This window comes from Aphelocoma coerulescens (assembly GCF_041296385.1).
Source record: "Aphelocoma coerulescens isolate FSJ_1873_10779 chromosome Z unlocalized genomic scaffold, UR_Acoe_1.0 ChrZ, whole genome shotgun sequence".
Taxonomy (NCBI): domain Eukaryota; kingdom Metazoa; phylum Chordata; class Aves; order Passeriformes; family Corvidae; genus Aphelocoma; species Aphelocoma coerulescens.
Window position 1 is genome coordinate 66,194,756 of NW_027184085.1, and position 144,179 is coordinate 66,338,934.

The following is a 144,179-nucleotide window of genomic DNA, read 5'->3' on the forward strand; positions in this document are numbered from 1 at the left end:
GCTGCTGTGGGTGGTGATGGTGGTGGCTCTGAGAGGACAGTGAGGCTGTGGGAGCTGAGAGGAAGGAGTGAAACTGAGGGGTCTGGGGGAGCTGAGGGTGATGACAGGGTCTGAGGGAACAGAGAAATGGCATGGACTGAGAGGGCTGGTGGGGCTCAGGGCACTGGAGGACTCTGAGGGGGATGGCAGCATTTGAGGGCCTAATGGGATTGGAGGGTCTGAAGGGACTGGAGGTGTGCTGAGACCTTGGTGAAGCTCAGGGCATGGTGGAGGTCACTCAGTATTTCCTTTGCTTCCTAAATCTCTGTCTGCTCTGTTTCCAGAAGGGCTGCTCTGCACAGGAGGAAGTGACTGAGGGGAATCATGGGGAAATGTGCTGGCTGGGTTCCATCCATATCTTGTTTTCTCCATATCTGTATTCCATTATGTTTTTGTCTATATATAAATAGCTATTTTTCTATATGTCAAGAATTATATTTCAAATTATGTACTGTTATTTATTTATGCTATTTAGTTATAGGTGATTACAGATGATAGACAGAGATTTAGATAGGTACTTTGCATATTTATGTATAGGTTCACTGTGTATATTATTATACTTATACAAATGTTAATATATTATATATCATTGATTGTTATGATTATATATGTATGAAGTTCTATGTAAAGCTGTGTAGAGTTGTGCAGTTTAGTTACTGCTCTGTGGATATTTAGATAGTTCAATTGATGTTTGTCTCTTTATATACATACATATATAGGCACTACTTTGTAACCTGCAATACGTTTGATTGTGTGAATTAAAAGTGATATTTGTATCTTTACATATGGTCAGTACAGTTGTACCAATCTGTAGAAAGCTTTTAAATGAAATTGGTAATTGTATATAAGCAGTGCAGTTGCAACATCTCTAATAAATTTCTTTAAAACTGAAGTTGGCTTTGGTGCACTTCTGGATGCACCACTGTAGTAATGTACAACCAATGAAATTTTTAAACTGAAAGGAACATTCAATTGTGATATTTGAAGCAATTAGCAGATGTCCACCTTAGGATCCAGGAGGATTTTGGCAATGGGTGATGATAGGAGCTGGGGGAAAATAGGCAGGCATGCCCCATAGATCCCCCAGTTCCATAAAGGGGGGGTAAGAAACCATAGGGTTTGGATAGGCAGTGGGGCCACACATTCAGGGATAACTCACTGCAAGGGCCTGCTAAGGAAAGTTACAATTCCAAGTGTAACTTTGGGAAATGGAAAGAAACCCCCAATCCAAGAGGACATCTTATTTCTTTCAAGACACTGCTACTTTCCCACACAACAAGCAAATGAACATAAATCAACCCCACATACAGTGTAGCAACACTTCAGGCATATATATTTACATCTGTTATTACTTTGGAATCCAAGAGATCCGTTGTACAGTCTACAATGTATTTGTATATTTGTGTACTCTCTGAGAAATTAATTTCAAAATACAGCCCTTAGCACTTTCCAGACAGTTTCAGACATGTAAGGTAGAGATTTGCCTCAGCTTCTAAAACCCCTCATAAGCTATCAATCCTCCTACTCCTACCGAATTTTTACTGCATTAGCTGGGTGTTCGAATTCTATAAAAATCTTCAGTAATATTCGAGCTGATGAGAAAAGCTTCTTCTTATAGGTAAAAGCACTGAGTTTTAGTCCTGATTTATATAAACCAGCATGATATAGGATGATATAATCTGGTTCCATAAATCAGTGGCTATGCTTGTAGAATGAATTAGTACTCAGCATTAGTTAAGGGAACTTAATTACATATATCACACTATCAGTTGTCTTGTTTTCTTTGTACTTTTTGCTCCAGTAAAAAAAGTCCATAGCAGTATGACAATACTAGATCCTAAGAGAAAGGAAATATGCCATATGGCCTCTAGTGAAGTATCTTCTTAGGCAAGCTATTTATAGAGCTAAGTAGCAAAAATAGCATCACAATTAAGACTGTAGAACTCTGTGTACTACGTAGTTCAGCATGAGAAGATTCTGCCTCTGCTCAGATCTGGCCAGAGTTCAGCCAGAACCCAAACAAAGCCTGTGTGCAGGGATGTTGCTGTGGCATGTATCTTGTGAGGATAAATCCCTTTCAGACAGAAGATGGACAGTAAGTCAGCCGTGCCATGCACTAATACAGCTACTTGGCTTGTGGAACACAGGGAGAACAGACAGGGTGAGGCTCTATGAGCCTACAAAAGAAGCATGTAAATGTACCCTTGCTGCAACAACATCCAAAGTCAAAGACAGCTTCAAGGAATGCAAGTTAGAATATTATTATTATTATTATTATTATTATTATTGTTGTTGTTGTTGTTGTTGTTGTTGTTGTTGTTATTATATTATTCTAGAGCAATATGAATCTAAAAGGAGGTTGGTGTTGTCTATTAGTAGAGGTGAACAGCAGAAATATTTCTCAAAGAGCACTGAAGAAAAAGGAAACCATAGGTGACAGTTCTCAGACCCCAGCTAAATTAATGAATATTACATGACCTACAGTAAAAGCCAAAGGTCTTCTTTCTAGGTTGTGGCAATTTACATTCATTTTAATGGCTACTGAAGCTCAGATTTTTGCTTGGGTTTGGGGGTTTTGTTTGGTTGGTGGGGTTTTTTCAGACATGGTTGATAAAATGAAGAGTTTCTTTCTTGGATTTTTATTTTCCAGAAACTTTCTAATAAAGAGGAATCCAAGGAAATCAGTTTGTCTATTTTGTATGTGTGCTTTTCTTATTTGTGTACAGTATTTTGTATATTAGCCATGCTCTTCCTGAAGAACCGTATCACAGAATCACCAAGGCTGGTACCTTGTGAATCGCCCCAAACCGGGCCAAGAGACACTTCAGAGAGAGTCAGAGAAGTGGTCATTTGCTTTATTCAGCATGCTGGGTGTGTGGGGAATCCCTCCTCCTAACACGCATGCACAGCACTCCATACAGCACAGTAGATGGGTAAAATTCATGAATATTTATCACATTCCTTTGGGATAGGAGTGGTTGTACAAATTACTTACCGGAAGTCATTAATATCGTTAGTGTACATGCCACGCAGGCGCTGTGTACCCTGGTGGTCGCACTGAGGAAGGCTCCTCTTCTTCCTCGGGGGGGGTCTTTCTGATGAAGATCAGTAGTCTTCGTCAACAATGCACTTTTCACCTTTCTTTCTGGAGCATGAGCAGTCCTTCGTTGGCTGATTCAGCAGTTTCTGTGCTGATTTCAAACAGGTTCTGATCCTCTTGTGAGGATAAATCCCTTTCAGACAGAAGATGGACAGTAAGTCAGCCGTGCCATGCACTAATACAGCTACTTGGCTTGTGGAACACAGGGAGAACAGACAGGGTGAGGCTCTATGAGCCTACAAAAGAAGCATGTACATGTACCCTTGCTGCAACTGTGTTTGTCTTATCTTGACAAGGCTAAGGCGCATCCTGTTTCTTAGGCTTGTGATTAACATTTGCTGACTCTTAACAGTTAATTTGTGCTTACATGAGCTAACTACTGATCAGCCCCTCTCACTTCGTGCAACTTAAGGCCATTTCCAGATGTCCTTTCATTTGAGACATGGCAGGATACCAACCCCCACCTGGCTACAACCTCCTCTCTGGGAGTGCTAAAGAGCAGGAAAGTCCCTGCTGATTCTCCTTTTCCCCAGGCTGAACACCCGCAGCTCCCTCAGCTTCTTCTCATAGGACTTGTGCTTCAGACACTTCCCCAGGGTCCATTTCTCTCCTCTGGACTCCCTCCAGCACCTCAATATCTTTCTGAACGTGAGGAGCCCAAAACTGAACAAAGGATTTGAAGTGTGACCTCACCAGTCCTGAGTACAGGGGGACTGTCACTGCCCTGGTCCTGCTGGACACACTATTGCTGACCCACGCCAGGATGCCATTGGCTTTCTTGGCTTCCTGGGTCCAAGGTGGTTCATGTTCAGCTCTGCCAGCCAGAACCCCAGGCCCTTTCCCCCCAGCAGCCTTCCAGCCACTGCCCCAGCCTGTAGCACTGCAGGGGTTGTTGTAACCCAAGGGCAGGACCCAGCACCCGGCCCTGCTGAACCTCAACCAACTGGCCTCAGTCAGTCTAATCTTAGCAGTATGAAATATGTTTGCTAGAAAGGAGAAATAGATTAAAAAATCAAACAGCCTAAAAGTAATACTTTACTTACAGCTGAGATGTGCTGTAAGTTACTTCTGTTAGCTTCTTAGTGACAGATTCAAAGGGAAGTTTATCTTTGGATGCTCAAAAAAATATCCTGACATGATGGAACTGATCTTCTCTTGCAGATTCTTTTCCTAATCTCCTCCCGGCGATGTCCCCTGCTCCGTCCCGGTGTTTTGCCACCCACCCTGTCCCTGCGCTGCCACCTGCTGTCACACTGGTGCCCCCTGCTATGTCCCACCGGTGTCCCCTGCCCTGTTCCCGACAGTGCACCGGTGTTGCCATCTGCCCTATGCCGGCGGTGCACTGTCTGCCCCGGAGGTCTTTCCGTCCCATCCCGGAGGTGTCCCTGCCCTATCCTGGCAGTGCGCCCTTTCTTGTCCCAGTAGTGTTCCTGACCTATCCCGGCGGGGCCCCCTCTCCTCTCTCGGCAGTGTTCCCTTCCCCAGCGGTGTTCCCCACCCTGTCCCGGGGTGTTTCATTTCCTATACCGGTGATGTTCCGTGCCCTATCGCGGCTGTTTCTCCTCCCCCTCCCCCTCCCCCTCCCCCTCCCCCTCCCCCTCCCTCTTCTCCAGCGCTGTTCCCGTCCCTCTCCTGGCGCTGGTCCCTGCCCTGTCCTGGCTGTATTTCCTGCCCTATCGCGACTGTGCTCCCTTCCCTGTCCCGGCCCAGTTCCTTGCCCTGTTCCGACGCGGCCTCTGGCAGCCTCCCGCGGACCCTCCCGCCGCAGGGGCGCGGCTTGCTGGGCGGGTGCACTCGGCCGTTTGTGACACAGAGCCCGCGGCGGGGCCGGCGGCTGACGGGTCGTTGCCGCCAGGGGGCGTCGGGCGTCGGCCGTGAGGGGCAGCTCGAGCAGCCAATAGAAGGCAGCGCAGCTGAGCGGGAGGGGCGGGGCGGGCGCCGCCACCGCCCCCACCCCCCCATCGAGGGTCTGTCCTTTTGTGCGCGTCGTATCACTTTCCGTGGTCGTCGCTGCGGCCACGCCGTTGGAGCAGAAGGAGGTGCGGGAACCACCGAGGAGCAGGAAGAGGAAGAGGAGGAGGAGGGGGAAGCAGCCTGGAGAACGTCGCCCGCCCGCGCCGCCGCCGCCTCATGCCGCGGCGCCGTCCTGCCGCCGGCCCGGGGACCTGCATGGCCGGGCATGGGGAGCGCTGCGCCCTCCCGCGGCGCCAGGGCTGAGCCGCCGCTCGCCGCCCTCCGGCTGCTGCTCTCCGCGCTGGGACTGCTGCTGCTGGGCGCAGGTACCGGGGAGCGGGACTGGGAGGGATGGGAGCGCAGCCGTGTGCCCGCAGACGCGAGGAGCTGTCGAGTCCTTTTTCTTCAGGTAGAGCCTTTCATGAGGAGGGATTCGCGAGCTGGGCCCGTGTAGTCTAGAGAGGAGAAGGCTGAGAGGGGATCTCGTTAATGCATATAAATATCTCCATCCGAGAGGATGGTGGATGATGCCAGACTCTTTCAGTGGTGCCCAGCGACAGGAGGAGGAACAATGGGTATAAACTAAAACACAAAAAGTTTCACCTTGAGGAAGAACTTCTTTGCATTAAGGGTGGCAGAGCACTGGAACAGGCTGCCAGGGAGGTCATGGAGTCTCCCTCGCTGGAGACATTCAAACCCCACCTGGACACGTTCCTGTGTCGCTTGTTCTAGGTGACCCTGCCTTGGCAGCAGGGGGATTGGACTGGATGATCCCCCGAGGTCCCTTCCAGCCCTAAAAATTCTGAGATTCTGTGATTTATTCGGCTGTTTGATAACTTGACAGACTTGTTCGTCTAGCCTGATTTATTTGTGATTAAAATAATATTACGAATATAACTGAAGGGAAATAAAAGTTTTGATGCTTTGAAAGTCTGCCTCTAAACCCAGCATTCCCTCTGTCATTTTGCTTGGCACGGGTCTTTTTTGCGTATTTGAAAATACAGAAGTTGATTGTTGTTAGGGTTTTTTTTCTGTATTTTTCAGAGGTATATATCTCTTGCACAAGGAAATTTTCAGCTTACTTACACAAGTCATGTTCATGCTTAGCTGTAGGTGGAGAGTTCCTCATTCTGCTTTGTGTTGTCTTGGGATTTTGACAGGAGATTTGTGTTAGCTATGCATCATTGGCAAAACATATTGCCCTTATAAATTCATGGTACAGATGTTCAGAGTAAGTCATGTGAGTACTGACTCAGGAAGGTCAGCTAAGGGGCAGGCAAAGAAATTGCTGATATCCTCTCATCACTGGGTGCATTGCAGAAAACAACTATTTAAAAATGAAAGATGTTGTTATTCAGCCTATTTTCTACTTCTCACAGCTCAAAAGTTTCTCATAGATATATTATGTTTTCCTTTTTTTTTTTTTTTTTTTACTCTTCCATTTTATCTTTGTAGGCATTTTTGTGGTGTTCAAATCCCATTTGATGACAGTGAGAAATGACAGATAAATGTCCCCACAGATGAATTTTAGTACATAGTTTTGCAGGCTTGGACAGCTGTTGAATGAAGTTGTGCACACATTCTTCATGAAGGTCCAGTTTCTCTTTGGATGGCAGGGATTGCAGTCTTCTAGATGAGGGTCCTCCTCACTTCAGCCTGGGTGAAAAGTGTGGCTCTGTTTCCCTTAGCGTGTCTACAATCTTGTTCATTTAATTTCTCGTCCTGGTAAGTTCTTGGGTAAAAATTACCTTCAGAACGCCGTTGTTAACTGCCATGAGAATCTGGAAGGATTTCGGGTCATAATTGTGAGACTGTGGAGGAAACAACTGTAAAACTCCCGTTTGCTTGTGAGGATGTTAACTGTGGTTTTTTATGGAAATCAGGTCATCAGATAAACTAACTGGTTTGTTGGTGTAAACTGAACTGTGTAGCAGTTGTATACATCTGATAAGTACTTGAGGCTTTTGTGGGGAGAGGGTTTCTCTTCCCCTTGTGTTATTACTGAATTATGCTCTGAGAGGTACAGCTACTGCAATGTACCTTAGCTGAAAACTTGTGCTTCAGACAACGAGAACAAAAAAAAGCTGGGTATTTTCACACATTAGTCCCAAAAAAATTGAGTAGTGAAGCTTTAGCTATGGCAGTGCCAGGGAAATTAAGCAATCTGCTTGTTTGCTTCCTACCATCCTCCCCCCGCCCTCATTTCTGGAAGAGAACCTGATTTTTGCTTTAGTCAGTCTTATTTTTGTCTAAACATTTTTAGACATTTAGATATGTCCAAACATCTAAACAACTTTACTTTGTTGCCTTTACCCCTTCTTCTGAGGGGCAGAATTCTATATAAAAATGCAGTAACTTGTGTAAAGCACTGAAAGACTAAATGGAGACTTCCTTGCTGACTAAGTGATTAATTTATACACAGAATTGCATCATCACCTTGGTATCTGGAAAGAAATCTTTAGCTTATACTTGACAGGATCTAGTGCTCTTAATTTTCATCTAGACAATATGAGGTAATGGATTAGGACATCATCAGTCCTCTCAGCCTCTGAGATATTCTCCATTGCTACCTTTCTATCTTGCAACCTCGTCTTTCTAAAATGCAATGCTTCCCTAGTGCATGAGCACTGTGGTACTCGTGGGAGTGGAAAGGGGTATTGCCACTTAAGAGCTTTGCTTTGTCTTTCTGTTGTCTGTTTTGTGCTTAGGTGACTGTCAGCTGCACACATCTTGTGGAATCCAGAAGTGCACCACTGATTTTGTATCCTTCACTTCACATCTGAATGCGGCTCTTGAGGACTTTGATTTGGAGTTCTGCAAGGCCCTGCGGGCATACTCTGTGTGTACCTATCGCAATTCCAAAGTATGCCGTGGAAACCTAGTCTACCATTCTGCAGTGCTTGGGATCGGTGACCTAATGACCCAGAGAAACTGTACCAAAGATGGACCCACATCTTCCACCAACCCTGAAATGACCTATGATCCTTGCAATTACAGTGGCCACACAGGAGTGAGAGAACATCAGGGAGGAGAGAAGATTCCTCCTCCTACTTACCTGTTTTGTGGCTTGTTTGGGGATCCTCATCTGAGGACTTTTAAGGATCACTTCCAGACATGCAAAGCAGAAGGTTCTTGGCCCCTTATAGACAATAACTACTTATCAGTGCAAGTGACCAATGTGCCTGTGGTCCCAGGATCTAGTGCTACTGCTACGAATAAGGTACAGATTTTTTTTTGTGCACTGTGCATGCATGGAGAAGTAGAAGGCCAAGACAGTTAAGTAAGTCATTTAGCCCTTAACAGGTAAAGAAGTGTAGCAGCTTGAGAATCTTCTATGCAATACTATAAAAAAGCAGAACACTTAGTATCTTCTTTTCTGAGCACCAAACAAAACGGGTTTTTTCTTCCCTTTGCTCCTGCTTGTGACAAGAAAACCCGTGTGTGTCATCACACAAGCCTGTATGGATACTGACGTAATACTTTTAAACAGTTATTAGATTATTGTACATCTGTGACTGTCTCTGCCCTAAGAATTCAAAAAATCGTAGAATGCTTTGGGTTGGAAGGGAACTTAAAGAAGGAAAGAGCATATGTCTGCTTTTCATTAATTTTCTAAATTGCATAGCTACAACAGTAGAAAACAAATAATACTGGGAGTGGCTGGCACAAAAAACTAGTTAGCAAAACACTGATGTTTCAGAGCAGAAACAAGAGGGGGAACTGCAAAGAATTGAGAGGAGGTAGCAAGCTATATGGTTGTGAGAAGGACTTAGTACCTTGGCTTTACTAAACAAGCAGTGGCCTTAAAATTGTGCCAAGAATGTTAAACTCTTGTTGAAACAGGCAGGACTTAAGATTGCACTCCTCTCAGGTACTTGAGGTGTCTAGAGTAGGAATACATCCGCTAGTATTTGATAACTGATGCCATTTCTTTAACTTAAGAAAAGTCCTTGGCTCTTTCTGCTGAATGCAGGTAGCGTGTCCATCAATTACTTAAGCATGCATTTGAAGCTGATGTTGTCACGTACCTCTTTTGCAGTGAAAGGGCTTTTTTAAAAATTGTGGTAGTGTAGCTCTTGTATTGTCAAGCTAGGTCAGGCTATATGTACACAGCTTCAAGACATCTACTCCGAAGAATTTTCACTGAGTTTGTTAAGCCTGGAAGTAGGGTTTTTTAATCACTGGAGTCAGAAGCAGGAGTTGTCTTTCACAGTAGGGTAGAGCCTACGCATCTTCTGTGGAGTTGGTTGTGCAGTAGTATTAATATGGGAAAATCGGTTTTACTATTAAATTTGTGCTGGATTCTGAAGTATTTACTAGTGGCAATGCTTGTATGAGTGAACAGAAGTTGGACTGAAACTCAGAATTACATTTTCTTAACTTGTGTCTGTTTCAAAAACAGTCTTCATTATGAATGAGTTCTGAAGGTGTATAAAGTAAGGGAATGAGGCTAACATGGGTAAGCTTTGCAAAACAGACTTAATGTCCCCTGCAATCTGCTCCAGTGGCTTTACCTAAAGACTCCTAATAAGTGGAAGAAAAACCTGGATTTTGTAATCTGCAGTAAGCTTTTATCCTCAGTTTTGCTAAACTCTTGCAGAATTTTCTTTATTTCTTGTTTCCGATAGCAGTAGAGGAAAAAGTTGAGACTCTTGTGTGCAAATTGTGTGGATGGCTAGGGTGTGATAGTAGTAGATAGGTGATCTTAACTTTAGCCACATTTTGAAAATGATTGACTGTGGTAGCACGTTATGCTGGTATATGTCTTTGAAGAGATAACAAAGAGAACACCAAGAGTAAATGTGTGTACATACTGAGGGAAAGTATTTTTAAAAAGGTTTTAAAAGGTGTGCCTTGTGTCTTTATTTATTCTCAATAGGGATTTTTTTTGTGTTTTTCTTGACTTGGGTAAAATGGTTTTTTTCCTCTTTCGTAGTAGTCTCTGTCATTGCCCAAGTACAGCCAAGTGTGCAGAAGCAATTAAATAAAACAAGATCTGTGGTTTGCTATACTAGAAATGTCTCTAATGCTGATATAGCTTACATGTTGTACAGTCCTTGAATTTTTTCTTTTTTTTGGCAGATAACAGAACTTAGCATACCTGTTGTAGACAATGAAGGTTGTTTGAATATAGAAGTGACTTAGAAAATAAGTTTTAATATCTCTAATGCATTCTCTTGACTCTGTTATTTCTAGTACGAGCAGGCTACTATAAATGAAATAGAAAAGGCTTTTCTGCTAACTTCATTCCTGTAACATTTTCCTCTGCAAGTATTGCATTTTGACTGTGATTGACTATCTGCTGCTGAGTGTACTTAACTGATTTTGGCCACAGGGTAGCTTAAAGGACTTCTAAAGAGCTACACTTCCATGACATTTATCTACATAGTGTAATCCCTAGCTGAGAGCATGCCAAAAGGTCTTCTACCTTCTTCATAAGTAAAGTTTTCAGACTGGTAATTTTTGTTAGTCTGGCTGTTTTTTCATTGTATGTATTTGAAATAGATGTTTAGCAGGAAATAAAAACAAAGATATATGCTGAACTTACATTGCACAAAAGCCAAAGCAAATACTAACCTAATTAGTACACTCCAAAGCAGGCCTAATGAAAGGAAGGACAGTAAGAGTAGAAGATTTAGTTTTTCCTGAATGCATTTTTTTAGGGGAAGTGGTTTAAGAAGTCATAGAAACAGAATGCTTAATCTTCACCCCATTGTCCTTTTGAAAGGTACAAACCATCACCTGCCCTTGTAGGGAGTTTGTACTTTTGACTTTGGTCTTAGCTTTCTGGTGTACCAGTCTTTGAGGCAGTTGGTAATGAAGGCAACATTATGTGTGAAGTTTTCTTCTCTCTCCAAAACCTAAGAGACTATGGAACCCCCAGCAGTCTGAGGACTATCCAGAAAGTTCATACAGGACAAGAGAATGCCAGGATGACACTTAAGTAAGAATGTGAGGAATAAAACCATGTTGTTCTCCCCTGCCCCTCACTGTGCACTGGCATGAAAGTATAAAAAGCAGGAAAACTTTTCCTTGAATCCCTTAATTGGAAGAGCACATCTTGTGAGAGTTGTGTGCTTACAAAAATGCTCTTGACAGTTTGTAGGTGTTTTGCGTATTTGTGTTAGCCATAGTAACATCTGTTTTTCACCATGGACAAAAGCTGTGTTCTGTGGTCTAGCTGAAACTAGAAACTCCAGGTTTTTTGAGCTTGCCTGATGTGCTTATGCCTCTTGGCCTAGGATCCTAGGGCCTTTCAGATGGAGAAGGAGGATCATCACCAAGTAACTGGGAAACTGAGTTTAAGCTCTTCTTTCTTTTTCTTTCTGACAGACTTCTTGTATGGGTTTTGACTAGGTCACTGGCATTATTTATGTTTGATTTCTCCAGCTCTAGATAAGAGCTTCCCTGTCTTGGAAGTGGTTTTGCAATTCCCTGAGAATAAATGTCTACATTTATGTCTACAGGGAGCATGTAGGAAGGGTATTGTAGAGTGCATTAAATAGAAGGTTGTGGTTTTTGAAATTTTATTTATTGTGGGCTTTATTTGGAGGGGTACAAAGTCTTTATTGCCTTTTGCTGTTGTGACAGGATATTGCAATAGAGCAATTGTCCCTGAGTAGCAAATGAGGCAGAGATGCTTGGGCTTGCCAATGGAAAGCTTTCCTTCTTGTTTGGAGGTATCTTCTTGTTTGCATTAATTGGAAATGGAGGTTTTCCTGTCCAGATGTTTTGTAATAGATAGCTTGAGGCTGAGAGAGGGAATTTAAGGACACAGAGAAGGAAAAAAACTACAGAGCTTTTTACTGTAGTAATTTATTGGGTATAAACCTTGGAACCTGGGAATTGGTGCTGTGAGCAGGGTAAGGGAATTTTGGGGATAAATGTTCTTTTTCCCAAAGTCGAAACATTTTAAATATCTCTTTTATAGCATGGTTTCAATTTTTCAGGAAATCATTGCAAAGTAAGCACAGTGTAGTAGAAAAACAGCTGAAAGGTAACTGGAAGATAAATGTTCTAAACGTTTTAAGAAGTAGAAGGATCATGTACCTGGTCACATGTCATTATTCTTTTCATCTTTATGGACATTTGGCTAAGGCAGAGATGAATTTGTCTTATTTTGCAGAAGTAGCTTATACTACAGTTTTTTTGGAGGTTATAATACAATCATTTAGGTTGGAAAAGACCTTTAAGATCCAATCCAGTTGCAAACTGTCAATTCCACCACTAAACATGGTCTGTAAGTGCCATGTCTACATTTAAACATTTTTGGGCATGATGAGTCAAGAGGCTGGGAAGCTTGCTCCAGTGCTTGGCAGCTCTTTCAGTGAAGAAATTTTCTCTAATATCCAATCTAAAGCTCCACAGCACAGCTTAAGGCCATTTCCTCTCATCCTGTCACTTGCAACTTGAGAGGATAAACTGACTCTCACCTGGCTACGACCTCCTCTCAGAGAGTTGTAGAGAGCATTGAGATCTCCCTTAAGCTTCCTTTTCTCCAAGCTGAACGCCCCCAGCTCCCTCAGCCTCTCTTCATGCGGCATGTACTTCAGACCCTTCCAAACTCTATTTCCCTCCTCTGGACTCGCTCCAGCACCTCAATGTCATTCTGGTTGTGAGAAGCCCAAAACTGAACACAGGATTTGAGGTGTGACCTCGGCAGTGCTGAGTACAGGGTACAGCCGCTGCCCTGGTCCAGCTGGCTAGACTTTGTCTGACACAAGCCAGGATGTCCTTGGTCTTCATGGCCCCCTAGACCCACAATGGCTCATGTTCAGCCACTGTTAGCCAGCATCCCTAGGTCCTTTTCCACTGAGCACTTTTTCACTCACTCCTCCCTAAGCTCACCAGTGTTACAATAATGATTGAAGTTCATGATGTTAGAGGTCTTTTTCTACCCAAACAATTCAAGGATTCTATGAAATGCATCGTAAAATAACAACATATAATGATACCTTCATCATTTTAATTGTATTGTGGCACTAGGGAGGACAAGTACAAGACCTCAAGAGTTGAAAGTGTTGTTTTTAAGGTACACAAGCCAGGCACCTGTATTATGTATAATGTATTCTACAAATACATTAAAGTCTTCCAGAAACTGCAGTTTTACTGCTCAGTAACACCGTCTTTGAAAGGTTTTGCTTGTACAGTGGAATTTAAGAAAGCTTTGTGATCAGTGTACTCATCAGTACTGGCATCAGTAGGAGTGGGAGGATGAAGCCCAAAATGAAATTGTATGTGTGCAAATTGTATGTGTGGGGTTTGTTTTAGTTTAGTAATCTTACTATAGCTGATGTTCGTTTATTGTATCCTCAGATAAGCCTCTGGAAACCTTTATTTTCATCTTTCAGGGTGCCTCACTGCAGAAGAGCTCTGTATATTCCCAAAGAACAAGGCTGATACATCAATAGTTTCAAAAATCTTTCTTCATATGAAGATTTTGGCATTTGGATTTTTCTATCTAAGTTTAGAAAGGGCAGCTAATCTCTAGTCTGTAAATAGTACTGCATGAGCAGCTTTGTGAAGGTGTTCTTGGGACCCAGACAGAGTATGAAAAGTACTGTGGGTACATAGACATGTATAACATGTATAACATGTATAACATTCTAAGTTTGTTAGAAATAACCATTTTCACTTTTTAATGGTCCCTGTTACCTTGAGAATTTCAAGAGAGAACGCTCTGCAATGAAATTTTGCTTCATCTCCTTTGCAACAGGTTCTGGAGTATCTGTCAGTACCAGGGCATGATACTGAGATAGGAGTGTGTGATAAGGCAAAGCCCATCCAGCACTCTGGTTTTACTGATTTGGCCTATGGATTAGATGGATGTCACATGACAGACAACAGAATATTTGAAACCAGTGCCTTGAGCTGCAAGGTTTAAATACATGTGTGTCCTTTGAAAATCTTACTGGTCTCTGTTGATTCTCTTTTGGAGTGTCCTTGCAATGTTCATGGAGGACTTTATTCATCTAATAGTCCTTCAGCTCTCATTCAGCATCCGGTGTTATTGCTAATCTTTAATTAGGGTGAAGGCTTCTTGTTCTTTCTCTGTGTTCTGAAATTGTGTGCGTTTCATTCTTGGAAACGAGGGAGCTCTGGAGAGAGTAGTTGGGTAGCTGCTTCCTGATAGATTTTGGCAGGTGCCTTGCATAAATGTTTTAGCAAGCAGCCAGTTAGTTCAGTGTCTCATTAAAACAATGAACACTTTTTGACTCCAGGCTTGTTCAAGTGCTAAGGAGACTTAGAGCTTTACTTCTGGAGATGTGCAGAACAATGCAAATGTGGTCAAGGAAATAGCAATGCTTCTTTGAGCAGGCTGAGATAGAAGTCTGTTTCATCCAAACTGTGTCACGCGAAATAAAAGGCCTTTTACTGCATTATGGCCTGGATTATATGCAGAAATACTAATCACTTGAAAGACCTCAAGTTTCTCTCCTGTAGTTGCTGAGCTTACTTTACTAAGCACAAAGCTGTGAGGTGCTCTTTACAGCAACAGGGGCACTTGTGCATTTTCTGGATTTTGGGCATAAGCATTCCAGCTCAGCTGTTGTTCACAGACATCAGTTTACCAAATTATTTGAGTACAGATGGTGTCAAGCTATATAGCTGATACATCTCAGGCTGTATAACTGATTAATGCAAGGAAAAACGATTGGAAAAATCCAGTCCTCACTAGTGAGAACATAGGAAGTCAAAATAGTAAGTATTGTCTGTGTTGTGAGACAAACACTGACAAAGCATCAACCACCTGAGATAAACCAAATACTGAAAGTAAATCTAATATTGTTTAGGGTATGTCTGCATACTCCAAAGAAGAAATTGTTGCAGGGGGAGGAGACAGGTGAAAGACTTGTGTCTTATACAAGTGGTATAGAGAGGTGAGGCTAGTGAGGGCAGAGGTTTTGTTCAAATTGTTTGTAATTGACGCTTGATTTAACCTCTAGCTCTTACTTTAAAACAGAGGGGCAGAAATAAAAGTTGTTGTGCAGAAGTGTGGTGGTTAACTGAAACTAAAATGTGAGGTTGCTGTGGAACAGATTTTGAGTTTAACATTAGTTTAAAAATTCCTTTTGATGTGTTTTGGAGTAATCTGAGTCTCTTAGCAGACTGCTTAAATCATAGACTGTAACAAATATTATATAATCTGTCAATGATGAAAATAATTACTAAAATACCTATTCTTGGTGCAAAATGTCTTTTGACCTTTTCAAGAAGTCCTTCCCCTCTAGAACTCTAAAGGAAGTAGCATATCTGTTTGAATATTTAGATGTGAATTCTCATTATATTTTTTGTTTTGGGAAAAGTTGCTTGACACTCCAACCTTGGTTTGCCATATAACCTAGTCATTACCTTCAAGTAAGACTGGACAACCTGCTGCTTCTTTTGTTGTGACATACTCTAACAAGTAGAAAGGTTTAAAAGGCTAATTCTAATCTTAAAAAAAAAAAAAATTAATTGCTTTATGATAATGATTTTGGTATTGGAAGTTACTCACTCTCCAAAGGCATGTCTTTGAGTATCTTTCAGTCTTGCTTTGTTTCTCTGTGGACACCTTTTCTAGCAACAGTGGACTCGAAATGTCAAATCTCCCAGTTCCTAGGACTAATGTATTGGGGAGCCCTAAGTCATTATTTGACTAGTTGTTCTTCCTGGTCCTGATTATACCTTTCTCTGATTTTGCATGGTCTCATTCTGGTTTTGCCGTAGTGGCCAGCACTGTGGGAATTACTGGGTCCTTGTGCTTCTCTGTCATTGCCAGATGCATTCCAAAGTGTTAAGAAACTGTCAGGCAGGAGGTAATTGTGATGCCTAATTAAATATAAAGTGTTTTCTTTTCCTGACCTTAAGGCTGTTGCCACATGGTAATAGTCTTGCTTCCAGGCCAACATAAGAACAAATTTAACATATGCCATCTAGTAAAATACTGCTTTAAGCATGTTTACAGGCTGTTTTCCTTAGGCATGAGTTGTGGACAGCTGTCAAGTTTTAAGGTAGTGGGCAGTTCCAGATATATTCAGTTACAAATTGGAAAAGGGGTTGACATGATGATTTTTTTCTGCTAGCTTTGCTTTTTTTTTCCCCCTCCCCCACAGATAACTATTATCTTCAAATCATACCAAGACTGTACAGATCAGAAAGTATATCAAGCAGTGACTGATGACTTGCCTGCAGCTTTTGTTGATGGTACAACAAGTGGAGGAGATGGGAACACCAGGAGCTTGCACATCGTGGAGAAAGTCAGTGGCAAATACATCGAGATGCATGCTAGGTACATCGGGACCACAGTGTATATCCGCCAGCTTGGGCAGTACCTGACCCTGGCCATTCGCATGCCCCAGGAGTTGGTCATGGCCTACGAGGAGAGCCAGGATCTGCAGCTGTGCGTGAATGGCTGCCCTTCCAGTGAACGTATTGATCAGAGTGGCAACTTGCCATTGCCTGTGGTGGGAAAGCTGCTTCCTTGGGGTGCTGCAGCTCATCCCCAATCAGGGTACACCCTGGAAACAGCTACCACCAAATGCCATGAGAAGATGCTTGTGAAGGATATCTATTTTCACTCGTGTGTATTTGATCTACTCACCACTGGCGATGCCAACTTCACAGCTGCTGCTCACAGTGCCTTGCAGGATGTGGAGGCACTGCACCCCAGCAAGGAGCATTGGCGTATCTTTCCCAGGAGTGGAGGTGGTAGTGTGGGCAGGGATAGCAAATTCTTTGTCAGTCTTGGACTTCTGTGCTTGATCCTTGTTGCGTATTTGTGTGGAGATTGAGAGTCTGGTTCCTGACATATTTGTAGGATTTTTTTTTGGACTGTAACAAAATTTTGAAATGTATATTGTCATAATATATTGAGTAAAGATGAATATATATGTATATACCATGTATATGAAGGGATGTTTTGTCTTGGGGCATCCACCAGATTGGATGTTAACTGTTTTCATGTATGTTTGATTCAGTATTCTATGTATCTATTTGTTTTACAGTTGTTCAAATGTTTTATAATGTCCCTGTGTTGGGACCCAATAGAAAGCACTTTATTTTTTACATAATAAATATTTAAGTGTGTATCTGAGTAACTAGGTATTACACATGAAATACTCAATGCTCTTTCTAAGTACTACTTGGTTTAACACAAGTTTTTTTAACTAAATTAACTTGAGGGTTTTTCCAAGAGAGCTTTAGTTAATGTCAAAAATGGGTATTTTGAAGCTAGTGAATGGTCTCTGGAGAGAGCAAAGAGAGCTTAAACTTAGAGGGATTTTTTTTTTCCTCCACAGGCCCTCCAATTGTCTGTGTTATAGAAGGCTACAGATTTTTTCATGCTTGGAAACCCCACAATGTAGTCAGTCTTTGCAAAATGTTTTAGACATGTATACCAGTAAGTATATGTGTGTATGTAAAAGAGTGGCTGTGCAGTGTGTAAATATTTAAAATAACTATAATAGAAGAATTGTTGCCCCCCATGCTGAGGAACGTCAGTAAGGTGGTGTAAGTGACCCCTGGTGGGGTACACAGAAATTGGGGATGCAGACCACGTACTGGGCAGGTAATCTATAAATAAAGTCTCAGTTTGTCCCCCAGCCAAATAGGATGGATAGGATATTGGATAGGAATGTGCTGAATACAATTGTTATACTTCTTGCAGATGCTTGTTTCCCTCTGCTAAATAAGATTCGTAAATTTATGACCAGCAGCTGCAAACCAGGCCAGTTTATTGAAAAGACAGTGTGGAGGAAGCTAAGATCAGGAACCATTACCTCAGGATCAAATTGTACAGTTCCTTTGTAGTGTTGCGGAGATACTTACAAGAACACAGTGATCTGTGTTACTGCTGCATCCCTCCTGAGAGGCATTGTAAAAATCCTCTTTTCAAGTTACTGGAGAACTCTCAGACCAGAAGAACCCTGGAACAGAAAATTATTTTCTGTAAAACTGAAGAAGAGATGGTGAAATTATACAGAAGAGTCCATAAGATTACAGAACTTAGTGTAACAAGGTGATTTGCTAAGTATACATGGAGTATTTCAGCTGCAAGGCTAATCACACAGTGTGAAGGTAAATTGAAAGTGCCAAAACTTAAAAGAAGTTATGTCAGATACATACCAAGAAATACAGACCTAATAAACCTAATCACAACTCTGAATGTTGCTTTGCTAAGCTTGTATTACAGCTAGAAGTTGAGGTGTGTGAGAAATAATCTTATCCGGTAGATATATTGTGAAAAAAGTCATGGAAATTGCTGTAGAAGGCAAAAGGAGCTTTAAATCTGTATATGTTTACTGTACACAGGAGGCAGCTGTCATACCTGTTGGAGCTTACTCTCAGGGGTGTCGGTCTAACACCACAAGCTCTGCAGAAGGCTATGTAATGTGATCATCGGTATTTTAATGCAACAACCAGTCAGCCATTACTGATGCTGTCTGTTGTTGGCTTTGGCTTAGGCTAGCCTTGGATATTAGTGGCTTACTCAAAAGGGTTTTTGCTCTATCTTCTAGAGCATTCCTAACCATATGCCAACAGAGCTTCTAACAACAGATGATGATAGTTCTCTGCAGTTGTGGAGTCTGACAACTTCGTTAGTAAGCATGTTGCAGGACTGACAGAGACTGTATGTCTAATCCCTTATTTTGTGTGTACAGAAGGCTCCTAAACAAGGGTATTACAAAAAGAAATAGTAGGCTCAATTGCCTGTCAAACCAAAGATTCTTCTTTTCCTCCTGAAAAACCTGTCTGGAAGAAAAATCTGCATAGAACATCTGTTAAGTGAACACAGCCTGAGAGAACAACCTTTTGTTCTTATGGTCAAGTTACAGACCTTCAGTACTGCATTTCCTTTCAGACTGCTGCTGTACTGCCAGAAAATCGATCACCAGTTATTTACATTCTCTTACTTTAGCATTATGGCTACCATGCATTTGTTTGATGAGTTTTGAGGCTGTGCAAGTGGTTGTTTACTTATATACCCTCCAAAGTGAAGCAAGCAATGTTGCAAGCTATGTACTGCCTAATGACAGTTTCATTAGTGGACATGTTTTGAAAAAAAGCCCAGGAGTCTCATGGCTTTCTTCTCTTCTGAGAAGAGACACACAGCAGTTTAAAATCTTGCATTCATTTTTTTCATGTAAGTGCAGCTGTGGTGTTTTACACTGAAGTTTTCATTCTTTGGTTATTTAATGCCCATCTATGTCTTGACTGATACAAATTCTTTCCTGTCTTTCCCTGTTCCAGCTATTGAAGACTGCTATCTATGCAATGTCCAAACAGGACTAGTCATGATTCCTTTTTTTTAGCAAGTATTCTGTGTTTTTTACAAGATAAGCATTCTCTGTATTGTGCTGCTACTTCTCTTCAACTGTATTCAAAACAAACAAGGATTGTGGGGATCAGTGTTGTCTGTTAGATTTTATCATTCTCATTAATTACCTTGTTATGGAGAGCAGCATAGCCACAGATCAATTACAAGTATGCAGCTAAATTTACAATGCTGATGTAAAACAATTGCATTTGATCTGATTCAGAATTCTTTGTTTGTAAACTAAACTTTGTTGACATTAAAAGCTGCTGTTAGTAAATTAACTGTGAACAGTAAGATTGATTACAGTCTGTGCAGGGGTATGTATCAGGACTCATTAACTGGATATTAAAAAGTGTGTCATATGGGGAGTGCCAGTAACTTATTTATAGGAATTATTTTACACTAGTTTTAAACCTTAATTTCCACTTCCATCTACACTGTAGCAATGGAAGAGTACTCCTTTTTGTGCACAAAATATGTACGTGTCATTGATTCTAGCATGTGCTGAGGGCTGGATGTACAAAAGTTTTGTATGTCTAGTTTGTGTGTGAAGTATCTAAATCTGAAACTGAGACACACAGTAAAGCCTTTTCAGCTTGAACCCATGTTTCTCTAGGATCTCTACTCTCTTCTTAGTCCAGTAAGCCCCCTTAAAGAATCTGTATTTTACCGCTGAGCAGAGAAAACTAAAGCAGTTTTGAGGGTTGTACCTGCACCGCAGCCAGATTCACATGTTGGTCATCTGCCTGGTTTACTTGCAAGACTTTTTGGGCAAGTACTTGGCTTGCTCACTCTTGTTTGGCAGGTGATGGTGGAGTTGTTTAAAGTGTGGTGGTGGTGAGCATTCTGCTGGAGTTTGGGAGACGCAAGTTGAAATTCCTCTTCTGCCTTGGTCTTTCACATCTTGTGACAGTAACACTTGGGAGCTATTATTAAATAAACACCATTTTGTGGTGTTACAGGGGGATAGCTTTATCCAGACTTAGGTCCAGAGGTCTTAGGTGCCTCAAAAGAGACTGGAGGCTTGAGAGTCTTCAATGCTTGAGAGGTATTTCACCTAAATTCGGCAAACTAAACATGTAAGCTGCCTCTGTAGTCAGTGGGGAGAGTGGCAACATTGTGGATTGGATTGACTTATCTTCTGGAAATGCTTATTGCTATTGTCCCGGAGAGGAGGAAACAGCTATTTTAAATAGCTGAAGTCAGGTGAAACTAGTCCGGCCCTGATGGGTACATTTTAAATTCCAGCCTTGGTTCATACCCAGGGACAACCTATGTTCACTAGAGATGAGTCACTTGATCCAGCACTTCCTCCACAGTTCCTTGTCTCCCAGACCCGACTGATGGAGACACCTTGGCCGGGGAAAGTTTCATGCCAAACCTAGGCCTTGCCTGTAGTCTGAAACCTTCAATGTTTGATTCTCTTGAAAGTAGAGCTGGAGAAGGCAACAAGGCCACCCCATACTTGCTGTACTGGCCCCTTCACTCCTCCCAAAGCAGCTCTGTGTAGGTCATGGGAAGGGCAGAAAAATTAAGAAGCTGAAGTCAGAGGATAAAGAGGAAAGAGACCAAGTGGGTAAGGTCTTAGTGGTAATGCTTCTAATATTAATTTTAGTCTTTAAATCCCAGAGTGTTTACATTTTCCAGTGAATGATACAAAGTATATAACAAGTGTGCAGAAGAACAAGGGCTGCATTTTCTAATTGGAGTCATTTCTCTTTTAGGCTCTTCTTGGATGTATCCTTTGCTGCCATTACCATGCAAGTGTTTTACAGAAAGCAAAACAGTTTCAACAGCTGAGGTTGGCAAAACCCTTAAATACCCTGCAACCATATTATTAATGTATTTGACTAGAAAGTAAGAGACAGGTGTTTGAATCCTCACTCCAAACAGTGTGAAGGAGATGTGTAAACAATAGTTTTCTTGCTTACTTGGGTGACTGTAGTAGTTATCCTACTGGGTTTACCATTTTTATCTGGCAGGGATAAAAGTGCAGGTTGCTATCCTTCCTCAGGAAAAATGCTCAGCTTTTTCATACCAGTCGGCTTGGAAGTATATGAGACCTGCCTTCAAAGAATGTATTAGGATTGAAACCAATCCCACTTTCTATATGTGGGGTATGTTAGAGGAATAACTTTCTGTAACCCTGTCTGTAGAGATATCTCAGTAGTGGCAAACCCTTGTGGGTAGGTCAAGTTAAAAAGTCATGTACACCACTGTCTGTGTTACCATCTCTAATCCCTTATTTCTGACCTTTGTAGTGCCAGTGGTTTGGCATGACCTGCCTTCATCTAGTTCTTGCTCCTTCAGGTGCTGCCACTCCCTAGCTTGCTTAAAACACCATGAACTAATTCTTTGTGAAATAAGTAAGCTGATACTCAGCCATGAGAGAACTGTTACCCGAACAGGCTATTTGGGAAAAAAATTTTACAATACTTCGGCAATTATAAATCCCGTAGAAAGGCCCTAATCAATAAATTGTGCCTTGCACAGTAGTGTTTGGGATTCTTTGGAATGCCACCATTTCAGAAGGATTTTTTTTTTTTTTAGTGTGCATGCAGAAAAGTCAAAGTCTCACCTTCTTGCAAATGAGATGAACTTTATGTGTGTTAAAGAAATCAATAAATAGTCCTATTGGGAAAGGACAAACAGATATTCCTCTATAATAAGAATAATTGGTGAAAAGTAATTTCAGATGTGCCTGTGTCTATGACAGTCACAATCTTCTGCTCTTTGTCTGCAACTAGTCAAGGCTCCTCAGCCAAAAAATACCAAGTCCTACAGAGATGACCCTCTGTGTTTGAGTCCTTGAAAGCTTTCCACAAGCAGACCTGCCTGTTCAGTAACAGAAGTGCTAAGAGTTTTTTCTCTCAGCAGACCATCAGCTAACTCTTTTAAGACAATGGATTGCTTTTTGACTTTTCTCTGGATACACTGTTTTGTATTGTTATACTCTGTTCGTAAAATATGATAATCCTGATGTTGCTGTTTCAGGGATAGAAAGAGAAGACCCTTAAAAGTGGAAACACTTTCTACTTCAGGGTTTAGACTCACAAAAATCCACATTTCACTATTATTAAGACAAAGCTAAATAGAGCTTTTTTTCAAAAATGTGTTAGGATTTTGCTCCTACACTGTCTGATGGGTGCAAAGTGTGTAGGGAAATGTCTAGTTCTGCACATTTGAGAGGATTTTCTACACTAGCTCGAACAGAGCAAACAGCTGTCAGCAGCTGGAGTGCATTACATGATCTTCTGAGTATTTCTTCCCATTTAGTTCTACCAGGAAGGATCCATTTCATCCGGTCAGGGATGTGAACCAAAAGCAAGGTAAGAGGGAGGATGAAATAAGGAGGTTCACTTCAAAAGTTAAAATCTTACCAGCTCATTTAATATTAAGGAAAGGTCAGTTGTCTGGTAATTATAACACGAATCTTTAAAATCAATATTCTATGTAATACCTCCGTGGATAAAAAATAACAACCAGAACCCTGCAATCTAAAAGCAGTTCATTTGTAAGTGAATGAGTTAGTCTAATGACAAGAAGTAAAAACCCTCCAGGTTTCAGCTTTGCTCAGAGGATATTTTTACTGGCTAGTTAAAGTGTCAGTAGTTAAATGGCAATATATTGACCTCTGGTGGAGGCCTTAAACTAAGGGCTGCTAACTACAGAGAAATTGTGGACAATAGGGTTATCTTGGTAGTAATTAATGAATCTTCCCCATGTAACAATTTAAGCAGGTTCTTTTACCACTACTTTCCCCTCACTGGGGTTCTTTATTACATATGTATATGGTTCACTATGTACATAGAGAGTCTCCTTGATTTTTAGTTTCCGGATATAATTTTCTTATGTGCCAAAGTATTTGGTGGTTTAGCGACTAAGAAGAATTTCTTCATCTTGCCTTTTCACCTCTGTTGCTTATGCGTAGAGTCAGCATTCAGTCTATCCCACTCCTAAAGGGGGAATACAATTCTTCCATTCTTAATTTATTTCCCCCTTACACGTAACTTTGAATATAGGGATTATTGTGTATCACCTTTGGCTGAAGCACTGCATCCTTGAATCTCAGACAAGCTCTTTCCCCTGCATATGACTTCCAAAGCTTTGTTTCAAACTCATAGCACTCACCATTAGCTGCATTTTTATACAAAGGGACAAAGCAATGCTCATAACTTCCTTACACTAATTTTCTTGTGCTACCAAGGGGCAGCCGATTTGAAGTTACTATTTCATCTGTAGATACCCACCAGTGCCTTCCCACTCTGCCACCCACAAATGTAATTTTAGCAAGCAAATAAGCCTCCTACAAGAAAAATTTCACATGTCATTCTGAAGTTAATGGAGCCTTGTGTTCTCATTTTCCTTCTCATATTGATTTTCTACCTAGAGAGAAAAAATCCACAACATAATCTACACGTGGATAAACCCATTTCTGGGATTATGTCAAGAATAGCCTTGCAAAAGACTGTTATCCCTGCAAATGAGCAAACTCCAGCTTTTGCAGATGAGCTTTGATTTTGACTATCCACACATCCTGGGACCTGATGAGTTGCATCTCAAGGTCCTCATCCTTTGTATTTGAAAAGTCAGGGCAATCAAATGAAGTCTGTAGTGACTACATGCTCCATGCATGTAGAGAGGTACCCAGTTATGATGATCTTGTGTAAAAGTGTGAGAACTTTCACCATAGTACACAGAGTCCTCTTTGCACATCCTTCTTTGTGTGGGCTGGGCCCCCTTCTGCCCTGTTTTGCTGGCAGGGGGTTTCTCCTGTCCACGTTAGCCTGAGCCTTTTGCTTGTCAGTCCAGGTCACAACTTCCCCTCTTGATGCTTGTGAGAAATACTCTCTTGCTGATAAATGTAGGATATGCCCAGCCACTGCCCTGGAGGGACGTCTGCTGAGATAAGGATATCGCTCAATCTCCCAGCAGAACTCCCCTGGAAAGGCAAGCCACTTTCAGTTACTGCGAGAAGAAGACAAACCCAGAATCCTCTGGGAGACCCTGTGCAGATCCTTTGTAGCCCATTGGCCTTTACCCTCTGACACCCACCCCCTGTATCCCTGTAAGAGCTAGCCCCCTGCCCCTGAGAGGGCAGAAGGATGCTCGTCCCTGGCTCCCCTTTGCCAAACTAATAAAGCTACATCGTGCGGAACAGCTATACGGGCCTCTTGTCTCTCTCCCTGGTCTGGCCTCGAGGCTGCCCTGCAGAGCTAAACTGAAATCATGAGCTAACAATCACTAAAGAGCTGACAGCTTCTGCATGGGCCCTCCTAGCTAGCAGCTGAGGGAAGACACCAGGCTTCGGGAAGATGATCTCTTTTGGGACCATCTCTCCAGACCAGTCACAGCTTCCTCTGTCAGAGCTACTACTGACCCTCACCAGCTGTCATAGATGAAGTTGAAAGAGGACAAAGTCATCAAAGCAACACTTATTTATTGATATAAACAAGTCACCTGAGTCAGATGCATCTCACTGAGGAGGCACCTCTCTCTAAAATGCACAAACTTTTATACCCTTCCTCAACTGGTGGGGTCCCTGTCCCTTTTTCCTGTTGGCTGGGTACTTAAGAGCTCACATTCTTTCTGACTGCCTACAGTGCTCAAACCGACATCCCCCCTTCCCCTCCCTTTTCTATCCTACTAAGTAACAAGCATTGATTAACTCCCCTTTTCCTTCCCACCCCCCAAGCAGCCTAGCCTCGTGCTAGCTACATCTTTGCCTATATGACATAAGTGTGAGAGATGAGGTGATATTTTGCTGAAGCCAAAGGGTTATTCAGTTAAAGAACGAAAGTTGTCAGTTCTGTTATAACCGACCCACATGTGAAATGAATATGAGTTATTAAAATTTATTGAGAATGCAAAAAATATTTGCAAAGCAAAAAGGGACGGCGCTGGGAGCTTAGCTGGTTGCCAGAGGCTCACTCACGAAAATGGCAGGTTGGCCTTTTATACCCTTGTGTCTGATGCATAGTAATCCCTGGTTTTACATAGCCATGCCCCCTTGCCAATCTTCTGAGAGCCCACACTTTGCTGGTTCTGAGGCGATCGGGGTTTTCATGGTCCGGGATCTCATTGCTTTTATGGTGCTGCTCCTGAAGTCTGGCTGGCAACAGCTCGCTCCCCACAGAACTGGCACTGTCACACAAAACTCACCCAACCCCTATGAAACCAAACTTGTACAATCAAAGCCACCCCAACAACATTAAACCTTTGACATATGTCTTATACCCTTGATATTTCCACTGGATAAGATCATAATACCCAACATTATAATCCCTAATATAACTTATAATATAATTCATAATTAATTCAACATGTGGCAAAAGCCAGCCTTCAAAAATCATTCATAACAGTTCTATGTGGAGGTGTTTGTGGTTTGGATTTGTTCTGGTTGGTTTGCTGGGTGTTGCTGTGAGCTGGGAGAGGGGCAGGGTTGAAGACCTGATTAAAAAAGGAAGTAGGATGAGAGGGGAGGGGACAGAAAAGTAGGTGGTCAGTAGAGAATGTAAATTCCCAAGTACCCAGCCAATGGGGAAGGGGACAGGGACTGCCCTGGCTGGGAAAGGGTATACAATGTAGCTATTTTGTTGGAGGGTGTGTTTGTTCAGGTCTGGGGAGGAACAGGCACCTGTCTCACCTGAATCGTTACTAATAAACAGTATAGTTTTCTTTTTCTTTGATGACTTTTTCCCCATTTAATTGTATGTAAAAGTTAGTTCATTTCTAATATGGGAAAGTTCATTTCTAATTTGGGAACTTGTCCAGGATACCTGACCTCTGATCCTGTGAGGTAGGACAATGAGAGCATGGGAAGGCATTCCCTGCAGTTTCAGCAGCCCTGTCATGCCCCGTGAGGGCTGCAGGTGAGACCCGGACAGGGGACTCTTGAAACAAAAGAGGGGAGAAGAAAGGTAGAGAGAGAGAGAAAAGGCAGAGAAAGAGCAGAGTTCATGCACGTCAGCCGGTAACACCTGTGCACAGGACCCAGGTAAGAAATTGGCTGTTGTGAGAAATGAGTCTCACAAAATAAGATTTTCATGAAAATTTTTATTCCAGAAACAACCTCCCCAATTAATGATAGGAGACCACGATGGCAATTTGCCTTACACAGAACAAAGGGAACGACACTGGGTGCTTGACCTGGGACAGGCGTAGTAAGAGGCACACCCAGGATTGAGTGATGATACATTTTATACCCCTAAACCCAACCCGGTACATCCCCTGTCCCCGCCCCCAAAGAGACTGGAGTAATTGTCTGAGTGGTAAGGCCTCTTGATTGGTCAGTTGTTGGCTCATTGGTATTCAAGGTCTTCTTATTGGCTTGTGAGGTATCCAATGGAGTTCCTTGGTACCTCCCCTTCTGTTAGTCAGGTCGACACCCACTCCCCTTTCCTGGAGCAAGATTACGTCAGGAGTTGTCTAGGGGGTTCTACACTCTCCCCATTACATATTTTTTACAGTTTAGGCAGTAATTCCTAACCGTGAATAGGTAGACTAAATTAGTATCATCACCTTCAACCAACCAATTAACAACCATTAAACTAATCAACAACCTTCAACTAATTAACAACTGGTTCAACTCGAATGAGAAAGCCAATCTTCTAGATCTCGTTTGTAACAGCTGTCAAGTATTACCAGGGCGGCTGGAAGAAGCAGGACTGAGTGAGTGTGCTTGAGATGCAGAATTGCCTGCAAAGCGAGTGTGGAGTCCTTCTAACTGTGGTTCCATTATCCCACAAGGGGTGCATCCAGTGAAGGGATGAAGCGAATGGTTTTGAGAGAAAGGAGTCCTTCAGGGGAGTACTAGGAAATAGGCAACATCTGCAGCAGGAAGGTCAAGAGGAGTGGAGAGGGACATAAGGGCTCCACTCTGAGCATACCTCCTAACAGTACCTTAGGGAGGATGCTCAGGGATGGGGGACAAGAGGAGCTGTCTTGTACCCAGGGGAAGGATCAGGGAAAAATGATCCAGTATTGTATGTTTGGATGACAAAGGAACCTATTGGGCCAGACCTATTGCACTGGCTGCAATGTGGGTTGTTGGACAAATGGGTATGTTAGGCATTAAATTTTTATGTAAACATGAAAGAACCTCAGAAGAGAGAGGAGAGGGATTATGCTGCTTGCTGGAGACTTATGGGTCCATATTTGTGACCAAGAACTTAAGGGAGCTTAAAGAGGAGAGAAAGAGGGAAAATGGGACCCCTTAGACCACCTACCCTTTCCCTGTGTGCCCGATAGGGCACCGAATAGTCTAAATTTAGAGAAGAAGTAGCAGAGCAGCAAAGTGACGATAATGGCAGGGCTGGTCCCCATAAAATGGCGGGCCCATGTAGTGGGGCTGGTTTTACTGAAACGATAAAATCCCAAAATAGAACAGACCAGCTGTCACAGAGAACAAGGACTACAGAGCTAGGACAATTAAAGAGAGATGTTCAAAATTTCCCCTTCTCCCTTTCAAGAACCACCTCAGATGCTAACACAAATATGTCCATGTTTCCCCTGGGACAGGTACCTATGCATGGAGCTCAAGGAGGGGTAGGGTTTGTTAACATAGCTCTAAACAGTATTGAAGTAAGAGAATTTAAAAGGGAAATGAGTACTATATTAGAGGATGCCTTGGGGCTAGCAGAACAACTGGATCAATTCTTAGGCCCAAATATTTACACCTGGGAGGAAATGCAATCTATTTTAGAAACCTTATTTGCCCTGGAAGAAAGACAAATGATAAGAATTGCAGAAATAAGAATATGAGAGGGAGAAAATCCACCCAATGTTCAAGGAGGAATACCTGGTGAACAGAAATTCCCCCTGGTAAGACCTGATTGGGATCAGAATACAATCAAGGGAAGGAATAATATGCCTGATTATAGAAGATTGGTGATAAGGGAAATTAAGGAGGCAGCACCAAAAGGACAGAATTTTGAAAAGGCATTTGAAAATAAACAGCAACTAGAGGAGCCACTCACTGCCTGGTTACAAAGGCTCAGAAAGAATATGCAGCAGTATTCCAGAATAGATCTTGAAAGTGCTGCATGCCAAGAACTATTACAAGTAAGTTTTGCTACCAGAGCATGGCTAGACATAAAACAGAAATTGGATCATTTTCTTTTTCTTCGACAACTTTGTCCCCATTTAGTTGTATGTAAAAGTTAGTTCATTTCTAACATAATGGCTGAAACAATGGCTGAAGCAAAACATTATTGTATCTCTCACATGGTAGATCATCATCTCTCCCCCTGCTGTTTCTAGTTCAAAGCTCTTCTCACCAGCTTGCCCAGGCTTGGTAGACATGAGAAACTGTTTTGTCATACTCAGTCATGTCAGACCAACTACCCATCCTTGATCTTCAGAATGGCCCTGGGGTCATAAAAGCCAAAGCTCTAATTGAGACCAGGTGCAACCGTGGTTGTTGACCTGTATGATCTGTCCACTCCTCCTCAACCTCCTCCTTTCACTGGCGAGTGGCACCACTGCACCCTGGTGCCCCTGGTCCTCAATTCCAGACCAACACACTAATTTTTGCTCTGCTCCAGTTCTCCCCTGGTGTAGGGAAGGAGTAAAAAATAAGGAATGTTTCTACATTGCTTCTTAGAAGATTAAGGTTTGAAAGTTGAAGTGTTGAACTGCCTCTAACAAAAACTTTAGAAACTGCTTTATTTTAGAAAATGAGGGCACCCTGTATCAAGTCATTAAAAGAGCTTGTTGATACATCAGCAGAGCAAGTAATAAACTTTGAAACATTAGACGAACTTCTCATGGATACCAACGAATCAGCCCACTTCAAGGGAGCAAATAAAGTCGTGATGGATGCGGCCAGCCTGCCCCCATGTCTAAAAACTCGACAAAGTGCTGAAGTCTTTGCTGTCTTTTCTGTCCTTCACTGTCCTGGCTGCTTCTACAAAGCTGTTCGTGACCCACAACCCTGTTGGTCTGGCTGCCTGGCTCTGCTCCCTTGCTGGATTGCTGGCCAGCTCTCAGAAGGACTTCACCAGGGGAAGACCCATTGCGCCCAATAGAGATCTTCCCCATGCACTCTATAAGCCAGTGCTGCAGCCCTGGTAACCCCTTTCCTGTGGCTGTCATAATTATTCTTGGAAATTTCCTATTTTTCTCTTTCCTTTCTCTCCTTCTTCCTTCATGAAAAAATCAGTGAGTTATTGCTTTGGATCCCAACATCTAACCTCGTTTGTGTTTTAATCTCACATTCAGGTATGTCTAGAACCTAATTCCTTTCCTCAGTTGTGGATCAAAGCAAAACTCGCCTCTCCTCACCTTAAGGGTTGGAACATCTGGCCATATGGCTGGTACTTGAATTGGCCAAGAACTAGAGAAGCCTTGTCAGCCTCCCCACAGAACCCCTCTGAAGAAGCACATCTCCTTTATCCTGACCCAGGCCAGGTAGGGTAGCAGGAGGGGACCTGTGCCCCTCCACAGGGAGTTCCACTGTCATTTACCACCTCTCCCACCTACTCTTGGAGGGACTCAAGGGCTGCCAGATGGGGGGATGTCCCAGTCCCTCATCTGTTATTGGGGCGCTGAATCTTTTGTAGGTACAGATCTGTACGTGGGGCAGAACACCCTCCAGTCTTTGCTGCCTTCTTTTCCCACACCTCTCTGCATGCACGGACTTTGCCTGTGTCCTCAAGTGCAGCAGTGGTTCAGGCTGCCACGAGCTGACGCATCCTTGTTGCTGTCAGGAGAAATGATTAGACAAGGTCAGGCGCATGACTCACAAGACCACTCTGGAATGTAATTAATTGCTGGAAATACTCTCCTTTGCTCTTTGTCTGCTTTGCCCTTGCTCATGTCCCCTAAGAGTTTGGCATTTCTATCACGGTATTGTCCAAACACTTTCTTTTATCTACCAGCTGCAACTTCAGTTCCAAAGGTCCTTTCTTAGATTGTGCTTTGTTCTTCTGTTCTTGTCCCTTTCTGATGCTGTAAACTTTACCTGAAATATTAATTTCAATCAATAAAGTACATCAGAAATAGCCATGAATACCCTTATATTTGTGCTGTAGTCAGATACAGACTCCCTGAATTGCCTACTCTATGCCCCCTCTAATATGCACCCCTTTTTTTTTCTTTTATAACAAAACACTATTCATAATTCTATTATGTCTTTGTTCTTTTTCTCTAAGTTCAGGAATTTAACAGCCTTGGCTAAGCAACAGTCCACGTTGATTAGTAACATTTTCTAGAACTCTCTCTTCTGTTACTTCCTTATCTGTAAGTTCCTGGCCCTATCTACAAGCAGATTCACATGGTCTGTTTGTAAAGACACATTCATCTTATTCCTTTCAATCCCTCCTCTTTTTTATTTTCTCAATAATTTTCTTCACAAAGCTTAATTATCACTGATATAATAATTTCTTCCTGGGTCTTCTTTTTCTGTCCTTCTTTAGCCATTTCTGTAGGGTCTGTAGGCATAGCTACCACCTGCATCCCCTTGATCACATGTTGAATGAGCTGCACTAAGCAAGGGATCATGCATGGTAAAAAGATTAGCGTTGCTGTAGCACATAAGAGGACAAATAGCATTTGTTTAACCCATAGTTCACCAGCTAACCACAAAAACATATACCATTCCCATCCTTTCCATGTTTGGGCTGGTACATGAGAATTTTATTACTTCCTTTGCTATCTGTTTACCACTTTTCTGTGGTCATCTATTTGCAAACAGCAGTTTGAGTCATTTATCTTTCCACAAGCTCCCCCTTCTTCTGCTAATAGGTAATCTAACACCATCTGATGTTGATACATCACATTCCTCATCTGAGTGGATTGGTCAGCAAGAAGGTCAAGAGCTGTAGCTGTCTGGTTGGTTATTATTTCAAAGACAGCTTGTAACCTAATTATCTAATTGAAATTCTAAATGGGTTCTCTGATGCCTGATACTAACTCATTAGGATTCCAAGTGGCTGGTCCATACTGTTGTATGATTCGTTCTGGTGGCCATTCATCTTTTCCCTGCCTTTGGGCACTCCCTCCAGCCAGGGATTGACTGCTTTTCTCTAATTAAATCATCATATGGTTTGATTCCTAGCAGATTTCCTGGAGCTTGTGGTAGCAGAAAAAGAACAATATCCCTGACCAGTTTGGAGGTAACTTGGGATAAGCATGTTGGCCAAAAATCCAGTTATGTCCTTTCAAGGCCCACATTCCGTTAAAAAGGGGTCTTCCAACCTTTTGTCATCTATTGGTGGGTCAAAATACAGCTTGTTTCCTGGGCCTAATGGTCCTCCAACAACAGCTGCCCCACCATAAGTCACAATATTTGAATATCCTAGCTCGTAAACAGGCTTTCCATTTACAGTTACATCCCCAAGCTGTTTGGTTAGATTTGGATCAGAGCTCACTAAAAAGGGTTTGAGTGCTGTTCTGATGTTGCTACTTCCACTAATAATCACGGACAACATGTGTTTTACCTATAGAATTGTCTCCGAGGCAGCTTAAATATAGGTGGTCAGAAAACCTGTCCCTCCCCACTGCTTTACAGCCTTCAAAATCCCTGGGATCACTTTGCCCAGCTACCATTAGTGAGCTTAATATGCATTTGATTCCATCTGCCTCAGTATTTGGAACAATCATAAAGGAGGGCAATTGGGGGTCCAGAAGTCATCCCAAAGATATCCATTTATCCCAAAGATAAAATCCGTTCATCTTACAATGAATTCACTTAATTAAAAGGAGGAAAGCTGCACTGTCAAAGGTAACAGATCAGATGGAAGCTGTATTTTAAAAACTTGTCCAGAACATGCTGGAAGGTGATCTGTTGTGGTAGCTCACCTCTCTTCGCTCACTAGCAGAGGCATTTGAAAGAAAGAATACAGTTTGAAAACACCCAACTAGAGAGTGCTGTGCTTTGTGTGCTTTTTCTTTTTCATTAAAGCTCATGGGATATCTCCTTCCTGTGCATGTTTCCCTCCAGCATTATGGGTAATGAGTAACTCCAACCTAACTCTTCCTACTTGGAATTTGACATGACTTATTGAACCCTTAGAATCTTGGGAAGTAATTCTCCAGCCCTGTTTACTTTCTTGACAAGAACGAGACTGAGTTAGACCTTACTCTTCCAGATTTTATAACTTTGATAAGAGTTCCATGAGGTGGAATTGCAATTTTGTATTCTAGATGTTTCAAAACTGACCTCCTGCTTACTGTTTTCTGGATAGAGAATTCACCTGCAAATTTCATTACAGGAAGAATATAATCAACCCTCCCAAGCAAAATTTAGTTAAACTAGAAAGCTGTCTCTCGTATTAGCAACTTCTTTGCAAGCAGTACCAAAAAGAGATGGAATAGTTAGTTCCAGACAAAAGGACTAAAGGGCATTTCAGGCTGTGGACCTGTAACAGCTTTATTATGCATACTTGGTGCCATGGTAGTTTTACGTGTTGCTCAGTCATCAACTACATTTCACAGTTCCTAGACTGGAAAAGAATGATAATCTAATGTGCTTACAAAAATCAGAGCTTTGAAGTTCTCTGTGTGCTCCTCAGTGATTGAAAGGAATGTCGAAGTGTCATTTGGTCTATACACTGCAGGGAACCACTTATCAATGCTAGAATTAGGGAAAATCAAATCCATTAGCTAATTTTAAGTGATGAGTGAGATTACTTTCCAAATGCTTCAGTTACTTCAGCAAATACTAACTCTATTGCAAATAAAATGCAGTGGAGGTCTAAGAGTACTGCAGTAATAAAAGCTCTCTGATTCTTTCTCTCATGTGATCAGTGTCACATGATTTTCTGCCATGATTTCTGGATGTTTATTTTCAGAGAAGACGGACTTGCCTGATGAAAAACCTGTGTCAAATAAATAATATGCAATGTCCAAGTGTGTTCTTCAGGCTTCAGCCTTAGTGCATGAACTCAATATAGATCTAAAGTTTATATGTCAAAACGTCTCAAAAGTCTTGCAGCAGCGATTTTCAAAGTATTCAAGAAACACTGAGGGTGAAGTTGTGGGGTGGGAATCTGGGCTGTGAAAACAAGTACACTCACTACCAGGCTGGGTTTGGACACTTCAGGTTTGAATAGCAGGCATCAGAGGGACTTGCAACACCCTGGGGCACTATTTCCTTCACAGTCACCTATCTGGTATCCAAGAAATACACACTCACCTGACTCTCTCACAGGCACCCTACACATAGCTGAGACTGTTAGCCTTCCAGCAATGCCCTTCTTTTTGTTAGTGCAAACATGGGATCAACCTGCAAATTAACAATCATCATTCAATTTCATTATTCATTCCAAAGCAATTTTTCACTTGTTAAAAGCTTTGAAAATACAAAAAATAAAATAATTACCAATAAATTGGTAGGACTATGGACTTGGAAAATGCATGCTAGAAATACTGGTTTTGTGTTGGCCATATCCAAATACACCATGAGAGTTTAAGGATGGGTGGACCAAAAGGTACTTGCTGTTATTCTGGTGTTCTTGACTTATATCTTAAGATAAGTAATTGAAATACAGAGAAAAATAAAAAGCTTAAGAAACAATTAATTCCATGAACCTCCTGTTCATTCTGATCCTATCAGCATCCCACACAACTAATATTCCTTAGCTACTCCTTCCAGACTGTTTCACTAATAAATCTTCAGCATAAAATTTTAAGAACAAAACTCAAATTTCAGGTGCAGTTACACTAGTTTGTTGGAAGAATGAAGACATAAAGTGACAATACAACATATCTGTCCCAACATAGTTCAATAAAACAAACCTTGTTTGGTGCAATAGGCTAACTCATGCTAGGTATTACTGATGGTGAGGTAATTTCCTACCAAAAAGAGCTATTGTCAATGAACACAACACTAAGCCTAACATTAGAGATGGAATCAGCTCCTTAAAACTGCTTTGCTACCAGAGTGCTGCCCTGGGATTTTATACAGTATGTGGAGCCCTGCAACTACACAGTTAGGGCTGTGAAACTGACAAGATACGTTTGTGGATGACCAACTATCACACAGGGACAAAACAAGCCAATCAAGCTTCAAAAAGGCCTCAAAAGTATTCATCCTAGGGAGTCCGTGTCTCAAAGGGAGGTCAGGGCACACTCCTTTCAAAGGAGTGTCATGGTACCACTGCAGGAACTGCCATCCTTCAGTGCTTGGTGCCTGAGTCTTTTTCAAGTCCTGTTGATTGGTCCTGTGGTGACAGGCTCAGAAACCAGCAGCTGTCTGAATGCTGCTCAGTCACCACATCTGCATGGAGGATCAAAATGGGGGAAAACAGAGCAACTGTGAGCAGGTAAATGATGATCACATCATCACCCCTGACAGCTAATGGCAACCAGAATATGCATTTCTCTGTCCATAAAACTTTTAGAGCAGTAATACGGTTCTTAATCTGCTTTTTCATGCTTAAGAGTCTACTCCTTTTGGGTATTACTGGGAATGGTAGACTAGAAATACAAAACAGGATTAAAATGGAAGTCTTAGACTTCCATGCATGGTAGGTGGAATGCCTAAACCTTTATCAATAGCCATATGAGGACTTCTCTTGCAGTCCTCAGGATTCTTACCTCCCAAAACCTTTGACAGACAGGCAACATTAGTATCTGATGGACGCTTCAGGACTGGACACACTCCTTGGAGACCTTTCATTACAAATGAGCAAAGGAAGGATCAAATCTACATGAAGACTGATTGATAAATGGCTCATTTGCAGAGGATATGGGATTGAAAAGTAAGATACACCATAACAGGCCTCACCAGATATGAAGGTAATTTCCATCATCAAACTTCAAATACTTACAATGTAATGGAAACCAGAGGGGAAAAAATTAAACTATTGCAAATGTGATTTGTGTATCTCTAAATATGACCGAGTAAAAGTTACAGTTACAAAGCAGAAGTAGACTAATTCCCAGAGATCCACATCATCAAAGCCACCATTTCAGAGACCTGAGGTACCTCCGGTGAAAATGTACAGACCAACCATATCACGTGAAGCCACTGTGTTGTATCACAGCCACACTGATGGCAAACCAGGCTCTGTGGGAATGCCCTGTCTATGCTCTAGGATGCATCTGTGTGCTTGCCAACCAGGAATAATTGTGTCCATGGCTGGAGATGCTCCCGACTTCTACATTTTCACCCTTGGAAGTGGAAGGTGCATGGTACACATGCACAACCTTATCAGACTCTGCTGCCTGAACACTGTTCAACAATCAAGCTTGAAAGCAGAACCAATCAAACCCCTCAGATCCTGTCAAGATAAAAAGTTAAGAAACGAAACATTAACTAACCAAGTCCCAGACTACACTAAATGAGCTTAATGCTTAATGTGCAGCAACTGTGCCTATAGCAAGATCTTTAATGTGACAGATCGTGCTTCTATGGTAATGCTTTCATATAAACCTGCTTAATTGGAAAAAATACTCAGCATTTCAAGAGCAGAGAAAAACTGGAGTAGTAGAGAGAGCTCCTGCCACACGATGCCAGGCTAGGTAACTTCTCTAGTTATCACCAGGATTAAAATTGAGTACTTTTAATGTCTTCATGGGTAAACCTGGGGAGAAGTAACACTGTATAGACAAACACAGCAGAAAACTACAAGACCCACATGTCCTTTTAGTTTAAATTTAATTTGTTAGATAGAAGTTATCTATGTACAATCAGTGTGCATTGTAACAATTCTGTCAATAAATTCATCATTCAAATCTTCTAAAATATTAACTACCTGCATAGCACATTTGACATTATTGCCCATGTTGGAGAGGGAACATATGAATTTACAATTAATTTTGATTGATTTTGATACTGAAGTGTTCAGGTATTTGACACTCCTCCTTTAAAACCAATGCACCTGAAAAGCTTTCCAGAGCACAGTTTAGCTGGATATTTCTTAAGATTTCATTACAAACAATCACAACACTGACAGTTTAATAGGGAAAAAAGATCCAAACCAAAAAAACCCCCCAAAAAAACCAAAACCCACAAACCAAAACATGTATCTAAAGTATCCAAAAAAGGGAGCACTAAATGGAATAAAATGTTCCCTTTCCCCATTTTTACATTCTGAGCAGTGACTCCATCAAAATCTTTTATTGAAACATATAAGTAGACTGACTTTGTTTCACAATTGTGACAAGAAGGCCTGAGTTGGTGGGGAAAGGAACAGTCAAAAAAAGCCTGAGGGGGAAAAAGCTCATTTAATAAATTTACAACAATTTACAGCCATTTGTTTGTGTTTCGCTTTTTTTTTATTATTTGTTTTGTAAAAATGTGTTGTAACTGATCACAAACAGGAGAAATCCTGGCTATTTTACAGTTATAGGTACAGAATTTAAATATTCAAGCTTGTGATGGAAAGCGGCAAGGTGGTCGCAGTGTACAATGTAAACAAGTAGCTTTGGAAAGTGAACAAAGTCCTTGAGAGTTCTTTACTAAGAAAAAAAAATATTCTCCCCATTCCCTCCTGAAATATGAGCACAGGTCAGTGTTTAAAAGTTCGTTTACAAACATAACTTAAAACATTATCAGCCTCAAACCACTTTGACATGAAGTGTTCTGTAGTAAGATCCAGTCTGAAATGGGCAGTGTTGAGGTCCCTGTAAAAGTAAACATCTTCCATCTCTTAAAAAAAAGTGCCACAGCATTTGCAGCACAGTGCAGCATAAACTTTAAATACAAAAATATTTTTCTTCTGTTGGGATAATAGACCTTGCATCCTGGAAAGAAGTAACAATACTGCTACTGATAGAATATCCCGTCTGTATCTTTCAAGTCATGTAAGGCAATTACTGTGTTAATTTACTGTATATGGCTAAAAGAAGGTCCAGAAAATGTCAGTCTTTGTTATGTTTTCCGGCTACTCCATGTATGCTCAGGTGTACTTTTGTGATCTGATGAATGTTCAAATGGAGATCTGTGACCTAGGGGAGATCTTGAACCGTAAGGAGACCTCTGATCCAATGGTGACCTTGGGCCACTACCTGAAGCTCTGTGGTCCATTTGCCAGTCTGAATGATACCTATAATCTCTGGGAGATTTATGATGGCTGTATTCAGAAGAGGGACGGTGATCTGCATGTATCCTGTGGTCTGAATGGGAACGGTGATCCGAATGAACCCGGCTGTCTTTTAAACTCCCTTCCAGGCTTGACCTGTGGTCTCTGCTCCTGTACTCGTCAAACTTCCTATGTTTACTATCACTGTAGTATCTAAAAAATAAGAAATTATTTGTAATAGAGTTACTGGTAACATATCAAGAGCCACAATTACGTAAAATTGACAGAACTGCATTAGAGAAAGATCATTGTTGCAATTTTATGTTACTCAGAAAAGATGGTTTGGTGCTTCCTACAAGCATAGTTACAAAACACAAAGAGAATTCTGACCAGATTTCAGTATTACTCAACAAACTCACCTGCTGTCTTGTTTGTAGTGATCCCAGTCTCTGTGATCTTTTCCATTGCTGAAGGCCGAATAGGGCCTTTTCCGGGAGTCACTTTTCTTGTAAGCATCTCCCTGATGCCTGTCTTTATGATGATCGTGGAATTGTGACAGATATCTATCAGAGGAGTAGCTGTCCCTGCTACTGTCATCATGGTTTGTATTCTCCTTCAGTCTTTCCACATCTGTTTAGTAAAGCAGAGGTTAAAAGGAAGTATCATAACATCTTTACTTCACCTAATTCAAACAGCACTTCTACCTGTTAGCTGTATGAAAAGGACATAATTTAAAAAACAAGATCTAAATAGCTGAAAATCAAATGCACTAATGCCAGTGAACAGAAGAAAACTTCAGAATTAAGAGGGAACCAAGCTAAGATGTAGATGTGTAGGACTTGGAAACAGAACTTCTCAGCCCCTCCGTTCAGTCTACGAAGCTAAGTGTCCAAACAAGCAGTGAGTAGAAGTGCCTTCAGTAGAGCAATTTTAGATAGAATTGCAGCAACTTCCTCTCTAAGAAAGGATGCTCTTAGCATGAGTAACGGTTTTAAAGGTGCACCTTGTTAGCAAAAGAATTTCAGTAGTATTCCTAAAACACGTGAGTCTTGATTTTAAATCCATGACAATATACTTGAGGAGTTCAGTAACAAAAGATTTTAAAAAGTACTACATACAAGAAGGCAGGTGTGGGAACATATGGGGGAAAAAAAAAAATCAGTGTTATTGTCAACAATAAAAAACAGCCCCTGTAACTAATGACAGACTGTGACTGACTAATAAACTTACACTACAGTGATACCACAACAGCTACAGTCACAGAACTTCCAAGAAATTTACAGGTTTTGACCTCTTGCCCTCCCGAAAATTTAACACAAAAAATGTTTCTTTATTATTTTAAAGGACACTCAAATAACCTGGTAGTACCAGCTTCACTCTGCTGGATTTCACCAGCAAATCAGTGAAGCTTTTTGAAGTAGGCTATCTCTATGGTACTTAGCAGTGTGGAAAACAGACCCAGGAGACGTGTGAAATGAAATAAACATGAATACTTAAAAGTATTTAACACAAGAATATATTTAAAAGTTTCTTACCTGGATTTCTAATTACATGTGTATTCACATTGCTGCTAACATTCTGATCGTTGTGTTGCTAAAAAAGACAAGTACATTGGTAAATGTACTTATTGGTAAATCCCAGAGGTCATCTGAATACATTGAAATATACCCTAACAAAAGAGACTACTATACTGCAAACACAAAGACTACTTGAAGTGTATTTCCGTATTCTTTATAATCCTCTGTATCTAATAAACATTATAATAATTAAAAAATGTATCTGTGTCTTTTGAAAGGGTCTGAAAATATTACCTGAGACTCTTGACGTTTTTTGATTGCATGTTTATACAGTTTGTGCAGCTTTCTCGCATCAAATTCTGTAAACTTAGAGACAAAAATCCACAAATTTCTGAGGAAGAAGAAAAGAGAAGTTATAATTATTTAAATTTCTCCCTGTAGTACATAGCAGAACATGGATTTAACTGAAATTATCTGAATGCTACTTCAGTAATCCTGAAATGCTATATAATCTACACAGTATTGCCTAATTGCACAACAAATGTTATGTAGTTGTAAATAAAACATTTGAAAGATTGATTCCTTTAACAATTTTTCACTTTTTAATATTTATCGTAAGTACTTCAGTGTGAAGTGCATGGACAGTAGTACTGATAAGAATTCTGTCAATTTTTGGTGAAATGCTCATTAAAAACATAGCTATCAGTTTATACATGTCTTCTAAAAGTTTGTTTGAATTTTGAGTATTTACCAGTCTATAAATAAAAAATTTAAGTAAGTAAAGGAGTAAAAATTCTTTCAAATTTGAAATCTCTTACAGCATAAGACATTTGGCGAACAAATCTTATTAAATGAAACCATCAGCATAGGAAATTTTCCACAGAATTTGAAAGTCTGGTCAAGGCTTTTGAAACCAAGTAAGAATGTGAGAGAGGATGAAAGTCGTACAGTAATAAATCTGTGCCTAATCTGTACTTGAAGGAACCAAAGAAGAACAAATCAAGTCTTTTGCTGTCAAGATGCCAAAATTCTGAAGAAAACTTTTCCTTCCATGATCACAGGTAAAGTTTTTTTTAAGAGATATGGATTTTTTTTAGTGAAATTTGCAGGTGGAATGCTTAGAAGAGTCTACAGAATAACAGCGTTCAAAAATACTCAGAGTGAGGCACTTCAGGAAGCAACAGTATGCTCATTATTTAAACATGATAATTTAAACATGATAATTTCTGTCTAGAAGTTTTCATAAGTAGGCAACCAGTCAATGGTGTGTCTAATGAGACCATTCTAACTTTATATAAACTACACTACTTCTTATCAAATACAGCTGAAATACGTATTTTATCTACACATAATATCATACCATTATTATGAATAACAGCTCTACTACAAGTTTCCACCTAAAATAATATAAAATTTACCAAAATGTAAGACATGGATTTTGTTTTTGTATCTCAGATCACCTTACTAATTTCAAGTAAAAGAAGTAAAATCAGCAGAAGCATTTTACACTAACAGAAGTCTTCAGGAAAATGCAACACTTAAGACTTCGATATATATAATCATAGGATGTATCTTCCAGCATAAAAACATTAAGTGAACATTCCAACAAAAGGGAGACAAATTGCATTAAGAACTTATCAATGAAATACAAGACCAGTATTTTTTTTCTTAGTTCTTTTTATATTGTCACCTGATACAGATGCAAACTCTTCCCTCACTTTTGAATTGCGTTAGAGTATGTTATGATAAATAATTATCAAGTCGTAGTTAACACGTAATAGTTAATTCAATTTTAGAGTACATTTAAAATAAAAAAGAATTCTACAACTTGGAATCGTACATTCAACACATTTTTAGAACTGCGTATTTTCAGCAGGAATTATTAAAAAACCAAAATGACCTGAAGTTGAGAAAACCAGATCTTTAAAGGTAAGAATGGTTTTGACTAAACAGAGTGGCAGTGACAAGTCCCCAGCGTTTGCTGTCAGCGTTAAGCAGAGAGATGTCTCTACCCTCTGGACAAAATACAGGGCTCTGCATCAATGCTTAAAGTCAGTCCATTACAGGTCAGAACAATATATAATCACCTTTTAATAGACTTCTATTTAAAACAGCAGAAAGATACAAGAGCAAACAATAAACAGGAGACTAAAACCTATTCTTCTCAATGGAACCAATTGTAGATTTCCCTTTTCCAAGTAAAACCCAAGAAAATAACTTACTTTCTCCACTGTTTAATTTGTTCAGGATTTGTATACTCCTTTAGACATTCAGTAATATGATCCCCAATTTTGATAAGACACTGTCTAGTATGTTCCAGCTGCTCTCTTTCAGAAAGGCCCTTCTCTGGTCGATCCAGCTGTTTCAATGCTGCCTTGACAGGTCTCATTCTTTCTTTGCACTGTGAAATAGAAAAAAATGAATGTATCAATTCAAAACAAAATAATTTATTCTAAAGCATGACCCACCTTTTACTGTGATATATACCCACAGGTGAAGACAATATTGTTAGAAATCAAATGAAACACAAGACTTCGTCACAGGTCTTAAAAATGTTTTACACGTTTCCTTTGGAAGATTATCAATCCAATTGGAAATTCACTTCTCTATGAAAGCATTAGATTCTATAAAATACACATATCAAGGTGTAGCAGCACAGAAGATACAGGTGCTAATGTGTATATCTCAAACACCAGCAGCTGGATGGCTGTGAGGCTATCTTATTTTCTGTTCAAAACCCACTGGTGTCAGCTTATATGGCAGGTCAGGGACTAACATACTGATTTTCTTTCCAGGTGTGTAATTTACTAATAAAACTTTGTAAGCTTTTGCAGACCCTCTCACTTTTATTGTTCCTTTCCATCACAAACATCCAAGAATCTTGGGTAATCCTTTCCCCTTAAGGGTGGGACTCCAGACTAGGATTCAAGAAAGCACTAATTTAATATATAGGATTTCTGAGGAAAAGGATTTACTGCAACTGTATTTTAGTATTAAAACTTTGAGCACAATCACGTAGGACAAGTCTTACCCATTTTAGCACCTACAAAGCTATACAAACTCAATGTCAAAATTAAATATGAGAGTGTTCAGGACATTTCAAACAAATACTTTCTGCAACCATTACACTTGGCATTCAACAAAGGATCAAAATTGCTTCTCTGAGCATGTTTTAAACCTCACTCCTATGCAGATACTAGCAGAAGTCATGCTACCTAGAATAAAGCTAGCTTGGGTATAGCACCATAAAGGTTGGAAACCACCTCCGAGATCATTAAACCCAACCTTTCACTGAACACCACCATCCCCATTAAACTGTATCACCAAGTCCCACATCCAGTTGTTCCTTTGAACACTTCCATACATAGTGACTCCACTACCTCCCTGGGCAGGCTGTTCACTGCTTAACCACTCTTTCATTGAAGGAATCGTTTCTTACATCCAACATAAACCTCCCCTGGCACAACTTGGGGCTATATCTCCTTGTCCTGTCACTGGTTCCCTGGGAAAAGACCTGACCCCCACCTGGCTACAACCTTCTTTCAGGAAGCTGTAGAGAGTGATAAAGTCTCCCCTGATCCTCCTTTTCTCCAGGCTCAACAACCCCAGCTCCCTCAGCCACTCCTCTTAAGACTTGTGCTCCAGACCCTTCCCCAGCTCCGTTCCCTTCTCTGGACTTGCTCCAGGAGCAAAATGTCCTTTTTCAACTGAGGGGCCCAGAACTGAACACAGCACTCCAGATATGGCCACAGAGAATGTCTAGAACAGCCACAGATAAAGGTTGTGCATTCTTGAATTTTCCCACTTTGAATCCAATGTTTTAATGATAAATCCAGATAAACCCAGTGGGGATGGCTTAAACTGCAGACACTTGCTTGGTAATACCATTGAACTCCAATGGCATGGTAAACATGACATGCATAGCCTCCTTGTCACCAAGAGCACAATCAGTTAAGCCTAAACAACATTTCCATTTGAAAGTGTAACTAAATATGTTTAATTAGACTGCACCTGACCATGGCATAATGATAAACAACAGTCACCTCCTTCCCCCATTCTTCCCCTCTATACAGTACCAAACCTAGAAAAACCAAACAAATACCTGGAATGGAATGAAACAGAGTATCACCATTACCAGCTAAGCATCTAGGGACAACTCAGAAAAACTGGGGAAGCTGTTCCACTGCCATCTCATTCCACTAAGTACTTAAGCATCTGGTTTACATTTTGCACTAGCCACAGATTAAAGTAGCTTTTAGATTAAAGCTTTAATCTAAAGCTTTAGATTAAAGACAGCTTATAGAGTGCAATTCTTAAATATAGAAGTGATCAGAAAAATATAACTGTACATGGAAATCAAGTGATTTTCTGTCATCAGCCACACAGACATATCCACCTGAATCCCTCAAGGCCCATGCTGAAAATCACATGTGATTTACTTGGACTGTTTAGAATAAACTCAGGGACCAGTAACTGCCATACTCATGGGAATCCTACTGGCATGTCACAGCCAGCATCCACAATAGACCCAACAGACCTGGCTGGCAAAACCACAACTGTTGAAATCTGAATGACAACAAGCACAGCTGTTCAAAGTAACTCATTGATACTTTTCCAGGGGCCTCAGTCAACCTATAAAACTTCACATAAATTGTGCATATGCATTTTTCTCAAATGTTAATTCTATTCTTAGTAAGAAGTAGTGATTAAACAGAATTCTTTTGGTGTCAGAGACATTGCCTCAGCAAGGTATTTCTAAGTGCTTTAGTATTGTTCCTTCTTGTGTTTACTAACTAAAGTCTGCAATACTTTAGTTATACAATACTTCAGAAGGGAAGTCCTGAAACCTAGTTTTTCTTGCTATCTTGCAAAGAAGAAAAGCATAAATGATATGGCGAAGCCAAAGACTCAATCAATTCCAATTAAGTTCATTCACATCTGCTCTTTAAGAAGCACAATACACAAGTGATTCTTGAGGATAAATCGTTAGAGTGTATATTCTCAACCTATAAATCCTACAAACTACTGGGTAAGTTTTTCTATTATCCTGAATAAATACAGAAAAAAGGCAAAATAAAACTGCTAGAACACGGTAAAAAATTACTTTAGTACACTGTCAGTAAGATTCACTGATCTCAGACTTAGCAAAAGATCACCTGTGTTACTGTGCCAAGTAACAGTATCAAGAATATCAGCAATTGTCCTCATTTAGACTATTAAGTAGAAACACCAATTTATCAAAAGGGGACTTACCACACTAAAAGTTTTCTGATCTAGCTCTTCAGATTCTTCTGATATAGGAACTGGTTCACTAGATGCAGTAATATGAACTGGAGTATCCAGCAACGGAATTTTTTTAGCTTTCTCTTTATTTTCAGATTTGATTTCATTTACCTAAGAACAAGATACAAAAATACTTAATACATTTTATTTTGGTTCTGCAATTGTAACATATGACAATCCCCCTAACTACTGCATTCTCTTTAATACATAAGAATAAAATCTATGCTGACATTCAATGCCAGTACATTTTATTTTCTCTGTGGAATGGAAAAGGAAAATGGAAAAGGAAAAAAAGAATTTTTTGCACATGTTCAGTCCACTTAAGAGATACATCATTGAAGATGTACTTCCCCATTTCAAATGCCTGTCCTTGTGGTTTCAGGTAGTAAAAATAAAGCTTCGAGCGACATAGAAGACTTTAATGAAATGACAGCTGATCAGATCCAAACATTTTTTCATCTCAAAATCATTCACATAAACCTGGTAGCCTTCTCTAGCGCTATGTAAGATAAGTAAACCTAGTTACCTTCTCTTCCTTTACTTCTTTTTCTTTCTGTGTGGATTCTTTTACTTTGTTTTCTCTCTTTTCTTTAATATCCTTTTCTTTTAATTCTTTCTTATCCTCTTTTTCTTTTTTCTCCCTTTTCAAATCCCTCTTATTTTCCTTTTCTTTTGTCTCTCTTTTTTCTTCAGCTTCCTTCTTAATACCAGAATCTGGCTCAGGCTTTTCTTCATTTTCTTTTTCTGCTTTAAATTTTTTATGTGGATGTTTCACTGAAACAATCTCATCCTGCAATATGCAAGCATATATGTCACATCAAACGGGGTTCCTATCTATACAAGTTTCACAACTATCAGATTAAAACACTTTTTATCTGTGCATTTCTTATTTCTGGACATAGATTTATCAAATCACCCATGAAATAGAACTGAATGCAGTGGGTAAAGAAATACAAGAACTACGCACTTACTTCCTTGATGTGACAAAGCAACTACTGATTTGGCAGAGTCAGTGGGTGTGAGAAATTGTGTTCATTTAACTTAGAACTAAATTTGAATTTGGTCCCTTTAAAGGTTATTAGGAAGTAAGTCTTGCAAAACTGACCTGATCTGTCAGGACAGTCAAGTCATGGGGGATGTTAGAAGACCTCTGATCTAATTCGCTTTGTCCCAATACCATATTAAACACTCACAGGAGAAGGTAACAGAATCCCAACTTTCTCTTTTCCAGAACTGTTAGTTTTACCAGGCTTTAAAAAAATCTTTAGTTACAGACTCTCTGTTAGGTGCCCATTTAACTGTTTGAAGGTGAACAAAGTATCACTTCACTGCTCTTTATAATACTCACTGAGAAGATCTGAGATGGAAACTAATATCCTTTCAGACATACAAAAATACTGTAACTAAAGTATTATTATAATACAGGTGGAAGAATCATTCTCATGTTTGAATTTATTTGAATATACCAGAAAGCACATACAGAAACTGTTTATCTGTTGCAAAAAAACAGATGAAAGACTGTCTCGAACTGAACAAGTTACTTAGAAGAGGTATGAAGTCATCGGCCCAACCAGGGCTGTGTTTTGGTGTTTAGGTATCATGGAAGCTTTCTAGCAAAAATCCAATGACATAAAAACTTTCCTGATAATTCTAGGAGTAAAATAGGTAAATTTTAAATACTGCACACAGTGTGGCATCTAAGTAGCTAAAGCCAGTTGTTTAGGAAGGTTGTAACATACAGTCCAGTTTTCTGAAATGCAATTGTTAATCATGTCCAAAAGGACTGAAGTGATGAGTACCTGTTGTTAAAGAAAGGACAATATTCTAGGCAGTTTCCCAAAACATAGTTAAGTCAATCAACTGACTGGCAGTGTATTCTTGTTTAAATGGAGATGAAGACACTAATTTTTGAAGTAGTCTGAACAATTAATTTGCTTAGTTCTAGGGTTCAGTTGTCTGTGTTAATTTATTGGGAACTGTGGCAACATTTACAGGTCTTAGTCTTACATTCCAGGCAAATGACTGTAGCTATAAACACAAGACAGTCTACACTGAATTTTTTTTTATTGGTGGCTTTACGTTTTATTCTTCATAGTACAATTTAAATACATACACCTAAAGAGTGGTTAAAAATTACTATTTTAAATAGATTGGTCATAGTTTTTCTAACACTAATTTTAACTATGTATTTCCATAAGTATTTTTTCTTTTAGAACAAGTTGACAATTACAATGGTTTGTAACAGTTTGCTTCAAACCAAGTAGAGAGTATTTTATTGATATGCATACAATTGCAGTGACTTATTTCAACTGCTTTCAAATTAGCTGTCATGACCCTAAATTTTATCCAAATATTAATGTCTAGTGATTTTGCTATATGATAAATAAAAAAAATAAGAAGACACAACAAAAGCACAATACTAAGATTAATAATCAGAAGTAACAAAACCCAATAAGGTTAAATAGTTGGTTAAATAGTCTTTCTGAAAAATGGGATCCATGATGTATATACAAGCTGTCATATGCAAACTATGAAGTATTTTTTTATGCTGCTCATTCTAATTGAGCTTGATGATAATTTTTCTCAGCCTCAATAAAAAACCCTTTACCTTAAGAATCATTGTCAGTAGCTGTAACACATGAGCAAACCCCAGTAGTTTTACAAGTGTGATTTGCATATCTAGCAAATACAATGCTAATGTCTTTAAAGAATGCTGAAACTGAGCCGTATCACTAGTAATTAGACCATAATGTTTTTTATAACAATTTGGAAAATTCATAATTCCTCAGTTGTTAGTTCATTATGAAATTGAATAGATACAGTCTTCCATGTGCTAGTACTGATGCAACATCAATTGTAGTGGCCACAGGAAAAGGATGACATTCAGGTGTTTTAATTTTATTAAGCCAAGCAGAAGATAAAACACAAATTGATACTAACAGGAAGAACTGAATAGACATTTTTATTGTGTAGAAGATACCTTGTTATTCTCATCATCATCTTCATCAGATTTTTCTGAGGGTTGTGGTGAAGAATCACTTTTTATTTCCTCTTTTAATTTTGCAGCCTTTAGCACCTTATTCTTCTTAGTTCTTGTTTTCCTTCTCTTTGAATTGCCCTGAATGCAAATTGATCTCTTTAATCATGTAAACTGGCAAGCATCTTTGCAAAATAAAAGGTTTGGGTTTACATCAAAGAGAGGGTTCCCTTTATTTTATTTATTGCCACTAATGACCACCACTTTACTCAGTATTGGAGACAGAGCTTAGTGCAATAGTAGAGAATACACACAAATAGTAAGAGAATAATATAACATTAAACTTGCAATTAATATTCTGAGTTCGTCTTATGTATTATGATTAGCAATAGAGTAATACTACACAAGTAAGAAGTGCAGAGCTAAAAAATGAAAAGGATCAGGTGACATGCCCCTAAGCATAATGTTTTACCTCAGTAATGAATGCCACATTTTACTTACTGTTCCAGCAAGCCTTTGTGCTTCCTTCCTCGCAAGGTCTTTATTCAGTAGTTTAATGAGGTAGTCTGCACGGGTCTGTAACTGCTTTGCCTGGGGTTTCTTATCTGGATCGTCAGGCAAAATCTGAGGAGAAAATGGTAGCATCACAGCTGTGAGTACAGGTTATCAACTTCAGATGTTAGCCTGGAGCACACAGAACAGCAAAAGCTGTGCCAAAGGAGGTAGTAAACAATCCACTCCAACTATACCTAGTAAATATGTCAGAATGTTTAAAGCAAAGGAGAATTTTTTAAAAGTTTTCATTTCTCTCCACTGAAACCAATGCAAGCAACCAATGCAGTCTTTGAAATTGCCTCGGAGTTTAAAACCAACTCAAGAAACCAGCCTCAGATTTCTGTCTCCACTCTGATATTTCATCTAAGAAATTCTGGGCACCTGTACCAGTCAGTCACAGAATTGGCTCTGACTAATTCATCTTCTAAGCGCAGAACTACACTACAGTGCAGATGCCAAGAATACCAATGTGTGGTTCCAAAAGTCAGACAAATTAATGAAAGGCAGGAGTAGGAATCATTATTAAACAAATCTGGACACAAACCTGGCTCCTCAAATCCCAAAGCTATAGGTTGTTGGCACTGTCACAAAGTTTACTTCACCCCAGGCTTTTCCTCAGTATTTGCTGCTCACTATTGCTAAGAAGCTATTGCACTAATTCTAGTACAGCTACTCTCAGTGTTGGGAGTGGAAGATAGCTTCAGCTGAAGAACCTGGGGATTAAGCAGGGATGGAGAAACTAAAATAAATCTCTAGAATAAATGCCCTTCTCAAAAGATCAAGAACACAAAATTAACAACAGCAGAACATCTGAAATAGAGAAGGAAAAGACTGGAAAAAAAAATGACATGGGGCCAACCAACATGGGAATATGGAGACACAACTGACTGCAAGAATGTGTACTTCAAAATACGCAAGACCCTAAAAGCTAGTAATATACCACAAGAAGGACAGTATAAAGTACAACTCACATATAATGTTTCTGCAATTTCATTTATCATAAAATAAGCTCTTTCAGTAACTCTACTTAGCAGCATCATTACGAAAGCAAATAGTCCTTGATAAACTACTGTAGATGACATACCTTATGTGTCAAACTGAGATCAGGATCCATTTTTATCATTTCCCAGCTGCCATAACCATATTCATAGATGCCTATTAACAAATTGGAATCATCTTCCTTACCCCAATCTATATCAAAATGAGCAGCCTTGGTGTGGCATGGGATGACATATCTAGAAGAAATATATTAGAATGACAAAAAAAAGATTTTTACATCTGAAACTTAAGAGAGGGAGAAGGGAACATACTAAAAATAAGGTAACTAGATTTATTTTTTCTGCTAAGATGCTGGTAAATTTAAGAAATTAATCCAAATATTTATCATAATATTTTCTTAGTATTTCTATAAAATATTTATTGAAATCAGCACTGGAATGTGTTTTAAAGCTGAGTAAGACTAAAATATGAAGACCAGACATCTGTCTGTAGCCATGAGCTGTATGACAAAATCGGCTAGCCATGAATAAAAGCAAAAATCATCATCCAAGTGTTCTAACTAAGTGGATAGCTTAGGAATTGCAATACACAAGGTGGCAAGTTTAGAGGGTGGAACAACTACTGCTGCACTTTGACACTCCTCTCAAGCAGAGATTACACATTTAGCACCTTAGCAAGCCTGAATACTAGTCCTAATTATTACTAGTAACTGAACACAGTTCCTAGTGAATACAATTGACAGGTTAAAGCTGTTACTGGCTTCTATGGCAAAGGAAGAAAAAAGGAAGTACAGCTGTGGAGCAGGTTACCGCTGCCAGTTCTTAAAGGGAATAGAGAGACAATGCTTTTAGAGTGCTTGAGTCAAAGTTGCCAAAAACAAATGCTAGTAAGACTTGAGAAGTTGTCTGCATTACTACTCCCTTAAAAAAATGCAAAAATCAATACCTTTTTCTTTCTTCTGGATCTGAAGGAATGGATTTGTGCAGTGGTGCCAACTCTTCCTCGTGAGAGATGACTAACTTTGCATTTACTTGCACTCCTGAGATTCGGAATGTTGGGCCTTTAACCTTCCCAAGTCTACCTCCTTAAAATAAATGATAAAAGCTATTAAAATATTCACCTTTACCAATAGCATCAGAAAAATGTAAAGGAAACAATTATACCACATGACATTTTCTTAACCAAATGCTTGAATTAAAAAGCCCCTACATAACAGGAGTACTTCTAAATTTCATAGCAAATCAAAAACCTACTGCATTTTTCAGTGGTAAGTCACACACAGAAAGGAGGAAAAGTCACCTTATTATAACCCTGGGGTTTTTAAATAATCCAGTATACACCTCAACATTTTTGTACCTATTTCCCAACAAAACTGTTTTCTGTTATGATCAGAGTGCAAGAGTACCTCATTCTTCTTGACACTGTCCCCTCAAGCCCCCTGAATACTGCACCTGCTCTCTCTTGTCCAGATGAATTGTCCTTTAAGGCTTTAATGCATCCATTATGTACAAGCTCTCCCAAACGTCTGAGATCTGTCTCTGATTTATCAACTAGCTCAGCATCTCTAGCTACAGCATCTAGCCTGTAATAAAAAAATACTCATTTTTATTTGTTGGTTATGAATGATTCCTTCAGACTTCAAAACTAAAGAAATGATCACATAAATTATCAGTCACCTGTGTTTTCTATTTGATGTACAATTTTGATCCAAGAAAGAAAATCCTAAATGATTTAGGTATGAGGACAATACAACAAGAACTGTAAAAGAAGCCTAACCCTAGTGTTATTACATATTTCTTTAGAAAAGAAAATGAATCATTAAATTATACATATATATGTGTATCATATCATCACATGCACTATAAATATTTTTAACGATGGGAAGTTTCTCTTAAAATAGGAATAATGAAAGAAGCTTAAAAATGAGAATTGACAATATGTAAAATGCAAAAGTAACTTTGACAGTCAGAGTGGATACACTGATAGGCTCTCATGAAATAGGCCTATCAAACATGACAAGTGAATGATTATTACCAAGGAAGATTAAACAAGTCAGCAGATAAATATAAAGGAAGTATTCCTCCAAATAGCAAGGTCTGTTGTGTGGCTGTTCGCACACACACCATACATAAAGAAATGGAAGACACTACACTGAAGTCACACTATATTCAAGATGATGTATTTCCCCTACTGCCTAGTTTCATGGTACATTCTAATTTTTATAAAAAAGAGATTCCAAGTTGCCACACAAATAATAATCAAACAACTTTACCTCTCGAGAGGGCCACCAAATTTCTTGTAACTCTTGATAAACCTAGTAACAGAAAATAATTTTGCTATTTAAATATATGCTTAACAAACAACATTTGTTTTAAACTTGTATTGATACAATTGTTAATCTTAGTATAATGCTATATAGACAATGGGTGAAAAAAAACGTAGAGAGTAGAGAAGCTTCATATGTTCAGATAAACAAAATCAGAGTTTTATGGGTTTAAGAACTGATATAAATAAAACAATAGAAGATATAATTTATTTCAGAAATTACTTTATTAATTTCACAAGACTGAGGATTCAGCAGCTGTATGTATCTAATAATGAAAACTGAATATGGATTTACAGTAAATCAAGATTTCAGACAGTATGTTATGTGTAGTTACCCAGATATTAAAAAGAGCAATCTCCAACAGATAGTTGGAAGGTTTCAGAAAATGACATGAAAGATACTCTCTGTTGAAATATCTAAGTGATGGAAAGAAACTGGAGATACTTGGAAAAGAAAGGACATTAAATAAAAATAAATTAAATATAAATAAATAAAATAAAAGAAGAAAGAAGACTTCTTTAACAACGAAGTTACTTGTGCAAGCACAAGAATAGCCTTGAAAAAAGTACCAATTTGTCCCGCTGTTAGATGAGACAGAAAGCCATAAAAGATCTTTGAAGTTATTCTTCTAAAAAAATACTGAGAACTTTACAGCTTTTTAGAGAAACATGCATACTTGAATTTCAGAAGCAAGTAGCATTTCACAAACCCAAAAATGTTAACCAAAAGGAATTCCTCCTCCTCCTACCAAAACAATATTTCAGCAAATACTTAGCATATACAGAAGGGACCAATAACAGTACAAGTTTCAAACAGGATTTTATATTTTCTTAGCTTTAAAAAAGCAGGATATAACAATTCAGTTACAGTGCCAAGAAGTGTAAAAAGAAAACAAAATCCTATCAAATTTTTTCATTTGTCACCAAATAGATTAACACCAGCACCACAGGTTTTAAGATAAATTGGTAGAAAGCAGATTATTTGCTCATTTCTTTTTAAAGAAAAGTTCACCCCTTGTAAAATCACTGTCAGTGACCACCCAGTGAAAATACTGCCTTCACAGGCTGCAGGAATTAAAAAACTTAAACCAATCATGAGTATTTTTCAAACCTAATTTTATACCTCATTAAAATGGTTCAAATTCTTGCTATGGCAGTTCACTATGTCAGCACCACAAGGTAAAAACATTAAATGCTTACAGTAAAAAGATTTCAAAGAACTTCAGGAAAAACAGAAAAACTTCAGGAAAGCTGTACTTTCAAGACTAATAATAATATTATTAATAATAATGATGGTAATTTCTTGGCTCTTTAAATATGCATGTCCTCCCATATCTTACCGCCTAATCTCTGCATCACTAAATCCTTTAATATTTTCTCGAGGAATAGTTCGTGGTCTTCCACGTTTTTTTGGCCTTTTTCTCTCTGAGATGGAATCACTGTCAGATCCAGAGTACCTTCTGCTCCTACTGCGCCTCCCTTCGCTGCCATTGAAGCTGATCTGGAATTCCAGAGCAAGCAAGCTATATCAGTAACAAATACAAGCAAGTTTTATCTGCCCTGTCAAAAAAATGTGTTCAGAAAAGGAAATAAAAAAACCCCAAACCCCAAAAGCAACAAACTACACCAAAAGCAACACAGAACTACAATTCAGTCAAAACCAAGAGACACCTGTTTTGCACAGTTTCTCATCCTTGGAAGCATGTATATTTCTTCAAGTTCTTTTTGTCTTTCCTCCTCTTCTATTCTTCGCCTCTGGACCTCTGGAATGATTTCTTCCCAATTTCTTGAATTTCTTTCTGGTTCCAACTCAATAACATCTTCATCCATATTGGAGAAGTTGGCCACCTTGTATACCAAAATGTACATATTTTCATCAAATCAATACATGACATAATTTGAAAAAGACTGATCAACTACTATTTTAGGAAAATGAAGTTACAGATGCCATATTTTATGCATATAATGTATTTACATATTTATCTATTTTTATATATGCTATTGTATTATAAGCTATATATATATTTATAAATACAAAATGTTTCATGAAACAGTCTCTAAAGAAAGTATTTTTACTCATTTAGGAAAGACAGACTCCTTCAGCATGGGTTAAGATGAGATAAAAGGAGAATCATGTCCCTCACATATGTATGGTGGTTATTTAATTTCCTTCAAAACAGGGCTAACAACATTTGAATGCCTGATTTAATGTGAAACTATAATAATATAAAACTAACCAAACATTAATACCATGCAGATATCAAAATATATTGTGAGTAAGCGATAGCAGGAGAGCTGTGTAATAATTTCCTTAACTAAACAAATATATCACGCTCTGCTTTTTTTTTTTTTGTACACATATGTTTAACTGACAACACTTTAAAACACCTGGCATTCCAAGTTTACTTTAGGGCTAAAAGCAACTTGCAGAAATGATCAACTAAGAAACACAAAGAATATAATGTACTGCATTTAATGATACTACAGCTGCTTAATACAAAGGCAGCCCATAAAACACAAAATTAGAATTCTAATCATTAACACATTCATAAATACATCTCATTTTATTATCAAAATACAGAAAGTATTTTAAATTTTTTATACTGATGGTGGGTATCATGTATAGGTGAAGAACATTTTACTGGAAAGTGGTAGAGAGTTGACTTACTGAGGCATCCATTTCCAAAGAATGAAGAGATAGAGATAAATACATAGAAGAGAAATAGTACTGTTTACAAAGGAAAGTATAATACGGCAGGAAGGCAGGAACAGAACATACCTTGAACTGTGAAAGTAACTCATCTCCTACAGTTAGTGGACCTGGCTCATTTTCCCGCGTTTCAGCCCTCTTCAAAATTTCATCTATATCCATTTCCTGAGGATTTAAAAAAGTAAAAATTCTTTACAATTAAATATTTCGTACATATTTTTGGCTGTTTTATCTGTCTAGTCCAGAAGAACTACTACTAATTGCTACTTACTTGAGGCTCCTGCTCTTCCCCTTCAGGTTCTTTAAAAAGTTCCTCAGCACCAAACTTCAAAATTGCCGACAACTCCTCCTTATTAAAAGGTGTTGAGCTGAAATAAATATATTTCAGAAAAAACATTTTAACTTACTAACTTGGAAAAGTTCTTTATAATCATAGTCAATTTAGCTATCTTTTTACTGTTAAACTCTTCATATATTTGACACACATATTTAATACGAAAATAAAAATCTACAAAGACTTTGCATCTTATTTTTTGCCTTTTATTTACAAGTGAAATATTCTTAAGGGTCAGTTGGTATAGAAAAAAACACAAATGTACCTTGAAGGAGTAGAGCCTGTATGTAACACAGTTTTCCCTGTAGTGTCCATTCTCTGAATTACTAAATGATCTAACACCATCTTTTTCTTGGCTCGTTCAAGAATATCTTCTTCTACTGATCCTTTTGTGACTAGTCGATAAATATTAACCTATGTGTATTTAAAAAATAAAAGATTTTAGAAGCAGAAATCTCAAGTCTTCATTACATAACTTCTGATTTATTCATGTGTTTCAAATATGAAATACTAGTTTAATCATATTACCACAGTCTTTACAGAAACGTTTTTAAAACCCAAATAAACAGTCTTAGACCTTTCTTTATAAACTTCAGTGACATCGCACAAGCATTGCCACAGGAAATAATGTCATATTTCTAATTGTTACTGTATGTCTTCTGTAAGAAGGAAACAATCCTATAGAGACCTAGAATATTTAAGCATGGAGGATGTGCCTGATGTAGCAGTTATTTTGTAGAATGACATCAGACCAATGAATGTGAGACTGACAAGTCCACAACTCTTCTCCCTCTCCTACCCAAATACCACAGCTGCCATATTATTTCTTCCTGTATGGAAACTTAGGAAAAAAGAAATGAGCATTAGTAACATTTCTGGACATATGCAGAAAGTATTAGTTATTCGCAAAAATACATGAGAACTGAATGGTGCAGACAGAGAGCGGACAGCTGATGTACAGAACTGTCCTTCAGGGCTGGAGCTTAAACTGAGTGTGTTTACCTGTTTCTTCTGTCCAATTCTATGTGCTCTAGCCTGTGCTTGCAGATCGTTCTGTGGATTCCAGTCAGAATCAAATATAACCACAGTATCAGCAGATGCCAAGTTGATACCTAATCCTCCAGCTCTGGTAGACAGTAAAAAGCAGAAGTCCTGAAATCATAAAGTAAGAAATAGTTTTATATACAGTACTTGTAATATTCCTAAAGGAACCAATATACTTTATGCATGTTGTGGTACGGACTACAAAATCATATTACTACCAAATCCGTAATTGCTCTATGTTTAAAGCTTCTTTAAGTATAAAGCAACTGCTGAGTACCAATTTCTTTCATAAAGTTGCTGACTTCTCAACAGTTTAAAGGAAGCAGTATCTTATATGAGGATCACTGAGCAAGACATCCCAACAGAACTAGATTGGTCAAAAAGTACCAAAATCTTACTGTCAAGGCCTTTAATGTTACAAAAACCCTCTTCCACCCTCCCTGCCCCAAGCCCTGCAAAACTAAACAGTCATGTCAGAGCAGGGAAAGTACTTGAGCCTATATGGTGAAAAAAACCTGTAGACAATAAAAAATTATTGAATCAGAGATAACTATGAAATACTGTAGAAGGAAACTGAGACATGCAAAAAAACAATGTATGAAATCTAAGCTAAAGTAAAACAGGTTAAAAAAACCCAAACAAACCAAATTTTCAGTACAGTTACAGGAAACAGCAAACATTAGAATACGGAAAGAGTCCTGAGAATTGTGTGAAAGATTTCCAGGTAGCCCTTAGCTCAGTAATACAAAACTCTACAAAATCCCCCCCAAAATGTTATTGAATTTTAGGAAATAAAAGCTACAACTGAGAGCATTATTTTTCCTGCAGCACAAATGAAGAGTTTGCCTCAATTTTAGAAATGCACAGTTTAAATTCCTCTTCATCTCAAAAACGTACAGTGTAACTGCTAAGATTTCAGAAAATGTCAACAATGTCCATGAAAGAAAGCTGAAAGAGAGTTAGCTTTTGTATTTAACATATAGTTCAGTCCTTCTCCCTCCACAAAGCAGAAACAAGCTCAGCAGCAACTAATAAATGCTATCTTCAAATACCAATTAAACAACCAAACAAACTAAACCCCAAAACCAATGACCAACCAACCTCCCCTCCCCCAAATCTGCCAGTGGAGGACAAAGGATTTAAACTGATCAAAGGTATGCAATGACTTGCATAATAGGAGTGCTAAATAAGGTACAAATATTCCAGTTCAGAATCTAAAGAATTGTAACAGATGGCTACATACTTACAGGTTGTTCACAAAGAATTGCTAGAAATCAGTACTTTACTATTTCTTCCATGGCATGTAAACAGGTGGCAACAAATGAAGATTAACAGAAATTGTATTTGAAACAAGTAAGACATGATTGTTCGTGCAAGGATATATGAAGTTAGTTCTGCCCATTGCCAAAGGACTTTCGGATGCTAACTGCTTAAGTTCAGTACTCCTGTAAATATTATTAAATTCTACAGAGGAACAAAGCTGGGGTTAAAATTCTGTAGCATTTATAGAGCAATCAGCTACCATTTTCCTAACTTGTATGTTTTCTACTTAAACCTCTTCTAAAAAAAAAAAAGGTTATATAAACCTTATACTCTAGGCAGTAGCAATGAGTTTCCAACCTTATTGATATATTCCTCACTTTTTTCAGCCCTTCTTTTTTATGCAATGTCGTCTTGTACTTCTTGGGAAAAAATTAAAAGAGACTCCTCAGGAAAAAAATACTGTACCTCTGATCCTTCTGCATTAAAATGATCCAGTGCTTGTTTCCTCAATTCCCCTTTTATTGATCCATCAAGTCTCTAAAGAGATTGAGAACTACAGTTAAAAAATAATTTTTATACTATATTCAAAATCAGAGCAACTTCAACTGTCAGCTGCCGAAACTGTTATGTGAAGGGAAAAAAAAAGTAAGTAAATAAACAGCTCACATAATTTTTAGCTCATCTGTTTTACTTCAAAATAACATTCATCACAGAGCCAGTCCCCTTCTAGAAAAAGAACGCATTTTCTTCCACTTTTTTTTAATCAAAGGGGTAAAGGTCACATAATCACGAACAAAGCTGAAAGGGACTGCTGAGGGTCAACTTGTCTAAATCCCCTACTCAGACAGGGACAGCTAAAGCATGCTGCCCAAGGTCATGCCAAGGTAGCTTTTGGACCTCCACAAGAGACAAAATTCCATAACCTCTGGACAACCTGTTCCAGTGCTCTGACACCCTCACAGTAAAGAAAAGATTTTGTTAATATTCAAGATCAAAGCTTCTTAGCTGCTATTACCAGCAAGTTTCTTACCTGAAATGGGAATTGACGATATTTCAGATATTCTGCCAGGATGTCCAGCATCCTTACCATCTGTGAGAAAATCAGGACTCTGTTGCCACGTTCTCGCAGACGAATCAGTAGCTTGTCAAGAAGGATTAGTTTCCCACTGCTACGTATTAAATGCTACAAAAACCAAGAAACGTATATTGCAAAATAAATTAATCTCAACACCAATACACACTGGGGTATGTTGGACATTCATCTGAGGTTTGTTTTTCTTTCTGTTACTGTGGGCAGAAAAATAAAAGCCAAATTCTGACATTTCTGAAGAATTTTACAGTTTAAAACATCCATACAATAATATGTAATTAAAACTGGGCATATTTATTTAGTCAATTCTCTGTCAACTACTCAGTTCCAACTAAGAATCAAAAAATACTTCACTGTAAAAACCCACGATGCACATTTTGTGGAAAACCTCATTTTCCTTAATATACTTCAATAAGAACTAATGAACTGCCAAAGCACTATAAAATTCCGTGAAAACAACAGATGTTTAACTTCTCTTTTCTTTTTTTTTTAATAAAAAGTAACATTACCTGTAAGGCCTCCTGTTTATTATAGAATTCATTATCATCTGGTGGTTTAATGAGGTAGCAATGGTTACAACACTTCTTGAGTTCCATCATGATGTTCAAAAAGCCTGAAGTACTGCCTTTTGAACCTTTGCTAAGGGCTTTATAATTCCTGGTTAAAATCCACCTACGAAATAAAATGTACAATATTAGTAACTTCTAACCATATGTGGAAGCAAGATGTAAGCTCCCAAAATGAACAAGCTAAAAAGTAAACGTATCTCCCAAAAGTATATATAAATACACCAAACAAAAGAAACTACATGAACAGACATTAGACCACCGTAATTCCTGAGCCCTTACTTCATAGAATTTTATTGCTGAGAAACCCTATAGAAGCTTCAACTTCTATACAGTACAGAAACCACTGTAATTCAGTAAATTGTATGTAGACATATCACTGAAACAGCAGAATACACAAAGAGTTGGTACATACTTGTAGTATTGCTTCTGCAATGCGCTCATTTCCATCCTCAGAATTTGCTCCACTTTAGCAGGTAAAGACTTTTCTACATCTTTTTTAACTCTTCTCAGCAGAAATGGTTCAAGTTCTTTGTGAAGACTTGCATAACCATACTCTCTCCCTTTGCCATGCTCCTCCTCAAAATCTTCCCATGAGGAAAACCTTCAACATAATAAAATATGAACACAAAATAGTGACATACTGTGAGTGACCTGACGAAGCAAAATTCAGGAAGAAAGGTAACACAGACACAGAACATGTATATATATACCACAAAACCACATAAACATTCAGATTTCTTCCCCACTCCCTTCTGTTTAATCCAATTTCTGAACTTTCATCCCCCAAGAAATCCCAGATATTGTGCCTGTAAACAAAAGAATGGAATTTTCAAAAAATGCCTACAGAATGAAAACTTTCGATTCCACCATGGAAATGCAACGATTTCTTTTTCTGCAAGGACACTTGTCTAGATAGTTGCAGAAAATTCCATTATATTCTGTCAAGATGGCATAAAAAGCCAGCTCCAGGTCTAGAGGGTGTGCAAGAGAACAAGAATCTATTTAAAATATGTCCTGCAGCTTGTATGGTCTAGTTGACATGTAGCTATCATCTGGACTAATAGAGTTGGAGAACAGACTTTATGATCAAACAAAAGAATAATGGCTGCCCAACCTCAGTGGCTTTGCTTGTAATGTTCTGAGGAAGTCAGTATAATCATAGCTCAAACTAAATAGAGCTATGGTGCTTAGCACTTACAAGATGTCTGACAGGAACACATGCTTTCACACATGAGCTCTAGTTTACCTAAGGTTTGAACAAGTCAGTACAAAATCAGGTCAACACAATAAACTTACCATATGCAAAACATATAGGAAAACCGGCTATCTAATTGAATTTGGATATTTGGCATCTTGACACAAATTTGTTTTTATAATAAGTACTAACAAAAGAAAGATTCCATTCTTCTTCACCCAGAGCAAATCTATATGGCTTTCCTCTTAGACTAAGATGAAGCCTTTTTTCCAGGTTCTGACCTATACATCAATCCATCATTTTTATGCACTGCTAAAATGGGAAAAGGTGACAACTTCTACCAGCATTACTTACCTAAAGCAGCATGAAAAGATATATGCATTTACTTTATATAGGATATTTAAGCTATCTTTCAGTACAATTCCCTACTTCTACTGATTCTCACATCACTACACTACTTTGCCATAACAAACTTGACAAAAAACTCTTTCTTACTTTTCTGGCATGATGAAGTGCAATAAAGACCAAAGCTCTTTGAGGGAGTTTTGCAGAGGGGTTCCAGTAATAAGAAGACGATGGTTAGACTTGAAGTCTATTAGAGTTTTGTACAGAAGAGAGTCATCATTTTTTAAACGATGAGCTTCATCAACTCCTATGAATGCCCAATTCAGGCTACCAAGGAATGACTTAAAAGAAATGGAGAAGGGGGGAAACATTATTCAAATAAACACATTACATAATTTCCCACATTATACAATCAAGCTATAAACCAAATAATTTCTTGGTGTACTGTAATAAAATAACAGCTATATGTTTTTAGTACTAATTATGGCTTTTACATTTGCCAGGTTCAATGAAAAGCTGTGTAGTCATCCCAAGAAAGCATAAATTAAATTTATTATTTAAAAAGATGCCCAGAAGTCTGACCCACATGAAGCAAACAAAGTCAAAATGTTCTGCTTCCTGAATATCTGTATCAATTTCCACATGCTGTTAGGATTAACAATAACTCTGTGTGCTATCACTACAGAGACTGTATTAACACATGTAAACATACTACTGTATGCACAGTATCACAGAAAAGCTATAGGGGATTTCCTAGTTTTGTATCATATTTGGGGCTAAGGATTGGGTTCTGTTTAAGTTCTGTGATGGTGGTCTGCAAAGAAGTAGAGCATGAAGTTGGGAGAAGATCATTACAGTAATGAGAATCTCAAGCAAACTAAGAAGAAAAAAACTAAGAAGAAAATTGTGTTACCCACCTCACAAAATGGGAAAAGGCTGAAAGCTTCACCACATATACATAAAATCCAGAAGTGCTTAAAGTAAGAAAAGCCCCCACAAGAAACAAAAACCAAAACACCAAACTATGCACTGTTGTACTTTCAAAAGCAAAAACTATCAGACTTGCCATAAATTTAATGGGTCATAAACCAAATACATGCAAGTCTAAAGAGAATTCTATATTGGGGAAATTATTTTTGTCTCCCCACAGAAGTGCCATTACCTTATCCTTTAGCAAAATTTCATATGTTGTTAAGAGTATGTTAAATTTCAATCGTTTTGTCTGTGGATGCATCCATTCATGAGTTCTTATCTACAAAAAGGAACAAGTAAACTGTAAGCTGCAGAAAAAAGGTCTTTCTGACTGGAATCAATTCAAGTACTGCAATAATGTAGATATTTAATAGCATAAAGTAATATGGTAACAAAACAGAGGGACAACACACACATATGGAACATTTTATACACACATATATATATGCACACATACCTTTACACACTATATATATACACGTACATAACATACAAGAACTTTTTATTTTAATGGGTAAGATTACTAACATTAAGAAAATAAACCAACAACCTTTCAGGAAATAAACAAAGATCATGACTGGCTTTCTTACATACTTATTTTCACTATATCCACCTAAATAATCGCATGGCAGAAGATAATTGGTTTTCAAATGCAAGACAACATTTTTAATTCTCTTCACTATTAAGCAGAAAGGCAATCTTTCACACACATTCACATGAGATCAAAATCTAAGCTTTCAATTCACATTTTAAGGACATAGGTCTTCAACAAATATTTGCTCAGTCCCAACCAAAATATTTGAGATACGCAGATGATAAGAATATGAAGTGAGTCTTGTCTATGTACAAGACTTCCAGTGACAAGAGAAATACTCACCATATTTCTGCTAGTTATGTCTCCTAAGTAAACTACAGCATTCATCTGAGGAGCCCAGGTTTGAATCTCCCTTTGCCAAGATGTCAATGTAGAAAGTGGCACAACCAACAAGAAAGGCCCATATAATTGATGCTCGTGAAACAGATAGTTCAGAAAAGAAATAGTTTGTATTGTTTTACCCAGACCCATTTCATCTGCGAGAATACAGCTATTGCCCCTAAAAAAAAACCAAAAAACCAAAAAAACAACAACAAAAAAACTATTTAGGGGAGGTGTGGAGAGGGGGAAAGTAGTTTGGATAAGAAGAAGTTATTATCTTTTGACCACAAAACCCACTCATAAAAGTTTTCAAGATTTTGCTACTATATATTTTGAATAAATTTATTTACATGGTTTTTCCATTAAAAAGATTTCCCACCCCTCCTATCCCCTTAAATTAACAAAAAGGTTGCAAGTAGACCTCCTGAGTCTAATTTTAAAAGTTTAATACTAATGTTGACATTCCAGAAATGTTTGGGTTTTCTGGTTTTACTGTTTTAGGTTTGTTGGCTGTTTTAAAAATACAACTTATTCCACTGAAACTAAAAGCAAAGTAATAACACAGCTGTTTTTTGTTGAGAATGGCCATGTAATGATAATTTTGGTACTACTTACAGCAAAACCAGTCCCTTCAGACCTCTACTTTGAGTTTACAGTATGAAAGTCTCCAAAAATAAAAAACCAAACCACCAAACAGAAAAAAGCATTTCAGTACTTTACAAATGTTTGCAATTTACAAACAAACAAATTTGAGACTATACTTACTTGCACCATGAGTGAGCAAGCCAGTTCAACCCATTTAACTGATAATCTCTTAATTCTAAAGTTTCATGTCCTCCAATGTAAGGTGGTTGCTTCTTTAGTGCAACAAACCGTGGCCTTTGTTTTAGAACCTGTGAAAAGGAAACTGATCATCAGTCAATGATTGAAGCGTAACTGACTGAAGTTACCAAAAAATCTTCCTGTAGAAAAAGTAACAGGAGGTATTTACTAGGTCATCAACTCTAGTTTTTATCCATCAGTGTAATCTAGGCCATACAAAAACACCAAGTAATTTGCAAGTTGACTGCTAATCTAAATGTCCCAACATGAGTGACATTAACTCACTCAAAGTTTTCTTTTAAAATAAACTACAGTAGTAAACAAACCCATTTCTGAATGCTAGTAAAAATGCAGGGGACTGGCATCTACAAAAACCTACTCTCAGTAGTGCTACTGTCCATACATCCTACTATGTATCATTACTGCTGTTCTGAAAAAGCTTCCAAAAAATACATAGCATGTATTTGATAACTGGATTAAAAAAAAAAAAAAAAAAAAAAAATCCCATTTTTACTATTGCAACTGATGTGGTGGCATGAACTTGGCCGCCAGCCAAGCTGCCACCCAATTGCTTACTCGCTTCCCACCCCAGAGGGACAAGAGAGAGAAATGAAAAGGCAAGAGTGAGAAAAAAATTGTGGGTCAAAATAACAAGTCTACTGCGTGAAGGAAAAACACCCACCCAATCAAAACAAAAAATCATAGGAAAAAAACCTCACAAGTGACAGAATGTGAGTCACACATTAATTCACCAGTAGACTGATGACCAGCAAATCTCCATGCAACAAGCAGCCCCCGCTCAGCCCATGAAATTTATTGTTGAGTAAAACAGTAAATGGCACCAAGCACCTCTTTGGCCAGCTGGGGTCAGCTGTTAACTGGTGTGTTCCCTCCCATCCCCATGGTGGGGATGACACAACAGGACACACAGAAGGCCTTGACATTGTGCGAGTGCTGTTCAGCAACAGCCAGTATGTGTTACCAAAACCATTTAGGTCACAAATCTAAACCACAGACTGTAGAGGCTATTATGAAGAAAATTAACCCTATCCCAGTCAGATCCAGTACAACTGATTATAAATCCATTGCGAATTACATACTCACCTTGCAATCTTTAAAGGGAGTGGTCTTGGATTGATTTCTGCTGAAATACTCATCAATGCGTGCCTGAAACTTTTTGGCAATGAGAGCTCCATCTTCCCAGCTACATTCAGAGTAAGGCAGACCCTGCCACTTACAATAGTAGTCCGGATAACCAGCAGCTGATTTCTGATTTGAATGAGCTGCAAAAATGCACCAGAAGTCTAATCAGCATTTTACTTCTGTACTGTATGAAAACATTCATTTGAGGTAATAATACAACAGAAGCTAGAACCATACAGCCAGCCTGACAGCTCTTCTCTTTACCTGAAGATTTGTTTTGGATTAAAAAGTTTGTGATATCAACATTTTACATTTCTTAACTACAAATACAAGAGCATTGAGAACATACAGAATTCCTGACATAGATTTCTGTCCCCAAGTTTGTAACATACCTATTATTCTTTCCACTATCTGATATTGTTTATGTAGATCATCTGTAAGCTCCTGCTGGCAGTTGTAATATTCCACATCTTCTGGAGAAGCGTTTTTCAGCCTGGAGTGGGAATTAATTTACAACACTTATTACACGATATAGCTCTAAAACTAAGAAAATTCAGCAACTCCATAGCTCTGAATGTAATCATCCCAGGAATGTAATCATCCCAAGCTTTTTTGAAGGAACAACTTAAAAAATCCTACTTCAAAGTGGCTGGCCTAAGTGCCTCACCATTAATGACTGAGAATACTTATTGAAGAAAGTAAGTACTCTGCATTAGTTGCTTGACTAATACAACTGGTAGCTGTAGTAGATGTGTCTCTGGATAAGCAGTACACTTTACAGTTTATTTTCATGGAATAGTATTCAGGGTGGTCCACTCTGTAACAGTCCATCTTATGACTAGTTGCTAAAAATCCCACCAGCATTCATTGATTATATTAAACATACTAATAAAACTGGATACCAAAAAGGCGACTTTAAAATACATGTATCTCTTCATGTTTTTATTCCCAGGCTTCGACCTCAGGTTTCAGCCAAGAAAACTGAATTCTTCAAAATAACCTGAAATGGCTAATGCACCAAGAAAACACTGATTCTTGTAACAGTTCCTGAAGAACTGCAATCGAAGTATAACAGAAAAATTACTAAAAGGTACAATTTATTATTCATTTTTAAACACTACCCATCTTGTTAAAACTCCATTTATAACACACACGCACACATCAGATTCAGAGGATTATGTTACAAGAACATGTTAAAGGGACTTCGGCTTTCAAAGTTCTTGTCTTCCCATTGCACAGACACTCAAAGTTATGTCCTCAAAACGAGGTAACAAGTCTCAGAAACACAACAGAACACCCAGAGTGTTTCAAAGTAAGTATCATAAAAATAAAAAAATTCACCATCGTTTTGTTTCCTGATCCTTTTTCTTATAATTGTCCAGTTTCTTCATTCCTTTAACATTTTGTTGCTTCAGTGTTTCCTCAGTTTCCCAAGTGTTATGGATGTGCGACCAACCTTTCCATTTAATAAGATACTGTATTTCTCCCGGCTCCTTTGATTTTTCAAACCCAACATTTGGGTCACCATCTGCCTCAACTGCATAGATTGTGGTTGCAGCACCTGTGGCTGAGAAAGAAACCACACCATATGACTTGAGTAAGTGTGCATTGTCATAAGTTAACCAGTTAGAAATGTAGTAGAAAAAGTAATTGGTGGTAATTTTAGATGAGCATATACTTGACTAGTGTCTACTGCACTCAAGTCATTACTATCATTTGAAAAATTATGATGTAGATATGTTAACACATGCACAAGTTGTCAAGAGAATAAACAAAGCAACCAAAACTTCTACATCTAACCTGCAATATCTTATCCTTCCTCATAAGAACTTTATTATTTTTATATTATTACTAGTATTCCTGGTTTTTAAAGAAGTCACTAGGGAATGCTCCACTGCTTGTCATCTTCTGTTACACTATTCTTATCTCTGAGCATTTAAAATTATGCCATCTGATGTTATGTCTGGTCAGCCTCAAGACATGAAAAAACCTACTAACAGAGACACTATAAATCTCCCTTTTCCTAAACAAGTTTGTTACTTTTCCTGCCTCTGTTATCTTATCAGGTAAAAATTATTAAATATAGATTAAGTACAGACTGTATTGTAGCTGCAGCACACTAGCAGAAGGAAACAGGCTCACTTTGGTGAGAACAGGTTACAGAATCACAGAATATTCAGAGCTGAGAGGGACCCACAAGCATCATGGAGCCCAACTCTTAAGCCCCTAGGGGGATCAAACCAATAACCCTGGCATTATTAGCACCCAGCTCTAACCAAGTGAGCTAATCTCAGTGGTGTTGATAAGAAAATGAGCCCACCAAGCTGCTGGAGCGGACAAAGTCACAGAGAGGCAACATCAAAAAGCATCAGAAGCAGCAACATCATCTGGGCAGGAAAAACAAAAGAAGCTTAGTTCCTAAGGCTTTGACCACAGCAGTAACGCCACACATTGGAGCAGTATAAGGGATAGCATGGGATAGCATGGGAGAGAGAATTTGAGAGAAAGAAGAGTACAAGTTCTGAGAGGGGTCAATAACTTCAGACGCTAGTAGAGAAAGGCAGCCCTGAAGTGCAAGGGGCTCAGCATTTGGGTGGGGTTTTTTCATGTTTCTTTTTATAATTAAGTGTCAAAGTATGGGAGAACTGGTTACTTGGGTCAAGGAGAAGGCTGAGGTACTCAACTGTTTTGCCTCAGTCTTGACAAGCAAGTGACCCAGCCACACCAGAGGAGGCAAACCAGGGAGGGAATGAGAGAAGGAAGAATCATCCACTCTAGGAAAAGATCAGGTTTGAGACCAATTAAGGCAACTGAAGGTGCACAAATCCAGGGAACCAGATGAGATACATCCACAGGACCTGAGGGAACTGGCAGAGGAAATAGCTAAGCCACTACCATAATTTTTGAGGTCATGGTGGTCTGGGGAAGTTCACACTAACTGGAAAAGGAGAAACATAAACCTCATTTTTGAAAAGGCTGGGGCCCCTACCATAAAAAGGATGTGGGCTTGCTGGAGCACATCCAGAGGAGGCCATCAAGATGGTAAGAGGGCTGGAACACCTATGCTATGAAAACAGGCTAAGAGTTGGGGCTGTTATGCCAGGAGAAAAGAAGACTCTGGGGAGATCTTGTAACACCTTCTAGTACCTTAAGTAGGCTATAAGAAGGCTGGAGAGGGACTTCAGACAAGGGCATATAGTAGTAGGACAAAGGGTATTCACTTTAAAATGAAGCAGAGTAGGTTTAGATTAGGTATTAGGAAGAATCCTTTGCTATGACAGGGGTGAGGCACCGTAACTGGTTGCCCAGTTACATACAGAGAAACTGATGATACGCCATGCCTGGAAGTGTTCAAGGCCATACTGGATGGGTCTTCGACCAAACTGATGGAGTGTTTACCTGCCAGTGGCAGGCAAGCTGGAATTAGGTGATCTTTTAGGTCCCTTCCAACCAAAACCCTTCTATGAGTCTATGATCTTAACTTGCAGACTCAAATACAAAGCAGAACTGCTAAATACCATTGCAATTTTAGGTGCATTTTTTGTAGCCATTCCACACATTGTTCTGTATTTGTACTGAAGTAACTGAAATCATGGTTTCAGTGGTTCAGCCTTGCCAACACCATCTTTCAATGTTCAGACCACTAGTCTAGTCTACTTTCTCCACTTCACTGTATATAATTTATACTGATCAAGTATCACTGAACTGTCCAAACAGTGTCATAACATTATGGTGTGCATTTATGCAATACAGAGTTATCTTCCACCTGATTTTTATTTTCTACTTAGGTATGCAATTTTTCTGTATTTTACTCTGCAATACTTAGATGGGAATAGGAGCATTCTTATGAATATGAGAGGTGAAACAGTATGACTTCTTTGTAACTTTAAAACTAGCGCTCTTCAACCTACAGTTGGGAATATGCATTGAAGTTGCACCATGAACTTAAAAAGAATCTTAAAAAATACCTCCTTTACGGCCAACTCGACTATCCATAAATTTCTCTATAGTTTCAAATTCATCTTCTTCAGGTTGTGGAACATCTTCTCCACAAACTTCTAGCAAATCATCAGAATCTGTCTTGGTTTCTTCAGCTTCTTTGTAACTAATATTGACTGTTGCCTGGCGACGAGATCCCCTCTTATCATAATCATCATCATCCTCCTCCTCCTCATCATCCTCTGATGAATCAAGTTGCCTCTTTTTTGGTCCTGCACTCTTTTTCCCACTTTTTGGCTTAATTCTTGAAGGCAATAAGGTATGAGACAACAATGATGTTTCAACAAGGACAACAATAAATCTTCTGCATTGCTTTCTGAATACATGTATTTAATGAATGTTCAATTGCTCTGCTTTTATTTAAAGCAGACAGGAAAATGTACTCACTAGAAAGCATTAATATATTATCATATTATGTATATTTAAAAATAAAAGTACTTTTTTTTTCTCAAAAAGTATTATTGTTTTCAGTCACATGTATAGTAGTAGTAAATACTCAATTGCTTTTAGAAGATAGTACCAGAGCATTCAAATGCCCAGCTTCTTACCTGCTTGGAGGCTTCCGGCTTTTGGCCTTGTTTTTTGGCTCATAGTCAGATTCACTCTCTTCACAGCTGCTTTTCTCCCGTTCTTCCTCTGATTCAGAATCAGAACCAGTTCCCGATACTGACCCTGATCCCGACATTTGCCAGTCCTCACTGTACATATTGAAAGAAAAAACAGTAACTTCATGTTGTTGCATTTTTAAGAACAGTTATTCATCCATGGGGGATCTGCTGTAATTTCAAGACTCCTCACAGAAATAAAATCTTGTAACAGTTATTTCAGTCGATGAGACAGAAAACTGTCATCAATGAATACTAGGTAAGTAAAAAAATGCCCAATTGTATCAAAGGGATTTGGACTACGTTTTCTGTTCTCAAGAGGTAGATTTAAAATCTAAAATAAAAACAAAAATCTGGATTTCTATATAAATTTCAGCTTGAAGAAATGAGTTAACGTGACATTGAGAAAACAAAGCACTTAGCAAGTCTACCCGGAAAGATACATATTCATCAGAACTTAGGCATGCTCAAATCATGAAGTCCTATCATGTTGTATTCTGGAGAGCCCTGTATTGTCTAATGCCTACAGTCTCTGTGGCCCATGTGAAGAATCGGCAACTTTGCATGAGAATTGAAAAATACTAGAGGCAGATTTGAGAAACACAGAAAAACATGAATTTCAGCAACTGGTGAGTGGCACTGGCTCCCAAAAGCTCCCACTAAACTCACATCAGCCAGGCAAGGTACTATGAGTACTTGTGACCGAGTAGCAGGATCTCCTTGTTTCTGCTTAACTGGTATTTTTTACTTCATGACAGGAAAGACGATGTACAGTACCTTGATTCAAACTCTTGACTTTATACAGGAAAATTCAATCTTAATAGCTTAATTAATATCAGTATCAAAACTATTCTAACTTTTAAGCATGCCCAAGAAAAGGAAAAAAGAAAACAAAAGCAACCCCACAAAAATCCAAATGAAAAGCCATGTGCATTAACTAAGGGATTCCAACTTGAATTTGCTGTGAGACAACCCACTTAAGTCGTTTTCCCATCTCCACAAGAATTTTTAGGGAGGGCTTCCAGCTCAAAAGTAAACTGCAACAAAGTATTTTAGAAATAAAAGCAGTGATGAATGTTTTCAAACAACATTGCAGACTCGTTTGCTGAGAAACTAGTATGATAGAGATGTTCATTTGGGAGCTTATTTTAAAAATTACAAAACTGGAAATGAAAGACCAAGACAAATTAAAAAGAGAACTTAAGCATTTCAAGAGTGAGGAGATGAAGCATAAGTTATGAGCATCTGTCTCTATGATAAAAAATGTGTGCTATTACTTAGGAAAATATCTTACTCTTTATGCTTTTTCTTCTTGGTTTCACCGGATGAGTCATCTGCTGAATCTTCACTACTTGAGGAGTCCTGCAGGTGAAGGAAATAAACCAAACCCAATTCATTACGACAAAAAGAATTAAGTACTTCTAACAAGTCGATTTTGAAAAGATACATCAGCTTCTACTTTCAAATTGGAGGCATATTATTCATGTTTCACCTTCTTCATGCTTCACAGTTCAGCTGTTAGAAGACTGCTATTGTTTTTCTCTTTATCCATCTATAAATACATTGTGCCACGCCCTGAAGAACACCACATAAAATCCCCATCTAAAAAAATTATTATTGTGCCTACATAAAAAGTCATGGTGTAAGCTGCTCCACATTAATCAAGATGATGGCTCTGTAAAAATCCTAATGAAATCTCCTACCCTCAAGAGCTTTTTCACCTTCTATATTTGTTCACATCAAAATACCGGTTTAAGAAAATTCTGAGAATAGCACGTTCCTTCTTTATTTACAATAGCAGAAAAAACAAGAACCCTCTTAATGTTGGATTTTCTTAAGGCAAATCTCATTGTCATAAACTTAGATTTAGAATAACTTTTATCCTAAGAAGTATCTTTCTGGAAGAGAGTGCTTAACAGCTGTAAATTACTATTTTAATGATAGGTGATTAAGTTTTCTGTTTAAAAGATGAGCTGCTGAATCAGACAAAAACAGAAATCCAACCAAATGAGTGTGACTACATGGCAAAGTCTTTATAATACAAGACAAAAAGACTGCTTTACATATGAATTCCATTCCATAGTTCTGACTAGTGTTCTTAGAAGATGTTCCTACTGTAAAAAGTCAGCATTTCTGTAGCCTGATTTCGGTTTTGAAATAGCTGGAATACAAGCCTCATTCTTAAAATACAATTCTTTTGTAGTAACTATTTTAAGACTTGTAAAAATTAGTTTTCTACTTCATATGGAATTTCTGAAAACCATAGCAGACACCTTATACAAAAACATACTGAAAAAAATATTTTAGCATTTTTATCTGTCTTTAAAAAACTCAAGAAGTCAAAAATACAATGTACATCAGTACCGTGTGGCTTGAAAATTTTGTCCAGACAACACAGAATAGCTACCTAGAACCAGCACAGAATCAAGACTGCTATAATTTTGGGACAACTCACTTGAAAACAAATAACCAGAGATATCTTTATATTTGCTTACAAAAATGTCAGTTATTTGAATGTTAATTTTATAGACTAACCTCAGACTTCTATGCACACTAAGAAAATACAAATTTGCTCTATGTAATTTTATTTTAACGGGTAAAAGAATGAGACAGGCATGTGTACATTTTAAAAATCTAAGTTACATTAATCACCTCTTCTGAAACACTGTCTGATGAGGCTGCCTTTTGTTGTTGTTGCTGCTTCTTGAGCACTGCTGATCTTTGCACAGCAAGTATACTTGGACTAGACTTCCAAAACTAAACAGGAATAGAGATGCAAGAGTCAGTTAAACATACTGAAAGTCTCCAGTTTACCATATATTTACTTTTCCTAAGTAGCATCTTAATTTTATCAATTAAAAATGTCATTACAAAATACTGCATTAAGTAACAGTATCAGTCAGCTTTTTAAATAGTAAGATTTCTACAAAACAGAATGTTATATGCTAATCACCAGGATAACTACTGCAACATGTCTAACCCTGTTGTGTAGGTAATTGTTAAGGCAAAACTTTATAAAGTACATTTTAAAATTCACACAGATAAATTCTTTCAGATTGCTTGACTGCTATTATGTTTCATACAGTAATACCTCAGTACATGAGAAAAAAATCTAACAGAGAATCCTTAACAGTCTTCAGTTCTTGGTGTAACTGATCTATGTAACTGATCTATAACTATCTTCATAAATATGATCTACCACTCCATAAACATGGGAGAGTGCAGGTAATTCTGGCCCACTGAACTGAAGAGATTTCTCAAAATCACTTTTCCCTGCACTTAGATGACTTATTGATAAAGAAACTGTATGTAAGCTTGAAATTTTTATACAACTTTTTATTAATACAATTAAACCAAGCATTAGAGAAACAATGTAAAAACAGAATTCAGAAATAACATTTATGTGTGTCTTTGTCTTCTACAAGTTCCAGTAGATTAGTGCATGCTTCTGTATGATGAAATTTAGGTAGGCTTTTAACTCAAAACACTTACAAATCTAACTTGCCCGAAGTTTAAGGCAACAAAACACATGCTTTCACTAACACAACCAAATTAAAATCTAATTAAGAACACTTCATTGGCTCCTTTTATTTTTTAAATGAACACTGCTCTTGAAAATTTCAAAAGATTTTTTTAGTATTTCCCTGCCACCTCCCACCAAAGGGCTCATTTATGTATCTTGTTTACCTCAGATCCATCAACTTTTGGTGGTTTAGACTGAATTTGTTTCTTCTCTCTAGATGTGTCAGACTCTGATTCTGACTGAGTGCCTGACTCTGAACCAGAGTCAGAGTCACTGCTGCCTGACTGGCTGCTGCTTCCATCACTACTGCTTCCAGAGCTTGAACCAGATCCAGAAACTGATGCTGACCCAGAATCATCATCTGATCGGCTGCAATGACAAGTTAGTAGGATATTACACAACTGCCAAGGTAAGAGGATTAAAAGAAAAGGAAGTCACCTTAACTTTACCTATAACTCAACTGTTAAAGTGAGACCAGACAAATGGGTAGTACACAAATGGAGCCAGTTGACTAAATAAGTTGAGTTGAATAAAGCTAAAAATAAACAGGGAATAAGAATTCAAAGTGTAATTAGATAGGCTATGTGAAGCCAAAATAAAGATAAAGCAACCATTCCAATTAATATGGCAGAGTCACGCAGGGGAAATAAAAGTGGTGGAAATGTTTTGTACCCACACAAAACTGTTGAGCTTTACCCCCTCAAAATTCCTGCTTAGCTCCATCAAATGCCATATTAACTAATGGTTTAGTCTACTTCACAAAGACCTATCCAATATTGTTTTCGATCTTCATACATCAGTGGTACTCCCTAAAAAACAAAACAAAAAGCTACACAGACTGTGCTTTTCTGTTAAAAGAGCAGCACAAAATTTTCCCACGCAGACAACTCTGAATTTGTCAGAGGTGGTATGACTTGTGCCAAAGCACTTTCCTTGGCATACACTTGAGCCGTGAAATTATCTCATCTGTATATTCATTTTACACCAGATTTAACATAATTAGAACACACATTAATTAAAGATAAATACGTATTTTATGACCATTCAAAAACTTTACAGCATTTGTTTTTCTAAAACAACTTCACAAAGTAGATGAGTTTGGAACTTTAGTAAAATTCCTCATTAGATTAATACTAAATTTCAAAGGTATCATGAGAAAGAAACACCACACAGCAAAATAATTTCAAATTATGTATACATTGACTGAAACACTTAAAAAACAGAGTAAACATGAAGCCAGAATTGCAAATGTTAAAGCCAAAATTCTATCAACGCCCAGCTGATCCCTGCCACCACAATTCATCTAGCTGACAGTTAGCTGGAGGTGAGGGTGGGGAGAGGGAATATTGATCATCTGCCCCAGAATATACTTAACTGACAATATTTTAAAACTGCAAAACAAAGCAAAATCACTCCTCTGCTTTTGCTGCCACCAACAAAACTGTGCCAGTGAAGAAGAAATGAAGCTATTCATAAACAGATCCCTGCAGAGGGTACCTCCATCAGCCATCTGCAACCAGCAGTCGTGAAATAAAGAGGGGCAAAGTGACCATGGTGAAGCTTCCTTGCTCTGAAGGGCAAGATGTGGAGAAATATGTTGCTGCTGTGTTCCCTGTACTTGCTGAGAGGAAAGCTGGGAAACTACAAGGCTGCGCTGAAATTTCCAATTTCTTTCTTTCATCGAAGTCTTACTGCAGGCATGGTACTATAACACTAACCTCACTTGCCCATAAAGCATGTTACAGAATATGACACTACAGTGTATGACCAGAGGTTAAATGACAGCGGAAATTAACAGCACTCCATGATTGTCTTCTGAAGAGATTTTCATTGTAATAGAGTTTTTGTACACAAACACTGCCTTACCTTAAATATTGAGTAGATCATACCTTTACAAAACAACCACATTTCTCAGCAAAGCAAAGTGCCGTAAGTACATGTCAGGGGGACTACAGACAGCAGCACTAACTATAAAGAAGATACACAGAAGAAAACTCAGCATGGAGAGACACAAGTAAATACCAGCCAAAGTTCCAGTCATAAAAAGTTACCAAAAAATGTAAATCCTACAGGACCTTGAAGGAGGGGAAAGGAATCCAGTACCTTCATGCAGGACAAGGCTTGCTCAAAGAGGACAATAATGACGTGGATTATCAAATCAAAAATTTACGCAAAACACTAAGCCATATGGATGGTAATTAATTAATTAGCTTTCCATACAGCAGTAAAATAGTTCACACTATTTTAGACACTAATACACTAATACAGTGCTAACCATAGGTTCAACTGCATACAGAGACAGAGGCAACCAAAGCAAAGTGCCTGTTTTCTAAGGTAGCATGGGGAAACTAACACTGGAATAAGACATCTTGGTCAACTTGCTAACATACTGAGAAACATCTAAACCAGCTACAGAAGAGAATGGTGGAGAGATAACAGAAAAGATGAAAAAAAATTTAGTTTACTTAGATAATTAAGCAAGAATTACACTGATTAGACAGAATCATAGAACTACCAAAGTTAGAAGAGACCTTCAAGACCATCCAGTCTAACCATGAACTCAGCACTATCACTGTAACCCCTAAACCACAGCACCCAGTGCCAGATCCAAATGCCTCTTCGACATCTCCAGGGATAAACAATTGATGGGAAATTTTATGTTGTTTGATGTTCTTCATAAGAATTGAGTGTAAGATCAAAATCAAAGGGACTGAAATAGGGAAAATATAAGTCTAGTGGATAATGCTATTTGCTGTAGAGTTGGATGCAAGAAAACCAGCCAGTGCCAAATCTTATTATTTACTAAGAGATCAGCTAACTATCATCTAAGGTCTCTGTTAAACAATACCAACATGTCAACATGTGGATATTGATGTGGATCATACAGTATTCAAAAAAACCATACAGGCTCCTTATCTTGACAGCTAGTTCTCATCAAAGCTCTGACTCTCGTAATGAATTCCCAATAGGCTTGTGAGAAGGACCAGCAAAGTAAGAGCTATTCTGTAACCCTTGTTTCTCAAAATAAATTGGCTTGATTTGGATGGAGAAGAGCAGCCTAATACAACTCAACTGCATCACAAATCACAGCAACACCTGACACAGAGTAAAACTCTAAATTCAACCACATTACAAATAAATGCAAGACTACAAAACAAACCTACACACAGAAGTAAAAGGGATGGGGAGAGAAATTAATGAAATTACAAGAAGAAAAAACAAAGAATAAAGTTCACCACAACTGATTTAGAGCAGCCCTAATGACACCATCTATGAAGGACAATGTAGGATCCCTACCAGACTAACACATGGTATACAGAACAGAAAAAAATAGTTATATGAAATTCAAAGACTATAGCATCAATAATATCATACTAAGCTTTCTTATCCCAGAGTGCTGAATCAGAACAAGGAAAGGGGAAAAGACAAACTGAGTAGCAGCAACCAATGTTACAACCAGGGAAACAGCAAGGACTTGCTGAAACATTTATCAAATCTTAGTAATCTATGTTAGTATACATACATGCATAAAAAGTTTGAAATTAACACATACAAATCACTACAGGAGTTCAAACACACAAGGCTAGTCTATGTTGGGAAGAGCTTACTTCAACTATAATCATCCAAATTAATGCAGTTGTGTGAAACTTGTGTGAACTACAAGTTCTGCCTGTGCACCGCATACTCCCAGATGTCTTCATGGAACTACAGCGCATATTAAAAAGATTAGGTAAGACTAACAAATAGGCCTTCATTTCTACTGAACAGCAAAAATCTTCACCGTTGACTTGCTACAGGACAGCCTCTGAGGGTTACCAAAGCAATGCTTCTTTTATCATGTACTTTCATACACTGTTTCAACCTGAAACAAACTCTACAAAGACAACACTGTGTGTCAGAAACCTAAAACTCTTGTTTGCAAAGGAGGTAGAAAGTGAAGTTACAAATAAGCTCTGCATAACCATATGCAATAAAGACAAACTGCCGATCTTTAAGACAGTATAGACACAAGCAGCACTGCATAGGATGTAACACCTACAAATCCCCAATAGCTGTTAACAGTCCATACATCAAAGGACTTTCTTTCCTCTAGAGAAATTTGAAGGATTTGAACCAACAGTAACAGTGATGGGGCACTTAAGGCAAAAACACACACCCTCTAGTAAGAACTACGGGTTTAGGGCTCAGTTTTCAGTGTATTAAGTATTTTCAATATTGAAGAGAAAATCAGTATTTTTATCATTTAAGTCAAAGATCCAAAATAGAACATGTTTATGCCAAGATCAAAATATGATACACTTCTGGACGCATACTGTCCCCTTGCTTTTCCTGTACTTAAAAAAAAAAGTATTTGTCTAGCACTTCCAATGATAATATTTTGTTTAACACAGAAGTTTAAAGAAAACATTCTTGTATCAACACAACAACAAAAAATCCTCTATTGTATAACAGGACTAGCTATCTATTCAAACAGAAATTGAATAGAAATTTTCAGCCTAAGAATTAGTTTTTAATTACCTCTAAAGCTCTGTGTCTACAAGGCAGACAGAAAGAATAGACTTGATTATCAACTGGGGGTTTTTTTGTTTCTAAACATATCTCATGCAAAGCAGTCTTACACCAACATCAGACCCAACTAATGATCCACTTTGGATACAAAGGAGCACCTTACTTGTTTTTTACAAAATACCTGTAAGAAAGCAGCAGCAATGAAGTAAAAACACAGACCTATGTAACATTTTCTAAAAATTAAGAAATCCACCGAAATCCACCTTGGGACAAAGGGAGGAGAGTTACATAAAGAGGAGAATAAAAAACTACCTTTCCCCTCATAACAAATGTAAAAGTGAAATGTATCTGTGGCATTTTCTAGCCACGTCTCCTAAGCAATGTCCATAATGAAAAAATGGGGCAGGGAAAATGAAGTCTTACTGAAAACCCAATCTAGCAGCAGTTTTCCATTTCAACTTCTATTCAGCATAGATACTAGCAGTTTACTGTATCGTATCAATTTAACACACAGAGATCAACCATTTCTAGCCTATGCAGATGTAACATCACTAGGACATTATCTGTACTTTTTATTTTTGTTTCACACATAGTGCTGACTTAAACAAAATGTAACAATGAATCATTGCTTCACATTATCACATGAGCAGGACCCGGAGTGATCCTGTCTTAGGACTTAACTGAGAAACTCTCTTAAAGGCAGCCGTCCTAGTGATAAAGACAATCCATACTTCAAACTGATGTGAGAACGCCAGTGTTTAAGTAAAGGCTTTATCATTCTCTAAGGAGCCAGCCTTTTAGTTGCAGTATTTGCCCTAAGGTGTTCTTTGAAAGAGAAACAGCTTCCCCCTCTCCCAGCCTCACCACACTTCTTTGACAAGACAAAGCTGGCACATGAAGACGGTGGTTTTTAAAGAGGGGTGCACACAAACCATAAGGTGTGCAAAACAACTTGTGGGGGTATGTAAAGAGCATACTGGAACTGCTATTTAGATTTATTTTTATCTAAAACAAACAAAACCAAAAAACCCCACCCAAATCCAAAGCCACAACAAAGTAACAACCCAGGAATTAAAAAAAAAAGAATTAAAAAAGGAAAGAAAAAAGAAAACCCCAAACTACAAATTCAACTCTGCAAACATTCAAGTATTTAATGGTTTGACACTTGTAAACTCACTCAGCTCATATCTCTGATAGGTCTGTATCACATAAGGCAGTTGTGGGGCTCTGGGGGAAATAGTGCTCCACAGCCCAGATGGGTGACAGTGGTGCAATCACTCCATTCCTTCTGTGTGCAGGGAGACAGACTGCAGTTTGTCTCTGCCTGATTAGGTGGATTCATGGATAGCATTACTTATTTTTAACCAAACTAACCCTTACAGAATGGAGAAGCGGTTTAAAAAGAGTCTGTAAGGAAACAATGGACTGAAGGTAGTGTGAGTACTGTGAGTGCACGTGAAAAGAAAATGGCAGGTACAAGCTCTTCATAAGCCACACTCCAAGGTAAGAGACAATGACAATTTAATGACATCTGACATGAAGTTGGATTAAAGAAAATTTCAATTATCAAGACTATTCAAAATATTACTTACCAGTGTTAACAATTACTCTTACCCTAAATCTGTATTGCATGATGAGATATTAGCCAATGGTAGCATGAAACCATCACAATTAACAAGACATCTGAATAGACCATCTAGAACACAAATATAAACCTTCATTTTTTCCAGCAATGTTTCAAGTAATGTAATAGTCAATCTTGTACTTTAAAGAATGTCCCTTAATTTAATGATAAATGTTTAGCAGCCTGCTCTGAGGTTATCTTACCTAAGATCAGGAAAAAAAATCCACATGCCATCACAAAATTGAGATTTTGCTGCTTAAAAATAGCTAAAATAATGCATGGAAAACTACAGTGACAAACTGAAGTGCATTTCTTTGTCAACAAAGTGTTGAAAGACACAGACAAAACATTGCTGAAGATTTGAAGAAACAAGTATTAGAACAAATCACCCATTGCAGGAGGTTTGCTGTATGGTTGAATGAAAGTACAGGTGCTTCTAACATGTCCCAGCTTCAGGACTTTCAATAATGAAATACACAAAAAATTACTTTTCCTAAGTCACTAAAGGAAAAGCATTAGAGAAGTTATCTTATCAACAGTAAACTACTTCTTTAATTAAAAAAAAAAAATGTTTTATGAAAAAACTATGCAAATGTAACTAAGAATGTGTGGTTGCTTTGACTGGAATAAAAACCAGAGTCTAGTAAGGGCGATAACAAGCTACTGCAGCAAAGAATCTAGAGCCAGAAGGACACAGTAAGTCACTGATGTTCTTAATTTTACAAAAACAAGTCCATTAAATAGTAAAATATTTACAGTACTTTGTAACAAGATAGGAAATGAACATAAAAAAGTATTTATACCCTAAGAGGTTGAACTGCTAAGAAGCATTGTTGACCAGGAATATTAGTTTTTGGTGAGCTCTGAAGGTGTTTGTTTGTTTTAAAAAGAAGATGATTGCTTCAAACACACTGACCCTTTCTGCGGAAACAATTTGTTACCAATATACTGTATGCTACATAGCAGATATTTTTGAAAAAAATAAACAGACTTTATGTATTCCTTCCAAGTGAAAGTGACAGTTTAACAATGAAAAAGCAGCTGCTTTTCAAAATAAAATCATGCCACAGAGCCACCATTTTTAAAACAGATGTTTGGAAAGTTTTCCATCACTATGTGATCTTATTACCAAAACCAATGCACGTCACCTAGAAAAGCTATTGTATCTATACACAATAAAATAAAAATTTATAGCCTTTAAAAATAAATCTTTCAAGAAGTTTCAGTGGGTTTTGAACCCATTTACTAAAAACATAAAAACTGCAATCCCTTAAGATTAATATGCAAGAAATGATTGACAGGGTAGATGGGAATTTACTAGACGAAATTTAAGAAAAACCTTTGCATAATTAGCTGATGGGACTGAAAGAACTAGTACTACGACTTAGTGCAGTAAACAATGCTTCTTCCATCTGAAGTCATGTATCTTTGCTAGGTATCTTCTTCAGATGTGCTGGTCATTAAAATAAGGTACCAAAATAAACTTAACGAAGAACCATACCTTCAAACCACTGTATCACAAAATGTTAAACCAAGATTTTAATAAACAAGAATATTCTTAATATTTTTAAATAAGTGCTAAAAGGGTTTTTTTACCGATAAAAACCTAACATTTTCAAATATTAAATCTTTACCTCATACATTGAAGTCTTCTATTTTATGTGTATGTTATATAAGGTAGGTTTTAGTACAAATATTATTGTATGTATATACTTCATAAATTAACTATATATACATTAAAATGCATGCTTAAATATTGACAGGAGTGCACAAACAACTATTTTAGAGACCACTGCACTAAAGGATAAAAAACATACAAAGGAGAGATAGCCTCCTTTCTCCTTAACCTAGACATATTAAGCAAGCCTTGGTTATTAAAAATGAACATAAAACTGTAATCCCTTTTGCAGAATTAACTATGACCTGCTTCCATATGAGCAGTAATTCATATTAAATCCTAGTATGCTAGATGCTAAACTTAAGAGTAAATATGGAAGTACTTAAGTAAAGGTATATACATTTACACACAGGCATTCAAGGAGAGCATTTACATCTGTCACCTCCTTATAGTAAAGGAGGAATGCAGAAACAAGAAACATAGAACTGTAAAATTTCTCTTCAACTGCTCCTACCTTTGCTCTGAGTTACAGTAATATTTACACAATTCAAACAATGCTGGGAACAGTATGCACTGCCTCACTTTGAAAACACATTCAGCCCTCACCAATACATACACCTATGGGTGAAGGTATATAAAAATAACTTTTTCTGATGCTGATATTGCTGCGTTCTCCAATGTCCCCTATGGCGTCAGTACTATCCACAGAGAGAAAAGACAGAGGTTTTCAAAACAGCCTCTGTTATCATAAACACTCTTAAGTGCCTATGAAGATGTGGAAAAAAACCAAGCAGAAATGAACAGGCAGTATTTATTGAGACTGCAGTCCTGAAACTGAAGCATAAACCAGTGGAAATCAACACAGAACCTAGAAAAAAAACCCTAAACAGATTTCAAATTAAAAAGGGTGTCTTTGGTATTTTTCAACTTTAGCACATCTACTAAATGGTGTAATACCTTCTCTCCTTTTTCCGGGCACATGGCACTGCAGATGTGACTAATAAAACAGGCAACAGCATAGAGAACTCCTAGGACACTGCAGTGTCTACCAGCATCACTGCAAATTTAGAGCCTGTTTACCAGTTTTTGAAATGCAATTGTTTGAGTCTTTGAAGCTCACAGGAAAATACATACAGAAGTTTCAGACAGATTTTTTAGTAGCTCAGCTGACATTTTCTTCATCTGCTGAAATGGGACACCCCAACAGCCAGCTACAACAAGGCAAAAATAATGACCATCAGCTGGAGAGAGATCTAAAACTTTTCAGAGCATGAAGACAAGTAAACTCTTATTTTAACAAGTAATCTCTGATTTTAACAACTTGTATTAGCAGAATTCCAGAAATGGCTTAATCTTCCCTGAAATGGAAAAGGAAAAGAAATGTGAAATAAAAAGAACATATGTATTTTCTGTAAATACTCAATGGAAGCTACCACTGCACACCAAATGATAAGTGAGGGCATTTCATACTGTGTTAAAATTCGACTTTTAAAATCATTGCTACAAAAAGGACAAAAAACCTGTCTGATAGAAAGGCAGGGATTTAACTTGCATTAAAGAAACAGAAGCTAAGTTCTGCAATAAAGGTATTAAAAACACAGGGAGATAATTGCAGTTAGGTAGTCATAACACCCTTGGTTGCTTTCTCTGTTATGTTTGCCTATGGGATTCTTTAAATTCATTTTTTGAGGCACAGCCTATAAGGAATGTATTTTCTAGCCTGTCTTGTGGTGACTTTATGATATGTATCCCATTATCGCTGCCCTATGCCCAGAAATTAATTTTTGTGCCTTTCTATGCCTTTAAACTGAGCCTGAGAGGGGGGAGGAAAAACTGAGCAAAACTTTTTCAAAGCAGTTTGCAGCTTGTTCAAGGTCACACAGAGATGGGGACTTTTTTTCAGCTGTGGCAGGAGAGCGAGAGGGAAGGGAAGCACCCAGCTTGCTTTTCTTTCCAGCCAGCTTTCAGCAGTTTTTTTTTCCTCAGCTCCTTTTCCTCCGGAGAGTTGAACGTTTTTTTCCTTTTTTCTCTGCTGGATGGTTTCAACATCAGAATACAACGGGAGGAATTTCCACCGAGGCCTTGGCCCTGGACATGGGCCCACCACCCCGTCCCATCCCCAAGGAGGGGAAGAGAGAGATCTACGGAAGGACTCTGAATTTCCCCCCAGGTTTCTCTCAGCAGACTGGGAGGTTTTATCATTTAGCATTATTATCCTTTTCCTGTGTGTTTGTTAAATAAATAGTTTTTCTCTCTTTCACTTTCCTTCGAGGAAAATTTATTTTTTCCCAAACCTGGTGGGGGAGGGGTGGTTGTAGCCTGCCTTCTCTCAGAGGATATATTTCTAAATTTGGCCAAACCGGAACATAGCCAAAGAGCTTTAAAGTGTCAGCTGATATAGTTTAACTAGGGTCCCTAATTTGACCAACTTTCCTTGCAACAAGTAATGCCCATTAGTGCAAAGTAGCACCACTGACTTTTACAAAATTAATCACCTGAACTGACATTACTAATTACTGAGATTCTGGTATCATATCTCTAGGGGGTGGATGCAAGGAACATTACATATTTCCTCAAACACGGATTGGAATACTGTCACAATTAGCTGTCTGCTGCTGTTTAATGCTATCACACAAATACTGTCTCAGGAACAGGGCTTCTGGTTCCCTCTCTTCAGAGTTCCTCTTACAGAAAAGGAGACGTCAAGTATGTTATTTCCGGACAATTCCTCTTCGTATACAAGCCACGGTCTTTGCTTAAGTTGCTTCTATTGGAAACAGTTCAGCATAACACAACAGTGGATACATTATGCACTCTCCTAGAGATACTTAAGGTGGAATAGGACAGATGGCTTAGATACAACTTAACCAGCCTTTTCTTTTGCCATCTGTATCTACATTTTTCTTTCTTCCAGAAAAAGCCTGATTAAAACTGGTAAGTAAAAGAAAAGTCCACTATTTTTAGGCAGTTAGTACAAATTAGGACCTACCTCTGTCTCTACCTCAGCCTTTCCGAACTTAGTCAAGATGATTTCTCTACATGACAGTGCAGAACTGGAACCTACTTTTTACATTCAACTCTGCTGGCAGAACTGACACTTTACCTAACATAATCAGAGAAACTATCAGCGTAACAGACATCATTCTCAGTTAACTAAAAATGTTTGTTGTGAATCTGTGTTTGTCAAACTCACCCTACTTTACTGTGTCACACTATGTCTACCCCTTGCTCTGGTCTTGTACTGATGACCTCTTCTAACCAATTCTACTTTATTGTCCAACTTGCCTTTTTTTCTTACCTTCTTCCCAGATGACTGGGATTCCAAGAAGCCAAATGGCTATAGAAATTATAAACACTATCAAGACTAGAACAGGAGGTGTAGATGCAATATTTGCTAAGATTAACTACTGAAGACCATTTATGCTTTTAGGCACTTAATTAAATAAAACGAAATTACTATTAAGTCCCTCTTCTGTGTCACATAAGCCTTCTTCCCTCCTACACCTCCAAGCAAATTACAGATATTACTTATTTTTTAAAAAGTAATATGAAAATGGCATTATGTGTTTAAAGGTGCTCCTGAATAAGAAACCTTACATTGCATTCACTTTGCTCAACTGAAATAGAAAAAACAAACATTCAAAAACCCAACCTCCCCTCTCCAAACTGAACTAAGACAGTAGTATAAAAGACTGTGCAGAAGAGCAGACCCTCATAAGGATATGGAAAATAGAAACAAACATGATGGGTAAAGCACTAAGGATGATCTCCTTGGTACCACTGAAGTTAGACCATTTCTTTACTGTGCAAACAAACCCCAGTAATGATGAAAAATTTAGCAGTCAGTAGTGACTTTCAGTAGCAGGCCAATAGCATTTACTGAAAATGAACAGCAGGTCTCAGGATGGAAGTTCTACGTGAAAAATTAGTTTCATGTATGTTAACAAACTGAGGTGTAAAGAAAGAGCACTTTCCAGGATATGCACTTAAGAATCCTCTTACCTCTAGCCCTTGATAGTTGCATCTGTCCACCAGCAGATGTCAAATCTGGTTTGGTAAGGAATTTAGACACATTGAAGGAATTTGTCTAGTTTTTTTAATAAACACTGTCTCTGGGTACTCCCTACATGTTCACAACAAATCTATGCCCGAATGTCATATTTATTTGCAAAGATATCTTTGAAAGAAAAGCAACATAGGTTAGAGAAGGTACCAAAGCAGGTAACAGGTTAAAACAAATGTTGTTGGTTTTTTTTTTAACTCCCCCAAATAAACACTTATGCAATGAAACTGAGGAATGCTTTGGGGAAATGACAAGCTTAAAGCACGTATCCTGCCTCAGAGCCATTAGTTCTTTCAACAGTCTTGAAGTTTAGCTTCACTAGCTTATCCTTTAAAACAAGGTGCCCCTGAGAGGATCATACAACAAGGAACTAGGCACTAATACAAATCCTAAAATGGAAAGCTAAACAAGCCATGTTGCAAAAGAACTGACAGAAAGTTTAGACTCCTGTCTAGGATAGTAACAGATCCAAGAACAGCTAATTTAACATCACTGATTTCAAGTGCATTCATTAGGTGAAGTTACCTTACTGATCAAGACTAGCAAGACAGAGAGTAACAATTTAAGCAAACTAAAGTTCAACACACTAAAAAAGAAAGATTACTATCTGCAGGGTCTTTGAAATGTATCTGATATGACAGTGGATTCTCTCCTTTGTTGTTTGGTTGTTGGGTATTTTTTAAACAAGCTGAAGGAAGGCAAGCATTGGAATATGAAGAGCCCATTCAAAATGTGCAGAAGCAACAGATAGTAAATGCCAAACTCATAAAATGGCAAGTAAGCTTCTTAGGCAAATGCTATGTAAGTAGTAAGCTTTTTTCAGTTTTACTTCTTCAAGAAATCTTAAATATTTAACCTCATTATAATGTATAAGGCAGATTTATCTTATTCATCACTATCAGTAAAGAACAGAGGGCACAAAGAGTATCATGTTCAATCTACCAAATGTTATTTCCTGTCCTCAGCTATTACAGAGTATGAACTCAATTGAGTTTTCCTGGTATGGGCTAACACATTGTGTTTCCTGTCCTGCAGACTTATTATCTGCTGGTACTACTGTAAACACATCAATGTTATCAAAATTAAACTGATTACCTACCAACTTTCATGACCCTATGAACCACATTGCAAGTCTTTATTTGAAAGATGCAAGTCACACATCTTAAGAGCACAAAGAAGTTCCAGGAACCCTCCCCAAGGCAGGAGGTATCCGTCATTACCCAGGGGTCTACTACTTTCTTGTGTAATGTGAGCAACCTTCAACACACAGCTGGATTCAGCAGCAACACAGTGATGTCTTTACTGGAAGCTCCTTAGAGACCACCAGCAAAAAAAGTATTAAATGGAATTTAATTTAAAAAAAAAAAAAAAAAAGAAAGCCAGTTGAAGGGCCACATCTGTATAGGCCTGATGCCTGATGTATATACACTGCCAGTATCACAAAACTTCACTCTGTCTTGAGGAACACGAAACACTTGCATCAGCTAAAATCTTGAAACTCTCAGAATAGTGGAATTTAATCTAAAATATGTGGTACAGGTATGTGGCACCCAATTGGGTTAGACAAAAACTGGGGATAAACTTAGCAGGAGTTCCAAAACCAAACTTAAGACCACATGCAGAATGAGAGCCAGACCACGAATTAAAATAATTTTTTCTTTTAGTTGGAAAGGTTTCTAGGAAAAAATCCTTGGGTTTGGATACATGTTCTATCTGAACTCTTCCAAAAAGAAGTGAAAAGATGCTTTTAACTTGGATTTGGACAGCTTATCATGCTTTAATATGCTTAATTCTGTAAGAGATTACTCTTGACAAAATAACAACTTGTCAATTAAAGACAAAAATACTGCAAAGAACTTGCTTTATCCACTAGCTGTTTACAGTATGTTCTACCAAAAGTCTTCCTTACCATTCAGGTACTTTTGTTGATCAGAGAATTCCTATGCATGAAGTATTTATCTAAATATATATAGTTTTATGTATATGCTCTCTCTTGCTATATACACACATTTTTACTAATATTATCTATTAAACTCCTACTAAAAATAAGCCAGTGCATGCAAGTAATTCTGCAAATATGCTTGGTCAATTTCTGTTTTAACTCCTGCTTAGATTTCAGGAAAGCAAGAACCTGAAGTCATGGCTTTCAACGAATCTTTTTTACTTTCTATGGAAGGTATGCATTTATATAGTAAACTGAAGCCTGTTGACCAAGTCTTTACTCTTTACTTATGTGCTCCACAGACTACGCAACCCACAAAGCAAATTAAACCCACTGAAATTACTATCTTCTCTCAACGTCAACGTTCAAGTGTGTATACACTTGTAAAAGTCTTTGGTGTAAGAAGCTGCTTACTGCAAAAATGGCCAGCTACCTTCCACTCACGCTACACTGAGCACATGCCTTTTTACCTAGGCAAGGAAGGTTTGCTCAAGCCCTCTATACCTTGTTCTGCAGAAACACAGAAGAGCAAAGAGATGGGAAATCAGATTGGTATTCAAACATTTCACTGTACCAACATTTCACTGCTGCAGTCCCTGTTCTACCTGGCACTTGTCTTGCAATTCAGGTGTAACTGCCCTTTCTTGCTGATTAGGCTTTCTTATTACTATGTAACTTGAATGTATGTATTCATACTGAAGTTTGTATGCTGAATTGTTCTGAATGCTGTCAAGAATGCTATACAAAGATGCTCCACTTATGTAAGCTTCTCAGCATACTGCTAAAAAGTCTTTGTGTCTACACTCACTTGCTATCCAGATGAACAGTACCTGTGATATTTTACCTTGAGCTACTTAAAAACATTATGGAATAGTTATTTCAAGTAAACAAGAAGCTGGAAAGTAGACTCCACTGTGATTACTGAACAGAAATCAGAACACCAAGCAACAAGACTAGTTAACAATGTTTACAATAATTTCCATCATGCTCAGTTCTAGTACTGATTTAGAGTTTCAGAGGTTGCTGAAATAGGCAAGGGAAGTCCAAATGGTGTGGCCATGCACTTTGCCATCTGTAGCAAAACAGAACTTCAGGACCAACACCTGCAACCACAGAAAGTTTTTTAGTGATCTAGCAGAGAGATGAACAGATGCAACACTGGAGAGGTATGAAGCAGTGTGAAAAACTGTTCATTCTTCTTACTTCAGAAAAAAAAAAATCACCTTCACAGCTAAACACAGTGAATAAAGGACAGCTACAATTCCTTACCACAGTGCATCAAGTCAAAAGTCTATGACCAGTCCCTTCTCCAGCCCTCCTATTGCTGAGAATACTACAAGCTTTCCACAACTTTTTCAAGTCATGGTGTTCCCATAGAACACCATGTAATGGTGTATCTTTGTAAATCCAGCCATGATCCACTGCTTAACCTTCTGAAGTAATGATGGTGGCTCCCCTGTATCAGGCTATAATTATTATCACTCCAGAATGACAGCAATGGAATTTGACATCAGACACCCAAGGCAAGGGAACTGCACTTGTAAAGTATCAAATCTGCAAACTGACACAAATTTTCAAAGACTTCTCCTAGTTAACACCAATGCTGCTACTTAGATTATCACTGTATTCACCTCCATCTTTTCTTTTTTCCTACTAATTCTTGAATTTGATCTTTGCAATTTATTCCCAGCAGCAGTTCTCAATTGCTTTCTTCATTTATTCCATTTCCATCCTGAGCATTTGGAATGGAATGGGATCACTATAAGCTTAAACATATTCTATTGCTGATCCTACTTCCATTCTCTAAAGTTCACATTTCCAGATATGAAGGATAATTACAGCAACACTTCCGAAGTTACAGTTAACTACCTGTCTACAGCTGCAGCTTGATAAGGTACCTCACCTCAGAGTGAACACCACCTAGAGTACTGGAAACCTACCAATTAAAGAAAAAACCACACAACTATAACCCAAGGATAAGTAAAATAAAAATATTCTGTATAATTTTAATAACGGATCTAAGTTAGACAGAAAAGGGTTCCATCATTTAAAATGGCAAGTTTTCTCGCTTCGCTTACAAGAACAGCTTTCTGATAATGAACATGAAAATAAAGTTTCCAAGGCCTGCCTGTGAATTAGACTACGGGGTTATCAAGTGACACAAGCCTAGGAAAAACTTTTGTTTGGATTTTCAATTTTCTGAAGCTTTAAGATGTACTCAGCAGGACATACAAAATGAAGAACAAAGTCTCACTTTGCAGGCAAATGTGAAGCTTTGAGTACTGTGCATCCTCCTGATACTTATTTTTCATTAAATTCATGGGAACCTTATGACATGTAATTGTTTTAGTCTTATGAACCCCTACAGCTTTTAAATAACTTTGATATACAGATACTTATGGCCAGTCACAGTTCAATACAAAATAGTTTCTCCAAAGACCTTTAGCAAGGTGGCTTCTTTCAAGTAGTTCGAAAATTCACACACAAACTTGTCCCAGGCAGGTTCATGTTTGTTGGAAGCTTTTGGTTTGGCTTTTTTAAGTAACAAGGAATATTTTGCCCCAGAGGAAACTTCAAACTTGTTTGTTAACTGTAACAGTATCAACTTTATAGGAAGCAGATTTCTTCAAAAATTACTGTGTGGTAGAGCTTTCAAATTATTCACAACATTGAAAATCTACTGTCTTTCTAGAACACTCCTGTGTATTAATAGGAAGCTTAACATAAAAATACACAACGACTCTTTAGTTTCATTGTTTGTACGTTTCCTTGTTATTTGCATCCAGGGTCACCTAAACAATTCTCCCTTCCCTGTCTTCCCAGTCCATCATACAATGTAGAAGTTTGATGGCCAGCACATGCTGACTGATCAGCTGGCAGTCATACATTCTTGCATTTCTTCTCGACGCAGTAATATAGATCTCTCTCTATCCAACTGGAAGTTTCCACAGTCTGCAGAACACAGATTTTTTTATGGCACTCTGACTGACAGAATTAGCTAACCACTTCAACAGGCAGAAGAACAGATCTGACAGAAAGAGGGGCAGAAAAACAGCACAGTCACCTTTTAGAGGAGAAGTCTAAGGCCCACCTTTTATTGGCAAGTTGATTTTTAAACCTTTCGGTTTATCATATTTCTAGTTTTGGAAATCTAAACTTTGTAGCACTGGAGGGGCTTTTTGAACTTGGAACTGTAAGCGAACTTAATTCCACCCCTACTAACTGGCTGTCACCCTGCACGGATGCAAGGACATTCTAATCACACTCTTCCAAACATTTGAACATTCTGCACCTGATAGAAGATTGTAATTTGACATTAGAGAACTGATTTTAGGTTTCTTTTTAGTTAAGAACACAGCTGGAAAATAGTCCTTTAACTTCTGAATACAAATACCAAGTTAACCCTTTCAGCTACACTAGTATGACAGCTTTAAAGAATGACAGAATTATAAAAGTATTTCATATAAAAAACTGAAGTGAACCACTGCCCCTTTACAGACACCCTAATTAGGGTTTTATATAACATATAGTATGCAGGTGTGTCTTGCACTTTATAGAGGATAGCTTTATTTTAACATTTTAAGTCAATATTTTTGATACCTCAGGCACTTTTTTCCCTCAAGAGTGATACTATTCTGCTGGATGCCAACATGGCTTTAATACTATTTCAGCTTTATTATGTAAGATATATACAAGATCACTCCCATTCTTACCTGAAATGATGTGAACATAATAAGCAGATTAATCACCTGCAAGAAAGCAAAGCCAGTCTTCCTACCTATGATCTGCATGCTAACCACAACACTTTAGCACTCAGTTCAAATATAATTTAGTTTTAGTAAACAAAATATAAGAAAACACATAGCCAGGAATAACTGAAATAAGCAAGTGCTTACCTTGATTCTCCACTACTGTTTCTTACACTTTCTTCATCACTGTGCCCATTCATTGTAAATAGTAAGAAGTTTAAAAAATAAATAAAAGTCCACTCAGGTTACAAGGTGGATATCAGGAATCTGCTTCTTGGTATTGTGTATGTTTTCCAGACACTGTATGTGTTTGCTTTAGTGTTCTCAGCGGGTATTCAAGATTTCTCCCAAAATACCTAAAATAGGAAAGGAAAACATTAACACAGTTTTAAAGTATGTTTGCAATTAAAGACCTACCAAAAATACTACGTTTTTTTCCACTAACAGTGAAAGGGGGCATGTTTGACGTCGCATGTGTAACTCAAAAGTAGCATTTTTTTGTGTGCTACCTGTTCATGGTTGATCATTTTATCACCATTTCCTTTTCTGAGGGAAAAAAAAAGGATTTTTCCTGCTGTCTGTGAAAACAACAAAAAATAACGTCCAGAGAACAGCAGGTCCTCATATCAGTTATATTTAAAAAACTGGAAGATCTAAATAAAATGCACAAAATGCAGGGAAGAGCTGTCTCGCTTTTTGTTTGACTGCAATGGGGTTCCACCATACACTTCTTTACGCCATCATGCTTCTTCATGCAACTTTTTGTGGATGGGGCTATAAAGATGGCAATTTCTGCTGAATGACTAGCTGCAGAACAGGAAAAGTTATGGAAATTACACTTCTTTAGTACTGGAGGGTGAGAACAGTTTACGGCCTATCTGCACTACTATACATTGTGTCTTAACTTTTGACATAGTATTGAATTCAGGACAAAACATCTAAATTTTAAAGAAAAAATGCCTACTTGAAGAGGTAGGTAAATATTAATGTTCTGCTAAGATCTGCTAAGTAAAATGTATTTCATGCACATAGGGGAAGCATTTCCACAAATACACGTAATGCTAACCACTTACAGTTGTGGGTTAGGAGCAGGAAGATAAAAGACTATACCGTTTAACACGAGTTCCCACGAAATCAAACCAGCAAGATCCCACAGATGGAATGATCATTATTCCATATACATAAGTATCTTAGGCCAGATCATTAGGCAGCAAGTATTCGATGCAGCCAGAGAAAGTTAAGTCTCATGGTGAATGGGCCGCAAGTATAAACTCAGTGATAATCAGACCAAGACTTGCGCCCTCACAGACTTGGCGGTGTGAAGGCGATTAGGGTTTTGCCTTCCTCGGGGTGCTCCCCTCGAACAAGCCACAGCCCAACCCCAAGCCCATCGGGGCCGTGGTGAGGGAACCCTCGCTCTGGAGCGGGCACTGCCCTGCGCTCACACCGCCGGGGCCGCTGCGGCCCGCGAACAATAGCGATAAGGGAGGGGAGCGCGATCGGAAGGATCGGAAGGAGCCCCGCAGCCGCACTGGGGCCACGAAGCGCTGCCGGGGACCCAGCGAGGGAGCAGAGGGCGCGCCGGCCGATCCCCCGCCCGCACGAACCGCCGCGCCCTCGGCACCCGGCAAACACCACGGGCGGCGGCAAAACTTTCTCCCCGCCGCCCGCTCTCTGCTCCGTGCCGACGCGATCCCGACTCTCATCCCCTGCCGCCCGCGCCGCTCTCTCGCTACCCGCCCACAGGGAGCGCGGGCAGCGCCGCCCGCCCGCTCCGCTATCGGCGCGGCCTGCACGGGCGCCGCTCCCTGGCAGCACTTCCACGGCCACCGCCGCCGCCCTCCCAGGATCTCTTCCCCCGGCGCCACCCACGGCCCGGAGCGGAGCAGCGGCCGCTCTCAGGCCGCCCGGGCGGCTCGCACTGGCTCCCCCCGCAGGAGGGCGCGGGAGCAGCTCGACCCCACTGCCCACCTCGGCCCCGGAGAACCCCTCCCTCCCTCGGCGGAGAACAGGGAGCGGGCCCGAGGAGCCAGCCCGGCGCCGGGCATCCACCCCCCTCCCGACCGGCAGCCGGGCCGCATTTCCTCTGCACTGCCCGCCCCCACTCTAGCTTTCATCTCCGGCAGCTGCACAGCTCCCGGCCGGCGAAGGGTGCCATGGCGGCCTCTGCCTACCTGCGCTGCGCGGGGCCCGGCCGGCCCAGCCCTCCCCGGGCCTCGCTGCGCCCCGCGGGGCGTACTGCTGCTCGTACGGCAGTCCCGGGTCGCGGGCGGCTTCCGCGGCCGCGGCGGGGCCTGGGCGGCCGCCGCTACTCCGGCCGGCTCCGCGCTGCCCGCACCGCGGGCTCGCTCGCTCTGCCGCTCGAACAATGGGGTCTGGACCACGCTGGGAGGGGCGTCGGGAGAACCGGGGTGGCCGCCGCTCCGCTCCGCCGCCGACTCCTAAGTCCTGCCGACCGCCGCCATCACGCCGCCACTCCGCTCAGCCTCCCCCTCCCGCGGTCGGATGGAAACCCCGGGCGTGATGTCAGCCCTGCGCCCTGGGACCGACCGGCAGCGGGAGGAGGAGCCTCGGGCGGGGGCGACGAGTAGCGCTGCCGCCGGGCCTCGCGTAGCGCGGCGGAAGCGGTGCGGTCGCCCGGGGAGCCGGCGGGCTCGGCCGCATCTCCTGCCCGCCATCCGCCCCATACCTCCCTTCTGCCTAGCGCTGAGAAGGGGCTCCCATCCCGGTGTGCGGGCTCAGGGCGCTTCCCGAGGAGCGCAATGAGGCGAGCGGCGCGACCGCAGCGTGGCGCGGACCACCCGGTACTGCGCTTTGCGGTTTTCAGTGTAAAATCGCGGCCCGACGACAAACGCAACTGGGTTTCTCACTGCGCGCGGTTACGAGCGGTGCTGGAGCGTACTTAGGTAGGCTTGGACTGTCCCCTGGCAGAGGGCTGGCCTTCCTCTTTGAATCCAAACATATACGCCCAGTCCTATGCCTGGTCCTTTCCAGTGATCAGGACGGTTTAACGAGTCGTTATAACGAGTCAGCACGGTCGTTATTGAAAAAACGGAACAACCGAACCCCCAAAGAAACGACACACAAGCAAAAAAGTAATTTAAGTTGTGTGTTCCCAATTGTTCCCAGAATGGCAAAAGAAAGTAGTAGCTGAGTGAGACTGTGCTGTAAATAATACAACACGGCGCTGGAAGGTGGAAGCAGCTTACCTGCCTTCTTCCCGGTGAAAGCACACCTGCGCTGTAAGGCTCTATCACTGTGCAGGAGGATTGTGGGGACATTGGTGACTGACGTCTGGCATCAGACCTTTGAACCCCCTGCAAGGGTGAAAGAGGTTAGATCAGCAGGAAAACATAGTTTCCTCATCAATGAAGGAGATCTTGAAGGAAGCTACTCACCATGTGGGTATACGGGACAAAGGTGGTCACAGCAGCTGTCAAATGAATTCAAGCTTGAAGAGTTGTGTTGGCCAGGACCCATATGTGACCCACAGTCAGTCAGCTGGAGACCTCTTGGTGCCATATCTTAACTCATGGTTACTCTTCCAGAATGAGCAATGCTAGCTGCCTTGGTGCTCAGTGATGTGTGGACAGCTGATATACACACCACCCTGCAGCTGAGTTGGTTAGGTTTCCTGGAGCCTACCAAGGAGATTTCAGCGCACCAAGCATGGTGTGGGGTTGGCTATCACGCTCAACAATTCCCTGTCTGAGGAGCTGCAGAGGCCAGATGAGGCATATACACTAGCTCAGCTCTCAAGCACGGTATAGGAGATTACCACAAAATCTCAGTGATGGATGGCAGAGAAAAAAATTTCCCCCTAGAGTTAAGAAAAATGCCTTTAGGAATTGCTTGAATAAGAAAACAGCTTGAAAGTTTACAATAAGGGTATAATTACACCATGTTTCTTACTGAAGCTCTGAAGTTTGCCCAAGTCATCTTAAAGGAGAATGTTTTGTGATAGACAAGAGTGCTGCAAAGAGCAATAGACTGAAGTTTGAATTGAAGAGTGTAAAAATGAAAGTAACTGTTTAAAATTAAGGTAAATTTAAAACAATTACCTAACCCCACAGGCAGGTTCAGCCATCCCCAGGGGAGCAGGGCCCTATCGCATATCCCACCATCCTTCTTTTCCCCTCAGTTTTATATACTGAGCTTGATGCCATATGGTCTGAAATGTCCCTGTGGTCATTTGGGGTCAGCTATCCTGGCTGTGTCACCTTCCGCCTCCTTGTGCACCTCCAGCCTCCTCACTGGTTGGGTGGGATGAGGAGCAGAAAAAGTACTGACTGCATAAGCCCTGATCAGCAGTAACTAAAACATACTTGTGTTACCAATACTGTTTCCAGCACAAATCCAAAACATAGCCCCATTCCAGCTATTGTGAAGAAAACTAATTTTATCCCAGCCAAAACTAGCACATCTACATGTTTAGTTGTATTTTACTTAATAATCTCCTTGGCTTTTTCAGTTTTCTTTACCTCAATTTGTTTAGTAGAGTTTCTCACCTCTCAGCCTTGGAAATCTCTTTTGAAGTTATGTTTTCACAGTGGTTTAAATAACTGGAGTTAGAACTGCTGTGATTCCAACCTCATGTGCTATGAGAGCCAAAAACTAGCCCTTCTCAAAAACAATTGCTTTCTGGTCACTTAACTGTCTGAACTAGGTCACCACGCAGCTGCACATGAAGTGATCCCTGTGCAGTGTGATAGTAGCAGCTGTTGTTACCGAGAGTAGTTAAAAATTGCCGAAACAGTGTCTGGAGATCTTTCTCCACATCATGTGAGAGAAGGACTTTTCTTTCACTTCAGAACTTCTTTGTATTGCATATTTAACCAATTCCTTTTTTCCCAGATGTCATAGTAAAGTGTGGATGACATTTCTATCTTAGCAGCATTTTATGCTTTAAGTAATACTGACTTCCGGTATGCACAGCTTTCAGTCTGCATCAAGAGAGAAATACATGTGATGCACAACATTTTAAGGACATATGGACAAAGCATTTTGTCATTACAGAAAGCCACCACCCATGGAAAAAAATTATAATAAAATATAAAATAAATAAATTATTTTTTTCTGAAGCTGTATTCCAAGTTTCTGTCACCTCACCAGGATGTGGGTGAGAATATTCATTGTCACTGATTTACCTTACCCCTGCCTCCACAACACTTTGTGAGTTGGATTTTTGCTTATAGTCAAGAGATAATCAATACACTGTACAAGATAGCTGCACTGTTATGCATTGCGCACAATCCCTTTCAATGTCTGTTTTCAGGTTACTTTCTAACACTGGTAGGGATTCCTGTTTGTCACAGTAATTTATCTTCAGGAAAAGACTTATCACTGTTCTAGTCTTAACATTTAGAAGTTCTGGACAAAGAAGCTTTTCCCTTTTTAAAGTACTGAAGCCTCCAATACTGCATCTAGCAGTCTTTTGTGAGGCAAGATAGACACAAGAAATATCCTTAAGATTTAACTATGCACTAAGTGATACACTGGTTTCTTTGCTTTTTGTTTTTTCTAAACAGCTCCCTCACCACACTTAGTACTTTGATTTTTCTGCTTCTAACCTTCAGTTAATTCTAAAACATGTCCTGAAGAGCTCAAAGACCACAACTTGAGATAGAATATAGTAGCAAAGATTTTCTTTCTCTTCAGTAGCTGTTATATGCAGCAGGTATAGTCTAGTTTGCTTCTTTTCATTCATTTTGTATCCCTAGTGTTATTCCATTTAATTTTACATTCTCTCTTCTACTGAGAAGCCATCAATAGCAATTTATGTAAGTAACACAGTCATTATCCTGTGACTTGAATACTACATCCTTCTTGCCTTATTCACCTTTCACACCTCTTTTATTTTAACCACACCCAGAATCCCCTCCTCACCTGGGCCTAACCAACCAGCCAGCTGCACAGTGCTAAAGATTAGAGAGAGAAGATTTAGAGGAAAACAATGGTGGCAATAAAAAAATTCTTTTATAGAATTAGTAGAAAGAAAAATAAATTGATTCCGTGGATTCAGGTCTAAGAGGAAAAAGCTAGTATGAATTTTTTATCAGTTTAGTCTGTGGGCCACTTTCAGAGTACTCTTGTTAGAAATCAGGTTAGTTTAGATCTGCAACTTGCTTAGGTCTTCACAAACAGTTGATCAGAAGTGGTTATTCCAAAACAATTTTGTGTAAGATGAAAAGTCTTGTTCGATTTAAATGTCACTAATCTGCCAATACTTAAAGTGCAGGCAGATTTGTCAACTGCAGTGCACAGAAACTGGATTATGAATTATGGAAGAGAATTATGGAAGAGAAAATAAATAGTGACTAGTTTAGATACATTGGTTAAGTTTGACCAACTAAGCATAGGGGGTTTTTTCATAATTTAATAATAAATTTCTTACATTATTTACTCAATTCCTTAAAAAATATGTCAGTACCTCATTTAAAAGATTTTCAAGTTAAAAGTAACACCTTTGACTGGTACAAATGTATGCATAAAATTTCTTAACTATATGAATTTAATTAAATTGAACAACAAACTGGTCGCTGGACAAGAATGACTAAGGCTTCACTTAAATCTACACATTACAATCAACTAAAATTTTAACAGATTGCTACCTTGTCTGAACAGAGTATCTGTACATAATTGGACATCCAAAGAAACATTCTATCTCTGGATTGGCTGAATATTTTGCTGAAAAGCTCGAAGAAGTAATATAAATAGGGGCATTTATATGGTTATAACGAGACTTTAAAGTTAATATGCATCAGGACAGCTGAGAAAGGTTCACACTTCTCTTTGAAGTGTGAACTACTGTTCTGTTTGGTCTAAGTTACTACAGATTTGTTGGAAGCATTAATTCTCTCCAAAAGCAGCTGTAGGGGGTAGACCTTAGGTGCCAAATAAACGTTACATCTATTAGTGTTTTCTTCTCAATGTTTAGGTAACAAAAGTGTAAATTGAGTGTGAAGTATACTTTTTTTTCTCTTCTTAGATATTAACCTGAACAATCAAAATATGTCCGATTCTACATGTAGACTTAATATGCCATAACTCTCCTCCAGAGAGCTGTTATACCATTTCTAGGGCAGACTGCCTTTTTTCAGGGTTTGCAAGTTATATCATCCAAGTCTTGTTCATCTGGCACATTTCTTGCTTTCCTTGTTTGCTTGGTGGTGTATCATAAACTTCTAGAGGTTTCATTCATGATCAATCTTCCCAAATTCAGATGGCTGGCCAGCTGGCCTGGTTTGTAGAGCATTGGCCATGTACATTTGGCAGGTAGAATGTCACAGCAAAAGGCATTGTACTGGGCAGGTCTGATGGAATATGCACCTTTGCTTAATGAATTCTCACCATAAGACATTTCTTGTGCTGCAGGCTCTCCTCTGTGACCATGTGTTACCGTGAACCTGTTTCTCATTTGACAATCATTGTTAGGTAGCCTTATGCATAAAATGCCAATTCTTTGTAATGTGTAACTGTAGCCTTAGATTTTCTAATTTACTGGAAGTTAAGAAGCATAAAGTGGCATAACTATATGCTACTATATATAATACTGTGTTTACACCTGGAAATTTTATTTGCACACCTATTTCAGTCACAAGCTTCCCCTGCTCATATTCCAATCTGACAGAACTTATACTACAAGTGTTTACAAATGCAGATGTTTGGAGCTTCCTCTCTGCCACAAGAAGGCCACTCTTACGCATCAGTTCTAGCAAACCAATATACTTTATGCTAGTATATTATTATATAATATTTGGCTAGTTGCACTTGGCCAAAATCTTGAACACTATGCCTCGTGTTCTGAAGTAATGCAGTTCTCTAACTGGACCAACTGAAATCATGTAGTACATTAGACTTGGAGCAAGTTGCATAAGACTGTTTTTTCCCTCTGAGTTGTAGAAGTATAATGGGTAGGTCATGCTAGAAATTATACTAATGAGCAGTCTTTTAGTACTTCAGAAGTTCTAGGTATAAATAAGTTTATAAAAAGTAACAGTTTTCAATGTCTGAGTCTCTCTCTGAGAAGAGCTATTAGAGTGTGCAGAAGTCAGCTCAAAGCTAAGGTTTGTTACTTAACCCTACTGCTGTTGGGAAAAATAGACTAAAGAATTTGAAGGAATCATATGTGAATTGTTTATTCCAGTTACTAAATGGAGGATAAACAGGAGCGCTGTCTGAAAGAGGAGTTATCCTTCTGTACTTAACCATGTAACACACAAAACATGAAGGGATGTTTTGAAAAGACCTGCACTATATGGCTGTGTACAACAAAAACAATTGATTCTTCGATGTAGAGAGTGATGGAAAGCAGTAATTTTGAAGCTGAGAAGAGTTGCAAAAATGCAGAATATATTCGTTCCTTCAAAGTGTTTGTACTGTCATTCAGAATTTAATCCTCAAAATACTCCTGCAAGACGCAGTAAATAAGAATGAAAAGGATACAATAGCAGGAGGAGAAAAAAGGCTACAAAGTGTTAACTGTATGGACTTTACAGCAAGACACTAAAGGCATAACAGTGTCAGGACACTCATTACATAATTCATTTACTGCTAATATAAATAAAAGAAGGGCAGTGGAACCTCAGATTTTTGAAGTCTTTTCTGAGACAGTTCACTAATGTATTAAAATATAGATCTCTATCTCCAGGTCTTACCAATAAGACGGGATAAAAGTTCTTTCTGAAATTATTGATACCAAGTTTTAATTCTTCCAAAAGATTATAAAAGTTAATGACTGTAGAGCTGAGAACTCATGTTAGTAGGAAGAAACACATTAGAGACAAGAATTTGTTAATTGAGGCAGAAGAGAGCTAAGTCAACCCTAAAACTTAAAGAAAAGTAGGAGAGATACCTTTGCTGTCAGACTACCATTTAAGACTCCATTGTCCAGTCATATGAGGCAAGGAAATACAAGAGAGGGTTTACATCATGTGCTAGAAAACAGGAAGCTGTATGTGAGGGCAGGAGCAAAAAAAATAAAGTTCTGTGAGCTCTTGGCAGTTGTGAACTGTTGAGGAAAGTTAGAAAGTGTCACAGACTTTCATAGAAGGTGTCATGAGTAACAAGAAATTCTAATGTGAGTTTTAACATTTTCGTTTCTGCTACAGTCTGTAATTTTAAGTGAGCAAGTTATTTGTGTCTTTATAGCTTGTCTGTCAATGAAATGGAATCCTTATATCTGACTTTTCTGTTTCTTCATCGTGACAAATTTCACTACACATGGTGGGTTGACCTTGGCTGCCTGCTAGATGCCCACAGAGCTGCTTTCTCACTCCTCAACATCAGCAGGATGGGGAGAAATTTAGATGGAATTCATGGGTCAAGATAAAGACAGAGAGAAAACCTACTAAGTAACATCACAGGGGAAACAAGACTGGACATGGGGAAAAATAATTTTATTTATTGCCAATTAAAATAGAGCTAGGTGGTGAGAAACAAATACAGAGCATTTATACTGTCTTCCCTTCACCCTCCTTCTTCTCAGGCTCAACTTCAGTCCTTCAATCCTGACTCTTCTCCCTGAGTGGTGTCAGGATCCAGGAAATGGCTGCTGGGGTCAACCTATAACAGCTCCTCTCTGCCTCTTTTTACTTATCACACTCTTCCAGTACTCCTGGCTGGGTCCTTCCCATGGGATGCACTCCTTCACAAACTGCTTCAACACAGATTGTATGTGGGCCACAGTTTTGTCAAGATAAACCTCCTCCAGCATGGGCTGTAGGGGAATCCCTTCTCCAGTGCCTGGAACACCTTGTCTCCTCCTTCTCTGATCTTGGTACCTTCAGGGCTTTTTCACATATTTCTCACTCCTCTCTTTCAACTGTTGTGCAGCATTTTTTACAGTTTCTTGAATAAGTTTTCTGAGAGATGCCACCACTTTGACTGCAGGGCTCAGCCGTGCCCTGTGTCCATTGGAGCTGGCTGGAACTATGTGGGGCAGACACATGGCTGCTGCTCAGAGAGGTTGTCCTTGCAGTCCACCACAGTGATCAAAATGTTGCCTTGTAGACCCAATGCAATAAGATATCAAGTCACTTTCACCATAACAAGATCTCCAGAATCTCCAAATGGTTTCATACTTTACTTCCACTTGAGCTGCTCAATCTCCTTGAGAACTGGTACTCCATAATTCTGAGAGTAAGAAGTTTTTTTCTGGTGGCTGACAGTAGCTGGGTATGCATCCTGGCATTCCTGAGCCTCACAGAAGTGTGCAGTATTTGTGTTGAACTGCATAGTCTTTCCAAGCACAGGTTGGGAGACAAAACTCAGGACTGGTTTTTGTACCATGGAGGGCCATGAATTATGTCTTCACAAAGATGTGAGTTATGCAGAAGAGATTTAGCAATTTTCTCTTCCTTTTGATCACTCTGACAAAGTAATTTCCTGAGATGCTTCCCTGTTTCCTGAGGAAGTGTTGGGAAATAGAATTATTTGGATCAATAAAAGAACTGTGCAAGCAATAGACCTGGAAGCTTTAGGCTTGTGTGTGAGAAAACTTTCCATGGGAAAGTCCCTGTGTGAAAGATAACAAGCAAGGCTGGGAACAAAGAGGGAGTCTTGAGACGGTCCAGCTGTACTATCCGGGAGTGAACAAGGGAGATAGACACTGACTTCTTTTAATCATAACAAAACTATGGAAGCTTGCCGATGTAAGTCCAATTATGTAGAAATAGAAATGTGTTTCGTTTTAAGCCACTTAGGAGTTAACAAACTGGTATACTACATAAGTGCCTTTGGACTGCTAATAAAGTGAGTTTTGCGGAGTTTGCTTTGTCAACCATATTGGTCGGACTGTTTCTCTCTCTCCCCCCGCCGGGGCCTGGGCTTCTCGTCCTGTTAAGCTTCTAACATCTGGCACCCGAGCAGGGACATGGAACACAAACTTGGAACACGGAACCCAGGACTCGATCTCGGAACTCAGAGATTGGACTCGGACTCGCTCCACTTGACCCGGCGGAAGCCTACTGCGGTGCCAGAGCAGCGCCGGTGGGCATAGAGGGTCGGCAGCTCACCCGATCCCAGCCTGGACCGACCTGACATCAGGGGTTCGCCGCTTGGCTGACAAAGGCTAAACATGAAGGCTGCAAGACCCTGACAGCAGGGACAATGGTAAGACGCGGCTTTGTGGAAAGACACAGGGTGTGGGAAGACACAGTTAGTGCGGGAAGATGCAGCTTATGGGAAGATACAGTTAGTGCGGAAAGACGCAGCTTATGGGAAGATACAGTTAGTGCGGAAAGACGCAGCTTATGGGAAGATACATTAGTGCAGAAAGACGCAGTTACGGTTCGGTATGCAGTTTGCGGACTGGTACGCAGTTTGCAGTGGAGACATGGTTCGCGGTTGAGACGCGGTTACAGAAACGGAGGTGGCCTTTGGTTTACTTTTACGCTTTTTAGAAAAGCAGGGACTTAAGTATACCTTTATAAGGAACTAGCTGATGCAAGATTGTTTAAAATGAAAGCTACAGAAACAAGAGCTCTCAAATTCACCTGGAGTGCAGTAACTAGCACTCTCGCAGAAGTAAAAACAGAAAAGACAGTTGCCGCGGCTGCCATAGAGATTTTAGAGAGCGGCAGCGCGGGCTGTAGCCGCTCTGAAAAAGAAACAGACGCGGGACTTACAGAGTGGCGGCCAGAGACTGCGGCGGAGTCCGGTGTAGCACGGTCCTTTGGGCTGGCTGTGGGAAAACCGATTGAAAACACGGCAGCGTGCATCCGCTTACTGCGGGGGCTGCTAAACTCGGCAGAGACGGATGTTGACTCTCCGATGGCCGAGGGAGAAATGGCTGCGAACGTGGAAGCACAGACACCCGATCCAGGGGGCGGGGCGCAGGCGGGCCAAGGAGACACAGGCAGTCCTGCCGTCTTGCCAAAAGCAGCAGAGCAACAAGAAGATCCTAAAGCCCAACCAAAAGAGCCGGAGGGTAACCCCCCCGTGCCGAACAGCGAGACGTCTGGCAGCGCGGCTTCTGCGGTTTCGTCTCCTGAAAAGCCAAAGCCGGCCGGGGCGGCCCAAAAACAGCCCCAAAAGAAAGAGAAGTACCAACAAATAATGCAAAAAGTCATCAAAAAGCTTGCTAACTTATCTACATAAAGCATTTTACAGTCTGTCTTTACAGCAGATGTCCTGTGTTCAAAGGATTACATCAGCATCGTACAGTTGTTGTTAACCCTATCACAGTTCCTTCTCTGGGAACGAATGTGGACTACAACACTGCAGAATGTCCTGCAACAACAGGGACAAGTCATTGATACATCACTGACCAGAGAGGTGCCCAGCAAAGTGGTGCCATGCTACAGGACCCCGAAACAAGACGGCACAGTCAGCATCAGCTCCTGAGGAACGTGATGCCACTACCATAACAGCTGGGACTGTGAGACCTGTCCCGAGGAGCCTTGAGAGAGGCTGCAGATGTGGCTAAGTGAAGGAGCTGAGGACTTGGCAGATCCGCCACTCTCCGCAGGAGAAATAGTGAGACTCTGGGGTGAATGTAACAGCTGCCCTGGGTGGTTGCTAGTGACTTGTGGTGGGTGTTGGGGAACCCTTTCCAAAGACAAAACTAAGAAAAATAATTGCATAAATTTTGGGGTATATTGCAAAAAAATTTTTTTGAGTATAACACCAAACTCAGAAGTAAAGTGAAAAACTGTTTTTTGAATGTCTTGAAACAAGAGCATTGGCAGGCATTTTCAATCAGCTGCCTTCCCATTTAGATCAAGTGAAAGCAGTCAATTTAGCAATTAGTTATGCATTTATGTTTTTACCTGGTTTTTAGCAAACAGGGCTTATGCTATTTTGCTTAAACTTGCTTGCTGGGAGAGGCATAAGTTTAATATAACCTTGCAAATGCTTAATAAGTTAAGTGTCTGTGTTATTAGTGTTAGACATATAATATTATAAAGTTAAGTAGCCATTGATTTTCTACTATTAGCCCACAGCCATGGCTGTGAAAGGTTCCAAGGTTTGTGCTGTTTAAATCTTTCTAACCACCTTTTTCCTACTTCACAAACAGATAAGTGAGATTCATCAATTAACTACACAATTATAGGGGGAAAAAAAAAAAAAAAGACGGTCTCAACTTAGAGGGATGGTTAAGTCATTAGGTTTAAAATCATAACTAGTTTTATTTGTGTAGCATTTGATTACTGTAGAACTAGCAATACTGTTAATAATAATGTGTTCACCTTGCCTCCTGATGCTTGCCAGAGATAATATACAAAATCACTACATCTGTGACCTATCAAGTATTGCTTGCACAAAAAAGAAAAATGGGGGAATTGTTGGGAAATAGAATTACTGGGATCAATAAAAGAACTGTGCAAGCAATAGACCTGGAAGCTTTAGGCTTGTGTGTGAGAAAACTTTCCATGGGAAAGTCCCTGTGTGAAAGATAACAAGCAAGGCTGGGAACAAAGAGGGAGTCTTGAGACGGTCCAGCTGTACTATCCGGGAGTGAACAAGGGAGATAGACACTGACTTCTTTTAATCATAACAAAACTATGGAAGCTTGCCGATGTAAGTCCAATTATGTAGAAATAGAAATGTGTTTTGATAAGCTTTAAGCCACTTAGGAGTTAACAAACTGGTATACTATATAAGTGCCTTTGGACTGCTAATAAAGTGAGTTTTGCGGAGTTTGCTCTATCAACCATATTGGCTGGACTGTTTCTCCCCCCGCCGGGGCCTGGGCTTCTCATCCTGTTAAGCTTCTAACAAGGAAGTCCTTGCAAATTGCTAGCTGTGTGGCAAGACTGAGAGATATGATGACTGAAAGTAAAAACACTTGTATTGCATTGCAGGAAGTTTTGTTCTTATATCCTTGCATTTATATGTGTAAAATGCAAAAAGTCTTGTAGCAGCAGAAAACAGGAGTTGTGGAGCTGACTGCAAACACAAGCTGTGCCTCTCCTGCCTTTCCATCACAGGAGGCTGGGAACAACTGGCCCCTCCACAGGTAGTAGAACTTCCTGTCCTTCTGAAGGACATACAAGGCATACAAGATCTGGAGGGAGCTGGCAAAAGTGTTCAACCTGTTTCAAACCTGAAAAACACTCAGTGTTTGAAATTTTAATCAGTCTCCCTGAGAGGATGACAGTAAGGAGCTGGCAACCATATATTGCTTTATATTTATGTATGTATATATATATATATATATATATATGTGTCTGTAAGGCTGGACATATGCTTGCTTTTAACATGATAGCTTGCTTTTAACATGATATTTAAGATAACAACATAAATAAACTTACGTGTTGGGATACTGGCATATTAGATCCTGGACTTTTCAAATTTGGCATGTGGAATAACAGGACCTCTTGTTGAACTTTCAGTGGTATGACCCTTCAGGTGCAGAGTGGAAGTAAAAGCCCTGCTGTAACTCAGAGAGATTTCATTAACTTAGTAAATTATCATGAAACAGGAAGACGCAATAATATTGCTTGTTAAAGAAAAGCATCACAGGAAATTAATACTTGACGTGACTGTATTTGGCCATTCCATGTTTCTAAATTGAGAACATTCAGTGATATGGATACCAAACATTCCACTGCGTACTGGGTAAAGCAGCAGTATCACATCATTTCAATGTGGGATAAGAAGTCCTTAGTCGTTTAAAGAAACAACTTAAAATTCAGAAAGTGTTCAACTGAGTGTATCTGGAGAGTCTTAATCTAATCTTTTAGTTTGAAATACATCTACAGATACAGAAATTAGAAATCCTACTGCAAAAATGGATCTATGTTTTTTGAAATATCCATTAAAAAAAAACAAACTTCCAACCTCCAAAACTTTACTATTGATGTAACTGTTGGGTTGTTGTTTTTTTTTTTTTTTTCCACTGAAGGCGTGGGGAATAGAATAATATGACCAAATTATTGAACCATACCAGGTGTCTTCATTTCAAATAATTCTCTAGTACTCAGTTAGTTAGTTCTTTTAATCAGTCCATGGAATCATGATGATTCTCTTCTCTCTACTATTGCAAATATAATAAAAGTGTTCACATTAAAGGATGCACCTCAATTTAGCTGGTCACACAAAATGCTGATTTAATTTTTTGTGTTGTTGATTGAAGATACTTTCATATGCCAGAAGTCCTACCACGTCTTTCTGTAAACACAGACTTAAAATACAGAGACTCTGCTCTCCCCTCCCTCCTTCTTTTCAATGTCAAAACTTAAAGAAAAACTAAGTTCAATTATTGAATTTGGGATAGACAAAGTTCTGAGTTAATTGAAGAAAGAAGTCCTAGATCAGGATAAAATGGCAATTTCTCTTTTTAAAGTCCTGGAAACGTGAGTCCAATAGTGCTTTTAACTTTAACTTTGCTATGAATACCAGCCAGAAAAATATTTTCACAACTTTAAATATGATCTGAGTGTAGAATAGGAATGAGGGCTATCTTTAGTTTACTTTGATTTCATATTGTTTACCAAACAATTTGATAAATCATTTAAAATATATGCTGACATTAAGAAAGTACATATTCAAAGGGAGAAAGCTACTTAATTAGGCTGTATATTACTAAATTTTATTCCTGAGCTCCAAAAATAAGAGAAATGTAAAGACTAGTGAGAAAGAGTGCTACACGATACAGAATGTATTCATATACCTTTGGTGCAGAGTGCTTGGGTGCACTGTATTGCTATGAAAAAATGCCAGAGTTGCATTTATGAAAGTGGAAGGATAAATAGTGATTGTGAATTGCTTGAGATCACACAGCTGTGTGAGACAGTTCTGGCAAGTAAGCAAAATTTTCCTACATGCAGTAATAGAGATGGATTATGCTTGATAAGTGGACAACAGCAGAACTATACCTTCCAAATCGTGTGACAGAGGATTTCTCATACTGATTTTTAAAATAATGTCTATTTTAAAACATTTTCTTTACTGTCACAGTCATGAGGTAAGTCAAACCTGGTAAAAGTTTCTTACAACTTGCAATTCCAAGATGCTATTTCTCCTGTTGGAAAATGAAGATACGGTTTTGTAATAGGCAAGACAAAGAATTGAATCAGCTTCTCCCTAAAATAACTATGTCTTAAAGTCGTTCTTCGACTAGCTAAGAAATATTTCCTGTTGCAGTGTGCCTGCTTAGTGGTTTTGGGGGTTTTGTTTCTATTTTAAATAGTTTTGAAAATCAGCCCTTCAAAAACAGCCTTAGGGGCCCATATACAGCTTGTAAATGAGAGCAACAGTATGTATGTCTCTATCTTTGGTAGAGAAGCGTGGATTATTAATACAGATATATGTCGCTTCGTTCAATACAGACTGATTATTTCATATCTTTAAGGGATCTAGGATTCTGAAGTAATTGTATTATCTAAAAGGGAGCATTGTGGAAAGCTGCTTGCAAATGATGATGTTAATAGTGGCTCTCCTTTTTATTTACAAAGCATATCTCTACCAAAAATTAAACAGAATATTATGTAGTTTCTCCCTTACAAGAATGTAACATTGGAAATCAGCCAACAGAGGGACAAAGAATACTCGAAGAAGGAAGAGGTAAGAGTAATCAGAAAAGGTAATAAATCCATTTTTTGGGTCCTCCACTGACACTTAAAACATCAGTTTAATTTTTTTGTCTCTGATTCAGAAGTAGGATTTGCACATGCATTTTTCTTGTGTGGGAACCTATTAATTAAATGGTTGGATCTAAGTCTGGTAGATTTTTCTTGTAAGATTTAAGCTTTTTCATTCTGAAATCAGATTTTAACTTCATTTTGGGATAAAGAAGGAAATCTCAAATGGTTAATTTTTTTCTTCCAAGAAAATTCAATGCATCAGAATCAGCGCATGGAAGGAAAACAAGACAGCTAGTGAATACTGCAGCCTATGGTTAAAGTATTGAGAAAGTATGGTATAAAAGAATGAGCAAACTGAGACAAGACTTCAGCTCTCAGCCAGAGTGTATATTTTTGTAAGAAGCAGAAATTATCACTTTCATGTCATTAAGGATCATGTTAAAGAATTGAATAGTCATTCTGTGGCATGGAGAAAAACAGTGCTATAATTTAAAATCTTAAAGAATTGCCTATGTGATCATGATTTCTTGAAGTTTCATTTCCAAGTTAAATTGCCTCCATCCAGGTGGATCAGTTGCTGTACCATGTCTTTCTTTGTACTATGAATTATACTGAGTTCTAAGGTTTGTACTATCCTGTTGGTCATTCTTAAGAAGAAAATGGAATTATTATAGTGGCTAACTGTCGGGGTCCCTCCCCCGCCATGTAGCCCTGGGAAGAGGGGCCCTGAGGGCACAGACACACGGGGTTTCCCTGCCCCTGGTCAGCCTCGTTCCCCACTGGTTGGTTTGTGTTCCCCTGCGCGGGCAAAGGACCTCGGGTGCTGACTGTAACAGTTCCTTGGCAGAGCCCGGCCATGCGGCTGGGGAAATAAACATCTCTGAAACATCTAGCAAGAATCCGTCTATATATATTTCTTTTCCACGGGACTCCTGGTTTGATATAGGCGTGATACAGTAATCCCCACTGTAACAGCTAACATTATCCAACATTAAGAAAATAAAAAAGAAACATGCTGTGCAGGCATTCCTCTCTGGGGAGCTGTTGGTAAATTTAAAATAGTACCTTTTCACTTTGAGATTCTGGGTTATTGTGTAGCTGTTGTGCAAAAGTCTGTATTCAGTACATTCTAATATTTGTGTGTGCCTGAAATTCCTTGCATAAATAAAAATTAATGATACTTGAAATGAAAACTTAAACTTCTTTAGTACAGCAAATTCTCTTTTATTAGTAGCTGGCCTTCTTACTTCTTGAAGTAACCTGTCCTACATTGGAAATTCTACTTGGAAACTAATTTCATGTAAGTAGTTTGTGTTTTAAAACTTTTTTTCAAGTACGTAACTAGAGCCTTTCACGGTCAGATTACAATTAGTAGTAGTAGTTTTAGTACTATTAGTAGTTTTAATTCTGTCTGAAGTACCACTTTTTCATAACACATACTAAAATTCAGGGGGAAATTCCCCACATTATTAAAAATTTTGTTATGAAACAAACTCTAGAAAACTGTAAGTGAACAATCAACATTAGTCAAAACTAGAATTGTGGGTGTTCTCCAATGACAGTGTAACCTTTATTCACTATGAAATTGATATAGTTGTGTAATGTTGTAACAGTTTACACGAGTAAAGTATCTGCTGTATTTTATTTGATAATTCTTAATTATAATGGGAATAGTTCTTGTAATATTTTTACATCTGGTGTTTTAGCATTGACAAGTTACAATGTGAGATACTACTGGCACTTGAACTTTAATTCAGACTAAATGTAAACAAATCATGGTCTAACATGTTCTTATGTTTGTATTCTGAAGCTTGGTGAAGTTTGGTACAATTTGTCAGTGTGCAATAGAAGGAGCATCAGTGGTAATTCCAGCTAGACCGAACAGAATTATTTAATTGAATCTTCAGTATACGTTTAAACTGTCAAGTTAGTTTTACATATCTTTATATTACTTTAATCAGGACTGATCGTCCTGAACTAGTCACAGTTGACTTGTAACAACGTGCATTATGATATTCTACAGAAAGTATTTATTAAACTGCTATGTAGGTCCACTAATTCTAAACCACTGCTGTTGACTTGCCTTTAGATTTTAGTGGTTTTGTTGTTTTGTGATTGGTTTTTTTCCTAGATTGTTACGGGTAACTTACAGTAACTCAACAACTGGAAGACCTTATTCCCTTCTAGAAGGATGAAGGCTGCATATAATTGAGAAATATCAAAGCAAAATGACTAAACTAAAAATTGAGACCTTTATCTTTTATCTTTCATTGCTGATCTTTTTGATACTTAATATGATAACATGGATACTAGAAAGAGACAAAGAAATGGCTAGTCTGATCCCTATCTGCAAAAATTATTTGATTTTAAAAAATGCACTATCACTGAGGATATAATGGTGGGTCAATTTTGGAATAAGTCTTTTACTAACTCTATCCTTCAGAGTGTTTTCATCCTCTTTCTTGATTGAATGAAGAGCTCTGAATAATTACTTCTTTAGCAGGGTGAATTGATTATAGTAAAGAATACTGTATGTTAAAATGCAAGCAACATTAGGACTGTAAATTTATTAATCATTAGTTATCTATAGAAAATCTCAGTATGCTGAATGTCCTTTATGAGTTCTGAAGTAGAGGAGGGAGTTTCAGTGTAATGTTTTGAAACGTAATTTGTTACATAAACCTGTGTGGAAAATTGGATTTTGTTAGAAGCAGACGTCAATCATTCTAGTAGAACGTAAGATATGTCACTGGGTTTTTTTCCATTATAAATTTTAGAAAAGTGACGGTGAAAGTTGTTACTTATGGAGGAACATTTGATCCGATAGTTGTAGCTCAGGTGGAAAATCTTAGAGGAAAGGTATTCTTGACAAATTAGAGGAATAGGCAATCACCAACACTATGAAGTTTAACAATGACACATGCTGGATTCTGCTCCTGGGACAGGGCAACCATGACTGTGTGTTTAAACTGGGGATGAGATGCTGGAGAGCAGTGCCATGGAAAGGGACCTGTGGGTCTTGGCTGGTGGCAAGTTGAACATGAGTTATCAGTGCCTTGGCAGCCCAGATGGCCAACCATAGCCTGCCCCAGAATTGCAAGCCGGTGAGGGAGGGGATTGTCCCGCCCTGCTCCGCACTAGGGCAGCCTCACCTCGAGTGCTGGGGGCAGTTTTGGGCACTGCAATATAACAAAACCATTAAGCTATTAGGGAGCATCCAAAGGAGGGCCATGAGAATGATGAAGGGTCTGGAGGGGAAGCCATATGAGAAGCAGCTAAGGTCACTCGGTCTGACTGAGGAGAGACCTCATAACAGTCTACAACTTCGTCATGAGGCGAAGAGGAGGGGCAGACTGATCTCTCTGGTGCCCAGTGACAGGACTTGAGTAAATGGCGTGAAGTTGAGTCAGGGGAAGTTTAGTTTGGATATCAGGAAAAAGTTTTTGACCCACAGAGGGGTTGGGCACTGGAACAGATTCCCCAGGGAAATGGTCATATCACCAAGCCTGACAGATTCAAGAAGTATTTGGACAATGCTATTAGGCCCATGGTGTGATTCTTGGGGTGTCCTGTGCAGGCCCAGGAGTTGGACTCAATGATCGTGATGGATTGCATCCAACTCAGCATATTGTGTGATTCTGATTCTATTCTCTAAAATCTCTAAAATTTGGAGTCAAAACTTCAACTTGAAATTCTTAACATTCTTATACTGAAGTATAAAGGCCCACAAAATTGCTGCTGGGCTTATCAAAATGGAATTTGTTATTCAACTATTTTATTTTCTTTTTAATAGAATAAAAGATGGGAAAAACTATTTTCTGTGTAATTAATTTATTCCTTCCAAGAAAATGTGAAGCTGCTACATACTAATTTGACCTAAAAAGTAAATACACTTTCTACGCCAATCCCCACATTCCTCCTCCCCTTGTATGAAAACTCTGCAAGGTGATCTATGGACTGAACAGGCAAGCTGATTAAAGAGATACTTCTTGCTTTTTGTATTTAGAAGAAGTTATGGGTTGAGATAAGAACAGTTAAGTAATGAACAAGAGAGGGAAAAAAGAGCAAGTGTTGTCAAGGCAGTGACTTGCCATCTCCAAACAGCACATCAGTGCCCAGCTTGTGTCTGAGGATTGGCTGCTTTAGAAAGACTACACCCCCAGTTTTGACTGCTGAGCATGTCATTATGTGGCATATGGCATTTGCATTTGTTCAGCTGGGGTCAGCCATCCTGACTGCTCCTCCTCCCAGGCTCTTGCTCACCCCTGGCCTGCTTGCTGCAGGGACAGAGTGACAAACAGAGAGGGCCTGGATTGTGCAAGCCCTGTTCAATTACCAAAACACTGGTGTGTTATCAGCACTGTTTTGGTCGCAAATGCAGAGTGCAGCACCATGCAGGCTGCTATGAGGAAACATAATTATATCCCAGCCGAGGACAGTACAGGTATACAGACTCTAACACATAACTCTATTACTATGGTGCAAATTATTATTAGGCAGTCTTTACTTGCTTAGCTGGTACTTCCTCTTTTCTGTACTTAGAGAGTTTCATTAGAACTCTAATGGGTTTTCAAGCACAGTTCTTTTATGCAAAGTAAGGTACTGTTCCTTTACGGTTCACTGAGAGAGCTTCCTTAAAAAGTATCCCCAGGTGCATTATATTTGCACTGAGACTCGGACAGTGCAGAGGTGGATGGTGAAGGAGACAAGGCTGTTGTGCTTTGGAGAGGTATTATGGACAAGGAAACTGTCATCAACAGAGACAGCTGTAAGTGGTCTTAACCTCATTAAAGCAGTGGAAGGGCAGGAGTGACTGTCACGAGTCATTAGGGCAGGGAGCTGAAGCTGCAGTGGTAGTTAATATGTACACTGGATGTGCATTCACAATCTGACACTGTCCAGGTCTGAAGATTAAAGGGGTTTTAGATTCTGAAGCCAATGTTATGTTCTTATCTTTTGGTTTTGTTCAATTTGGTTTTTTTATTAGACCTAGATGATGTTTTAAAATAAACAAATGTTACCACCCCTTATTTCCTATCATGTGTAGGAATTTCCACTTTTATGTCCAAATTATTTACATAACTTCTTGAAACAATCCTAAAATCTTATCAAACTTTGCAAGTATATGGCTGTAAGTACAAAGCACAAATATAGTGCAATAAAGATATCAAAATAGGACTCTGCTGTCCTTCTACTACACTCACAAATCTAAGAGAGTTACTTTTCCCTGGGAAAGAGTAATTACTTTCCATACTCTCTTGCATATTTTCCCCTCCAGAACAATGAGATTGGAAAAAAGGTAAAACTTGTTTAGGTTAAAAAAAATTGAAATTGACTGGGGAAAAAAAGAAGGAATCCTGTATTAAGAATTGTATAAAAGATATTTTGATGTGGGCGTTTAAAATTTCTCTGAAAAACAGCATGATAATTTTCTTCTCTATTAGAAACTAAGAAAGACATGTTGCTTTCAAAATTAACCTGTGATCATATACTATCTTTATTACTACTAGTAATAGTTATTTATTTATTCATTTATTTGTTTTTTTAGTGTCATAGATTCAGAGAATGGTTTGGGTTGGAAGGGACCTTAATGATCATCTTGTTCCAACAGCATCAGCATTTTGTCCCTTATATCCCTTTCATACAGTAAATCATCTAAAAAAACAGCAATGCTTGGTGGTCTTTACAGTAGGGTTGATGCAAGCTGTTGTTAGTCCTAAATAAATTTTTGTCAACAGCCAACACCAAATATAAATGAAATGAGAATAGTAATCTAGATAACAAATGGAAATTAACTGTCTTGTATAATTTTTTTTTAGAGGGATAAAGAGGATTTATAGCTAAGAAAATGTAAATTTGGCTTTCAGTAACTTAAGGCCTTAGTATTCAGAAGTTATTAAGGGAGGGGGGAATAAGGAAAGAGAAAAAATAGAAAACCTAAAAGAAAACTCCAAACTCCTAAGTCCCCAAATACAATTCTTTCATTCTTTGTATGAAGCGTTTTGCCAAATAGAAATCCAGTATTGCAACATCACTGGAATCATGATAGATACATATGAAAAAAGGTTTGACCTTTCTCACATTATCAAAATGACGGAGAAGATCAGTTGTTCAGCCTAAAACCCATTTGAGCACTCTCCTTGTTACACTCAAAATTAGCACTGTGTTCTCCAGTTGTGATTTTATGAACATGGTTAAGCCATGTTTGGTTGTGTAGTTCCCCCACACACTTGCTTGGTGAACGCTGCCTTTGAGTTACTGCAAAATGTACGTGTCATGAAGCCAAGCTGCAATAATGTTGCTGATCCTATTCTACAACTCCCCATCAGCTCTGAGGTCCCGTACAAAATCTTCCTGTTAGAAGGACTGCCAAAGTTGAGTGAAGAAAGGTTAACTCTAGCTCTTTGTTGTACTGTCCCTATACTTCTTGTTCTTCCATATGATCACTACTGCTCTTTTGCTTTGGCAGAACTGAGCCTCAAATATGCCTGTCTCATAACAAGTATTAGCAATGCACTCTACAGTTATCTTATCTTCTGGATTATTCTCCGCCAGTGAAAACAGAGAAGCTGAAACAGCCCTGTTCTGACCATGAATTAGTATGAGATGATTAGATGTAAAGTAACTTCCTTACTTGTATTAAAGATGCAAAGTCATTACTTGTTGCTGTACCCAAGGCTTTAAGTTCAGCTGCCAAAATTCTGTAAACTTGTACCAGCAGGACAAAGCCAGTATCTTTTGAATTTCCTACTTTTTATGCTTCAATAATATATTAATATTATTGATAATAAAAATATTCCACGAGTAGCACATTTGTCTTTTCCACAGTAACTGCTATCACAGGACCAGACTGAAAACTTGGAAATACGGTACTTACAACTACATACAGGGGGGTTTGGCTCCCTCTAGTGAAAAAAAGGTATCGGCATTACAGTGGAGCATTGGCTCGCCCGTTTAGATACGGATAAGAAAATCAATCCAGGATGTTTAACTAGTGCACTGCAGCGCCTCAATCTGCTACACAAGGCGGCCAGTGCGGGACTTGGCTGATGTAAAGTGTCAGAACTGGATGATCTTTGTTAAGCTAAAAGATGTCTCATTCTGCAATTTCCTTAGGAGGATTTTTTTATTTATTTCTGTATGCGTGTATTGAAGGAAAAGCTGCTGCAAGATGGACAGCTGATGGTGTGGGGAGTTTGCTTTTTTGTTTGTGTTTATATTGTTTTTAAAAAAATTTTAACAGCTATTCCTTTTGGATTAAAGTACTTGTGAATACCCATATTAATAAAAAGAATCGAAAGAGAAGGACAGTTAGGCGGAGTGTGAAAAAGAAGACAGAATTAAAAAAAAACCAGATCCACTTCTGCATAGAAGTGCACTCTGAGTATCCCTGTTCTGTTTCTAGCTTCCTTAAACCAACTTTATTTTCCTTTTCTTCTTCCTTTTTTTAAAAAAAAAAAGAATAGAAAAGCCAAGTGAGAGAAGAAAATGAAGGAATATAGCAAAAGAACATTTATAACAAAAATAACATCTCTAAAAAGAGAACAATAACATTGTCAAAGGAACAAGATAATGACTATTGTTTCCAATGTTCAGCTGAAGAACAGCCTGTCAGAGTGATCTCAAGCTCTGTTGGTGTGGTTTAAACTATTTATTTCTCCTAGGTGACAGAGCTCTGCTTAAAGTGATTATAACAAATGGCAGAGTGCAAGAGGGTACCATTAATGTTGTTTGAGCAGGAGAAGTCTATTCTTTTTCATAGTTTGTCAAGATTAAAAAAAAAATTCTGTTTTCCTTTATTTTTTTCCTAGACAAGACATGAAAAGCTAAGCTTCATTTCCAGTTTTTGGCAAAGATCAAGAAAAAATAGAAAGTTCTTTTGTTGGGTTTTCTGTTCTTTTCTATCCAACCCGTTCAGAATTTAATAAACGAACACTTTAAGCAAGCTTCATTTTTCTCAAGAAAGCTTTAGTTTCAAACACAATGATTAGCCATCTCTAACATATTTTTTGTTGTATTATTCAGAAACAGAGAGTTTAAACAGAAGAAGGGTGAGAAAAAGGACTAAAATAATTGCTGGTCTGATTGTTCTTTTTAATTTCCTTTATATGCATCTCAAGTAAATCCAGTTCCTTAATCTACTGTTAACTGGAAAGTTACTTAATTTACTGTTAAATGTAAAAGGCATATATCAATTCCAACAGATGATTATTTGAAGGGTAGGAAGGCCATGGTAATTTTCTTGCTAGGTTCTCTGTTTTTTCTTTAATGGCAAGGTTATGGGAATTTATATGTATTATCCAGGTAAATTGTTGTTTAAGTTGGACTCCTTTATATGTAATCCTGTAGCATACATATATTAGAGTGTAATAAACTACCTTGAATTTGAACACATAAATGTTTAGAGGACAAGAGAGAAAGGAGAAGGAAGTAAATGCTGGCATAAAAGTCAAAAAACCATGTATCAAGGAGAAAAGCTCAGATCTTCCTAATGTGATACCCTATCTATAGCCTTTTGCAGAACACATGGAACTGCTTCCAGGAAAGTTTTTTTTTTTTTACCTGCACCAAACAAGAGTAAGAGTGCATGAATAGAAATGTCTAGGCAGGAATTTTCTTTGGGCAAGTGAAAAAAAATTTAAGCCTGGGTTTATCGGAGAACTGGTTACCTTGTCTTAAGAAAAAGATTGAAAAGTTGGAATTGTCTATTTCATTATAGACAGTGATCATAAACTTGCAACAAAAGAAGCCTATTCTGACAGGCGAGATTTTCACAATAAATAGTAATCAGGGAAGATGATGAAATCATTGTGTAACGTATTGAAGCTAGGTTCTAAATCATCTAGTAAAAACTACAGTCTATTTTAAAACTACTTAAGCCTGATGTGGTGTTGTAATAATTTGTAATAATATTTAAAATTTTAATAAGCCAACTTGCCCAAGATGCCTAATTGTCCACTAAGCATCACAGAAAAGAAAATTATTTTTTCTTTGTTGTTTCTAAGCTTCAGTGATGCAGTTGGATTACACATTGTCCACAATTAAGGAACTAAAACTTTCTTATGGAAGCTAAAAGCAGACTTTGTAAGAGAAACAACAAGGCAGTATAGCTCAGAATAAAAAAAGGCAAATGTTGTCAATGCAGAGTAACCAAAAATATGGTACTTGTGCACAGTGTAATAATTCCAGATCTCTATTTGGAGTCACTGACCATACATACACATTTTCCATTCATTCAGAAAATCAGCCATAGATTCTAGTAACATCTGCTGCTTAAGAAATAGGGAACCATATTGCAAATATTATTGGTGTTTATAATGGGCAAGTAATTAACTGGGCAAAGATAACAACTCTGAATAGTTGTTGAATTGAGTCACATGAGTAATATCTTCCTGGTAATTATGCACAGTAAAAGAAAAGAGATACTCCAATTAAAAATTTAAATCAACTAGGCTTTCTGAAATAATCTCTTCTGCCTGTTCTAAACAGAAACTTCTCCTCTTCTTGAGAAATATGAAACCATGAATTTTTACAACTGCGAAATGCTTTTACCTGACTTCTGTCTTTTCTTTCCAGTGTATGATGCTATTGTCCTTTCATTTAGAGAGTGGAGCAATCGCCCTGAAGGGTAAGACTGAAAGAGCTGGTGGAGTAGCTATTGGAGAAGAGAGATGAGGGGGAATGTAATCAAAACTTACAAAGTCATGAAAATGGTGGGTAAGGCAAATACAGCAAATATTACTTTTGGCAAGTCCTAAAATTAGAGGCACTCACTGAACTAGTAGGAAATAGCTAGTAAGAAGAGCACTTAAAAAAACAAAGCCCCCTTTTTTTCTTCCCTACAAAACTGGCAGTGAACTTTTGCTTCAGTAGACTATAGAGACACACAGCATCAAGATGTTCAGAAGGGATTTAAGAAAAATCACATAAAATGATCTGTAAATGGGGATATGCCCTAAATAACGTCTGTTTTCTACTGCTGGCAGTGAGAGCTGGACAAGATGGTCCCCTACCCACATTCTTATAACCCTGTCCTTTTCTCAGGAACCCTCTGTTCTTGCTCATGACTTCCAATGCCCTTGTTTTCCATTGGATTCCTCTCTATCCCCTTCAGATTCTTCACCAGTGATGCTGTTCTTCTATCATACTTGTTGCACACACATGTACTGTTTGCCTGGGTTCATCTACTCAGAAGCAACATGAGTGACTAAAAAATCTGGAGCAGATGCCTAACCTGTCTGTTACATTCTTTGCTACAGCAGCAAAAAGAATTGGCAGTATGTGGACCTGGGATATGTGTTAGGGAAAGTGAAAAGGTATATCTGCTTTCTACTGATCCCTGTTCATTATTTTCTATAATCTGCAGTCCATTTCTTCTACTTGTAAGCAGGACATTTCCTGCTGCACCTTTATTTTTTTTTCTCCCCTGTAACATTAATGTAGTTTGAGTTTTTCTTGGTGCTCCTAGACATTGTAGAATAACTGACACAGAGATTTCAAGAAAAGCACAATTAGAGCAGGGAATATGCTTGGATAGAGTAGAATATATTTATTTAAAAAAACTTCTTTGAGTAACTGTTGCATCATTAACCTTTTATCAGTACACAGTCAAAGAACTACAAGGAAACCGGTCTAGGCAACACAGTAACTTCGGTTTCTCACTAAAAAATGTTGTATGTGAGCCTAATGCTATTTGGAATAAAAAGTATTCAGGCACTGTTTACATTTTGTGACTACCTTATTAGACCTGGATTCAACAAATGATTTTTTTTTTTCAATGAAAATGAATTGTCAACCTGAAATAGGGTATCATTTATACTAGAAACAGGACATAGACATGCACTGGACATCTGTATAACATAACATAAATCATGGACTTTCAGGAGAGATTGAACTGATTGCATATTGCTACTTATTTTCTTCCAGTTATACAGAAGAAATCAATTATCTTTGACTTTGTCTTAGCTTAGATTGTTCCATAGTTTCCATGTAGATGTTCCATGTAGATTTTAAAATATCAATGTATCTGCTCTGTGGGAGCATTTCTAAAGGAATGTTAACACGTAACTTACAAAGTACACTTAATAGTATTTATTTGGTTTTTTTTGTCTCTTTGGATTAATATTTTAAAGACCTTAGACTGTATTTTGCGTACTAAATCCCACTTAGATACTAAAATGAGACTAGTAGTTGTAATTTTGTTCTGTACCTTCTCAGCTGTGAGCATGAAATTCCCTTAAGAGAAAAATGTCTTTCTTAGACAGGTATTATCTCAAAAAGGAAGATGCCTCATCAGTGTGGGAGACAGAGGAGTAGAAACTCCTGCAATTAAAGGATGCGTTGATGTACAACCCTGGAAGAGACTAGGTCTGGCTTAATTGACAGAGATTTATAGATCTTAAGCAAAAGGATTACAAGCCTGTGTTCCTATAGTTATAAGTAAAAATATACACTGGGTGTTGTGGTGGAGGGTTTTAAATATAATAGTGTGATTTTATATAGTTTAAGTTAAGAATGTAGATGGTATAAGAGAGACATCTGTGTGTACGTGACATGAGAAGTTATTGGTCAAGACATAGCTGCATTGCAGTGAGAAGTGCCACAGGTGATAGGCCATAAATCCAAAACAAAGTGTGGTTTTAAGTGCCTATTGGATTAGAAAGTTATAAATTACAATGTAACTCTAAATCTTATGACTTTCGCCATTATTCGGAGGTATTGTAAAATCTCACACCTCGACTGATGCATTTTGTTATTTTAAAAAATAAATCCATATAATCGCGTAGCCCCATCCCTGAAAGTTATTTCCTCCGACGAGTGAACACGCGGGAAATTCGACAGATCAGGAATTGCAGTAATGGATGCATAGCACAACAGTTACTCTGTAGCATGAAGCATCTACTTGCTCTTTCAAAGAAATTGTCTTTTCCATTGCCCTGAGCTGAAAGTGCAGTGCTGAGCCCTCCTCCTGGAGTAATTTAACCTACAGTGGACACAGCAATCACTCAGGCACTGCCTAATCATCTTGAGACTGAAGTTTTTAAAAGGCCTACTGCCCATGCAATTGATGTTACTGAAGAGGAGATTTTGATTTTCTTCCTCTGACACCAGCCTTGACTCTCTACCAAGTTGATCTAACTCACTGAATGGCCGGGTATTACCCACTGCTTTACTGAATTAATTCTCTAGCACCTTTTCCAGTTAGAAATTAAGTCACAGTAGCATGCAGCTGAGATGACAGAAGACAGGGAAATGAGGAAGAAGTGGAACGTCTTCGCAATGGCTTCTTGTAATATTAGTCTTGCTCAGCTTGTAGGAACCCAGAGTGCCGAGAATATTTCTCTGCCTGTTTTTAAGGGTTCTTACCCCCCTGAACAACACTGTTTTAGCTTCAAACCTTGGAAAAAATTACCAACAGTCAGACAACAACTAGAAAATACAGTGGTGTGAATTAGGTGATAGACTACTATGTTAGATTGTCACAGGGTGAAAAATGTAGAGGTTTTGGGCTTCTCTTTGCAGTACATAGATAAGAGTAAAAAAATACCAAAATGGAGTATTGTTGTTGTTCTCTAAACCTTCTTCTCCTTCTTCTACTACTCCATATTCTGCAGTAAAAGTAGTTTGGAATGATAGAAAATTCCACAGTTCCTAGTCGTGTTACTGAATAAGTGGTAGGAAAGTGAAAATAATGTATGTTTTTAGTAACTATTGATTAAAATATCTTTAAAAGGCTGTGTAAATTCTTGATAATTAGCTCTCACTCCTACTTTTCTTCCTTCTATGCTGTACCTGGGTCACACTAGTGTCTCTGTTCCTCTGATAAGACTCAATAAACAACTATCTGGAAGCACTGAAACTAAAGGAAAAGTCTCGGTTTATCTCTCAAACTCCTTGCAAGGACTTTCAGTAAATTCTCTCCCATCAGGAGGGACTTGATTTACGGCATGGTTCAGTGTCACAGCTGAAGAGAAGGAGGTACTTCTAAAGACTTAGAGACAGTAATACCTCAAATCCAAATAGGTATAGGCAGGGACCAGGTGTAGATAAGTATTAGTCTAAGTTGTTGATTATGGGCAGGATGACCAAGAGAATCTTGCTGCTTCATTTCAGTAATCCTCAATCTTTCTGTAGTTCACTTTCCCATCTGTACATGCCATCATTTCCCTATATTTGCAATGATATTGTGAAGATAAAGTGACTATCTGAAAGGGCTGGGAAGAACTCTGAAAATATATAGTCATCTAGAGTTTCTGAGATGCAAGTCGTCAGGCTGAAGATGAATCATTATCAATTGCCCATAGCTAAAATAGCTAGATAACCATTAGACCATATATGCACATCTGGTCAACTATGTTTTATTGTAAATAAAAAGCAAAATGGTTTTACAGTGTTGCCAGTGTTTTTGCAACTGCAGTCTGGAGAACTAGCACTTAAAACAAAGCCTGATAATTTAATATTGAAGCAGTGTGCTACATACAGCCTGTGGAAATGCTGGTATTATGCTATGGTATGTTATATTGAATTGATTTCTTCATTAAACATTTAGAATCTGCAAGATATCCCTAATGTGGCAAGATTTTTTCATCTTTTGAAATTTGTTAAAAGTCCCTTTTCATATCAAGCATTTAAAACACCTTGAAAGAGAGGTACTATCTCAAACAAAACTAGGCTTTCAAGTGATTTCTTCAACGGTAAAGGAGGTGTAATTGCATTTGACACTCAGCTGTTTCTGATTCTTTGATTTCACTTAGTTAAGTAGGTTTCTAGGGCTCTTGCTATTGTGGATATGAACTGCTGTTTTCTGCTCATCTTTCAGACAAGTTTATATATTTATGGCTTAGTTTTAGGCAGTCCTACAGGGAGCAAGGAGTTAGATCCAATGATCTTTATGGGTGTCTTCTAACCTGAGATATTCTATGACTCTGTGATTCCGTGCATGCATCCAGGATGTCACTTATCTGTCAATCATTTGTAATGAAAAAGTAAAAGAACTACAAGTCCATAATAGCAATCAACCAACTAACCACAGTAAAGAAATAACACAGCTACTTTCCTACAAATCCTCATACAGTAGCATAGGAGATGTGCATTGTAGATCACAAAAACATAAAAAGGGGAAACTAATATTTTGCAATGGGCTAAAATTTGTTAATTAAAGTTAGCATAACTTAAAACTTTCAAGTAGTAGGAAAGGTAAGGCTTTTTCTTCATGTATGATTAGTGAAAGCAATTTCTCTTTCCTGACAAGTAAATTTGATTCTATCACCTTTAGCTAGACTCTGAGATAATTTGCTTTTAATGTGCGTGGGTTTTGTATTGCTTGATTTTGTTTTCTGGGAGGCTAGGTTAAGGGTCAGAAATAACAAGGAGCTAGATGGCAAAAGCATGTTAAAACGAAGTGAGAATTTTAAATTGAACTCTTCTCGGTCCTTTGCAATTCTGAGTGTCACATGTCATGAACACATTTCTGTCCACAGAAACGAGACACCCCCTGACCACAGGTAGCTGATTCTCAGGACTGTACTGCCAGTGCTTCCCAGCATGTGTCAGCGTGAATCCATTGCAGGGCAGCATCGTCAGGTTTTACCGGCACTGCTGGACAGTGAATTGGCATGGTGGCAGTGCAGGCTGGCTTTTGTGCTTTGTGTCTGGCAGAAAGCTAGCATAAAGAGTTTGAGTTATGTTTTAAACCACTGCAGCAAGATCCTCACCTTTAAAATGCTGACAGAACCTGTAAAAAGACATTTATGAAAACTGGTCTGTAGAAGTGACCTAAGGTGCATCTGTCATCTGAGTGGACAGACTTGTGAGAACATCTTTACAGTGCCATCATTAGTACATTTTCCTTAAAAATGAGAGTTCAGTGTAATTAGTTAATTTATCTTCAAAATTGTTGTTACAACAGTGAAATATGTTTCCTATTTTCCTTCACACCTCATTCCCTGCCCCTTCTGAGAGTGACTACATTAAGTATGGAGTTTGGTTGATGTTGGCAAGTGGAATCTAGTACTTTTCAATTTAAGGGTTATTTTCTGAAGAATTTGTGAATTTTTTTCTGAGATCTACATGTGGCACAATAGGATGATGATGCCTTTCATACAAGCAAAAAGAGATCTTCTGTCAGTTTGGTCAGTAGGTAGCATTTGAGTTCACTTGTAGAGCTCAGAGCTTCAGGCAACTACTTTCAAATATATTCCCACTGTACCCTGTGAGTCTGTTAATACAGTTTTTATGTGTGGTACTGTTGATCTGACTTTATTAAGTAAATTTAATAAAGTCGTAAGAAATATCAATCTTCAAATATTTACAATCTTCAAGAGTAGGTGATATTTCTGAAGACTAATATTCTCTTTGGAAGCAGGTAGAATCTACACAAAACAATTTTCTAATTTTAATTTTGGCTTTCTTAAAAATCCAAAATACAAAATACAAACATTTTATATATTTGCATTTTGTTTATATGTTAATATACCTTTGATTAATAAGCAATCTTTATACAGTCTGATAAAACTTATTTAAAGTGAATTGCATATTGACTTGAATAGCTTATAATAGTATGCTGACATTTGCTCTTAAGCTTTAAAAACTAATAAATTTATGAATGAGATGTCTCAGGATCCTTCCAGGTGGTTTGGAAATTGCATGTTAAATCATTGAAATGGTGATTCTGAATTAATCCTACTATGTGCCCCAAAGAAATGCATTAACTTAGGTGCTTGATCCCTGTTGGATTATAGATTGATTACTGGTATGCTAGATGCCGTTTTAATAAGCTAAGAAATAAATCCCTCTACAGTCTTCTGCAGCCTTCTGCTTGATTTATGTCAGTCTTCCTATACACCTGCTTATTTTGAATTTGAAATGACAGGTGAATCTCTGTGGGAACCGACAGCTGGTCTGAAGACCTTGCAGACGTTTCCCTTGATACAATCAGTTTGTACCTGTGAGAATTGCAGAAGCAAGAAGATAAACAACAGAAAGAAGTTGTAACAGCTGCAAAAGTGAGGATACTGGCCACTGTTTAGCACAGAATGTGTGTACGCTATAGACAACCAATAGTATAGTACGGTAGGAAAATAACAGCCAATGAACATGTAACTAAGAAAGTGTATAAAAGAAGTTGTGTAAATAATAAACATGCTTCTTGCCATTACTTGGGGCAGAGTGTATGTGTTTCGTGACCTTCTCAACAGCGACAAATCTCTATTCATCTTTGCAGGTGGCATCTACACAGATGAACAAACTAGATGGTATTCTTGCTAAATAGCTGGAATGAAACATAGTCCTGTCCCTTTCTGTACGCACCCCTTTTTTGTCAGATTTAAAAGTGCTATACTGAAATAATTTGACCTGCTTGTAAAGAACTAAATGTTAAATGACATTAGTGTGTACCAAAGGAAAAACTGACATTAAAATGTAGATTAAATGACTCTCAAAGGGAAGAGAGTCAATGATGGCAAGAATTTTAGAACTCCTCATTTTCTAAGTATCACTCTTTTTTTTGTTTTTAACAGTACTGATACCATCCTTGCAATAAGGTTTAAGGGTTAACCACTTATCTATTACTACATCTGTCCTTCTCTGACCGTCTAGCTGTGTCTCCACTTATGGAGCTATCTAAGTGCAAGGAAGACCCACAGGTCTTATCTAAATGAAAAGATATTTGGGTTTATAACTTATGTCTGCATTGATGAGATTCACTTCTTATTTTACTGCCTGAGCTGTGCTCTAAGCATTTTGTGCAGATGCCTAGAATCCTCCTCTGGTCAGCTGGGAGCTTTTTTCACTGAGTTTTGTGTCACTGATTTGCTATTATTTTAACTGTGTGTTGCTGGTGTGCCATTAGATTAGAACATTAGAACATTAGATTAGAAATTAGAACATTCCTGAGTTTTGGAAGTTCTGGACCATGACTGGGAATTTATTTTGTCTCAAACAGAAACACGAGACAAAACTATTGCTTTCTATGGCAAGCTTTTAAAAGTTGTGCTGCTCTGCTGATAACACAATGTTGTATCTTCTTCTAGGGATGCTTTTGGACTGACAGATCATTCGAGCTGCCTTCTCTTCTGCTAGTCATTGAGCCATTCTTGCTGCCAGCTCTGCGCCTATGCCCACTCAAGACCTTGTACATCTTCGGCCATCTTTGGCTCACATAAGCATTATTATAATTGCTTCGTTTGTATTAACTGCTCAAAGTAACATGTAGCACACGTTTTAGTTTGACTGCTATTTTTGAAAAGAGCAAACTTCACATCTCGTGTGTTTTCTTCACCTAAAGCTGCAATTTTTCTTCCCACTGTTTTCTCTATCAGCATACAAACTGTGCTTAATTATAGTACTTTAAAAAAGGTAGGATGACAAGCTGTATCAATTTTAATGTAGAATTTGAAAAACTCAAAACCGACTACCTTTCATTAGATGCTGAAAAATTTGAGATTTTAGTAGAATTTGTGGCTTACTTCTGCATAGATCCTGCAACACACCATTATTACCCATAAACAGGTTGAAAGTCTGTGGGTAAGAATCAGAGACTGACAGAACAAAGGGAACCTCATGGCTGGTGTCTATTACCGGCTGCCTGATAAAGGGGAGCCTGTTGACAAAGCCTTCCTGCTCCAGGCTTTGTCCGGAGGCATTGTGTTCACAGCCTCTTGTTCTACTGGAGGACTTCAGCTATTCCAACTACTGGGAAAGTAGTACAGGCAGCTGTAGAGAATCCAGGAGACTCCTGGAATCCATGGACTTTTTGTCGCAGGTAGTAGACAACCCTATCAGACGGGATGCCATGTATCTGCTGGTCACCAACACAAGCAAGCTACTTGGAGACATCAGGATTGGAGGCAGCCTGGGCTGCAGTGATCCTGCACTGATGGAGTTTGCAGTCCTGAGAGATGTAGGAAAGTTAAGGAGTAAAGTTCGATCCCTTACCTTGAGGAAAGAAAACTTTCAGCTCTTCAAAGAGATAGTCTATAGGATGCTCTGGAAAACTGCCCTCAGGGACAAGGGGGTGGAACAGAGCTGGCAGATTTTTAAGGAAGTCTTCAATAGAATGCAAGAGATACTTATCCGCAAGAGCAAGACATTGGGCAAGGAAGGCAAGAGACCGGCATGGCTGAGTTGGGACCTCCTGGTAAAACTAAAGGGGAAGAAGAAATGCACAAGCAGTTGAAGCAAGGAGATTGTATACCTGGGGAGAGTATAGAGATGTTTAGGGATGGGATGAGGAAGCCCAAGATGAAGCTGGAACTGAACCTGGCAAGGAACACAATAAGAGGAAGGGTTTTCTACAGGTGTGTTGACTGGAAGAGGACAGTAAAGAAGGTAACAACTGATGAGGAACAGCCCTTGTGCCTCAGTCTTCAATGATGATCTCTCTTCCCAAAACTCTCAAGTCAATGAAGAGCACGATGGGAACTGGGGTAGCAAATTCCCTCCCACTGTCAAAGAAGATCAGTTTTGTGGGCCCTAGAGGAACCTGAATGTACATAAGTGCGTGGGACCTGAATAAGATGCATCTGAGAGACCCGAAGGAACTGGCTCATGTAGTGCTAGGCCATTCTCCATGGTACGTGAAAGGCCATGGCAGTCAGGTGAAGTTCCAGGTGACTGGAAAAAGGGTAACATTGTACACATCTTTAAAAGGATAGAAAGGAGCACCCTGGGAACGACCAACCTGTCAGTCTCACCTCTGCGCCTGGGAAGATCATGAAGAAGCTATGTTTAGGTATATGGAAAACAGAAAGGTGATCCAAGATACCCAGAATGGCTTCACCAAGGGCAAGTCATGCTGGATCAACCTGGTGGTCTTCTATGATGGAGTGACTACATTAAAGGACAAGGGAAGAGTTACAAATGCCATATATCTGAACTTCTTTAAAGCCTTTGGCACAGTCCCCTGTCAGGAGCCAGACAGCAACAGAAGCTGTGCAGATCTTCTAGCCTCAGTTCAGCGGAAACCATGGGACAGATAAAACTCAAGGCAAGAACAAGAAGCATAGATGGAATGAAGAGGACGCCACGACCTGACCACTTTGGCATAAAGAAGATGTGGACAAGGTCACCGCTGGCGCAAGGGGATGTCTTCAAGGACTTGATAGTGTTGCTATGGGAACAGGGGTAAAGGCAATTTAAGTAGAGGAATTTGTCCAGAAGTTAGAGAGCCATAAATGCTGGTGATTTCTGTAATAAATTGGCTTTGCTTGTTGCTTAACTACCATCCAGCAGGGTCCGTGTCTTTTTTTCTCAATCTCTGCATATGGTGTACCCGTGTGAGGAGGAGTCAACGACAAACCACCTACCTGGCACTCAGTGGAGACACCCCGCAGAACTTAAGTGTCCATTGAAAGGAAATGGGAAGTTCGCCCAACATTAATCCCTTCAGGTTTTGAAGGTGAGATGTGGGGACATGTAGTATGTCCTCAGAAGACAAGCATGTTTATGACCTGTCATGGGTTACCAAAGCATAGTCCCAGAAGTGATGTTCTTGCAAAGGGGTGCTTACAGCTCCTCTATTATCTGACAGAACCTATCAGCTGACCAGTTTGAATATGGACAATTTTGTAAGCCGCTTAAAATTTTGACCGTCTCTGTGATCCACACTTAAGAATAGACAAACCCTGGACAGAGCTCTGTCTCGTTTCCGGCGCTGGGACAGGTGACTGCAGGGCCCCTTACAGGGCCAGGCCGGGCTGGGGCACAGCCATCCTGGAGCTGATGGGCCCTGTTCCACCCACGGAGTCCCCCTTCTCCCCCCATCCCTGCTATGTGCAGCCGGAGCGGCCCGGCTCTCCCTCTCCAGTGGAGCCAAGATTCAGCTGAAGCTCCCCTGCTGTCTGGCAGAGATCATGTGACCAACAGCGCTAAGCAAAATTTTAGCTGCAGGGCCTAGATGAGATTAACCCTTTCAGTGCTTTGAAGAGCTGAAAACCTGAAAGAGAAGAAAGAGGAGATGCTTAAAGCTGAAATTCTATTGTGAAGCTATGATATATCAGAGTACCTGTTGTAATTTCATGAAGGCATGGGGGGTGGAGCGTTCAGCTTGTACTTGTGATCAAAAGCACCTGTGCTGAGATAGGCAGATGCCGACGCAGCTGTAATTTCATGAGAAGTTTGGACAGGGAGAGATGGAAGTGATGAGGACTTTTGCTCCAAACGGAAAAGGAGAAGACCTCAGTTCCTAGAGATGCTCCCAGAGATAGTCCTAAAGATGAAGATGAGGAAGACCCTTTGTTCCCAGGGAAGGAGAAGGGCCTCCGTTCTTAGAGATGAAATGCTCCCAGAGATGGTCAAGAGAACTTTTGTTTCTGAACGGCTCAACCTTAAAAATATACCCCAAAAAGCTTCAAGAGTGGACCTTCGAAAGCAGTTGCGGGAAAAGTTGCAAGTCGGGGGAAGGGACTCACATGCGAGCAGAGAACCAACCTGGGTGGCTGGCTCATTGTGATAATGTTTTCATAGCATGGGCAAGAGAGACTCTCATTCCTAAATGGACTGAACAAGGTTATTATGGAGGTGGTAAACAGACTGAACATCTCAAGGGTTGTCTTTAAATTGTCAGTGGGAGAAGGGAGAAAGGTGGGGGGAGGAGAAGTGTTCTGGGTGTGGTATGATTTTTTTTTCTCTTCTCTTTTTTCCTTATTTTAGGTCTATTAATAAACTTCATTATATTCTTTCAAGTTTGGTGCCTGCTTTGTGTTTCTCCTAATTCTTATCTCACAGAAAGTAAAGAGTAATGAGTATTTTGGACCAAACCACTACAATAACTTTAGTCAATTTAACAGGACAAGGTACTTTAGGCTTGGCTACAGCCTCTCCTGAAAACCAATTTTCTACTTGTCTTGTTGGTTTACCTTTAGATACATGGCCACGTCCCTCTCAGGCTCATATTATTGATATTCTTGATTCGAGAATCATGCCAATGCTTGGGACCAAAGGGTCTTATATCTTCCCCATGCAGGCCTTGAACCCCAGGAAGCAGAACTTTTGGGGTCCGTAAAAATGGACCTTTGTGTTAAATTTAATTATTCTGGGAGTAACCAATCCAAAGCATGGGATGTTCCTCTGAGTCAACCCACATTTTAAAAAAAGTGCCTGGTGCAATTGCACACGTCCAATTATATCTCTCACTCTGCTAATGCTCCATTATTATTGCCAGCAGGTGTGGTTTTTATTTGTGGAGACAGAGCTTGGGCTGCATATCCCTATTTATAAAGGGAGGCGTAGTTTAGGGCAAGTCTCACTGTTGACACCCAACACATCCATGATTTTGCAACACAGATTACTGTGGAGAGAGAAGCGCAGTACTCATGCGATGATAACCTCAACTTTTGCTCACTGCATCAGCATTGGGCTGCCTTCTTGCTCTGGGAGTGGCAGCCCTGAAAGCACTGGGATTGCTAAATAAACTAGGCTGCTGATTAGCTCGACAAAGTAATGCTACTTTTCTTGCTTTAACAAGATTGCTAACTGACGTTGATTCAATTAGACATGCTACATTGCAGAATAGAGCTACTACTGATTTTTTGCTTTTAGCGCACAGACATGGATGTGAAGATTTTGATAGAATGTGCTGTATGAACCTTTCTGATCACTCACAATCTACTCAAGCGAATATTAAAGCTTTACAAGATAATGTAGCCAAATTAAAGACAGTAGATAGAGCTGATTGGTTTAACAGTCTTTTTGGAGACTGAGGTATCACTGGATGGATTAGTCAAGATGGGAACATTTGTGGCTTTGTCAAGACAGACATAACAGCACACACTTGTTGTAATCCAAAGCCGTAAAAGTTTTTTTATTTTCTGTACTGCTATTCTTATACCTCTTCACAATTGTTATGGCTTATTGAGATTGGCTGCTTAACAAACAATGACAAGGCTGTCTAACAAACAATGACCATTCAAGCAGTAAAACAACTAGCTATACAAGCAAAGGTATAGTTGCTACATATTATCCACAAGTTTTTCCTTGTACACTCTTAACATCCCATAACAAGAACATCTCCTTGTATGCAGAACATCTCTCATTGATTATCTTCTTGGCTTTCTCAGTGGGTTTGACTGAAACTGCAAAATTTCACTGTAATATTCTCACGGGTAAATTCTGACTGCCTTTAGGTCTTGACTCTGTGAGGCATTCAGGCCAGCTGTCAGCCTCATCAAATGTTTGTACTAGGAGTATTATTAATGATAGTGATATGCTTGCCTTGCTTGATTCAATGTATTCAGAGATTGAGTAATAAATCAATAAAGCAAATAATGATTGTTGAACAGAGATGGGGGAATTGTCAGGAGCCAGAAAGTGACAGAAGCTGATAGCTGTGCACATCTAGCCTCGGTTCAGCGGAAACCATGGGACAGATAAAACTCAAGGCAAGAACAAAAAGCAAATACAGAACGAAGAGTACACCACGACCTGACCACTTTGGCATAAAGAAGATGTGGACAAGGTCACTGGGGGCGCAAGGGGATATCTGCAAGGACTTGATAGTGTTGCTATGGGAACAGGGGCAAAGGAAGTTTAAGTAAAGGAATTTGTCCGGAAGTTAGAGAATTATAAATGCTGGTGATTTCTGTTATAAACTGGCTTTGCTTGCTGTTTTACCAGCATCCAGCAGGGTCTCTGTTTTTCTTCTCAATCTCCACAGTCCCGCACAACTTTCTGCTCTGGCAATTGAAGAGAGATGGATTTACTGGGTGGACTATTTGGTGAATGAAGAATTGGTTCCATCCAGAGGGTAGTAGTCTATGGCTCAGAGTCTGAATGGACACGAGTGAAAAGTGCTGTCCCTCAGAGGTCCTTGCTGGGACCAGTATTACTTAATATCCATATTAATAACAGAGATTAAGGATTCAAATGCACCCTCAACAAGTTTGCAGATGACACCAAGCTGAATGGTGCAGTTGACACACCTGAAAGGACAGGATGCTATCCAGAGGTACCTGGACAAGCTTGAGAAGTGGCACACAGGAATTTCATGAGAGTTAACAAGGCCAAGCTGGTACTGCAGCTCCTTGGGCCGAGCAAGCCCAGTACCAACTCAGGTTGGGAATGAACAGATCAAGAGCAGCTCTGACCAGAAGGACTTGGGGGTGTGTCAAAACTGGAACAGGTAATCTGTTTTGAGACCTCTTAGGGGCTTGGTATGTGTGGTAGGGAGTGGGTCTGGTAGGGACCTGCTCTGGTGAGGGGGTGCCCTGTCTCCCATATTCCCCAGCCCTGCAGTGTCCATCAGTCATGGCACAATGGAGGCAGCCTCCCAGTGTTGCCTAACCCAGCGTCTGAGTGGCTGAGCACCAAAAAATCCCACCTGGGAGGAAGGGTCTTTAAGAAGGCTGACCGCTCTTTAACCCTACCTTCATCTTGGAGCTTTACATCGCTGGAAGCCAGGAACTAGTAGCTATGTGTGTTTTTCTACATCTTTCTACATCTTCTTGTATTTCTGTTTTTCTTCCTTTCTTCTTCTTCTTCTAACAGAACATAACATCCAAAGGGTTTAAAGGTTTTCTGTGTTCAATGGGATAAGTCTATGCTGTGGTAAGTTGTTGCAAAATGATTAAAGGATCAGGGGCATGGATCATTGATAGAATTATGGGACCAATAAAAGAACTGTAGAAGCAATAGGCCTGCAAGCAAAGGTTAGTGTGAGAAACTGTCTCCATGAGAAAATCCCTGTGTGAGAAACAGGCCTGAGAAAGAAAAAGGGAGTTTTGAAGCGATGCAGCTGTGCAGATAAGATGTACTGACCGGGAGGAGGGAGGCTGAACTCTGAATGCTTTTAATCATAACATAACTAGTAGAAGCCTGCCAATGTAGGCTAATTATGTAGAAGCAGAAATGCGCTTTGATAGGTTTTAAGCCACTTAAGAGTTAACAAGCTGGGATACTATATAAGTGCCTCTGGATTGCTAATAAACAGAGCTTGCTTTTATCAACCATATTGCCTGGGTCAGCAATTTCTCCCCCTGCCGGAGTGCATGGACCCTTTTTCCAACAGTAAGTTATTAATATTTCTTCATTTTTTATGGTTTGCTAGTAACCTTTTGTCGGTTTTTTATCTCTTGAGTATATCTGGTTGACATTTTCTTATTTTTGTCTATCCGAGCAAAAGAACTTTGGTTTAGCCCTAGATTTAAGTGACCGGGATGTAACAGGGTGCTGGTGGTGACAGGCTGGACATGAGCCAGCCATGGGCACTCCCAGCCCAGAAAGCCAAGCATGTCCCACGGGCAGCAGGGGAGGGAGGGGATTCTGCCCCTCTGCCCCGCTCTAGTGAGCCCCCACCTGCAGAGCTGCCTCCACCTCTGGTTTCCAGTACAAAAAGGACATGGAGCTGTTGGAGCCAGTCCAGAGGATCAGAGGGAGGGACAAGGTGATCAGAGGGAGGGAGCACCCCTTTTAGGAAGAAAGGCTGAGAGAATTGGAATTGCTAAGCCTGGAAAAGAGAAGGTTGACCGAATTACAGCATTCTAGTATTTGAAGCCAGCCTACAAGAAAAATGGAGAGACTATTTACAGGGCACTGTAGTGATAGGAAAAGGGGGAATGGCTTAAAATTGAGACAGAGTAGGTTTAGATTAGGTATTTTTTAAAATTCTGTATTGTGAGGGTGGTGAGGCACTGGAACAGGTTTCGCAGAGAAGGTGTAAATGTCCCATCCCTGGAAGTGTTCAAAGCCAGGTTGGATAGGGCTTGGAGCAATGGCAGAGAGACTGGAACAACTGGTCTTTAAGGTTCCTTTCAACCCAGGCCATTTATGATTCTGTGAGCCTATGAATTTTAAACCCTCAAAGCATGACATTTCTCTGTCATTCTGTGAGATACTTTACTAAATGTAAATTCTATGAGACATGGAATGGATGGAAGACGGCAACAAGAAAATTTTTCCTTTTTTTGTCTTCTTTTTTGTGTTTTGTAGTTCAGAAGTTAAATATTGTCTGTAATAGGCCAGGCACAAGGGAAAAGAAAAAATTTAGATGAAGATTGACAGCTAAAGAAGATATGCGTGTTCAGTGGGTTATACTTACTATGTAATAATGATGTGCTATTATTATCAAGGTAGGTGAAACCCCTGTGACACTTAAAATAATGTGCAGTGCTTTCTGAAAAGAAAGCATCAACGAGAAAAAAGATTTAGCTCCTTCTAGGAGCAAGTCCCTTTCCTATTTCTCCTCAGAGATTTTTTACTTCACTCTTTATTATCTTAGTTAATGATATATGTTTTTTTCTTGTCAATAAAGTGTTTATATGTTGAATACTGAAAAATAATTGAAAATGGCATCCTAATTCTGTTTTTGTTGCATTGGGTTAACACTGAAGACTGAAAAAAATCCAAACTTAGAAATAAATATAGTTAGGAGGCAGTAGAGGGAAACTTGAGAATGACTAATTCAAGTTTTGACAGATTCATACCAAATCAGGTCTTGTTCAAGAATATTCACTCATTAATTCACTCAGAATTTATGAGTATCTTCAATCTGAACATTATTAGTAGCTGATAAATAGAACACAGTGTTGGTGGTTGAATGAATCTAAGATGAGGAGGTGAAAACATTACCAGAACTTTGGTCACAATATTCAAGTTCTTGTGTTAGAGGAAGATTTGCCATTTCTTATCTGAGCCCGAGGCTTCTCTTTAACCATTATTTGAAGAGAACTTCAAATGTATTAATGAGTAGCTAGTGTGTTATTTAATAGATTACAGAAATATTCATGCACACTAAACACATAATCTAGAATTAGTCTGTTTCAAGAATAACACTTAGTTATGGTTAAAGACAAATCAAGGAAACAAAAGCTGTTTCTCTGCTCTTGAAGACGAAGTAGAATGAAAGCAACAAAGGTTTGTGTGTCCCATGCATGGCAGCTGCCCAAGGCTACTTCGTGGGTTTGCTTAAGGGTACATTTTTTGCAAACAGAGCTATTTTTTACTCTATTATACATTGCCCAATGATGACTTGTGGAGGTGCTCAGGGAAGGATATTCTCTGTGCAATCCCTTGAGTTTACTCCTGGCCCAATATAAATTAGATTTAATAAGCTTTCCAGAATTGCATAGGCTGCTATTTTTTTCAAAACATTTATGATGAAGAATGAAGATATGTATTTCATACAGCTGTGAGGTAAAGCTTTTGCTCTTGCTGCTGAATTGCCTTTTGACTGAACTTAACTGCTATCGTTAAGGCTTCCACTCAAAGATATTGACCTTTATTAGACTTGCTGAAATGTATCTGAGGGTAGCGATAATACGTTTATAGTGGTGCTCCGTTATGGTCCAACTGATTGTCCAGTTACTGTTATAACAGACCTTGATCAAATATTTGAGGGTTTTGGCTGGCAAATCCCAGGAAATATGTGATACTTTTCTAGGGACAAATGTTGCTGTTTATCACTGAACTACAGTTCAATGCAGAGGAAACATTTTTAATATTAGCTTCATGATTTAATATTAGTCAATATGGCATCATGAGAAGTGCTTTTAGTAAAGAATCTGGCTGTACTTGTATGTAAGACCAACTAAATTCAAGTAGTACTGGAAAGTCCAAGAAAAAGTAAGTGTTTTCTTACATTTATGTAGGTGGACTTAAGCATCCAGAAGTATTCGGCTAGGAAAGACACAAAGTGATAGACAGCAGTGTCAAATTCACAGATACTAAACTGAAAGAAAATACCTGCTGTAATGTTTTCCGTGTGTTAGATTCTTTTGAAATCAGTGAAGCTGTTGATTTTTCAGTCGGTATTACCTTGCCACGTGGAAGTATAAAGTACTGGATTTTTGTTCTCGTTATTGTTTTGTTATTTTCTCTAGAGAAGCTTTCAGTATTTTTATTGTAGGTAACTATCTTGATTTAAAGCAGACTGCATAGACACCATGGTAATTTTTGCATATTTATGTGAACCAATGAGTCTAAAAATAATTTTTGGTGTTGTCTAGGCAGTTTAGTTTTCATCAAGGATCTCTTGAAAATGGAATTAGGATTTTGTTGCCATGCCAACAGATTTGTGTACTTATTTCCCAAAACTTCTACTATCTTTGTTGCTACAGTCCTAGGGCTTATTATCCACTGAGTTTTATTCATTGATATTTCTAATAGAAAAAGGCAGCTTTCTTCTTGTTGTATAACAAGACTTTAAATCTTTACTTCTAACACATAACTATAAAGTTTAAGATAAACATGTTTAACGAGAGTCAAGTGAGTGTTTTAGTTAAAAAGTACACATATTTATTTAAACACAAATATATTCAGTGGTTTTCCCTCATGGTTCAAACCAATAGAGTATAACCACAGAATCTGGATGAATTTATAAATTACTAAGATGAAAGACAAATACGGAGGAGCTCATACTTTTTAGAAATACTTGAAGTCTGATGTCATATTTCCAACCCATAATATTCAGAAAATTAAAAGAGTTTGTGAATTTTCAAAATCAGTAAAATTTTAAGTTCTATCCTGAATGGGTGGCAAAGGGTAACCAAATCAACAGGTGAGATCCAAAGGGAAATTATTATGCATCACAGCAAATGGAATAAAAAGAGAAGCAAGGAAAGGCAAATATCTGAAATTGTAAAATACTAGCAACTAGAAGGCATTCCTTGTCGCGAGTGCTGCAACACTCCCAAAAGTGTGTCCAGGAGGAAGCTTCTCAGGGCAGCCACCACACATGCACACACACACCGGATAGCCAGCAAAACAGTCCAACGGTGAATGAGCAGGAAGGGTCTTTGCATGGGTACTGCGGGAGAGGTTTATTGCAGCCACACTCATGCAAAGTTCCAGACACAATGGGGGGTCCAGGATTATGTAGGGGAGTGGAGAGTGTGGCAGTGCAGGTGGCTCCAGCCACTCTGTCTCCTGAGAAGAATTCAGACAACCAGCTGTGGTGGTCAGCAACCCAATTTTAGTATATTACTTCAGTTAGAGTGAGAAACCATGAGTCCTTTTTTCTGATATCTGCATGTTTTCCTCTGATAGGTTAATGTTTTCCCCTCCCAGTTTTACGTATGAGGTTATGTATATATTCATTTTCGTAGTTTAATATACATCTGTTCTAGAAAGTTCTTTGTTCCTAGATGCTCCATTGGATCTTTTCCCAAATCCCTCCTATGTGTTGTTCCCATTGGTTCTCTCACTGTCAACCCCGCCTACTTGTCCTTATACCCATTGTAAGTGATCCCTTTCCCCGCCTTTCCCATCCCCGCTATAAAATCCATGGACCCTTGTCAGGTCCTTGGCTGTCTCTTCATCACTAGCCTTTCATCAGAATAAACCTCTGCATGGAACACAACGGAGAGTCCCCTCTTTTTACTTCTTCGCCTCTGCCATTGCATGCACTTATATCAGCTCAAGGGGAAGCTCTCTTAGGTGAGGAGCATACCTTGTCTGCCTGTTCATTTTGTGTGTGCCTGCCGTAGTGCAGACGGGTCCATGGCTAGACCTCCTGGCGCTCTTTGGACTAGCACACAGCACACCGTCAGGAAAGAGCATCAGACATCAAAGATCTGAGGGCAAGGGGCTGAATAAAGGTGGGGCCAGGGTAAGGGAGCCAATAGGGAAACTATGAGGGCGTGGCAATGGGGTGTATACAGTGACAAGGGGTGGAGGGGCCAACGGAGCCAACCAGGGAAGCAGAAATGGGGTACATTAACATAACAGAACAGAGCATCTTGGGAGAAGCTTTTTCAGTCAGCCTAGCCTCAAAAAGGGACCTAGGACTTGTCCACCATAGGGCTCCCTTTGTTCGTTGTCTAGCAGGCCCCCAGGCCTCCACAATTTCTCAGCCTAAAAGAAATCCAGAACTAAAATATCTTGGTCACTTAATAAGCAAGGAAAGAAGAAAATTAAACCCTGAGAGAATTGAAGAGATTCTATCCCTTCCCCCTCCCTCTTCAAGGAGAGAAATTAGAAAGCTACTTGGATTATTGGGGTATTGCAGACTATGGATCGAAGGATATACACTGTTGCAGTGGGGATACTGTAACATGCATATCAAACAAGGAGTTCCTTGGAAAAAACATATATGGAAAGATTCTTGATAGATGTTCCAGAGATGTTTATTTCTCCAGCCGCCTGGCCAGGCTCTGCCGAGGAACTGCTCTAGTCCCGGGACTGAGGGTCCTTCCCCGTGCAGGGGAACACAAAACAACCAAAGGGAATGAGGCTGAGCAGGGCCTACGGAAACTCCGTGGCTCTGCCTCAGAGTCCCTCTTCCAGGGTACATGGCGGGGGGAGGGACTCCGACAATACACAAGCTGTAAAATTTCTGTATGGAAAGTTGACAGAAGGAGGTGATATAAAATGGACCAAAGAGGATTATGAGAAATTAGAGGAATTGAAATTAAAACTCACCTCAGTACCCACTTTAAGGTTACCCTCATTAGAAAAACCCTTTTATCTGTATGTGAATGTACAAACTGGAGTAGCTCATGGAGTTCTGGTCCAGGAGTGGGGAGGAGTAAAGAGACCAATAACTTACTTGTCAAAGATGTTAGATCCAGTAAGCCATGGCTGGCCAATATGTATTCAAGCTATAGCAGCTACTGCAATCTTGATAGAAGAAAGCAGTAAACTTACTTTTGGGAGTAAGCTGATGGTGTACACACCTCATGCAGTTTGAAATGTGCTAAACCAGAAAACTGAAAAATTGTTAACAGATTCTAGGATGCTAAAATATGAAGCAATTCTGACAGATAGTGATGATTTGACATTAGAAGTGAGCAAGAGTCTAAATCCAGCTCAATTCTTATATGGAGAGCCAAAAGATAACCTGACACCTAACTGCTTAGAAATTCTCCAATACCAAACCAAACTTTGAGAAGATCTCGAGGAACAAGACCTTTCAGAAGCAGAAATGATATATGTAGACGGTTCTTCCAGATGTGTACAAGGAAAAATAATGTCAAGGTATGCTTTAGTTGATGGGGGAACTATGCAAACCATTGAAAAAGGAAAATTACCCTCCATCTGGCCAGCTCAGACTTGCGAATTATATGCCCTAAAAAGGGCACTGGAATTTTTAGCACACAAAGAAGGGAACTATATATACTGATTCAAGGTATGCTTTTGGAGTAGTACATACCTTTGGAAAAATTTGGGAAGAAAGGGGATTACTTATTTCAAAGGGAAAGAGATTGATATCTTAAGGACTTATTTTAGATGTTTTAGAGGCATTAAAATTACCTGAAGAGAGAGCTGTAGTACAGATTAATGGACACCAAAAAGGAATGACCTCAGAAATAAGAGGAAATAATTTGGCAGATCAAGAAGGTAAGGATGCTGCAGAAAATGGGATAAAAAAGACTATGCTAATTTTGACCTTGAATGAAAAATTGGAGACGCTAAAATTCAGTGAAACAGAGGAGAAAGAATTAAGATAGGGGAAAAGCCAGATGAATGTGGAAAATCGAAACTTCCGGACAGAAGGCAGTTTCTTAATAAATCACTCACCAGAAAAATATGAGAAAACATACATCAAAAAACTCTTTTTGGTACCAAGGCTTTGTGTGATCACTTTCTAAGGAATTATGGGTGAATTGCAATTTATGGTTTGGCTAAACAAATAACTGAAAGATGTGTGGTTTGCCAAAAAGTAAATAAAAAGGTGATGAGAAAAACAACTCCAGGAGGTCAAAGTATCCAAGTGGACTTTACTGAACTCCCCCAAGTGCACAGGTGGAAATTCTTGTTAGTAATAACAGACCATTTTACCCATTGGGTGGAAGCTGTTCCTACTGTCAAAGCCACAGCCAATGTAGTATGTAAAACCTTCTTAGAAAAATTATTCCTAGGTATGGAATGATTAATAGGATAGACTCAGATAGAGGGACACAATTTTTGTCAAAAGTTCTGCAGCAACTAACTCAAGCCTTGGGAATAAAGTGGGAAATACATACTCCATGGCGCCCACAGAGTTCAGGACAGGTAGAGGATGAACCAAACTTTAAAGAGAACATTAACTAAACTAATAATTGAAACTCAAATGTCATGGGTAAAATGCCTACCACTAGCTTTATTGAGGGTTCGGACACAACCCAGGTCAGACCTGGGAGTGTCACCTTACAAAATGACGTTTGGGTTACCCTTTCTGACCACCCAAATGAAACTGCTACCTATGAATTAGGGGAAATGAGTGTTAAAGGATATGTCAATACAATTGTAAGGACTCTTGAAGATTTGTGGTTAAAAGGGATAATCCCTCAAACCATACCTTTAGACTTTAAAAACCATAATATCCATCTAGGGGGGTGGGTACTAGTAAAAACGTGGAAAGAACAATCTTTAGCTCCACAATTAGAAGGTCCTTTTCAGGTGCTACTGACGACTGAGGCAGAGATCCGGACCAAGGAGCGAGGGTGGATCCACGCCACCAGAATCAAAGGACCCGTGGAAGAACCTAAGGAGTGGACTATGACATCTACGCCTGGTGATACCAAGTTAACTCTTACATGGGAACTGGGGGGTAATGCGCTGGGAAAACCCAAATGATTCAAGAAATACACCAAGAATCACACCTGATTGGGAAATAAGGCCAAGCTTATATCTGGTTTCAAGTGTTGCCTTGGACGAGTCCTGAGACACCTCTGGTACCCTCCTTGGGGAGGAATACTTCCACTCCAAACAGGAAGATCAGGACTATTTTGGGCTGAGAGTTCTCATATTCTGGCCTTAGCCTGTGACTTATTTAAAAAGGAGGAGGAATTGCTACCTCTAACAGTGCCATACCATATGCCCTGTCTGATTCATCCTAATACTGGACATGCTAGCTGGGTTAAATGTAAATGTCTAGACTGTAAAAAATATTGGTATTGTAGTTCACTAAAGCGACACTCTCATTGCAGGAACTGTCGAATGCCAAATCTATTCCCCATCCAGGTAGAGCAAAGAACAGCTGAAATAGCAACCTTGCTTTGTGGATGGGAATTACTAGTGCCTGTTGAATGGGAGATACCTGAGGAATGGTGGAAAGCTACAATTAAGAAGTGTCAAAAGCAATTTGCCTGGAAATTAGAGAAGAGGAAGTGACGAGGACATAGAGGGCAAGACCGAATTGACCACTGTAGCTGCCACCAAGAAGATCATATACCCCTGCTGTGGGCAGCAAACCCAGAGGCATGGGAAGTGGAGGTATAAGCCATATCGAACCTCTGTTATTCCTTTATCTGTCACTCCTCTTTGGCTCTTTCCTCTGGGGATACAGACACAGCCATGCCATAGGTGTTACCAAAAGCTGTATATGGAAAACACTGAGGTTCCTTTTTCATTGCGCATACACGTCAACAGTCACTGTTATAACCCATCCAAAGTAGAAAACTGTATACAAAATGGGGAAAAGTACTGGATTGCAAAAAACTTGGGAACAAATGATGTTAGGTTGGGAAGTAAATGTCCAAAAGGAGAAAGATGGATTTGTTTCACATATATTGTTGGGAGTAAAGTCTCAGGCTTAGTAAAAGAAAAACTGATGAACAAGAAGGCAAAGCCAGCACAACAATCTAACTCTATATCAACCTCAACCCAAGACATGTTTGTGAAACCCAAACAAAAATTAGAAAATGAAAAGGATATTTCAAAATTTGGAGAAAATCTGTTTGTGGAATTAGGGGAAAGGATAGGTAAAGAGTTTAATGTAACCAACTGCTGGGTCTGTGGGGGGGGCCTCTGATGACAGAGGAATGGCCATGGAAATGCAGTAGCTTAAGCTCGATAGAACTCCTTAAGTGGAGTCGGACAAGGATAAGGAGAGAAAACAGATCAGAAGGGTGGGTACTAAGTTCAACAGTGATAGGAGTGTCTCTGGCGTACCGGGAACAATTTCCTCAACGAAGTAGGAAATACTCCCTGTAAGAGATATAAGGTCAGTAATAGAACTTTTACATGGTGGGTCCCCGAGAAACCAGCTCTGTATTGGACTCAAGAAAAAACAAAGGAAAAGAATTGTAAGTATAATAATAAGGTCAAACTTTTTCAATGTAATGGTACAAACAGAAAACCTTATTTTGGGATCTCAGATATTTCAGAATTTTGGGAAAATATAAATCAACAAAAAGTTGATTCCTGGAGGGCAGCAGATGGCCTATTTTGGATATGTGGGAAAAGGGCATATGCAAAGCTCCCCTCTCGGTGGAAAGGGAGTTGTACCCTGGGAATCATACACCCAGGATTCTTTCTTTTACCAGAGCCAGATAGAGATTAACTAGGAATACCAGTGTATGAGGATCTAAAAAGAAATAAAAGAGAACTGATTGGAGGATCTCAAAAATGGAGAGACGAGGAATGGCCCGCTGAGCGCATAATTGAAACGTATGAGCCAGCCACATGGGCAAAATATTGGAGTTGGGGGTATCGAACGCCAATTTACATGCTGAATCAGATTATAAGCCTCCAAGCAGTGGTAGAAATAATAACGAACCAAACTGGTCAAGCATTGGAATTACTAGCTAGCGAACAAAGCCAAACAAGAGCTGCGGTGTGTCAGAATAGGTTGCCTTTAGACTACCTATTGGCCGAAGAAGGAGACGTTTGTGGAAACTTTAATACATCAGATCGTTGTTTGAAGATAGATGACCGTGGGGATGCAGTCCTAGATATAGCCAAAAATATCAGAAAAATAGCCCATGTACCCGTCCAAAATTTGGAATCTGCACTAAAACTTAGCTGGTGGGATAATGTATTTGGAATAGAATGGTGGAAGAAGCTAGGCTTCTTCCTTTTATGTGCCACTGCAGGCTTGATATTTCTCCCTTGCTTGATCCCCTCTTTCATTTGATTAATATCTGCTGTTGTCCAAGGCATGCAAATAGTAATCATGCCTGTGGAACCAAAATTGGCTACATCTGCAACGGCACAAATGATCCTGGTGTTGAAGAAGCAAAATTATATCAAATACCCCTTTGAAGAAGCAAGATTGATTTGTGAAAAAAATGAACAAATAATAAAGGCTAGAAAACAAGGTATACTGCTCAAGCCAAATGAGATGTAAAAAAAAGGAAAAGGGAGGTATTGTTATAAATGTATTGTGATGTTGGCTTTTCGCATGTTACCTAACTGTTGTATTGTGATATTGGCTTTTTGCATGTTACTTAAAGTTAGAAAAACTTTACCTAGGTTCTGTAATGTACTATATGAAATAGAATGTTTATTGCTGAGGTATTCAATTTAGAAGATAGAGAAAAGTCTTCACTTTCCTGGAGGATCTTACCAGAGGAGAAGACCCGAAACCAGATGGAATGGAGCCAAGGAGAAGGATTGGGCTGATGGGATGCTACTTAGCAACTCCAAAGAATTCATGAATTATGCAAGATGATAATGAATATGCAATAAGCAATGTACTTTTAAAGACGATCTTTTGGATGTAGAGGTGTGCCCTTGGGTCTCTGCCAAAGCACCCGGCCATAATTTTTTTTTTTGCTGTTGTCTCCTAATTGTCCCTTTTATTAAATTTTTCTTAAAATTATACAGAGTGAACCTCGTTCTTCACACCATGTACTCGAGTGCCTCAGAGAAAAGCCAGGACCCAAGGCCCTGAGTCCTTCCACGGGAGCTTCTCCCACCTGTGTCTGGAAGCCCACTTGCTGCTGCCCAGCCCTGACATTCTTCTGCCACCGCTCCAGGCTTTCCGCTACACGGTAACTTAGCACCCCACGCTTGCCAGGACACCCAGTCGATCCTGTTACAGCTGCAGAGTTTCTGATACATTATGTTTGCTACCCCCGGTGTGCTTCCCTCTGGTGTTCCAGCTTGCTGCTTCTGAGGTTCCTGCTACAGCTCATTTTGCTATCTGGAGGGGTACTGGGAACAACTTCCCCTCATGAGTTTGTAAAGCAAGCCCTTTCCCATCTCTTCTGCCAGCTGCACCGCCAGTACCCACGTGGAGAGGTGGCTGAGCTCGCGCCACAGCGCCCCCTGCAGCCGCGGGGGAATCACTGCACCCGCCCTGCCCCACCCGGAGCCACCAGCGCCCCTGCCGGCTGTGAGCGGAACTACACCGAAGGGGAATGTGCCTGACAGCTGAGAGAAGGCTGCTACCATGTTTTGGTTCCGTTTGTTGTTGCTGCCGTTGTTGTTGTTTGTTTGCCTTGTTATAAACGTACCTACTAGTAAAGAACTGTTATTCCTTTTCCCATCTCTTTGCCTGAAAGCCCCTTAACTTCAAATTATAATAATTCAGAGGGAAGGGGGTTGTATTTTCCATTCCAAGGGAGGTTGCCACCTTCCTTGGCAGACACCTGTCTTTCAAACCAAGACAGCAGGATTCACAACAACCAATTACAAATAAGAATTACAACATCTCTATTACATGTAAATTATTTATATAGCCATGGTTAAGTTGCTTACTAACAGTCATAGCAAGGGATAAAATCTTGCACTTTACTGAACTATAAAATCCCTAAAATATAGAGGTTGTATTAAAGGTACGGAGAAGAAACAAGAAAAAAATTAATACTGTCAGGAAAATTATCCACAAACACCAGCGGTTCATGTCCAAAAAGGAGACAGAAGAGTCCTGTTACTTTATTCGAATAAAGGGAGATGCCATGGGGCATTCCCCTGGGATCTCTCAAAGTTTTGAAGGGCGCAGTCTCCTTTTTATCCTAATTTCCCGGTCGCATTTCCCTCTCTCTTTCCCCATTGACTGAGGTACTCGAGAGGTACAGACTTCCTGGAACGCCTAATAACTAAAGTTCCCTGCTAATGTATAACCCCCCTTTAATTTAGTTCTTCAAATTCATTGTTTCCTTCATCCATTGTTTCCTTCATCCCTCAATACCCAATTTCATTTATCAGCAGACCTACAGTTTTTTTGTAGAGACAAATCTCTTTCCTTCATTGGTAAGTGGAACCCTTCTCATTGTTTCTTTTATCTCTCAGTGCTAATTTCATCAAACAGCAGGCCCAGAGCTTGTTTGTAAAGACAAGTTTCTCATTCCTTTCAGTACCATGGAATGCCTTAATTTCTGCCCCTACCCTATTTTCATCAGTGTAAAAATGAGACTGATGTATACTACAGTTTTTCTCAGATTTTCGTAAGGTTTAAGGTACTGACACAGGTATTTGAAGACCTATTCTGCTGTAGGATCAAGAGATAGGAAGCCTCTCTACCTTTAGCAGTCTTTTAGAGGACTCACATACAATATCAAACACTGGAAATAGTGAAAATGAGGGCAACTGTGTTAGATCCCTCTGGACTAGTGCACGGAAAAATGTACGTCTTTTCCTTAGAATGCAAAACTATATCAGCAGGGATGAAAGCATTCATTCAAAGCTTTTTCTTTCTTTTTTTTTTTATTTAATAATGTCAGTACTATACAAAATAAAATGGGAGAGCAAGCAGAAATATATTTCTTTTGCCTGTTTAAAAATTGAGAAAAAGAAACTTGGATGTAATGATGATAAAAGGAACGGTTTGTATGTAAGCTGCATTAGGAAACTTCATTTTCAGTTGCATCAGTTGTGATTCATGACTTCAGCTTAACTGTAGCTAGAGATGTCAACTTGTAACATATGTAAGCATTTAGGTAACTTTGCACAAGCTGATGGAATCGTGACCATTGGAAGGAGTAGGGAAATCTTTATCCGAATTTCATTGATGTGTCCACAAGCAAGGCACAGAGTGCTTTCAAGGCACTCTGACTTAGAACTGAGTAGGCACTTGCCCCTTTTCCCTAATCTCCAATTGGAAGGTCAGACAGCTGATATCGTAAAATCAGCTGCCTCATTTTAGGAGTTAGGTTTGGCACTGAGAGCAAACATACAGTACAACTGTTCCACAGTAAACCCTACCCTACTTTTTCTTCCCTACAGAGCATCCCCTGCCAGTGGATGTCACCATGTTACCATATCTTTCCATCATTTGTAAGTTTAAGGCTTTTGGGGAATAAGACCCTATCTATGTTACCAATAATCAGCAAGCAGGACTATTCTTTTCTTTCTAGATGTGCTTACCTGTCTGAAAAAAGAGGATATGGATTCTCTTCCACCAACAAAAAGTAACAGAAACAAACAAACAAACAAATCCTTTTTGAAATGAAACATCAGTTTACTAAGAAAATCCCCAAACCCTCAATCCCTTAACTTTTCATACTATTTACCCATTTATATTTACTATTTACCAATAATATTCTTGTCTTATATGGTATTTTTCTGCATAAAACCAAAGGAATATAAGTGGGAAAAGTTTCAAAAATAGGAGGAAGAAAGATGTTTTTGTTTTTCAAGAAGGTAGTTCAATGAAAATTTTCATGTCTCCAAAGTATTAGGTTCCTTCTTTTGTCCTCAATTAAAGATTTTTTTTCTCCTTGATTTTTAGTTAAATTTAAATTTTTTGAATATTTTTTCCATGAGTTGTTTTTTCTTTGAACTGTTTTTAATAATACGCTAATGTAAGGTGAGGAACTTCAGCCTTTCCAATATGTGTCAGAGGCTGAAGTGGTTCATGCTATAAACAATGTTATGAAGTAGTTTTGCCCATTACAGCAAAAAATGTGTGAGGAAGCTACAACCACAGAAGCCCACCCCTCCTTGAAGATGCCCCACTGGAACTTTGTACTGTGAGCAAAGAAGCCTGGATAAGATAAAGGGGACACAATTGTTCAATCATCTCCGCTCTAGCAAGAATTAAACAAGGGTGAAGGAAAAGAATGCATCCACAATAAAATTAAACGCAGCAGAGAATCATTCCTGGCTGGGTTTGGTGTGGGGGAGACCACAGCCCACAGAGGCCAGGTTTAAACCGACTCCCCCACAACCTAGGGCAGAGGAGGTTTCGGGTTGTGTGGTGTGTAACTTCTGGTCAGAGGAACAGAACACCCATCCTCCCTTAAACAAACTGGCCCAGCTGTGAAACCCCAATGCCATGAAGGCCACATCCACAAGATATACGCATTGAAGGCAGCTGAGGGGGTGTCAGACCCCTGAAGTGCTCCCCAGACTTATTCCTGTGGCCTTTCACCAGAGGACTGAAAAGTGATGCAAAGTGATGCAACAGACCCTGAGTCTGCTGCAAGAGACTGTGTCAAACTGCTCCCCCCGCACAGGGGGAGGTACCTGGGTGTTCCCACCGTGCCTGACAGAGTTTTTTGGGGAACACTACCAAGAAGACCAGCTGGAGAGGATAGTCGGGACACCGGTGGGAGCCATGGAGTGGTGATATTTTCTTTAATCTGTCTCTGTCACTATCTTTCCCTCCCCCCAACTGTTTTCTTTTCCTTTCTCTTCCGTTTTTGCTCTCTCTTATTTACTATAAAATAAAATCCATACTCTTGACTTTGGCATATCATCTTGGACCTTGCACCTTAATTCAGGCAGAGGCATTTCAAAAAACTGAACAGTAAAAATATGAAATTAATTTAAAAGGAAAATATGCATCAGCCAGCATAAATTTAGAAGCGTCTTTAAACCAACATACCAGCTCACAGGTGGACCTGTTAATTTTATACTTGTCTTTTTATTGCCAGCACTTTTATGCTGTATCTCTTATTCTGGACAAGGGGTTCACTAAGCAATTAATGATGATATTAATTCCAAGAGAAATACATAATGGCTTTGTGCTTCCTTTGGGTACTGCCAAAAAAAAAAAAAGAGGTACAAGTAGAAAGAGAAG

The 144,179-nt window shown here is 39.2% G+C and overlaps 2 protein-coding genes and 1 long non-coding RNA gene across 5 annotated transcripts in view; 1 reads left to right on the forward strand and 2 right to left on the reverse strand.

Moving 5' to 3' along the window:
- LOC138103200 (uncharacterized) overlaps window positions 1-4,648 on the reverse strand; it is a 12,301-nt gene extending 7,653 nt beyond the window's left edge. Inside the window, exons 1-2 of the long non-coding RNA XR_011147673.1 lie at window positions 4,183-4,648; window positions 3,035-3,272 (exon numbers count right to left, since the gene is read on the reverse strand). This is a non-coding gene — a long non-coding RNA (uncharacterized lncRNA). The remainder of the gene's footprint in view (window positions 1-3,034; window positions 3,273-4,182) is intronic.
- Window positions 4,649-5,082: 434 nt separating this feature from the next.
- Window positions 5,083-17,458, forward strand: RGMB (repulsive guidance molecule BMP co-receptor b). Its single transcript, XM_069001649.1, has 3 exons — window positions 5,083-5,418; window positions 7,801-8,312; window positions 16,189-17,458. Exons 1-3 carry the CDS (start codon window positions 5,319-5,321, stop codon window positions 16,864-16,866), a joined length of 1,290 nt encoding a protein of 429 aa, XP_068857750.1. The 5' UTR covers window positions 5,083-5,318; the 3' UTR covers window positions 16,867-17,458.
- Window positions 17,459-35,979: 18,521 nt separating this feature from the next.
- On the reverse strand, window positions 35,980-91,542 carry CHD1 (chromodomain helicase DNA binding protein 1). 3 transcript variants are annotated; one of them, XM_069001646.1, is made up of 37 exons: window positions 91,226-91,542; window positions 89,199-89,407; window positions 71,711-71,915; window positions 70,676-70,780; window positions 69,318-69,385; window positions 67,967-68,116; window positions 67,388-67,662; window positions 64,761-64,986; window positions 63,812-63,912; window positions 63,381-63,559; window positions 62,220-62,347; window positions 61,416-61,632; window positions 60,729-60,818; window positions 59,717-59,907; window positions 58,439-58,627; window positions 57,967-58,129; window positions 57,398-57,550; window positions 56,833-56,904; window positions 55,063-55,212; window positions 54,326-54,474; window positions 53,998-54,094; window positions 53,796-53,891; window positions 52,688-52,864; window positions 52,357-52,517; window positions 50,964-51,005; window positions 50,143-50,273; window positions 49,637-49,775; window positions 48,777-48,927; window positions 47,639-47,761; window positions 47,141-47,278; window positions 44,687-44,950; window positions 44,131-44,271; window positions 41,100-41,278; window positions 39,172-39,268; window positions 38,896-38,953; window positions 37,780-37,990; window positions 35,980-37,573 (listed from the first exon to the last, which is right to left on the reverse strand). In XM_069001646.1, exons 2-37 carry the CDS (start codon window positions 89,249-89,251, stop codon window positions 37,210-37,212), a joined length of 5,433 nt encoding a protein of 1,810 aa, XP_068857747.1. In that variant the 5' UTR covers window positions 89,252-89,407; window positions 91,226-91,542; the 3' UTR covers window positions 35,980-37,209. The 3 variants fall into 3 exon arrangements, with proteins under 3 accessions (XP_068857747.1, XP_068857748.1, XP_068857749.1); XM_069001647.1 differs by lacking the exon at window positions 91,226-91,542 and adding an exon at window positions 90,162-90,215; XM_069001648.1 differs by lacking the exon at window positions 44,687-44,950.
- Between the last annotated feature and the right edge of the window lie 52,637 nt (window positions 91,543-144,179).

Excerpts from the sequence above, each read along its gene's own strand:
- RGMB (XM_069001649.1), top strand. The coding sequence starts at position 5,319 with ATGGGGAGCGCTGCGCCCTCCCGCGGCGCCAGGGCTGAGCCGCCGCTC. Across the intron at positions 5,419-7,800 it reads ACTGCTGCTGCTGGGCGCAG|GTGACTGTCAGCTGCACACA; the intron begins GTACCGGGGAGC and ends TTTTGTGCTTAG. Across the intron at positions 8,313-16,188 it reads GTGCTACTGCTACGAATAAG|ATAACTATTATCTTCAAATC; the intron begins GTACAGATTTTT and ends CCTCCCCCACAG.
- CHD1 (XM_069001646.1), bottom strand. The coding sequence starts at position 89,251 with ATGAATGGGCACAGTGATGAAGAAAGTGTAAGAAACAGTAGTGGAGAA. Across the intron at positions 55,213-56,832 it reads TTAATGCAGAAGGATCAGAG|GACTTCTGCTTTTTACTGTC; the intron begins GTACAGTATTTT and ends TTATGATTTCAG. Across the intron at positions 38,954-39,171 it reads AAAAACGTCAAGAGTCTCAG|CAACACAACGATCAGAATGT; the intron begins GTAATATTTTCA and ends TGTCTTTTTTAG.